The sequence below is a fragment of the Symphalangus syndactylus genome, chromosome X (genome assembly GCF_028878055.3).
Source record: "Symphalangus syndactylus isolate Jambi chromosome X, NHGRI_mSymSyn1-v2.1_pri, whole genome shotgun sequence".
Taxonomy (NCBI): Eukaryota; Metazoa; Chordata; class Mammalia; order Primates; family Hylobatidae; genus Symphalangus; species Symphalangus syndactylus.
In genome coordinates this window covers 3,204,169-3,348,347 of record NC_072447.2, presented here as the reverse complement: position 1 = coordinate 3,348,347, position 144,179 = coordinate 3,204,169, and positions in this window count along the sequence as shown.

Genomic DNA, 144,179 nt, shown 5'->3' with positions numbered 1-144,179 from the left:
ACACTCTTTCTGTAGAAAATGCAAGTGGACATTCGGAGCGCTAAGAGGGTAATAGTGGAAAAAGGAATATATACAAATATAAACTACACAGTAGCATTCTGTGAAAATTCTTTCTGTTCTGTGCATTCAACTAACAGAGTTGAACCTTACTTTTGATTGAGCCGTTCTGAAACACTCTTTCTGTAGAAACTGCAATTGGACATGCTAAGCGCTAAGAGGCCTACATTGGGAAAAAGAATATCTTCAAATAAAAACTACACAGATGCATTCTGTGAAACTTATTTCTGATCTGTAAATTCAGTTAACAGAGATAAAACATATTTTTGATTGAGCAGTTATGAAACACTCTTTTTGTAGAAAATGCAAGTGGAGATTCGGAGCGCTAAGTGGGTAATAGTGGAAAAAGGAATGTCTTCATATATAAACTACACAGAATCATTCGGTGAAACTTCCTTCTGATCTGTGCATTCAGCTAACAGAGTTAAACCATACTTTTGATTGAGCAGATCTGAACACACTTTCTGTAGAAAATGCAACTGGACATTTGGAGCGCTAGGAGCGTAGTAGTGGAAAAAGGAATATATTCAAATATAAACTACACAGAAGCATTCTGTGAAACTTCTTTCTGATCTGAGCATTCAGCTAACAGAGTTAAACCATACTTTTGATTGAGCAGTTTTGAAACACTCTGTCTGTAGAAAATGCAACTGGACATTCGTAGCGCTAAGTGGGTAATAGTGGAAAAAAGAATATGTTCAAATATAAACTACACAGAAGCATTGTATGAAACTTCTTTCTGTTCTGTGCATTCAACTAACAGAGTTGAACCTTACTTTTGATTGAGCCGTTCTGAAACACTCTTTCTGTAGAAACTGCAATTGGACATTCTGAGCGCTAAGAGGCCTATATTGGGAAAAAGAATGCCTACAAATAAAAACTATACAGAAGAATTGTGTGAAACTTCTTTCTGTTCTGTTTGTTCAAATAAAAGAGTTGAACCTTAGTTTTGATTGAGCCTTTCTGAAACACTCTTTCTGTAGAAAATGCAAGTGGAGATTCGGAGCGCTAAGAGGGTAATAGTGGAAAAAGGAATGTCTCCAAATATAAACTACACAGAATCATTCTGTGAAACTTCTTTCTGATCTGTGCATTCAGCTAACAGAGTTAAACCATACTTTTGATTGAGCAGATCTGAACACTCTTTCTGTAGAAAATGCAACTGGACATTTGGAGCGCTAAGAGAGTAGTAGTGGAAAAAGGAATATATTCAAATATAAACTACACAGAAGCATTCTGTGAAACTTCTTTCTGATCTGAGCATTCAGCTAACAGAGTTAAACCATACTTATGATTGAGCAGTTTTGAAACACTCTGTCTGTAGAAAATGCAACTGGACATTCGTAGCGCTAAGTGGGTAATAGTGGAAAAAAGAGTATGTTCAAATATAAACTACACAGAAGCATCGTATGAAACTTCTTTCTGTTCTGTGCATTCAACTAACAGAGTTGAACCTTACTTTTGATTGAGCCTTTCTGAAACACTCTTTCTGTAGAAACTGCAATTGGACATTCTGAGCGCTAAGAGGCCTATATTGGGAAAAATAATATCTTCAAATAAAAACTACACAGAAGCATTGTGTGAAACTTATTTCTGATATGTTCATTAAGCTAACAGAGTTAAACCATACTTTTGATTGCGCAGTTCTGAACACTCTTTCTGTAGAAAATGCAAGTGGACATTCGGAGCGCTAAGAGGGTAATAGTGGAAAAAGGAATATATTCATATATAAACTACACAGTAGCATTCTGTGAAAATTCTTTCTGTTCTGTGCATTCAACTAACAGAGTTGAACCTTACTTTTGATTGAGCCGTTCTGAAACACTCTTTCTGTAGAAACTGCAATTGGACATGCTAAGCGCTAAGAGGCCTACATTGGGAAAAAGAATATCTTCAAATAAAAACTACACAGATGCATTCTGTGAAACTTATTTCTGATCTGTAAATTCAGTTAACAGAGATAAAACATATTTTTGATTGAGCAGTTATGAAACACTCTTTTTGTAGAAAATGCAAGTGGAGATTCGGGGCGCTAAGTGGGTAATAGTGGAAAAAGGAATGTCTTCATATATAAACTACACAGAAACATTCGGTGAAACTTCTTTCTGATCTGTGCATTCAGCTAACAGAGTTAAACCATACTTTTGATTGAGCAGATCTGAACACACTTTCTGTAGAAAATGCAACTGGACATTTGGAGCGCTAAGAGCGTAGTAGTGGAAAAAGGAATATATTCAAATATAAACTACACAGAAGCATTCTGTGAAACTTCTTTCTGATCTGAGCATTCAGCTAACAGAGTTAAACCATACTTTTGATTGAGCAGTTTTGAAACACTCTGTCTGTAGAAAATGCAACTGGACATTCGTAGCGCTAAGTGGGTAATAGTGGAAAAAAGAATATGTTCAAATATAAACTACACAGAAGCATTGTATGAAACTTCTTTCTGTTCTGTGCATTCAACTAACAGAGTTGAACCTTACTTTTGATTGAGCCGTTCTGAAACACTCTTTCTGTAGAAACTGCAATTGGACATTCTGAGCGCTAAGAGGCCTATATTGGGAAAAAGAATGTCTACAAATAAAAACTATACAGAAGAATTGTGTGAAACTTCTTTCTGTTCTGTTTGTTCAAATAAAAGAGTTGAACCTTAGTTTTGATTGAGCCTTTCTGAAACACTCTTTCTGTAGAAAATGCAAGTGGAGATTCGGAGCGCTAAGAGGGTAATAGTGGAAAAAGGAATGTCTCCAAATATAAACTACACAGAATCATTCTGTGAAACTTCTTTCTGATCTGTGCATTCAGCTAACAGAGTTAAACCATACTTTTGATTGAGCAGATCTGAACACTCTTTCTGTAGAAAATGCAACTGGACATTTGGAGCGCTAAGAGAGTAGTAGTGGAAAAAGGAATATATTCAAATATAAACTACACAGAAGCATTCTGTGAAACTTCTTTCTGATCTGAGCATTCAGCTAACAGAGTTAAACCATACTTATGATTGAGCAGTTTTGAAACACTCTGTCTGTAGAAAATGCAACTGGACATTCGTAGCGCTAAGTGGGTAATAGTGGAAAAAAGAGTATGTTCAAATATAAACTACACAGAAGCATCGTATGAAACTTCTTTCTGTTCTGTGCATTCAACTAACAGAGTTGAACCTTACTTTTGATTGAGCCTTTCTGAAACACTCTTTCTGTAGAAACTGCAATTGGACATTCTGAGCGCTAAGAGGCCTATATTGGGAAAAATAATATCTTCAAATAAAAACTACACAGAAGCATTGTGTGAAACTTATTTCTGATATGTTCATTAAGCTAACAGAGTTAAACCATACTTTTGATTGCGAAGTTCTGAACACGCTTTCTGTAGAAAATGCAAGTGGACATTCGGAGCGCTAAGAGGGTAATAGTGGAAAAAGGAATATATTCAAATATAAACTACACAGTAGCATTCTGTGAAAATTCTTTCTGTTCTGTGCATTCAACTAACAGAGTTGAACCTTACTTTTGATTGAGCCGTTCTGAAACACTCTTTCTGTAGAAACTGCAATTGGACATGCTAAGCGCTAAGAGGCCTACATTGGGAAAAAGAATATCTTCAAATAAAAACTACACAGATGCATTCTGTGAAACTTATTTCTGATCTGTAAATTCAGTTAACAGAGATAAAACATATTTTTGATTGAGCAGTTATGAAACACTCTTTTTGTAGAAAATGCAAGTGGAGATTCGGGGCGCTAAGTGGGTAATAGTGGAAAAAGGAATGTCTTCATATATAAACTACACAGAAACATTCGGTGAAACTTCTTTCTGATCTGTGCATTCAGCTAACAGAGTTAAACCATACTTTTGATTGAGCAGATCTGAACACACTTTCTGTAGAAAATGCAACTGGACATTTGGAGCGCTAAGAGCGTAGTAGTGGAAAAAGGAATATATTCAAATATAAACTACACAGAAGCATTCTGTGAAACTTCTTTCTGATCTGAGCATTCAGCTAACAGAGTTAAACCATACTTTTGATTGAGCAGTTTTGAAACACTCTGTCTGTAGAAAATGCAACTGGACATTCGTAGCGCTAAGTGGGTAATAGTGGAAAAAAGAATATGTTCAAATATAAACTACACAGAAGCATTGTATGAAACTTCTTTCTGTTCTGTGCATTCAACTAACAGAGTTGAACCTTACTTTTGATTGAGCCGTTCTGAAACACTCTTTCTGTAGAAACTGCAATTGGACATTCTGAGCGCTAAGAGGCCTATATTGGGAAAAAGAATGTCTACAAATAAAAACTATACAGAAGAATTGTGTGAAACTTCTTTCTGTTCTGTTTGTTCAAATAAAAGAGTTGAACCTTAGTTTTGATTGAGCCTTTCTGAAACACTCTTTCTGTAGAAAATGCAAGTGGAGATTCGGAGCGCTAAGAGGGTAATAGTGGAAAAAGGAATGTCTCCAAATATAAACTACACAGAATCATTCTGTGAAACTTCTTTCTGATCTGTGCATTCAGCTAACAGAGTTAAACCATACTTTTGATTGAGCAGATCTGAACACTCTTTCTGTAGAAAATGCAACTGGACATTTGGAGCGCTAAGAGAGTAGTAGTGGAAAAAGGAATATATTCAAATATAAACTACACAGAAGCATTCTGTGAAACTTCTTTCTGATCTGAGCATTCAGCTAACAGAGTTAAACCATACTTATGATTGAGCAGTTTTGAAACACTCTGTCTGTAGAAAATGCAACTGGACATTCGTAGCGCTAAGTGGGTAATAGTGGAAAAAAGAGTATGTTCAAATATAAACTACACAGAAGCATCGTATGAAACTTCTTTCTGTTCTGTGCATTCAACTAACAGAGTTGAACCTTACTTTTGATTGAGCCTTTCTGAAACACTCTTTCTGTAGAAACTGCAATTGGACATTCTGAGCGCTAAGAGGCCTATATTGGGAAAAATAATATCTTCAAATAAAAACTACACAGAAGCATTGTGTGAAACTTATTTCTGATATGTTCATTAAGCTAACAGAGTTAAACCATACTTTTGATTGCGAAGTTCTGAACACGCTTTCTGTAGAAAATGCAAGTGGACATTCGGAGCGCTAAGAGGGTAATAGTGGAAAAAGGAATATATTCAAATATAAACTACACAGTAGCATTCTGTGAAAATTCTTTCTGTTCTGTGCATTCAACTAACAGAGTTGAACCTTACTTTTGATTGAGCCGTTCTGAAACACTCTTTCTGTAGAAACTGCAATTGGACATGCTAAGCGCTAAGAGGCCTACATTGGGAAAAAGAATATCTTCAAATAAAAACTACACAGATGCATTCTGTGAAACTTATTTCTGATCTGTAAATTCAGTTAACAGAGATAAAACATATTTTTGATTGAGCAGTTATGAAACACTCTTTTTGTAGAAAATGCAAGTGGAGATTCGGAGCGCTAAGTGGGTAATAGTGGAAAAAGGAATGTCTTCATATATAAACTACACAGAATCATTCGGTGAAACTTCCTTCTGATCTGTGCATTCAGCTAAAAGAGTTAAACCATACTTTTGATTGAGCAGATCTGAACACACTTTCTGTAGAAAATGCAACTGGACATTTGGAGCGCTAAGAGCGTAGTAGTGGAAAAAGGAATATATTCAAATATAAACTACACAGAAGCATTCTGTGAAACTTCTTTCTGATCTGAGCATTCAGCTAACAGAGTTAAACCATACTTTTGATTGAGCAGTTTTGAAACACTCTGTCTGTAGAAAATGCAACAGGACATTCGTAGCGCTAAGTGGGTAATAGTGGAAAAAAGAATATGTTCAAATATAAACTACACAGAAGCATTGTATGAAACTTCTTTCTGTTCTGTGCATTCAACTAACAGAGTTGAACCTTACTTTTGATTGAGCCGTTCTGAAACACTCTTTCTGTAGAAACTGCAATTGGACATTCTGAGCGCTAAGAGGCCTATATTGGGAAAAAGAATGTCTTCAAATAAAAACTACACAGAAGCATTGTGTGAAACTTATTTCTGATATGTTCATTAAGCTAACAGAGTTAAACCATACTTTTGATTGCGCAGTTCTGAACACTCTTTCTGTAGAAAATGCAAGTGGACATTCGGAGCGCTAAGAGGGTAATAGTGGAAAAAGGAATATATTCATATATAAACTACACAGTAGCATTCTGTGAAAATTCTTTCTGTTCTGTGCATTCAACTAACAGAGTTGAACCTTACTTTTGATTGAGCCGTTCTGAAACACTCTTTCTGTAGAAACTGCAATTGGACATGCTAAGCGCTAAGAGGCCTACATTGGGAAAAAGAATATCTTCAAATAAAAACTACACAGATGCATTCTGTGAAACTTATTTCTGATCTGTAAATTCAGTTAACAGAGATAAAACATATTTTTGATTGAGCAGTTATGAAACACTCTTTTTGTAGAAAATGCAAGTGGAGATTCGGGGCGCTAAGTGGGTAATAGTGGAAAAAGGAATGTCTTCATATATAAACTACACAGAAACATTCGGTGAAACTTCTTTCTGATCTGTGCATTCAGCTAACAGAGTTAAACCATACTTTTGATTGAGCAGATCTGAACACACTTTCTGTAGAAAATGCAACTGGACATTTGGAGCGCTAAGAGCGTAGTAGTGGAAAAAGGAATATATTCAAATATAAACTACACAGAAGCATTCAGTGAAACTTCTTTCTGATCTGAGCATTCAGCTAACAGAGTTAAACCATACTTTTGATTGAGCAGTTTTGAAACACTCTGTCTGTAGAAAATGCAACTGGACATTCGTAGCGCTAAGTGGGTAATAGTGGAAAAAAGAATATGTTCAAATATAAACTACACAGAAGCATTGTATGAAACTTCTTTCTGTTCTGTGCATTCAACTAACAGAGTTGAACCTTACTTTTGATTGAGCCGTTCTGAAACACTCTTTCTGTAGAAACTGCAATTGGACATTCTGAGCACTAAGAGGCCTATATTGGGAAAAAGAATGTCTACAAATAAAAACTATACGGAAGAATTGTGTGAAACTTCTTTCTGTTCTGTTTGTTCAAATAAAAGAGTTGAACCTTAGTTTTGATTGAGCCGTTCTGAAACACTCTTTCTGTAGAAAATGCAAGTGGAGATTCGGAGCGCTAAGAGGGTAATAGTGGAAAAAGGAATGTCTCCAAATATAAACTACACAGAATCATTCTGTGAAACTTCTTTCTGATCTGTGCATTCAGCTAACAGAGTTAAACCATACTTTTGATTGAGCAGATCTGAACACTCTTTCTGTAGAAAATGCAACTGGACATTTGGAGCGCTAAGAGAGTAGTAGTGGAAAAAGGAATATATTCAAATATAAACTACACAGAAGCATTCTGTGAAACTTCTTTCTGATCTGAGCATTCAGCTAACAGAGTTAAACCATACTTATGATTGAGCAGTTTTGAAACACTCTGTCTGTAGAAAATGCAACTGGACATTCGTAGCGCTAAGTGGGTAATAGTGGAAAAAAGAGTATGTTCAAATATAAACTACACAGAAGCATCGTATGAAACTTCTTTCTGTTCTGTGCATTCAACTAACAGAGTTGAACCTTACTTTTGATTGAGCCTTTCTGAAACACTCTTTCTGTAGAAACTGCAATTGGACATTCTGAGCGCTAAGAGGCCTCTATTGGGAAAAATAATATCTTCAAATAAAAACTACACAGAAGCATTGTGTGAAACTTATTTCTGATATGTTCATTAAGCTAACAGAGTTAAACCATACTTTTGATTGCGCAGTTCTGAACACTCTTTCTGTAGAAAATGCAAGTGGACATTCGGAGCGCTAAGAGGGTAATAGTGGAAAAAGGAATATATACAAATATAAACTACACAGTAGCATTCTGTGAAAATTCTTTCTGTTCTGTGCATTCAACTAACAGAGTTGAACCTTACTTTTGATTGAGCCGTTCTGAAACACTCTTTCTGTAGAAACTGCAATTGGACATGCTAAGCGCTAAGAGGCCTACATTGGGAAAAAGAATATCTTCAAATAAAAACTACACAGATGCATTCTGTGAAACTTATTTCTGATCTGTAAATTCAGTTAACAGAGATAAAACATATTTTTGATTGAGCAGTTATGAAACACTCTTTTTGTAGAAAATGCAAGTGGAGATTCGGAGCGCTAAGTGGGTAATAGTGGAAAAAGGAATGTCTTCATATATAAACTACACAGAATCATTCGGTGAAACTTCCTTCTGATCTGTGCATTCAGCTAACAGAGTTAAACCATACTTTTGATTGAGCAGATCTGAACACACTTTCTGTAGAAAATGCAACTGGACATTTGGAGCGCTAAGAGCGTAGTAGTGGAAAAAGGAATATATTCAAATATAAACTACACAGAAGCATTCTGTGAAACTTCTTTCTGATCTGAGCATTCAGCTAACAGAGTTAAACCATACTTTTGATTGAGCAGTTTTGAAACACTCTGTCTGTAGAAAATGCAACTGGACATTCGTAGCGCTAAGTGGGTAATAGTGGAAAAAAGAATATGTTCAAATATAAACTACACAGAAGCATTGTATGAAACTTCTTTCTGTTCTGTGCATTCAACTAACAGAGTTGAACCTTACTTTTGATTGAGCCGTTCTGAAACACTCTTTCTGTAGAAACTGCAATTGGACATTCTGAGCGCTAAGAGGCCTATATTGGGAAAAAGAATGTCTACAAATAAAAACTATACAGAAGAATTGTGTGAAACTTCTTTCTGTTCTGTTTGTTCAAATAAAAGAGTTGAACCTTAGTTTTGATTGAGCCTTTCTGAAACACTCTTTCTGTAGAAAATGCAAGTGGAGATTCGGAGCGCTAAGAGGGTAATAGTGGAAAAAGGAATGTCTCCAAATATAAACTACACAGAATCATTCTGTGAAACTTCTTTCTGATCTGTGCATTCAGCTAACAGAGTTAAACCATACTTTTGATTGAGCAGATCTGAACACTCTTTCTGTAGAAAATGCAACTGGACATTTGGAGCGCTAAGAGAGTAGTAGTGGAAAAAGGAATATATTCAAATATAAACTACACAGAAGCATTCTGTGAAACTTCTTTCTGATCTGAGCATTCAGCTAACAGAGTTAAACCATACTTATGATTGAGCAGTTTTGAAACACTCTGTCTGTAGAAAATGCAACTGGACATTCGTAGCGCTAAGTGGGTAATAGTGGAAAAAAGAGTATGTTCAAATATAAACTACACAGAAGCATCGTATGAAACTTCTTTCTGTTCTGTGCATTCAACTAACAGAGTTGAACCTTACTTTTGATTGAGCCTTTCTGAAACACTCTTTCTGTAGAAACTGCAATTGGACATTCTGAGCGCTAAGAGGCCTATATTGGGAAAAATAATATCTTCAAATAAAAACTACACAGAAGCATTGTGTGAAACTTATTTCTGATATGTTCATTAAGCTAACAGAGTTAAACCATACTTTTGATTGCGCAGTTCTGAACACTCTTTCTGTAGAAAATGCAAGTGGACATTCGGAGCGCTAAGAGGGTAATAGTGGAAAAAGGAATATATTCATATATAAACTACACAGTAGCATTCTGTGAAAATTCTTTCTGTTCTGTGCATTCAACTAACAGAGTTGAACCTTACTTTTGATTGAGCCGTTCTGAAACACTCTTTCTGTAGAAACTGCAATTGGACATGCTAAGCGCTAAGAGGCCTACATTGGGAAAAAGAATATCTTCAAATAAAAACTACACAGATGCATTCTGTGAAACTTATTTCTGATCTGTAAATTCAGTTAACAGAGATAAAACATATTTTTGATTGAGCAGTTATGAAACACTCTTTTTGTAGAAAATGCAAGTGGAGATTCGGGGCGCTAAGTGGGTAATAGTGGAAAAAGGAATGTCTTCATATATAAACTACACAGAAACATTCGGTGAAACTTCTTTCTGATCTGTGCATTCAGCTAACAGAGTTAAACCATACTTTTGATTGAGCAGATCTGAACACACTTTCTGTAGAAAATGCAACTGGACATTTGGAGCGCTAAGAGCGTAGTAGTGGAAAAAGGAATATATTCAAATATAAACTACACAGAAGCATTCTGTGAAACTTCTTTCTGATCTGAGCATTCAGCTAACAGAGTTAAACCATACTTTTGATTGAGCAGTTTTGAAACACTCTGTCTGTAGAAAATGCAACTGGACATTCGTAGCGCTAAGTGGGTAATAGTGGAAAAAAGAATATGTTCAAATATAAACTACACAGAAGCATTGTATGAAACTTCTTTCTGTTCTGTGCATTCAACTAACAGAGTTGAACCTTACTTTTGATTGAGCCGTTCTGAAACACTCTTTCTGTAGAAACTGCAATTGGACATTCTGAGCACTAAGAGGCCTATATTGGGAAAAAGAATGTCTACAAATAAAAACTATACGGAAGAATTGTGTGAAACTTCTTTCTGTTCTGTTTGTTCAAATAAAAGAGTTGAACCTTAGTTTTGATTGAGCCGTTCTGAAACACTCTTTCTGTAGAAAATGCAAGTGGAGATTCGGAGCGCTAAGAGGGTAATAGTGGAAAAAGGAATGTCTCCAAATATAAACTACACAGAATCATTCTGTGAAACTTCTTTCTGATCTGTGCATTCAGCTAACAGAGTTAAACCATACTTTTGATTGAGCAGATCTGAACACTCTTTCTGTAGAAAATGCAACTGGACATTTGGAGCGCTAAGAGAGTAGTAGTGGAAAAAGGAATATATTCAAATATAAACTACACAGAAGCATTCTGTGAAACTTCTTTCTGATCTGAGCATTCAGCTAACAGAGTTAAACCATACTTATGATTGAGCAGTTTTGAAACACTCTGTCTGTAGAAAATGCAACTGGACATTCGTAGCGCTAAGTGGGTAATAGTGGAAAAAAGAGTATGTTCAAATATAAACTACACAGAAGCATCGTATGAAACTTCTTTCTGTTCTGTGCATTCAACTAACAGAGTTGAACCTTACTTTTGATTGAGCCTTTCTGAAACACTCTTTCTGTAGAAACTGCAATTGGACATTCTGAGCGCTAAGAGGCCTCTATTGGGAAAAATAATATCTTCAAATAAAAACTACACAGAAGCATTGTGTGAAACTTATTTCTGATATGTTCATTAAGCTAACAGAGTTAAACCATACTTTTGATTGCGCAGTTCTGAACACTCTTTCTGTAGAAAATGCAAGTGGACATTCGGAGCGCTAAGAGGGTAATAGTGGAAAAAGGAATATATACAAATATAAACTACACAGTAGCATTCTGTGAAAATTCTTTCTGTTCTGTGCATTCAACTAACAGAGTTGAACCTTACTTTTGATTGAGCCGTTCTGAAACACTCTTTCTGTAGAAACTGCAATTGGACATGCTAAGCGCTAAGAGGCCAACATTGGGAAAAAGAATATCTTCAAATAAAAACTACACAGATGCATTCTGTGAAACTTATTTCTGATCTGTAAATTCAGTTAACAGAGATAAAACATATTTTTGATTGAGCAGTTATGAAACACTCTTTTTGTAGAAAATGCAAGTGGAGATTCGGAGCGCTAAGTGGGTAATAGTGGAAAAAGGAATGTCTTCATATATAAACTACACAGAATCATTCGGTGAAACTTCCTTCTGATCTGTGCATTTAGCTAACAGAGTTAAACCATACTTTTGATTGAGCAGATCTGAACACACTTTCTGTAGAAAATGCAACTGGACATTTGGAGCGCTAAGAGCGTAGTAGTGGAAAAAGGAATATATTCAAATATAAACTACACAGAAGCATTCTGTGAAACTTCTTTCTGATCTGAGCATTCAGCTAACAGAGTTAAACCATACTTTTGATTGAGCAGTTTTGAAACACTCTGTCTGTAGAAAATGCAACTGGACATTCGTAGCGCTAAGTGGGTAATAGTGGAAAAAAGAATATGTTCAAATATAAACTACACAGAAGCATTGTATGAAACTTCTTTCTGTTCTGTGCATTCAACTAACAGAGTTGAACCTTACTTTTGATTGAGCCGTTCTGAAACACTCTTTCTGTAGAAACTGCAATTGGACATTCTGAGCGCTAAGAGGCCTATATTGGGAAAAAGAATGTCTACAAATAAAAACTATACAGAAGAATTGTGTGAAACTTCTTTCTGTTCTGTTTGTTCAAATAAAAGAGTTGAACCTTAGTTTTGATTGAGCCTTTCTGAAACACTCTTTCTGTAGAAAATGCAAGTGGAGATTCGGAGCGCTAAGAGGGTAATAGTGGAAAAAGGAATGTCTCCAAATATAAACTACACAGAATCATTCTGTGAAACTTCTTTCTGATCTGTGCATTCAGCTAACAGAGTTAAACCATACTTTTGATTGAGCAGATCTGAACACTCTTTCTGTAGAAAATGCAACTGGACATTTGGAGCGCTAAGAGAGTAGTAGTGGAAAAAGGAATATATTCAAATATAAACTACACAGAAGCATTCTGTGAAACTTCTTTCTGATCTGAGCATTCAGCTAACAGAGTTAAACCATACTTATGATTGAGCAGTTTTGAAACACTCTGTCTGTAGAAAATGCAACTGGACATTCGTAGCGCTAAGTGGGTAATAGTGGAAAAAAGAGTATGTTCAAATATAAACTACACAGAAGCATCGTATGAAACTTCTTTCTGTTCTGTGCATTCCACTAACAGAGTTGAACCTTACTTTTGATTGAGCCTTTCTGAAACACTCTTTCTGTAGAATCTGCAATTGGACATTCTGAGCGCTAAGAGGCCTATATTGGGAAAAATAATATCTTCAAATAAAAACTACACAGAAGCATTGTGTGAAACTTATTTCTGATATGTTCATTAAGCTAACAGAGTTAAACCATACTTTTGATTGCGCAGTTCTGAACACTCTTTCTGTAGAAAATGCAAGTGGACATTCGGAGCGCTAAGAGGGTAATAGTGGAAAAAGGAATATATTCATATATAAACTACACAGTAGCATTCTGTGAAAATTCTTTCTGTTCTGTGCATTCAACTAACAGAGTTGAACCTTACTTTTGATTGAGCCGTTCTGAAACACTCTTTCTGTAGAAACTGCAATTGGACATGCTAAGCGCTAAGAGGCCTACATTGGGAAAAAGAATATCTTCAAATAAAAACTACACAGATGCATTCTGTGAAACTTATTTCTGATCTGTAAATTCAGTTAACAGAGATAAAACATATTTTTGATTGAGCAGTTATGAAACACTCTTTTTGTAGAAAATGCAAGTGGAGATTCGGGGCGCTAAGTGGGTAATAGTGGAAAAAGGAATGTCTTCATATATAAACTACACAGAAACATTCGGTGAAACTTCTTTCTGATCTGTGCATTCAGCTAACAGAGTTAAACCATACTTTTGATTGAGCAGATCTGAACACACTTTCTGTAGAAAATGCAACTGGACATTTGGAGCGCTAAGAGCGTAGTAGTGGAAAAAGGAATATATTCAAATATAAACTACACAGAAGCATTCTGTGAAACTTCTTTCTGATCTGAGCATTCAGCTAACAGAGTTAAACCATACTTTTGATTGAGCAGTTTTGAAACACTCTGTCTGTAGAAAATGCAACTGGACATTCGTAGCGCTAAGTGGGTAATAGTGGAAAAAAGAATATGTTCAAATATAAACTACACAGAAGCATTGTATGAAACTTCTTTCTGTTCTGTGCATTCAACTAACAGAGTTGAACCTTACTTTTGATTGAGCCGTTCTGAAACACTCTTTCTGTAGAAACTGCAATTGGACATTCTGAGCACTAAGAGGCCTATATTGGGAAAAAGAATGTCTACAAATAAAAACTATACGGAAGAATTGTGTGAAACTTCTTTCTGTTCTGTTTGTTCAAATAAAAGAGTTGAACCTTAGTTTTGATTGAGCCGTTCTGAAACACTCTTTCTGTAGAAAATGCAAGTGGAGATTCGGAGCGCTAAGAGGGTAATAGTGGAAAAAGGAATGTCTCCAAATATAAACTACACAGAATCATTCTGTGAAACTTCTTTCTGATCTGTGCATTCAGCTAACAGAGTTAAACCATACTTTTGATTGAGCAGATCTGAACACTCTTTCTGTAGAAAATGCAACTGGACATTTGGAGCGCTAAGAGAGTAGTAGTGGAAAAAGGAATATATTCAAATATAAACTACACAGAAGCATTCTGTGAAACTTCTTTCTGATCTGAGCATTCAGCTAACAGAGTTAAACCATACTTATGATTGAGCAGTTTTGAAACACTCTGTCTGTAGAAAATGCAACTGGACATTCGTAGCGCTAAGTGGGTAATAGTGGAAAAAAGAGTATGTTCAAATATAAACTACACAGAAGCATCGTATGAAACTTCTTTCTGTTCTGTGCATTCAACTAACAGAGTTGAACCTTACTTTTGATTGAGCCTTTCTGAAACACTCTTTCTGTAGAAACTGCAATTGGACATTCTGAGCGCTAAGAGGCCTCTATTGGGAAAAATAATATCTTCAAATAAAAACTACACAGAAGCATTGTGTGAAACTTATTTCTGATATGTTCATTAAGCTAACAGAGTTAAACCATACTTTTGATTGCGCAGTTCTGAACACTCTTTCTGTAGAAAATGCAAGTGGACATTCGGAGCGCTAAGAGGGTAATAGTGGAAAAAGGAATATATACAAATATAAACTACACAGTAGCATTCTGTGAAAATTCTTTCTGTTCTGTGCATTCAACTAACAGAGTTGAACCTTACTTTTGATTGAGCCGTTCTGAAACACTCTTTCTGTAGAAACTGCAATTGGACATGCTAAGCGCTAAGAGGCCTACATTGGGAAAAAGAATATCTTCAAATAAAAACTACACAGATGCATTCTGTGAAACTTATTTCTGATCTGTAAATTCAGTTAACAGAGATAAAACATATTTTTGATTGAGCAGTTATGAAACACTCTTTTTGTAGAAAATGCAAGTGGAGATTCGGAGCGCTAAGTGGGTAATAGTGGAAAAAGGAATGTCTTCATATATAAACTACACAGAATCATTCGGTGAAACTTCCTTCTGATCTGTGCATTCAGCTAACAGAGTTAAACCATACTTTTGATTGAGCAGATCTGAACACACTTTCTGTAGAAAATGCAACTGGACATTTGGAGCGCTAAGAGCGTAGTAGTGGAAAAAGGAATATATTCAAATATAAACTACACAGAAGCATTCTGTGAAACTTCTTTCTGATCTGAGCATTCAGCTAACAGAGTTAAACCATACTTTTGATTGAGCAGTTTTGAAACACTCTGTCTGTAGAAAATGCAACTGGACATTCGTAGCGCTAAGTGGGTAATAGTGGAAAAAAGAATATGTTCAAATATAAACTACACAGAAGCATTGTATGAAACTTCTTTCTGTTCTGTGCATTCAACTAACAGAGTTGAACCTTACTTTTGATTGAGCCGTTCTGAAACACTCTTTCTGTAGAAACTGCAATTGGACATTCTGAGCGCTAAGAGGCCTATATTGGGAAAAAGAATGTCTACAAATAAAAACTATACAGAAGAATTGTGTGAAACTTCTTTCTGTTCTGTTTGTTCAAATAAAAGAGTTGAACCTTAGTTTTGATTGAGCCTTTCTGAAACACTCTTTCTGTAGAAAATGCAAGTGGAGATTCGGAGCGCTAAGAGGGTAATAGTGGAAAAAGGAATGTCTCCAAATATAAACTACACAGAATCATTCTGTGAAACTTCTTTCTGATCTGTGCATTCAGCTAACAGAGTTAAACCATACTTTTGATTGAGCAGATCTGAACACTCTTTCTGTAGAAAATGCAACTGGACATTTGGAGCGCTAAGAGAGTAGTAGTGGAAAAAGGAATATATTCAAATATAAACTACACAGAAGCATTCTGTGAAACTTCTTTCTGATCTGAGCATTCAGCTAACAGAGTTAAACCATACTTATGATTGAGCAGTTTTGAAACACTCTGTCTGTAGAAAATGCAACTGGACATTCGTAGCGCTAAGTGGGTAATAGTGGAAAAAAGAGTATGTTCAAATATAAACTACACAGAAGCATCGTATGAAACTTCTTTCTGTTCTGTGCATTCAACTAACAGAGTTGAACCTTACTTTTGATTGAGCCTTTCTGAAACACTCTTTCTGTAGAAACTGCAATTGGACATTCTGAGCGCTAAGAGGCCTATATTGGGAAAAATAATATCTTCAAATAAAAACTACACAGAAGCATTGTGTGAAACTTATTTCTGATATGTTCATTAAGCTAACAGAGTTAAACCATACTTTTGATTGCGCAGTTCTGAACACTCTTTCTGTAGAAAATGCAAGTGGACATTCGGAGCGCTAAGAGGGTAATAGTGGAAAAAGGAATATATTCATATATAAACTACACAGTAGCATTCTGTGAAAATTCTTTCTGTTCTGTGCATTCAACTAACAGAGTTGAACCTTACTTTTGATTGAGCCGTTCTGAAACACTCTTTCTGTAGAAACTGCAATTGGACATGCTAAGCGCTAAGAGGCCTACATTGGGAAAAAGAATATCTTCAAATAAAAACTACACAGATGCATTCTGTGAAACTTATTTCTGATCTTTAAATTCAGTTAACAGAGATAAAACATATTTTTGATTGAGCAGTTATGAAACACTCTTTTTGTAGAAAATGCAAGTGGAGATTCGGGGCGCTAAGTGGGTAATAGTGGAAAAATTAATGTCTTCATATATAAACTACACAGAAACATTCGGTGAATCTTCTTTCTGATCTGTGCATTCAGCTAACAGAGTTAAACCATACTTTTGATTGAGCAGATCTGAACACACTTTCTGTAGAAAATGCAACTGGACATTTGGAGCGCTAAGAGCGTAGTAGTGGAAAAAGGAATATATTCAAATATAAACTACACAGAAGCATTCTGTGAAACTTCTTTCTGATCTGAGCATTCAGCTAACAGAGTTAAACCATACTTTTGATTGAGCAGTTTTGAAACACTCTGTCTGTAGAAAATGCAACTGGACATTCGTAGCGCTAAGTGGGTAATAGTGGAAAAAAGAATATGTTCAAATATAAACTACACAGAAGCATTGTATGAAACTTCTTTCTGTTCTGTGCATTCAACTAACAGAGTTGAACCTTACTTTTGATTGAGCCGTTCTGAAACACTCTTTCTGTAGAAACTGCAATTGGACATTCTGAGCACTAAGAGGCCTATATTGGGAAAAAGAATGTCTACAAATAAAAACTATACGGAAGAATTGTGTGAAACTTCTTTCTGTTCTGTTTGTTCAAATAAAAGAGTTGAACCTTAGTTTTGATTGAGCCGTTCTGAAACACTCTTTCTGTAGAAAATGCAAGTGGAGATTCGGAGCGCTAAGAGGGTAATAGTGGAAAAAGGAATGTCTCCAAATATAAACTACACAGAATCATTCTGTGAAACTTCTTTCTGATCTGTGCATTCAGCTAACAGAGTTAAACCATACTTTTGATTGAGCAGATCTGAACACTCTTTCTGTAGAAAATGCAACTGGACATTTGGAGCGCTAAGAGAGTAGTAGTGGAAAAAGGAATATATTCAAATATAAACTACACAGAAGCATTCTGTGAAACTTCTTTCTGATCTGAGCATTCAGCTAACAGAGTTAAACCATACTTATGATTGAGCAGTTTTGAAACACTCTGTCTGTAGAAAATGCAACTGGACATTCGTAGCGCTAAGTGGGTAATAGTGGAAAAAAGAGTATGTTCAAATATAAACTACACAGAAGCATCGTATGAAACTTCTTTCTGTTCTGTGCATTCAACTAACAGAGTTGAACCTTACTTTTGATTGAGCCTTTCTGAAACACTCTTTCTGTAGAAACTGCAATTGGACATTCTGAGCGCTAAGAGGCCTCTATTGGGAAAAATAATATCTTCAAATAAAAACTACACAGAAGCATTGTGTGAAACTTATTTCTGATATGTTCATTAAGCTAACAGAGTTAAACCATACTTTTGATTGCGCAGTTCTGAACACTCTTTCTGTAGAAAATGCAAGTGGACATTCGGAGCGCTAAGAGGGTAATAGTGGAAAAAGGAATATATACAAATATAAACTACACAGTAGCATTCTGTGAAAATTCTTTCTGTTCTGTGCATTCAACTAACAGAGTTGAACCTTACTTTTGATTGAGCCGTTCTGAAACACTCTTTCTGTAGAAACTGCAATTGGACATGCTAAGCGCTAAGAGGCCTACATTGGGAAAAAGAATATCTTCAAATAAAAACTACACAGATGCATTCTGTGAAACTTATTTCTGATCTGTAAATTCAGTTAACAGAGATAAAACATATTTTTGATTGAGCAGTTATGAAACACTCTTTTTGTAGAAAATGCAAGTGGAGATTCGGAGCGCTAAGTGGGTAATAGTGGAAAAAGGAATGTCTTCATATATAAACTACACAGAATCATTCGGTGAAACTTCCTTCTGATCTGTGCATTCAGCTAACAGAGTTAAACCATACTTTTGATTGAGCAGATCTGAACACACTTTCTGTAGAAAATGCAACTGGACATTTGGAGCGCTAAGAGCGTAGTAGTGGAAAAAGGAATATATTCAAATATAAACTACACAGAAGCATTCTGTGAAACTTCTTTCTGATCTGAGCATTCAGCTAACAGAGTTAAACCATACTTTTGATTGAGCAGTTTTGAAACACTCTGTCTGTAGAAAATGCAACTGGACATTCGTAGCGCTAAGTGGGTAATAGTGGAAAAAAGAATATGTTCAAATATAAACTACACAGAAGCATTGTATGAAACTTCTTTCTGTTCTGTGCATTCAACTAACAGAGTTGAACCTTACTTTTGATTGAGCCGTTCTGAAACACTCTTTCTGTAGAAACTGCAATTGGACATTCTGAGCGCTAAGAGGCCTATATTGGGAAAAAGAATGTCTACAAATAAAAACTATACAGAAGAATTGTGTGAAACTTCTTTCTGTTCTGTTTGTTCAAATAAAAGAGTTGAACCTTAGTTTTGATTGAGCCGTTCTGAAACACTCTTTCTGTAGAAAATGCAAGTGGAGATTCGGAGCGCTAAGAGGGTAATAGTGGAAAAAGGAATGTCTCCAAATATAAACTACACAGAATCATTCTGTGAAACTTCTTTCTGATCTGTGCATTCAGCTAACAGAGTTAAACCATACTTTTGATTGAGCAGATCTGAACACTCTTTCTGTAGAAAATGCAACTGGACATTTGGAGCGCTAAGAGAGTAGTAGTGGAAAAAGGAATATATTCAAATATAAACTACACAGAAGCATTCTGTGAAACTTCTTTCTGATCTGAGCATTCAGCTAACAGAGTTAAACCATACTTATGATTGAGCAGTTTTGAAACACTCTGTCTGTAGAAAATGCAACTGGACATTCGTAGCGCTAAGTGGGTAATAGTGGAAAAAAGAGTATGTTCAAATATAAACTACACAGAAGCATCGTATGAAACTTCTTTCTGTTCTGTGCATTCAACTAACAGAGTTGAACCTTACTTTTGATTGAGCCTTTCTGAAACACTCTTTCTGTAGAAACTGCAATTGGACATTCTGAGCGCTAAGAGGCCTCTATTGGGAAAAATAATATCTTCAAATAAAAACTACACAGAAGCATTGTGTGAAACTTATTTCTGATATGTTCATTAAGCTAACAGAGTTAAACCATACTTTTGATTGCGCAGTTCTGAACACTCTTTCTGTAGAAAATGCAAGTGGACATTCGGAGCGCTAAGAGGGTAATAGTGGAAAAAGGAATATATACAAATATAAACTACACAGTAGCATTCTGTGAAAATTCTTTCTGTTCTGTGCATTCAACTAACAGAGTTGAACCTTACTTTTGATTGAGCCGTTCTGAAACACTCTTTCTGTAGAAACTGCAATTGGACATGCTAAGCGCTAAGAGGCCTACATTGGGAAAAAGAATATCTTCAAATAAAAACTACACAGATGCATTCTGTGAAACTTATTTCTGATCTGTAAATTCAGTTAACAGAGATAAAACATATTTTTGATTGAGCAGTTATGAAACACTCTTTTTGTAGAAAATGCAAGTGGAGATTCGGAGCGCTAAGTGGGTAATAGTGGAAAAAGGAATGTCTTCATATATAAACTACACAGAATCATTCGGTGAAACTTCCTTCTGATCTGTGCATTCAGCTAACAGAGTTAAACCATACTTTTGATTGAGCAGATCTGAACACACTTTCTGTAGAAAATGCAACTGGACATTTGGAGCGCTAAGAGCGTAGTAGTGGAAAAAGGAATATATTCAAATATAAACTACACAGAAGCATTCTGTGAAACTTCTTTCTGATCTGAGCATTCAGCTAACAGAGTTAAACCATACTTTTGATTGAGCAGTTTTGAAACACTCTGTCTGTAGAAAATGCAACTGGACATTCGTAGCGCTAAGTGGGTAATAGTGGAAAAAAGAATATGTTCAAATATAAACTACACAGAAGCATTGTATGAAACTTCTTTCTGTTCTGTGCATTCAACTAACAGAGTTGAACCTTACTTTTGATTGAGCCGTTCTGAAACACTCTTTCTGTAGAAACTGCAATTGGACATTCTGAGCGCTAAGAGGCCTATATTGGGAAAAAGAATGTCTACAAATAAAAACTATACAGAAGAATTGTGTGAAACTTCTTTCTGTTCTGTTTGTTCAAATAAAAGAGTTGAACCTTAGTTTTGATTGAGCCTTTCTGAAACACTCTTTCTGTAGAAAATGCAAGTGGAGATTCGGAGCGCTAAGAGGGTAATAGTGGAAAAAGGAATGTCTCCAAATATAAACTACACAGAATCATTCTGTGAAACTTCTTTCTGATCTGTGCATTCAGCTAACAGAGTTAAACCATACTTTTGATTGAGCAGATCTGAACACTCTTTCTGTAGAAAATGCAACTGGACATTTGGAGCGCTAAGAGAGTAGTAGTGGAAAAAGGAATATATTCAAATATAAACTACACAGAAGCATTCTGTGAAACTTCTTTCTGATCTGAGCATTCAGCTAACAGAGTTAAACCATACTTATGATTGAGCAGTTTTGAAACACTCTGTCTGTAGAAAATGCAACTGGACATTCGTAGCGCTAAGTGGGTAATAGTGGAAAAAAGAGTATGTTCAAATATAAACTACACAGAAGCATCGTATGAAACTTCTTTCTGTTCTGTGCATTCAACTAACAGAGTTGAACCTTACTTTTGATTGAGCCTTTCTGAAACACTCTTTCTGTAGAAACTGCAATTGGACATTCTGAGCGCTAAGAGGCCTATATTGGGAAAAATAATATCTTCAAATAAAAACTACACAGAAGCATTGTGTGAAACTTATTTCTGATATGTTCATTAAGCTAACAGAGTTAAACCATACTTTTGATTGCGCAGTTCTGAACACTCTTTCTGTAGAAAATGCAAGTGGACATTCGGAGCGCTAAGAGGGTAATAGTGGAAAAAGGAATATATTCATATATAAACTACACAGTAGCATTCTGTGAAAATTCTTTCTGTTCTGTGCATTCAACTAACAGAGTTGAACCTTACTTTTGATTGAGCCGTTCTGAAACACTCTTTCTGTAGAAACTGCAATTGGACATGCTAAGCGCTAAGAGGCCTACATTGGGAAAAAGAATATCTTCAAATAAAAACTACACAGATGCATTCTGTGAAACTTATTTCTGATCTGTAAATTCAGTTAACAGAGATAAAACATATTTTTGATTGAGCAGTTATGAAACACTCTTTTTGTAGAAAATGCAAGTGGAGATTCGGGGCGCTAAGTGGGTAATAGTGGAAAAAGGAATGTCTTCATATATAAACTACACAGAAACATTCGGTGAAACTTCTTTCTGATCTGTGCATTCAGCTAACAGAGTTAAACCATACTTTTGATTGAGCAGATCTGAACACACTTTCTGTAGAAAATGCAACTGGACATTTGGAGCGCTAAGAGCGTAGTAGTGGAAAAAGGAATATATTCAAATATAAACTACACAGAAGCATTCTGTGAAACTTCTTTCTGATCTGAGCATTCAGCTAACAGAGTTAAACCATACTTTTGATTGAGCAGTTTTGAAACACTCTGTCTGTAGAAAATGCAACTGGACATTCGTAGCGCTAAGTGGGTAATAGTGGAAAAAAGAATATGTTCAAATATAAACTACACAGAAGCATTGTATGAAACTTCTTTCTGTTCTGTGCATTCAACTAACAGAGTTGAACCTTACTTTTGATTGAGCCGTTCTGAAACACTCTTTCTGTAGAAACTGCAATTGGACATTCTGAGCGCTAAGAGGCCTATATTGGGAAAAAGAATGTCTACAAATAAAAACTATACAGAAGAATTGTGTGAAACTTCTTTCTGTTCTGTTTGTTCAAATAAAAGAGTTGAACCTTAGTTTTGATTGAGCCTTTCTGAAACACTCTTTCTGTAGAAAATGCAAGTGGAGATTCGGAGCGCTAAGAGGGTAATAGTGGAAAAAGGAATGTCTCCAAATATAAACTACACAGAATCATTCTGTGAAACTTCTTTCTGATCTGTGCATTCAGCTAACAGAGTTAAACCATACTTTTGATTGAGCAGATCTGAACACTCTTTCTGTAGAAAATGCAACTGGACATTTGGAGCGCTTAGAGAGTAGTAGTGGAAAAAGGAATATATTCAAATATAAACTACACAGAAGCATTCTGTGAAACTTCTTTCTGATCTGAGCATTCAGCTAACAGAGTTAAACCATACTTATGATTGAGCAGTTTTGAAACACTCTGTCTGTAGAAAATGCAACTGGACATTCGTAGCGCTAAGTGGGTAATAGTGGAAAAAAGAGTATGTTCAAATATAAACTACACAGAAGCATCGTATGAAACTTCTTTCTGTTCTGTGCATTCAACTAACAGAGTTGAACCTTACTTTTGATTGAGCCTTTCTGAAACACTCTTTCTGTAGAAACTGCAATTGGACATTCTGAGCGCTAAGAGGCCTATATTGGGAAAAATAATATCTTCAAATAAAAACTACACAGAAGCATTGTGTGAAACTTATTTCTGATATGTTCATTAAGCTAACAGAGTTAAACCATACTTTTGATTGCGAAGTTCTGAACACGCTTTCTGTAGAAAATGCAAGTGGACATTCGGAGCGCTAAGAGGGTAATAGTGGAAAAAGGAATATATTCAAATATAAACTACACAGTAGCATTCTGTGAAAATTCTTTCTGTTCTGTGCATTCAACTAACAGAGTTGAACCTTACTTTTGATTGAGCCGTTCTGAAACACTCTTTCTGTAGAAACTGCAATTGGACATGCTAAGCGCTAAGAGGCCTACATTGGGAAAAAGAATATCTTCAAATAAAAACTACACAGATGCATTCTGTGAAACTTATTTCTGATCTGTAAATTCAGTTAACAGAGATAAAACATATTTTTGATTGAGCAGTTATGAAACACTCTTTTTGTAGAAAATGCAAGTGGAGATTCGGAGCGCTAAGTGGGTAATAGTGGAAAAAGGAATGTCTTCATATATAAACTACACAGAATCATTCGGTGAAACTTCTTTCTGATCTGTGCATTCAGCTAAAAGAGTTAAACCATACTTTTGATTGAGCAGATCTGAACACACTTTCTGTAGAAAATGCAACTGGACATTTGGAGCGCTAAGAGCGTAGTAGTGGAAAAAGGAATATATTCAAATATAAACTACACAGAAGCATTCTGTGAAACTTCTTTCTGATCTGAGCATTCAGCTAACAGAGTTAAACCATACTTTTGATTGAGCAGTTTTGAAACACTCTGTCTGTAGAAAATGCAACTGGACATTCGTAGCGCTAAGTGGGTAATAGTGGAAAAAAGAATATGTTCAAATATAAACTACACAGAAGCATTGTATGAAACTTCTTTCTGTTCTGTGCATTCAACTAACAGAGTTGAACCTTACTTTTGATTGAGCCGTTCTGAAACACTCTTTCTGTAGAAACTGCAATTGGACATTCTGAGCGCTAAGAGGCCTATATTGGGAAAAAGAATGTCTACAAACAAAAACTATACAGAAGAATTGTGTGAAACTTCTTTCTGTTCTGTTTGTTCAAATAAAAGAGTTGAACCTTAGTTTTGATTGAGCCGTTCTGAAACACTCTTTCTGTAGAAAATGCAAGTGGAGATTCGGAGCGCTAAGAGGGTAATAGTGGAAAAAGGAATGTCTCCAAATATAAACTACACAGAATCATTCTGTGAAACTTCTTTCTGATCTGTGCATTCAGCTAACAGAGTTAAACCATACTTTTGATTGAGCAGATCTGAACACTCTTTCTGTAGAAAATGCAACTGGACATTTGGAGCGCTAAGAGAGTAGTAGTGGAAAAAGGAATATATTCAAATATAAACTACACAGAAGCATTCTGTGAAACTTCTTTCTGATCTGAGCATTCAGCTAACAGAGTTAAACCATACTTATGATTGAGCAGTTTTGAAACACTCTGTCTGTAGAAAATGCAACTGGACATTCGTAGCGCTAAGTGGGTAATAGTGGAAAAAAGAGTATGTTCAAATATAAACTACACAGAAGCATCGTATGAAACTTCTTTCTGTTCTGTGCATTCAACTAACAGAGTTGAACCTTACTTTTGATTGAGCCTTTCTGAAACACTCTTTCTGTAGAAACTGCAATTGGACATTCTGAGCGCTAAGAGGCCTCTATTGGGAAAAATAATATCTTCAAATAAAAACTACACAGAAGCATTGTGTGAAACTTATTTCTGATATGTTCATTAAGCTAACAGAGTTAAACCATACTTTTGATTGCGCAGTTCTGAACACTCTTTCTGTAGAAAATGCAAGTGGACATTCGGAGCGCTAAGAGGGTAATAGTGGAAAAAGGAATATATACAAATATAAACTACACAGTAGCATTCTGTGAAAATTCTTTCTGTTCTGTGCATTCAACTAACAGAGTTGAACCTTACTTTTGATTGAGCCGTTCTGAAACACTCTTTCTGTAGAAACTGCAATTGGACATGCTAAGCGCTAAGAGGCCTACATTGGGAAAAAGAATATCTTCAAATAAAAACTACACAGATGCATTCTGTGAAACTTATTTCTGATCTGTAAATTCAGTTAACAGAGATAAAACATATTTTTGATTGAGCAGTTATGAAACACTCTTTTTGTAGAAAATGCAAGTGGAGATTCGGAGCGCTAAGTGGGTAATAGTGGAAAAAGGAATGTCTTCATATATAAACTACACAGAATCATTCGGTGAAACTTCCTTCTGATCTGTGCATTCAGCTAACAGAGTTAAACCATACTTTTGATTGAGCAGATCTGAACACACTTTCTGTAGAAAATGCAACTGGACATTTGGAGCGCTAAGAGCGTAGTAGTGGAAAAAGGAATATATTCAAATATAAACTACACAGAAGCATTCTGTGAAACTTCTTTCTGATCTGAGCATTCAGCTAACAGAGTTAAACCATACTTTTGATTGAGCAGTTTTGAAACACTCTGTCTGTAGAAAATGCAACTGGACATTCGTAGCGCTAAGTGGGTAATAGTGGAAAAAAGAATATGTTCAAATATAAACTACACAGAAGCATTGTATGAAACTTCTTTCTGTTCTGTGCATTCAACTAACAGAGTTGAACCTTACTTTTGATTGAGCCGTTCTGAAACACTCTTTCTGTAGAAACTGCAATTGGACATTCTGAGCGCTAAGAGGCCTATATTGGGAAAAAGAATGTCTACAAATAAAAACTATACAGAAGAATTGTGTGAAACTTCTTTCTGTTCTGTTTGTTCAAATAAAAGAGTTGAACCTTAGTTTTGATTGAGCCTTTCTGAAACACTCTTTCTGTAGAAAATGCAAGTGGAGATTCGGAGCGCTAAGAGGGTAATAGTGGAAAAAGGAATGTCTCCAAATATAAACTACACAGAATCATTCTGTGAAACTTCTTTCTGATCTGTGCATTCAGCTAACAGAGTTAAACCATACTTTTGATTGAGCAGATCTGAACACTCTTTCTGTAGAAAATGCAACTGGACATTTGGAGCGCTAAGAGAGTAGTAGTGGAAAAAGGAATATATTCAAATATAAACTACACAGAAGCATTCTGTGAAACTTCTTTCTGATCTGAGCATTCAGCTAACAGAGTTAAACCATACTTATGATTGAGCAGTTTTGAAACACTCTTTCTGTAGAAACTGCAATTGGACATGCTAAGCGCTAAGAGGCCTACATTGGGAAAAAGAATATCTTCAAATAAAAACTACACAGATGCATTCTGTGAAACTTATTTCTGATCTGTAAATTCAGTTAACAGAGATAAAACATATTTTTGATTGAGCAGTTATGAAACACTCTTTTTGTAGAAAATGCAAGTGGAGATTCGGAGCGCTAAGTGGGTAATAGTGGAAAAAGGAATGTCTTCATATATAAACTACACAGAATCATTCGGTGAAACTTCTTTCTGATCTGTGCATTCAGCTAAAAGAGTTAAACCATACTTTTGATTGAGCAGATCTGAACACACTTTCTGTAGAAAATGCAACTGGACATTTGGAGCGCTAAGAGCGTAGTAGTGGAAAAAGGAATATATTCAAATATAAACTACACAGAAGCATTCTGTGAAACTTCTTTCTGATCTGAGCATTCAGCTAACAGAGTTAAACCATACTTTTGATTGAGCAGTTTTGAAACACTCTGTCTGTAGAAAATGCAACTGGACATTCGTAGCGCTAAGTGGGTAATAGTGGAAAAAAGAATATGTTCAAATATAAACTACACAGAAGCATTGTATGAAACTTCTTTCTGTTCTGTGCATTCAACTAACAGAGTTGAACCTTACTTTTGATTGAGCCGTTCTGAAACACTCTTTCTGTAGAAACTGCAATTGGACATTCTGAGCGCTTAGAGGCCTATATTGGGAAAAAGAATGTCTACAAACAAAAACTATACAGAAGAATTGTGTGAAACTTCTTTCTGTTCTGTTTGTTCAAATAAAAGAGTTGAACCTTAGTTTTGATTGAGCCGTTCTGAAACACTCTTTCTGTAGAAAATGCAAGTGGAGATTCGGAGCGCTAAGAGGGTAATAGTGGAAAAAGGAATGTCTCCAAATATAAACTACACAGAATCATTCTGTGAAACTTCTTTCTGATCTGTGCATTCAGCTAACAGAGTTAAACCATACTTTTGATTGAGCAGATCTGAACACTCTTTCTGTAGAAAATGCAACTGGACATTTGGAGCGCTAAGAGAGTAGTAGTGGAAAAAGGAATATATTCAAATATAAACTACACAGAAGCATTCTGTGAAACTTCTTTCTGATCTGAGCATTCAGCTAACAGAGTTAAACCATACTTATGATTGAGCAGTTTTGAAACACTCTGTCTGTAGAAAATGCAACTGGACATTCGTAGCGCTAAGTGGGTAATAGTGGAAAAAAGAGTATGTTCAAATATAAACTACACAGAAGCATCGTATGAAACTTCTTTCTGTTCTGTGCATTCAACTAACAGAGTTGAACCTTACTTTTGATTGAGCCTTTCTGAAACACTCTTTCTGTAGAAACTGCAATTGGACATTCTGAGCGCTAAGAGGCCTCTATTGGGAAAAATAATATCTTCAAATAAAAACTACACAGAAGCATTGTGTGAAACTTATTTCTGATATGTTCATTAAGCTAACAGAGTTAAACCATACTTTTGATTGCGCAGTTCTGAACACTCTTTCTGTAGAAAATGCAAGTGGACATTCGGAGCGCTAAGAGGGTAATAGTGGAAAAAGGAATATATACAAATATAAACTACACAGTAGCATTCTGTGAAAATTCTTTCTGTTCTGTGCATTCAACTAACAGAGTTGAACCTTACTTTTGATTGAGCCGTTCTGAAACACTCTTTCTGTAGAAACTGCAATTGGACATGCTAAGCGCTAAGAGGCCTACATTGGGAAAAAGAATATCTTCAAATAAAAACTACACAGATGCATTCTGTGAAACTTATTTCTGATCTGTAAATTCAGTTAACAGAGATAAAACATATTTTTGATTGAGCAGTTATGAAACACTCTTTTTGTAGAAAATGCAAGTGGAGATTCGGAGCGCTAAGTGGGTAATAGTGGAAAAAGGAATGTCTTCATATATAAACTACACAGAATCATTCGGTGAAACTTCCTTCTGATCTGTGCATTCAGCTAACAGAGTTAAACCATACTTTTGATTGAGCAGATCTGAACACACTTTCTGTAGAAAATGCAACTGGACATTTGGAGCGCTAAGAGCGTAGTAGTGGAAAAAGGAATATATTCAAATATAAACTACACAGAAGCATTCTGTGAAACTTCTTTCTGATCTGAGCATTCAGCTAACAGAGTTAAACCATACTTTTGATTGAGCAGTTTTGAAACACTCTGTCTGTAGAAAATGCAACTGGACATTCGTAGCGCTAAGTGGGTAATAGTGGAAAAAAGAATATGTTCAAATATAAACTACACAGAAGCATTGTATGAAACTTCTTTCTGTTCTGTGCATTCAACTAACAGAGTTGAACCTTACTTTTGATTGAGCCGTTCTGAAACACTCTTTCTGTAGAAACTGCAATTGGACATTCTGAGCGCTAAGAGGCCTATATTGGGAAAAAGAATGTCTACAAATAAAAACTATACAGAAGAATTGTGTGAAACTTCTTTCTGTTCTGTTTGTTCAAATAAAAGAGTTGAACCTTAGTTTTGATTGAGCCTTTCTGAAACACTCTTTCTGTAGAAAATGCAAGTGGAGATTCGGAGCGCTAAGAGGGTAATAGTGGAAAAAGGAATGTCTCCAAATATAAACTACACAGAATCATTCTGTGAAACTTCTTTCTGATCTGTGCATTCAGCTAACAGAGTTAAACCATATTTTTGATTGAGCAGATCTGAACACTCTTTCTGTAGAAAATGCAACTGGACATTTGGAGCGCTAAGAGAGTAGTAGTGGAAAAAGGAATATATTCAAATATAAACTACACAGAAGCATTCTGTGAAACTTCTTTCTGATCTGAGCATTCAGCTAACAGAGTTAAACCATACTTATGATTGAGCAGTTTTGAAACACTCTGTCTGTAGAAAATGCAACTGGACATTCGTAGCGCTAAGTGGGTAATAGTGGAAAAAAGAGTATGTTCAAATATAAACTACACAGAAGCATCGTATGAAACTTCTTTCTGTTCTGTGCATTCAACTAACAGAGTTGAACCTTACTTTTGATTGAGCCTTTCTGAAACACTCTTTCTGTAGAAACTGCAATTGGACATTCTGAGCGCTAAGAGGCCTATATTGGGAAAAATAATATCTTCAAATAAAAACTACACAGAAGCATTGTGTGAAACTTATTTCTGATATGTTCATTAAGCTAACAGAGTTAAACCATACTTTTGATTGCGCAGTTCTGAACACTCTTTCTGTAGAAAATGCAAGTGGACATTCGGAGCGCTAAGAGGGTAATAGTGGAAAAAGGAATATATTCATATATAAACTACACAGTAGCATTCTGTGAAAATTCTTTCTGTTCTGTGCATTCAACTAACAGAGTTGAACCTTACTTTTGATTGAGCCGTTCTGAAACACTCTTTCTGTAGAAACTGCAATTGGACATGCTAAGCGCTAAGAGGCCTACATTGGGAAAAAGAATATCTTCAAATAAAAACTACACAGATGCATTCTGTGAAACTTATTTCTGATCTGTAAATTCAGTTAACAGAGATAAAACATATTTTTGATTGAGCAGTTATGAAACACTCTTTTTGTAGAAAATGCAAGTGGAGATTCGGGGCGCTAAGTGGGTAATAGTGGAAAAAGGAATGTCTTCATATATAAACTACACAGAAACATTCGGTGAAACTTCTTTCTGATCTGTGCATTCAGCTAACAGAGTTAAACCATACTTTTGATTGAGCAGATCTGAACACACTTTCTGTAGAAAATGCAACTGGACATTTGGAGCGCTAAGAGCGTAGTAGTGGAAAAAGGAATATATTCAAATATAAACTACACAGAAGCATTCTGTGAAACTTCTTTCTGATCTGAGCATTCAGCTAACAGAGTTAAACCATACTTTTGATTGAGCAGTTTTGAAACACTCTGTCTGTAGAAAATGCAACTGGACATTCGTAGCGCTAAGTGGGTAATAGTGGAAAAAAGAATATGTTCAAATATAAACTACACAGAAGCATTGTATGAAACTTCTTTCTGTTCTGTGCATTCAACTAACAGAGTTGAACCTTACTTTTGATTGAGCCGTTCTGAAACACTCTTTCTGTAGAAACTGCAATTGGACATTCTGAGCGCTAAGAGGCCTATATTGGGAAAAAGAATGTCTACAAATAAAAACTATACAGAAGAATTGTGTGAAACTTCTTTCTGTTCTGTTTGTTCAAATAAAAGAGTTGAACCTTAGTTTTGATTGAGCCTTTCTGAAACACTCTTTCTGTAGAAAATGCAAGTGGAGATTCGGAGCGCTAAGAGGGTAATAGTGGAAAAAGGAATGTCTCCAAATATAAACTACACAGAATCATTCTGTGAAACTTCTTTCTGATCTGTGCATTCAGCTAACAGAGTTAAACCATACTTTTGATTGAGCAGATCTGAACACTCTTTCTGTAGAAAATGCAACTGGACATTTGGAGCGCTAAGAGAGTAGTAGTGGAAAAAGGAATATATTCAAATATAAACTACACAGAAGCATTCTGTGAAACTTCTTTCTGATCTGAGCATTCAGCTAACAGAGTTAAACCATACTTATGATTGAGCAGTTTTGAAACACTCTGTCTGTAGAAAATGCAACTGGACATTCGTAGCGCTAAGTGGGTAATAGTGGAAAAAAGAGTATGTTCAAATATAAACTACACAGAAGCATCGTATGAAACTTCTTTCTGTTCTGTGCATTCAACTAACAGAGTTGAACCTTACTTTTGATTGAGCCTTTCTGAAACACTCTTTCTGTAGAAACTGCAATTGGACATTCTGAGCGCTAAGAGGCCTATATTGGGAAAAATAATATCTTCAAATAAAAACTACACAGAAGCATTGTGTGAAACTTATTTCTGATATGTTCATTAAGCTAACAGAGTTAAACCATACTTTTGATTGCGAAGTTCTGAACACGCTTTCTGTAGAAAATGCAAGTGGACATTCGGAGCGCTAAGAGGGTAATAGTGGAAAAAGGAATATATTCAAATATAAACTACACAGTAGCATTCTGTGAAAATTCTTTCTGTTCTGTGCATTCAACTAACAGAGTTGAACCTTACTTTTGATTGAGCCGTTCTGAAACACTCTTTCTGTAGAAACTGCAATTGGACATGCTAAGCGCTAAGAGGCCTACATTGGGAAAAAGAATATCTTCAAATAAAAACTACACAGATGCATTCTGTGAAACTTATTTCTGATCTGTAAATTCAGTTAACAGAGATAAAACATATTTTTGATTGAGCAGTTATGAAACACTCTTTTTGTAGAAAATGCAAGTGGAGATTCGGAGCGCTAAGTGGGTAATAGTGGAAAAAGGAATGTCTTCATATATAAACTACACAGAATCATTCGGTGAAACTTCCTTCTGATCTGTGCATTCAGCTAAAAGAGTTAAACCATACTTTTGATTGAGCAGATCTGAACACACTTTCTGTAGAAAATGCAACTGGACATTTGGAGCGCTAAGAGCGTAGTAGTGGAAAAAGGAATATATTCAAATATAAACTACACAGAAGCATTCTGTGAAACTTCTTTCTGATCTGAGCATTCAGCTAACAGAGTTAAACCATACTTTTGATTGAGCAGTTTTGAAACACTCTGTCTGTAGAAAATGCAACTGGACATTCGTAGCGCTAAGTGGGTAATAGTGGAAAAAAGAATATGTTCAAATATAAACTACACAGAAGCATTGTATGAAACTTCTTTCTGTTCTGTGCATTCAACTAACAGAGTTGAACCTTACTTTTGATTGAGCCGTTCTGAAACACTCTTTCTGTAGAAACTGCAATTGGACATTCTGAGCGCTAAGAGGCCTATATTGGGAAAAAGAATGTCTACAAACAAAAACTATACAGAAGAATTGTGTGAAACTTCTTTCTGTTCTGTTTGTTCAAATAAAAGAGTTGAACCTTAGTTTTGATTGAGCCGTTCTGAAACACTCTTTCTGTAGAAAATGCAAGTGGAGATTCGGAGCGCTAAGAGGGTAATAGTGGAAAAAGGAATGTCTCCAAATATAAACTACACAGAATCATTCTGTGAAACTTCTTTCTGATCTGTGCATTCAGCTAACAGAGTTAAACCATACTTTTGATTGAGCAGATCTGAACACTCTTTCTGTAGAAAATGCAACTGGACATTTGGAGCGCTAAGAGAGTAGTAGTGGAAAAAGGAATATATTCAAATATAAACTACACAGAAGCATTCTGTGAAACTTCTTTCTGATCTGAGCATTCAGCTAACAGAGTTAAACCATACTTATGATTGAGCAGTTTTGAAACACTCTGTCTGTAGAAAATGCAACTGGACATTCGTAGCGCTAAGTGGGTAATAGTGGAAAAAAGAGTATGTTCAAATATAAACTACACAGAAGCATCGTATGAAACTTCTTTCTGTTCTGTGCATTCAACTAACAGAGTTGAACCTTACTTTTGATTGAGCCTTTCTGAAACACTCTTTCTGTAGAAACTGCAATTGGACATTCTGAGCGCTAAGAGGCCTCTATAGGGAAAAATAATATCTTCAAATAAAAACTACACAGAAGCATTGTGTGAAACTTATTTCTGATATGTTCATTAAGCTAACAGAGTTAAACCATACTTTTGATTGCGCAGTTCTGAACACTCTTTCTGTAGAAAATGCAAGTGGACATTCGGAGCGCTAAGAGGGTAATAGTGGAAAAAGGAATATATACAAATATAAACTACACAGTAGCATTCTGTGAAAATTCTTTCTGTTCTGTGCATTCAACTAACAGAGTTGAACCTTACTTTTGATTGAGCCGTTCTGAAACACTCTTTCTGTAGAAACTGCAATTGGACATGCTAAGCGCTAAGAGGCCTACATTGGGAAAAAGAATATCTTCAAATAAAAACTACACAGATGCATTCTGTGAAACTTATTTCTGATCTGTAAATTCAGTTAACAGAGATAAAACATATTTTTGATTGAGCAGTTATGAAACACTCTTTTTGTAGAAAATGCAAGTGGAGATTCGGAGCGCTAAGTGGGTAATAGTGGAAAAAGGAATGTCTTCATATATAAACTACACAGAATCATTCGGTGAAACTTCCTTCTGATCTGTGCATTCAGCTAACAGAGTTAAACCATACTTTTGATTGAGCAGATCTGAACACACTTTCTGTAGAAAATGCAACTGGACATTTGGAGCGCTAAGAGCGTAGTAGTGGAAAAAGGAATATATTCAAATATAAACTACACAGAAGCATTCTGTGAAACTTCTTTCTGATCTGAGCATTCAGCTAACAGAGTTAAACCATACTTTTGATTGAGCAGTTTTGAAACACTCTGTCTGTAGAAAATGCAACTGGACATTCGTAGCGCTAAGTGGGTAATAGTGGAAAAAAGAATATGTTCAAATATAAACTACACAGAAGCATTGTATGAAACTTCTTTCTGTTCTGTGCATTCAACTAACAGAGTTGAACCTTACTTTTGATTGAGCCGTTCTGAAACACTCTTTCTGTAGAAACTGCAATTGGACATTCTGAGCGCTAAGAGGCCTATATTGGGAAATAGAATGTCTACAAATAAAAACTATACAGAAGAATTGTGTGAAACTTCTTTCTGTTCTGTTTGTTCAAATAAAAGAGTTGAACCTTAGTTTTGATTGAGCCTTTCTGAAACACTCTTTCTGTAGAAAATGCAAGTGGAGATTCGGAGCGCTAAGAGGGTAGTAGTGGAAAAAGGAATGTCTCCAAATATAAACTACACAGAATCATTCTGTGAAACTTCTTTCTGATCTGTGCATTCAGCTAACAGAGTTAAACCATACTTTTGATTGAGCAGATCTGAACACTCTTTCTGTAGAAAATGCAACTGGACATTTGGAGCGCTAAGAGAGTAGTAGTGGAAAAAGGAATATATTCAAATATAAACTACACAGAAGCATTCTGTGAAACTTCTTTCTGATCTGAGCATTCAGCTAACAGAGTTAAACCATACTTATGATTGAGCAGTTTGAAACACTCTGTCTGTAGAAAATGCAACTGGACATTCGTAGCGCTAAGTGGGTAATAGTGGAAAAAAGAGTATGTTCAAATATAAACTACACAGAAGCATCGTATGAAACTTCTTTCTGTTCTGTGCATTCAACTAACAGAGTTGAACCTTACTTTTGATTGAGCCTTTCTGAAACACTCTTTCTGTAGAAACTGCAATTGGACATTCTGAGCGCTAAGAGGCCTATATTGGGAAAAATAATATCTTCAAATAAAAACTACACAGAAGCATTGTGTGAAACTTATTTCTGATATGTTCATTAAGCTAACAGAGTTAAACCATACTTTTGATTGCGCAGTTCTGAACACTCTTTCTGTAGAAAATGCAAGTGGACATTCGGAGCGCTAAGAGGGTAATAGTGGAAAAAGGAATATATTCATATATAAACTACACAGTAGCATTCTGTGAAAATTCTTTCTGTTCTGTGCATTCAACTAACAGAGTTGAACCTTACTTTTGATTGAGCCGTTCTGAAACACTCTTTCTGTAGAAACTGCAATTGGACATGCTAAGCGCTAAGAGGCCTACATTGGGAAAAAGAATATCTTCAAATAAAAACTACACAGATGCATTCTGTGAAACTTATTTCTGATCTGTAAATTCAGTTAACAGAGATAAAACATATTTTTGATTGAGCAGTTATGAAACACTCTTTTTGTAGAAAATGCAAGTGGAGATTCGGGGCGCTAAGTGGGTAATAGTGGAAAAAGGAATGTCTTCATATATAAACTACACAGAAACATTCGGTGAAACTTCTTTCTGATCTGTGCATTCAGCTAACAGAGTTAAACCATACTTTTGATTGAGCAGATCTGAACACACTTTCTGTAGAAAATGCAACTGGACATTTGGAGCGCTAAGAGCGTAGTAGTGGAAAAAGGAATATATTCAAATATAAACTACACAGAAGCATTCTGTGAAACTTCTTTCTGATCTGAGCATTCAGCTAACAGAGTTAAACCATACTTTTGATTGAGCAGTTTTGAAACACTCTGTCTGTAGAAAATGCAACTGGACATTCGTAGCGCTAAGTGGGTAATAGTGGAAAAAAGAATATGTTCAAATATAAACTACACAGAAGCATTGTATGAAACTTCTTTCTGTTCTGTGCATTCAACTAACAGAGTTGAACCTTACTTTTGATTGAGCCGTTCTGAAACACTCTTTCTGTAGAAACTGCAATTGGACATTCTGAGCACTAAGAGGCCTATATTGGGAAAAAGAATGTCTACAAATAAAAACTATACGGAAGAATTGTGTGAAACTTCTTTCTGTTCTGTTTGTTCAAATAAAAGAGTTGAACCTTAGTTTTGATTGAGCCGTTCTGAAACACTCTTTCTGTAGAAAATGCAAGTGGAGATTCGGAGCGCTAAGAGGGTAATAGTGGAAAAAGGAATGTCTCCAAATATAAACTACACAGAATCATTCTGTGAAACTTCTTTCTGATCTGTGCATTCAGCTAACAGAGTTAAACCATACTTTTGATTGAGCAGATCTGAACACTCTTTCTGTAGAAAATGCAACTGGACATTTGGAGCGCTAAGAGAGTAGTAGTGGAAAAAGGAATATATTCAAATATAAACTACACAGAAGCATTCTGTGAAACTTCTTTCTGATCTGAGCATTCAGCTAACAGAGTTAAACCATACTTATGATTGAGCAGTTTTGAAACACTCTGTCTGTAGAAAATGCAACTGGACATTCGTAGCGCTAAGTGGGTAATAGTGGAAAAAAGAGTATGTTCAAATATAAACTACACAGAAGCATCGTATGAAACTTCTTTCTGTTCTGTGCATTCAACTAACAGAGTTGAACCTTACTTTTGATTGAGCCTTTCTGAAACACTCTTTCTGTAGAAACTGCAATTGGACATTCTGAGCGCTAAGAGGCCTCTATAGGGAAAAATAATATCTTCAAATAAAAACTACACAGAAGCATTGTGTGAAACTTATTTCTGATATGTTCATTAAGCTAACAGAGTTAAACCATACTTTTGATTGCGCAGTTCTGAACACTCTTTCTGTAGAAAATGCAAGTGGACATTCGGAGCGCTAAGAGGGTAATAGTGGAAAAAGGAATATATACAAATATAAACTACACAGTAGCATTCTGTGAAAATTCTTTCTGTTCTGTGCATTCAACTAACAGAGTTGAACCTTACTTTTGATTGAGCCGTTCTGAAACACTCTTTCTGTAGAAACTGCAATTGGACATGCTAAGCGCTAAGAGGCCTACATTGGGAAAAAGAATATCTTCAAATAAAAACTACACAGATGCATTCTGTGAAACTTATTTCTGATCTGTAAATTCAGTTAACAGAGATAAAACATATTTTTGATTGAGCAGTTATGAAACACTCTTTTTGTAGAAAATGCAAGTGGAGATTCGGAGCGCTAAGTGGGTAATAGTGGAAAAAGGAATGTCTTCATATATAAACTACACAGAATCATTCGGTGAAACTTCCTTCTGATCTGTGCATTCAGCTAACAGAGTTAAACCATACTTTTGATTGAGCAGATCTGAACACACTTTCTGTAGAAAATGCAACTGGACATTTGGAGCGCTAAGAGCGTAGTAGTGGAAAAAGGAATATATTCAAATATAAACTACACAGAAGCATTCTGTGAAACTTCTTTCTGATCTGAGCATTCAGCTAACAGAGTTAAACCATACTTTTGATTGAGCAGTTTTGAAACACTCTGTCTGTAGAAAATGCAACTGGACATTCGTAGCGCTAAGTGGGTAATAGTGGAAAAAAGAATATGTTCAAATATAAACTACACAGAAGCATTGTATGAAACTTCTTTCTGTTCTGTGCATTCAACTAACAGAGTTGAACCTTACTTTTGATTGAGCCGTTCTGAAACACTCTTTCTGTAGAAACTGCAATTGGACATTCTGAGCGCTAAGAGGCCTATATTGGGAAAAAGAATGTCTACAAATAAAAACTATACAGAAGAATTGTGTGAAACTTCTTTCTGTTCTGTTTGTTCAAATAAAAGAGTTGAACCTTAGTTTTGATTGAGCCTTTCTGAAACACTCTTTCTGTAGAAAATGCAAGTGGAGATTCGGAGCGCTAAGAGGGTAATAGTGGAAAAAGGAATGTCTCCAAATATAAACTACACAGAATCATTCTGTGAAACATCTTTCTGATCTGTGCATTCAGCTAACAGAGTTAAACCATACTTTTGATTGAGCAGATCTGAACACTCTTTCTGTAGAAAATGCAAATGGACATTTGGAGCGCTAAGAGAGTAGTAGTGGAAAAAGGAATATATTCAAATATAAACTACACAGAAGCATTCTGTGAAACTTCTTTCTGATCTGAGCATTCAGCTAACAGAGTTAAACCATACTTATGATTGAGCAGTTTTGAAACACTCTGTCTGTAGAAAATGCAACTGGACATTCGTAGCGCTAAGTGGGTAATAGTGGAAAAAAGAGTATGTTCAAATATAAACTACACAGAAGCATCGTATGAAACTTCTTTCTGTTCTGTGCATTCAACTAACAGAGTTGAACCTTACTTTTGATTGAGCCTTTCTGAAACACCCTTTCTGTAGAAACTGCAATTGGACATTCTGAGCGCTAAGAGGCCTATATTGGGAAAAATAATATCTTCAAATAAAAACTACACAGAAGCATTGTGTGAAACTTATTTCTGATATGTTCATTAAGCTAACAGAGTTAAACCATACTTTTGATTGCGCAGTTCTGAACACTCTTTCTGTAGAAAATGCAAGTGGACATTCGGAGCGCTAAGAGGGTAATAGTGGAAAAAGGAATATATTCATATATAAACTACACAGTAGCATTCTGTGAAAATTCTTTCTGTTCTGTGCATTCAACTAACAGAGTTGAACCTTACTTTTGATTGAGCCGTTCTGAAACACTCTTTCTGTAGAAACTGCAATTGGACATGCTAAGCGCTAAGAGGCCTACATTGGGAAAAAGAATATCTTCAAATAAAAACTACACAGATGCATTCTGTGAAACTTATTTCTGATCTGTAAATTCAGTTAACAGAGATAAAACATATTTTTGATTGAGCAGTTATGAAACACTCTTTTTGTAGAAAATGCAAGTGGAGATTCGGGGCGCTAAGTGGGTAATAGTGGAAAAAGGAATGTCTTCATATATAAACTACACAGAAACATTCGGTGAAACTTCTTTCTGATCTGTGCATTCAGCTAACAGAGTTAAACCATACTTTTGATTGAGCAGATCTGAACACACTTTCTGTAGAAAATGCAACTGGACATTTGGAGCGCTAAGAGCGTAGTAGTGGAAAAAGGAATATATTCAAATATAAACTACACAGAAGCATTCTGTGAAACTTCTTTCTGATCTGAGCATTCAGCTAACAGAGTTAAACCATACTTTTGATTGAGCAGTTTTGAAACACTCTGTCTGTAGAAAATGCAACTGGACATTCGTAGCGCTAAGTGGGTAATAGTGGAAAAAAGAATATGTTCAAATATAAACTACACAGAAGCATTGTATGAAACTTCTTTCTGTTCTGTGCATTCAACTAACAGAGTTGAACCTTACTTTTGATTGAGCCGTTCTGAAACACTCTTTCTGTAGAAACTGCAATTGGACATTCTGAGCACTAAGAGGCCTATATTGGGAAAAAGAATGTCTACAAATAAAAACTATACGGAAGAATTGTGTGAAACTTCTTTCTGTTCTGTTTGTTCAAATAAAAGAGTTGAACCTTAGTTTTGATTGAGCCGTTCTGAAACACTCTTTCTGTAGAAAATGCAAGTGGAGATTCGGAGCGCTAAGAGGGTAATAGTGGAAAAAGGAATGTCTCCAAATATAAACTACACAGAATCATTCTGTGAAACTTCTTTCTGATCTGTGCATTCAGCTAACAGAGTTAAACCATACTTTTGATTGAGCAGATCTGAACACTCTTTCTGTAGAAAATGCAACTGGACATTTGGAGCGCTAAGAGAGTAGTAGTGGAAAAAGGAATATATTCAAATATAAACTACACAGAAGCATTCTGTGAAACTTCTTTCTGATCTGAGCATTCAGCTAACAGAGTTAAACCATACTTATGATTGAGCAGTTTTGAAACACTCTGTCTGTAGAAAATGCAACTGGACATTCGTAGCGCTAAGTGGGTAATAGTGGAAAAAAGAGTATGTTCAAATATAAACTACACAGAAGCATCGTATGAAACTTCTTTCTGTTCTGTGCATTCAACTAACAGAGTTGAACCTTACTTTTGATTGAGCCTTTCTGAAACACTCTTTCTGTAGAAACTGCAATTGGACATTCTGAGCGCTAAGAGGCCTCTATTGGGAAAAATAATATCTTCAAATAAAAACTACACAGAAGCATTGTGTGAAACTTATTTCTGATATGTTCATTAAGCTAACAGAGTTAAACCATACTTTTGATTGCGCAGTTCTGAACACTCTTTCTGTAGAAAATGCAAGTGGACATTCGGAGCGCTAAGAGGGTAATAGTGGAAAAAGGAATATATACAAATATAAACTACACAGTAGCATTCTGTGAAAATTCTTTCTGTTCTGTGCATTCAACTAACAGAGTTGAACCTTACTTTTGATTGAGCCGTTCTGAAACACTCTTTCTGTAGAAACTGCAATTGGACATGCTAAGCGCTAAGAGGCCTACATTGGGAAAAAGAATATCTTCAAATAAAAACTACACAGATGCATTCTGTGAAACTTATTTCTGATCTGTAAATTCAGTTAACAGAGATAAAACATATTTTTGATTGAGCAGTTATGAAACACTCTTTTTGTAGAAAATGCAAGTGGAGATTCGGAGCGCTAAGTGGGTAATAGTGGAAAAAGGAATGTCTTCATATATAAACTACACAGAATCATTCGGTGAAACTTCCTTCTGATCTGTGCATTCAGCTAACAGAGTTAAACCATACTTTTGATTGAGCGGATCTGAACACACTTTCTGTAGAAAATGCAACTGGACATTTGGAGCGCTAAGAGCGTAGTAGTGGAAAAAGGAATATATTCAAATATAAACTACACAGAAGCATTCTGTGAAACTTCTTTCTGATCTGAGCATTCAGCTAACAGAGTTAAACCATACTTTTGATTGAGCAGTTTTGAAACACTCTGTCTGTAGAAAATGCAACTGGACATTCGTAGCGCTAAGTGGGTAATAGTGGAAAAAAGAATATGTTCAAATATAAACTACACAGAAGCATTGTATGAAACTTCTTTCTGTTCTGTGCATTCAACTAACAGAGTTGAACCTTACTTTTGATTGAGCCGTTCTGAAACACTCTTTCTGTAGAAACTGCAATTGGACATTCTGAGCGCTAAGAGGCCTATATTGGGAAAAAGAATGTCTACAAATAAAAACTATACAGAAGAATTGTGTGAAACTTCTTTCTGTTCTGTTTGTTCAAATAAAAGAGTTGAACCTTAGTTTTGATTGAGCCTTTCTGAAACACTCTTTCTGTAGAAAATGCAAGTGGAGATTCGGAGCGCTAAGAGGGTAATAGTGGAAAAAGGAATGTCTCCAAATATAAACTACACAGAATCATTCTGTGAAACTTCTTTCTGATCTGTGCATTCAGCTAACAGAGTTAAACCATACTTTTGATTGAGCAGATCTGAACACTCTTTCTGTAGAAAATGCAACTGGACATTTGGAGCGCTAAGAGAGTAGTAGTGGAAAAAGTAATATATTCAAATATAAACTACACAGAAGCATTCTGTGAAACTTCTTTCTGATCTGAGCATTCAGCTAACAGAGTTAAACCATACTTATGATTGAGCAGTTTTGAAACACTCTGTCTGTAGAAAATGCAACTGGACATTCGTAGCGCTAAGTGGGTAATAGTGGAAAAAAGAGTATGTTCAAATATAAACTACACAGAAGCATCGTATGAAACTTCTTTCTGTTCTGTGCATTCAACTAACAGAGTTGAACCTTACTTTTGATTGAGCCTTTCTGAAACACTCTTTCTGTAGAAACTGCAATTGGACATTCTGAGCGCTAAGAGGCCTATATTGGGAAAAATAATATCTTCAAATAAAAACTACACAGAAGCATTGTGTGAAACTTATTTCTGATATGTTCATTAAGCTAACAGAGTTAAACCATACTTTTGATTGCGCAGTTCTGAACACTCTTTCTGTAGAAAATGCAAGTGGACATTCGGAGCGCTAAGAGGGTAATAGTGGAAAAAGGAATATATTCATATATAAACTACACAGTAGCATTCTGTGAAAATTCTTTCTGTTCTGTGCATTCAACTAACAGAGTTGAACCTTACTTTTGATTGAGCCGTTCTGAAACACTCTTTCTGTAGAAACTGCAATTGGACATGCTAAGCGCTAAGAGGCCTACATTGGGAAAAAGAATATCTTCAAATAAAAACTACACAGATGCATTCTGTGAAACTTATTTCTGATCTGTAAATTCAGTTAACAGAGATAAAACATATTTTTGATTGAGCAGTTATGAAACACTCTTTTTGTAGAAAATGCAAGTGGAGATTCGGGGCGCTAAGTGGGTAATAGTGGAAAAAGGAATGTCTTCATATATAAACTACACAGAAACATTCGGTGAAACTTCTTTCTGATCTGTGCATTCAGCTAACAGAGTTAAACCATACTTTTGATTGAGCAGATCTGAACACACTTTCTGTAGAAAATGCAACTGGACATTTGGAGCGCTAAGAGCGTAGTAGTGGAAAAAGGAATATATTCAAATATAAACTACACAGAAGCATTCTGTGAAACTTCTTTCTGATCTGAGCATTCAGCTAACAGAGTTAAACCATACTTTTGATTGAGCAGTTTTGAAACACTCTGTCTGTAGAAAATGCAACTGGACATTCGTAGCGCTAAGTGGGTAATAGTGGAAAAAAGAATATGTTCAAATATAAACTACACAGAAGCATTGTATGAAACTTCTTTCTGTTCTGTGCATTCAACTAACAGAGTTGAACCTTACTTTTGATTGAGCCGTTCTGAAACACTCTTTCTGTAGAAACTGCAATTGGACATTCTGAGCACTAAGAGGCCTATATTGGGAAAAAGAATGTCTACAAATAAAAACTATACGGAAGAATTGTGTGAAACTTCTTTCTGTTCTGTTTGTTCAAATAAAAGAGTTGAACCTTAGTTTTGATTGAGCCGTTCTGAAACACTCTTTCTGTAGAAAATGCAAGTGGAGATTCGGAGCGCTAAGAGGGTAATAGTGGAAAAAGGAATGTCTCCAAATATAAACTACACAGAATCATTCTGTGAAACTTCTTTCTGATCTGTGCATTCAGCTAACAGAGTTAAACCATACTTTTGATTGAGCAGATCTGAACACTCTTTCTGTAGAAAATGCAACTGGACATTTGGAGCGCTAAGAGAGTAGTAGTGGAAAAAGGAATATATTCAAATATAAACTACACAGAAGCATTCTGTGAAACTTCTTTCTGATCTGAGCATTCAGCTAACAGAGTTAAACCATACTTATGATTGAGCAGTTTTGAAACACTCTGTCTGTAGAAAATGCAACTGGACATTCGTAGCGCTAAGTGGGTAATAGTGGAAAAAAGAGTATGTTCAAATATAAACTACACAGAAGCATCGTATGAAACTTCTTTCTGTTCTGTGCATTCAACTAACAGAGTTGAACCTTACTTTTGATTGAGCCTTTCTGAAACACTCTTTCTGTAGAAACTGCAATTGGACATTCTGAGCGCTAAGAGGCCTCTATTGGGAAAAATAATATCTTCAAATAAAAACTACACAGAAGCATTGTGTGAAACTTATTTCTGATATGTTCATTAAGCTAACAGAGTTAAACCATACTTTTGATTGCGCAGTTCTGAACACTCTTTCTGTAGAAAATGCAAGTGGACATTCGGAGCGCTAAGAGGGTAATAGTGGAAAAAGGAATATATACAAATATAAACTACACAGTAGCATTCTGTGAAAATTCTTTCTGTTCTGTGCATTCAACTAACAGAGTTGAACCTTACTTTTGATTGAGCCGTTCTGAAACACTCTTTCTGTAGAAACTGCAATTGGACATGCTAAGCGCTAAGAGGCCTACATTGGGAAAAAGAATATCTTCAAATAAAAACTACACAGATGCATTCTGTGAAACTTATTTCTGATCTGTAAATTCAGTTAACAGAGATAAAACATATTTTTGATTGAGCAGTTATGAAACACTCTTTTTGTAGAAAATGCAAGTGGAGATTCGGAGCGCTAAGTGGGTAATAGTGGAAAAAGGAATGTCTTCATATATAAACTACACAGAATCATTCGGTGAAACTTCCTTCTGATCTGTGCATTCAGCTAACAGAGTTAAACCATACTTTTGATTGAGCAGATCTGAACACACTTTCTGTAGAAAATGCAACTGGACATTTGGAGCGCTAAGAGCGTAGTAGTGGAAAAAGGAATATATTCAAATATAAACTACACAGAAGCATTCTGTGAAACTTCTTTCTGATCTGAGCATTCAGCTAACAGAGTTAAACCATACTTTTGATTGAGCAGTTTTGAAACACTCTGTCTGTAGAAAATGCAACTGGACATTCGTAGCGCTAAGTGGGTAATAGTGGAAAAAAGAATATGTTCAAATATAAACTACACAGAAGCATTGTATGAAACTTCTTTCTGTTCTGTGCATTCAACTAACAGAGTTGAACCTTACTTTTGATTGAGCCGTTCTGAAACACTCTTTCTGTAGAAACTGCAATTGGACATTCTGAGCGCTAAGAGGCCTATATTGGGAAAAAGAATGTCTACAATTAAAAACTATACAGAAGAATTGTGTGAAACTTCTTACTGTTCTGTTTGTTCAAATAAAAGAGTTGAACCTTAGTTTTGATTGAGCCTTTCTGAAACACTCTTTCTGTAGAAAATGCAAGTGGAGATTCGGAGCGCTAAGAGGGTAATAGTGGAAAAAGGAATGTCTCCAAATATAAACTACACAGAATCATTCTGTGAAACTTCTTTCTGATCTGTGCATTCAGCTAACAGAGTTAAACCATACTTTTGATTGAGCAGATCTGAACACTCTTTCTGTAGAAAATGCAACTGGACATTTGGAGCGCTAAGAGAGTAGTAGTGGAAAAAGGAATATATTCAAATATAAACTACACAGAAGCATTCTGTGAAACTTCTTTCTGATCTGAGCATTCAGCTAACAGAGTTAAACCATACTTATGATTGAGCAGTTTTGAAACACTCTGTCTGTAGAAAATGCAACTGGACATTCGTAGCGCTAAGTGGGTAATAGTGGAAAAAAGAGTATGTTCAAATATAAACTACACAGAAGCATCGTATGAAACTTCTTTCTGTTCTGTGCATTCAACTAACAGAGTTGAACCTTACTTTTGATTGAGCCTTTCTGAAACACTCTTTCTGTAGAAACTGCAATTGGACATTCTGAGCGCTAAGAGGCCTATATTGGGAAAAATAATATCTTCAAATAAAAACTACACAGAAGCATTGTGTGAAACTTATTTCTGATATGTTCATTAAGCTAACAGAGTTAAACCATACTTTTGATTGCGCAGTTCTGAACACTCTTTCTGTAGAAAATGCAAGTGGACATTCGGAGCGCTAAGAGGGTAATAGTGGAAAAAGGAATATATTCATATATAAACTACACAGTAGCATTCTGTGAAAATTCTTTCTGTTCTGTGCATTCAACTAACAGAGTTGAACCTTACTTTTGATTGAGCCGTTCTGAAACACTCTTTCTGTAGAAACTGCAATTGGACATGCTAAGCGCTAAGAGGCCTACATTGGGAAAAAGAATATCTTCAAATAAAAACTACACAGATGCATTCTGTGAAACTTATTTCTGATCTGTAAATTCAGTTAACAGAGATAAAACATATTTTTGATTGAGCAGTTATGAAACACTCTTTTTGTAGAAAATGCAAGTGGAGATTCGGGGCGCTAAGTGGGTAATAGTGGAAAAAGGAATGTCTTCATATATAAACTACACAGAAACATTCGGTGAAACTTCTTTCTGATCTGTGCATTCAGCTAACAGAGTTAAACCATACTTTTGATTGAGCAGATCTGAACACACTTTCTGTAGAAAATGCAACTGGACATTTGGAGCGCTAAGAGCGTAGTAGTGGAAAAAGGAATATATTCAAATATAAACTACACAGAAGCATTCTGTGAAACTTCTTTCTGATCTGAGCATTCAGCTAACAGAGTTAAACCATACTTTTGATTGAGCAGTTTTGAAACACTCTGTCTGTAGAAAATGCAACTGGACATTCGTAGCGCTAAGTGGGTAATAGTGGAAAAAAGAATATGTTCAAATATAAACTACACAGAAGCATTGTATGAAACTTCTTTCTGTTCTGTGCATTCAACTAACAGAGTTGAACCTTACTTTTGATTGAGCCGTTCTGAAACACTCTTTCTGTAGAAACTGCAATTGGACATTCTGAGCACTAAGAGGCCTATATTGGGAAAAAGAATGTCTACAAATAAAAACTATACGGAAGAACTGTGTGAAACTTCTTTCTGTTCTGTTTGTTCAAATAAAAGAGTTGAACCTTAGTTTTGATTGAGCCGTTCTGAAACACTCTTTCTGTAGAAAATGCAAGTGGAGATTCGGAGCGCTAAGAGGGTAATAGTGGAAAAAGGAATGTCTCCAAATATAAACTACACAGAATCATTCTGTGAAACTTCTTTCTGATCTGTGCATTCAGCTAACAGAGTTAAACCATACTTTTGATTGAGCAGATCTGAACACTCTTTCTGTAGAAAATGCAACTGGACATTTGGAGCGCTAAGAGAGTAGTAGTGGAAAAAGGAATATATTCAAATATAAACTACACAGAAGCATTCTGTGAAACTTCTTTCTGATCTGAGCATTCAGCTAACAGAGTTAAACCATACTTATGATTGAGCAGTTTTGAAACACTCTGTCTGTAGAAAATGCAACTGGACATTCGTAGCGCTAAGTGGGTAATAGTGGAAAAAAGAGTATGTTCAAATATAAACTACACAGAAGCATCGTATGAAACTTCTTTCTGTTCTGTGCATTCAACTAACAGAGTTGAACCTTACTTTTGATTGAGCCTTTCTGAAACACTCTTTCTGTAGAAACTGCAATTGGACATTCTGAGCGCTAAGAGGCCTCTATTGGGAAAAATAATATCTTCAAATAAAAACTACACAGAAGCATTGTGTGAAACTTATTTCTGATATGTTCATTAAGCTAACAGAGTTAAACCATACTTTTGATTGCGCAGTTCTGAACACTCTTTCTGTAGAAAATGCAAGTGGACATTCGGAGCGCTAAGAGGGTAATAGTGGAAAAAGGAATATATACAAATATAAACTACACAGTAGCATTCTGTGAAAATTCTTTCTGTTCTGTGCATTCAACTAACAGAGTTGAACCTTACTTTTGATTGAGCCGTTCTGAAACACTCTTTCTGTAGAAACTGCAATTGGACATGCTAAGCGCTAAGAGGCCTACATTGGGAAAAAGAATATCTTCAAATAAAAACTACACAGATGCATTCTGTGAAACTTATTTCTGATCTGTAAATTCAGTTAACAGAGATAAAACATATTTTTGATTGAGCAGTTATGAAACACTCTTTTTGTAGAAAATGCAAGTGGAGATTCTGAGCGCTAAGTGGGTAATAGTGGAAAAAGGAATGTCTTCATATATAAACTACACAGAATCATTCGGTGAAACTTCCTTCTGATCTGTGCATTCAGCTAACAGAGTTAAACCATACTTTTGATTGAGCAGATCTGAACACACTTTCTGTAGAAAATGCAACTGGACATTTGGAGCGCTAAGAGCGTAGTAGTGGAAAAAGGAATATATTCAAATATAAACTACACAGAAGCATTCTGTGAAACTTCTTTCTGATCTGAGCATTCAGCTAACAGAGTTAAACCATACTTTTGATTGAGCAGTTTTGAAACACTCTGTCTGTAGAAAATGCAACTGGACATTCGTAGCGCTAAGTGGGTAATAGTGGAAAAAAGAATATGTTCAAATATAAACTACACAGAAGCATTGTATGAAACTTCTTTCTGTTCTGTGCATTCAACTAACAGAGTTGAACCTTACTTTTGATTGAGCCGTTCTGAAACACTCTTTCTGTAGAAACTGCAATTGGACATTCTGAGCGCTAAGAGGCCTATATTGGGAAAAAGAATGTCTACAAATAAAAACTATACAGAAGAATTGTGTGAAACTTCTTTCTGTTCTGTTTGTTCAAATAAAAGAGTTGAACCTTAGTTTTGATTGAGCCTTTCTGAAACACTCTTTCTGTAGAAAATGCAAGTGGAGATTCGGAGCGCTAAGAGGGTAATAGTGGAAAAAGGAATGTCTCCAAATATAAACTACACAGAATCATTCTGTGAAACTTGTTTCTGATCTGTGCATTCAGCTAACAGAGTTAAACCATACTTTTGATTGAGCAGATCTGAACACTCTTTCTGTAGAAAATGCAACTGGACATTTGGAGCGCTAAGAGAGTAGTAGTGGAAAAAGGAATATATTCAAATATAAACTACACAGAAGCATTCTGTGAAACTTCTTTCTGATCTGAGCATTCAGCTAACAGAGTTAAACCATACTTATGATTGAGCAGTTTTGAAACACTCTGTCTGTAGAAAATGCAACTGGACATTCGTAGCGCTAAGTGGGTAATAGTGGAAAAAAGAGTATGTTCAAATATAAACTACACAGAAGCATCGTATGAAACTTCTTTCTGTTCTGTGCATTCAACTAACAGAGTTGAACCTTACTTTTGATTGAGCCTTTCTGAAACACTCTTTCTGTAGAAACTGCAATTGGACATTCTGAGCGCTAAGAGGCCTATATTGGGAAAAATAATATCTTCAAATAAAAACTACACAGAAGCATTGTGTGAAACTTATTTCTGATATGTTCATTAAGCTAACAGAGTTAAACCATACTTTTGATTGCGCAGTTCTGAACACTCTTTCTGTAGAAAATGCAAGTGGACATTCGGAGCGCTAAGAGGGTAATAGTGGAAAAAGGAATATATTCATATATAAACTACACAGTAGCATTCTGTGAAAATTCTTTCTGTTCTGTGCATTCAACTAACAGAGTTGAACCTTACTTTTGATTGAGCCGTTCTGAAACACTCTTTCTGTAGAAACTGCAATTGGACATGCTAAGCGCTAAGAGGCCTACATTGGGAAAAAGAATATCTTCAAATAAAAACTACACAGATGCATTCTGTGAAACTTATTTCTGATCTGTAAATTCAGTTAACAGAGATAAAACATATTTTTGATTGAGCAGTTATGAAACACTCTTTTTGTAGAAAATGCAAGTGGAGATTCGGGGCGCTAAGTGGGTAATAGTGGAAAAAGGAATGTCTTCATATATAAACTACACAGAAACATTCGGTGAAACTTCTTTCTGATCTGTGCATTCAGCTAACAGAGTTAAACCATACTTTTGATTGAGCAGATCTGAACACACTTTCTGTAGAAAATGCAACTGGACATTTGGAGCGCTAAGAGCGTAGTAGTGGAAAAAGGAATATATTCAAATATAAACTACACAGAAGCATTCTGTGAAACTTCTTTCTGATCTGAGCATTCAGCTAACAGAGTTAAACCATACTTTTGATTGAGCAGTTTTGAAACACTCTGTCTGTAGAAAATGCAACTGGACATTCGTAGCGCTAAGTGGGTAATAGTGGAAAAAAGAATATGTTCAAATATAAACTACACAGAAGCATTGTATGAAACTTCTTTCTGTTCTGTGCATTCAACTAACAGAGTTGAACCTTACTTTTGATTGAGCCGTTCTGAAACACTCTTTCTGTAGAAACTGCAATTGGACATTCTGAGCGCTAAGAGGCCTATATTGGGAAAAAGAATGTCTACAAATAAAAACTATACAGAAGAATTGTGTGAAACTTCTTTCTGTTCTGTTTGTTCAAATAAAAGAGTTGAACCTTAGTTTTGATTGAGCCTTTCTGAAACACTCTTTCTGTAGAAAATGCAAGTGGAGATTCGGAGCGCTAAGAGGGTAATAGTGGAAAAAGGAATGTCTCCAAATATAAACTACACAGAATCATTCTGTGAAACTTCTTTCTGATCTGTGCATTCAGCTAACAGAGTTAAACCATACTTTTGATTGAGCAGATCTGAACACTCTTTCTGTAGAAAATGCAACTGGACATTTGGAGCGCTAAGAGAGTAGTAGTGGAAAAAGGAATATATTCAAATATAAACTACACAGAAGCATTCTGTGAAACTTCTTTCTGATCTGAGCATTCAGCTAACAGAGTTAAACCATACTTATGATTGAGCAGTTTTGAAACACTCTGTCTGTAGAAAATGCAACTGGACATTCGTAGCGCTAAGTGGGTAATAGTGGAAAAAAGAGTATGTTCAAATATAAACTACACAGAAGCATCGTATGAAACTTCTTTCTGTTCTGTGCATTCAACTAACAGAGTTGAACCTTACTTTTGATTGAGCCTTTCTGAAACACTCTTTCTGTAGAAACTGCAATTGGACATTCTGAGCGCTAAGAGGCCTATATTGGGAAAAATAATATCTTCAAATAAAAACTACACAGAAGCATTGTGTGAAACTTATTTCTGATATGTTCATTAAGCTAACAGAGTTAAACCATACTTTTGATTGCGAAGTTCTGAACACGCTTTCTGTAGAAAATGCAAGTGGACATTCGGAGCGCTAAGAGGGTAATAGTGGAAAAAGGAATATATTCAAATATAAACTACACAGTAGCATTCTGTGAAAATTCTTTCTGTTCTGTGCATTCAACTAACAGAGTTGAACCTTACTTTTGATTGAGCCGTTCTGAAACACTCTTTCTGTAGAAACTGCAATTGGACATGCTAAGCGCTAAGAGGCCTACATTGGGAAAAAGAATATCTTCAAATAAAAACTACACAGATGCATTCTGTGAAACTTATTTCTGATCTGTAAATTCAGTTAACAGAGATAAAACATATTTTTGATTGAGCAGTTATGAAACACTCTTTTTGTAGAAAATGCAAGTGGAGATTCGGAGCGCTAAGTGGGTAATAGTGGAAAAAGGAATGTCTTCATATATAAACTACACAGAATCATTCGGTGAAACATCCTTCTGATCTGTGCATTCAGCTAAAAGAGTTAAACCATACTTTTGATTGAGCAGATCTGAACACACTTTCTGTAGAAAATGCAACTGGACATTTGGAGCGCTAAGAGCGTAGTAGTGGAAAAAGGAATATATTCAAATATAAACTACACAGAAGCATTCTGTGAAACTTCTTTCTGATCTGAGCATTCAGCTAACAGAGTTAAACCATACTTTTGATTGAGCAGTTTTGAAACACTCTGTCTGTAGAAAATGCAACTGGACATTCGTAGCGCTAAGTGGGTAATAGTGGAAAAAAGAATATGTTCAAATATAAACTACACAGAAGCATTGTATGAAACTTCTTTCTGTTCTGTGCATTCAACTAACAGAGTTGAACCTTACTTTTGATTGAGCCGTTCTGAAACACTCTTTCTGTAGAAACTGCAATTGGACATTCTGAGCGCTAAGAGGCCTATATTGGGAAAAAGAATGTCTACAAACAAAAACTATACAGAAGAATTGTGTGAAACTTCTTTCTGTTCTGTTTGTTCAAATAAAAGAGTTGAACCTTAGTTTTGATTGAGCCGTTCTGAAACACTCTTTCTGTAGAAAATGCAAGTGGAGATTCGGAGCGCTAAGAGGGTAATAGTGGAAAAAGGAATGTCTCCAAATATAAACTACACAGAATCATTCTGTGAAACTTCTTTCTGATCTGTGCATTCAGCTAACAGAGTTAAACCATACTTTTGATTGAGCAGATCTGAACACTCTTTCTGTAGAAAATGCAACTGGACATTTGGAGCGCTAAGAGAGTAGTAGTGGAAAAAGGAATATATTCAAATATAAACTACACAGAAGCATTCTGTGAAACTTCTTTCTGATCTGAGCATTCAGCTAACAGAGTTAAACCATACTTATGATTGAGCAGTTTTGAAACACTCTGTCTGTAGAAAATGCAACTGGACATTCGTAGCGCTAAGTGGGTAATAGTGGAAAAAAGAGTATGTTCAAATATAAACTACACAGAAGCATCGTATGAAACTTCTTTCTGTTCTGTGCATTCAACTAACAGAGTTGAACCTTACTTTTGATTGAGCCTTTCTGAAACACTCTTTCTGTAGAAACTGCAATTGGACATTCTGAGCGCTAAGAGGCCTCTATTGGGAAAAATAATATCTTCAAATAAAAACTACACAGAAGCATTGTGTGAAACTTATTTCTGATATGTTCATTAAGCTAACAGAGTTAAACCATACTTTTGATTGCGCAGTTCTGAACACTCTTTCTGTAGAAAATGCAAGTGGACATTCGGAGCGCTAAGAGGGTAATAGTGGAAAAAGGAATATATTCATATATAAACTACACAGTATCATTCTGTGAAAATTCTTTCTGTTCTGTGCATTCAACTAACAGAGTTGAACCTTACTTTTGATTGAGCCGTTCTGAAACACTCTTTCTGTAGAAACTGCAATTGGACATGCTAAGCGCTAAGAGGCCTACATTGGGAAAAAGAATATCTTCAAATAAAAACTACACAGATGCATTCTGTGAAACTTATTTCTGATCTGTAAATTCAGTTAACAGAGATAAAACATATTTTTGATTGAGCAGTTATGAAACACTCTTTTTGTAGAAAATGCAAGTGGAGATTCGGGGCGCTAAGTGGGTAATAGTGGAAAAAGGAATGTCTTCATATATAAACTACACAGAAACATTCGGTGAAACTTCTTTCTGATCTGTGCATTCAGCTAACAGAGTTAAACCATACTTTTGATTGAGCAGATCTGAACACACTTTCTGTAGAAAATGCAACTGGACATTTGGAGCGCTAAGAGCGTAGTAGTGGAAAAAGGAATATATTCAAATATAAACTACACAGAAGCATTCTGTGAAACTTCTTTCTGATCTGAGCATTCAGCTAACAGAGTTAAACCATACTTTTGATTGAGCAGTTTTGAAACACTCTGTCTGTAGAAAATGCAACTGGACATTCGTAGCGCTAAGTGGGTAATAGTGGAAAAAAGAATATGTTCAAATATAAACTACACAGAAGCATTGTATGAAACTTCTTTCTGTTCTGTGCATTCAACTAACAGAGTTGAACCTTACTTTTGATTGAGCCGTTCTGAAACACTCTTTCTGTAGAAACTGCAATTGGACATTCTGAGCACTAAGAGGCCTATATTGGGAAAAAGAATGTCTACAAATAAAAACTATACGGAAGAATTGTGTGAAACTTCTTTCTGTTCTGTTTGTTCAAATAAAAGAGTTGAACCTTAGTTTTGATTGAGCCGTTCTGAAACACTCTTTCTGTAGAAAATGCAAGTGGAGATTCGGAGCGCTAAGAGGGTAATAGTGGAAAAAGGAATGTCTCCAAATATAAACTACACAGAATCATTCTGTGAAACTTCTTTCTGATCTGTGCATTCAGCTAACAGAGTTAAACCATACTTTTGATTGAGCAGATCTGAACACTCTTTCTGTAGAAAATGCAACTGGACATTTGGAGCGCTAAGAGAGTAGTAGTGGAAAAAGGAATATATTCAAATATAAACTACACAGAAGCATTCTGTGAAACTTCTTTCTGATCTGAGCATTCAGCTAACAGAGTTAAACCATACTTATGATTGAGCAGTTTTGAAACACTCTGTCTGTAGAAAATGCAACTGGACATTCGTAGCGCTAAGTGGGTAATAGTGGAAAAAAGAGTATGTTCAAATATAAACTACACAGAAGCATCGTATGAAACTTCTTTCTGTTCTGTGCATTCAACTAACAGAGTTGAACCTTACTTTTGATTGAGCCTTTCTGAAACACTCTTTCTGTAGAAACTGCAATTGGACATTCTGAGCGCTAAGAGGCCTCTATTGGGAAAAATAATATCTTCAAATAAAAACTACACAGAAGCATTGTGTGAAACTTATTTCTGATATGTTCATTAAGCTAACAGAGTTAAACCATACTTTTGATTGCGCAGTTCTGAACACTCTTTCTGTAGAAAATGCAAGTGGACATTCGGAGCGCTAAGAGGGTAATAGTGGAAAAAGGAATATATTCATATATAAACTACAGAGTATCATTCTGTGAAAATTCTTTCTGTTCTGTGCATTCAACTAACAGAGTTGAACCTTACTTTTGATTGAGCCGTTCTGAAACACTCTTTCTGTAGAAACTGCAATTGGACATGCTAAGCGCTAAGAGGCCTACATTGGGAAAAAGAATATCTTCAAATAAAAACTACACAGATGCATTCTGTGAAACTTATTTCTGATCTGTAAATTCAGTTAACAGAGATAAAACATATTTTTGATTGAGCAGTTATGAAACACTCTTTTTGTAGAAAATGCAAGTGGAGATTCGGGGCGCTAAGTGGGTAATAGTGGAAAAAGGAATGTCTTCATATATAAACTACACAGAAACATTCGGTGAAACTTCTTTCTGATCTGTGCATTCAGCTAACAGAGTTAAACCATACTTTTGATTGAGCAGATCTGAACACACTTTCTGTAGAAAATGCAACTGGACATTTGGAGCGCTAAGAGCGTAGTAGTGGAAAAAGGAATATATTCAAATATAAACTACACAGAAGCATTCTGTGAAACTTCTTTCTGATCTGAGCATTCAGCTAACAGAGTTAAACCATACTTTTGATTGAGCAGTTTTGAAACACTCTGTCTGTAGAAAATGCAACTGGACATTCGTAGCGCTAAGTGGGTAATAGTGGAAAAAAGAATATGTTCAAATATAAACTACACAGAAGCATTGTATGAAACTTCTTTCTGTTCTGTGCATTCAACTAACAGAGTTGAACCTTACTTTTGATTGAGCCGTTCTGAAACACTCTTTCTGTAGAAACTGCAATTGGACATTCTGAGCACTAAGAGGCCTATATTGGGAAAAAGAATGTCTACAAATAAAAACTATACGGAAGAATTGTGTGAAACTTCTTTCTGTTCTGTTTGTTCAAATAAAAGAGTTGAACCTTAGTTTTGATTGAGCCGTTCTGAAACACTCTTTCTGTAGAAAATGCAAGTGGAGATTCGGAGCGCTAAGAGGGTAATAGTGGAAAAAGGAATGTCTCCAAATATAAACTACACAGAATCATTCTGTGAAACTTCTTTCTGATCTGTGCATTCAGCTAACAGAGTTAAACCATACTTTTGATTGAGCAGATCTGAACACTCTTTCTGTAGAAAATGCAACTGGACATTTGGAGCGCTAAGAGAGTAGTAGTGGAAAAAGGAATATATTCAAATATAAACTACACAGAAGCATTCTGTGAAACTTCTTTCTGATCTGAGCATTCAGCTAACAGAGTTAAACCATACTTATGATTGAGCAGTTTTGAAACACTCTGTCTGTAGAAAATGCAACTGGACATTCGTAGCGCTAAGTGGGTAATAGTGGAAAAAAGAGTATGTTCAAATATAAACTACACAGAAGCATCGTATGAAACTTCTTTCTGTTCTGTGCATTCAACTAACAGAGTTGAACCTTACTTTTGATTGAGCCTTTCTGAAACACTCTTTCTGTAGAAACTGCAATTGGACATTCTGAGCGCTAAGAGGCCTCTATTGGGAAAAATAATATCTTCAAATAAAAACTACACAGAAGCATTGTGTGAAACTTATTTCTGATATGTTCATTAAGCTAACAGAGTTAAACCATACTTTTGATTGCGCAGTTCTGAACACTCTTTCTGTAGAAAATGCAAGTGGACATTCGGAGCGCTAAGAGGGTAATAGTGGAAAAAGGAATATATACAAATATAAACTACACAGTAGCATTCTGTGAAAATTCTTTCTGTTCTGTGCATTCAACTAACAGAGTTGAACCTTACTTTTGATTGAGCCGTTCTGAAACACTCTTTCTGTAGAAACTGCAATTGGACATGCTAAGCGCTAAGAGGCCTACATTGGGAAAAAGAATATCTTCAAATAAAAACTACACAGATGCATTCTGTGAAACTTATTTCTGATCTGTAAATTCAGTTAACAGAGATAAAACATATTTTTGATTGAGCAGTTATGAAACACTCTTTTTGTAGAAAATGCAAGTGGAGATTCGGAGCGCTAAGTGGGTAATAGTGGAAAAAGGAATGTCTTCATATATAAACTACACAGAATCATTCGGTGAAACTTCCTTCTGATCTGTGCATTCAGCTAACAGAGTTAAACCATACTTTTGATTGAGCAGATCTGAACACACTTTCTGTAGAAAATGCAACTGGACATTTGGAGCGCTAAGAGCGTAGTAGTGGAAAAAGGAATATATTCAAATATAAACTACACAGAAGCATTCTGTGAAACTTCTTTCTGATCTGAGCATTCAGCTAACAGAGTTAAACCATACTTTTGATTGAGCAGTTTTGAAACACTCTGTCTGTAGAAAATGCAACTGGACATTCGTAGCGCTAAGTGGGTAATAGTGGAAAAAAGAATATGTTCAAATATAAACTACACAGAAGCATTGTATGAAACTTCTTTCTGTTCTGTGCATTCAACTAACAGAGTTGAACCTTACTTTTGATTGAGCCGTTCTGAAACACTCTTTCTGTAGAAACTGCAATTGGACATTCTGAGCGCTAAGAGGCCTATATTGGGAAAAAGAATGTCTACAAATAAAAACTATACAGAAGAATTGTGTGAAACTTCTTTCTGTTCTGTTTGTTCAAATAAAAGAGTTGAACCTTAGTTTTGATTGAGCCTTTCTGAAACACTCTTTCTGTAGAAAATGCAAGTGGAGATTCGGAGCGCTAAGAGGGTAATAGTGGAAAAAGGAATGTCTCCAAATATAAACTACACAGAATCATTCTGTGAAACTTCTTTCTGATCTGTGCATTCAGCTAACAGAGTTAAACCATACTTTTGATTGAGCAGATCTGAACACTCTTTCTGTAGAAAATGCAACTGGACATTTGGAGCGCTAAGAGAGTAGTAGTGGAAAAAGGAATATATTCAAATATAAACTACACAGAAGCATTCTGTGAAACTTCTTTCTGATCTGAGCATTCAGCTAACAGAGTTAAACCATACTTATGATTGAGCAGTTTTGAAACACTCTGTCTGTAGAAAATGCAACTGGACATTCGTAGCGCTAAGTGGGTAATAGTGGAAAAAAGAGTATGTTCAAATATAAACTACACAGAAGCATCGTATGAAACTTCTTTCTGTTCTGTGCATTCAACTAACAGAGTTGAACCTTACTTTTGATTGAGCCTTTCTGAAACACCCTTTCTGTAGAAACTGCAATTGGACATTCTGAGCGCTAAGAGGCCTATATTGGGAAAAATAATATCTTCAAATAAAAACTACACAGAAGCATTGTGTGAAACTTATTTCTGATATGTTCATTAAGCTAACAGAGTTAAACCATACTTTTGATTGCGCAGTTCTGAACACTCTTTCTGTAGAAAATGCAAGTGGACATTCGGAGCGCTAAGAGGGTAATAGTGGAAAAAGGAATATATTCATATATAAACTACACAGTAGCATTCTGTGAAAATTCTTTCTGTTCTGTGCATTCAACTAACAGAGTTGAACCTTACTTTTGATTGAGCCGTTCTGAAACACTCTTTCTGTAGAAACTGCAATTGGACATGCTAAGCGCTAAGAGGCCTACATTGGGAAAAAGAATATCTTCAAATAAAAACTACACAGATGCATTCTGTGAAACTTATTTCTGATCTGTAAATTCAGTTAACAGAGATAAAACATATTTTTGATTGAGCAGTTATGAAACACTCTTTTTGTAGAAAATGCAAGTGGAGATTCGGGGCGCTAAGTGGGTAATAGTGGAAAAAGGAATGTCTTCATATATAAACTACACAGAAACATTCGGTGAAACTTCTTTCTGATCTGTGCATTCAGCTAACAGAGTTAAACCATACTTTTGATTGAGCAGATCTGAACACACTTTCTGTAGAAAATGCAACTGGACATTTGGAGCGCTAAGAGCGTAGTAGTGGAAAAAGGAATATATTCAAATATAAACTACACAGAAGCATTCTGTGAAACTTCTTTCTGATCTGAGCATTCAGCTAACAGAGTTAAACCATACTTTTGATTGAGCAGTTTTGAAACACTCTGTCTGTAGAAAATGCAACTGGACATTCGTAGCGCTAAGTGGGTAATAGTGGAAAAAAGAATATGTTCTAATATAAACTACACAGAAGCATTGTATGAAACTTCTTTCTGTTCTGTGCATTCAACTAACAGAGTTGAACCTTACTTTTGATTGAGCCGTTCTGAAACACTCTTTCTGTAGAAACTGCAATTGGACATTCTGAGCACTAAGAGGCCTATATTGGGAAAAAGAATGTCTACAAATAAAAACTATACGGAAGAATTGTGTGAAACTTCTTTCTGTTCTGTTTGTTCAAATAAAAGAGTTGAACCTTAGTTTTGATTGAGCCGTTCTGAAACACTCTTTCTGTAGAAAATGCAAGTGGAGATTCGGAGCGCTAAGAGGGTAATAGTGGAAAAAGGAATGTCTCCAAATATAAACTACACAGAATCATTCTGTGAAACTTCTTTCTGATCTGTGCATTCAGCTAACAGAGTTAAACCATACTTTTGATTGAGCAGATCTGAACACTCTTTCTGTAGAAAATGCAACTGGACATTTGGAGCGCTAAGAGAGTAGTAGTGGAAAAAGGAATATATTCAAATATAAACTACACAGAAGCATTCTGTGAAACTTCTTTCTGATCTGAGCATTCAGCTAACAGAGTTAAACCATACTTATGATTGAGCAGTTTTGAAACACTCTGTCTGTAGAAAATGCAACTGGACATTCGTAGCGCTAAGTGGGTAATAGTGGAAAAAAGAGTATGTTCAAATATAAACTACACAGAAGCATCGTATGAAACTTCTTTCTGTTCTGTGCATTCAACTAACAGAGTTGAACCTTACTTTTGATTGAGCCTTTCTGAAACACTCTTTCTGTAGAAACTGCAATTGGACATTCTGAGCGCTAAGAGGCCTCTATTGGGAAAAATAATATCTTCAAATAAAAACTACACAGAAGCATTGTGTGAAACTTATTTCTGATATGTTCATTAAGCTAACAGAGTTAAACCATACTTTTGATTGCGCAGTTCTGAACACTCTTTCTGTAGAAAATGCAAGTGGACATTCGGAGCGCTAAGAGGGTAATAGTGGAAAAAGGAATATATACAAATATAAACTACACAGTAGCATTCTGTGAAAATTCTTTCTGTTCTGTGCATTCAACTAACAGAGTTGAACCTTACTTTTGATTGAGCCGTTCTGAAACACTCTTTCTGTAGAAACTGCAATTGGACATGCTAAGCGCTAAGAGGCCTACATTGGGAAAAAGAATATCTTCAAATAAAAACTACACAGATGCATTCTGTGAAACTTATTTCTGATCTGTAAATTCAGTTAACAGAGATAAAACATATTTTTGATTGAGCAGTTATGAAACACTCTTTTTGTAGAAAATGCAAGTGGAGATTCGGAGCGCTAAGTGGGTAATAGTGGAAAAAGGAATGTCTTCATATATAAACTACACAGAATCATTCGGTGAAACTTCCTTCTGATCTGTGCATTCAGCTAACAGAGTTAAACCATACTTTTGATTGAGCAGATCTGAACACACTTTCTGTAGAAAATGCAACTGGACATTTGGAGCGCTAAGAGCGTAGTAGTGGAAAAAGGAATATATTCAAATATAAACTACACAGAAGCATTCTGTGAAACTTCTTTCTGATCTGAGCATTCAGCTAACAGAGTTAAACCATACTTTTGATTGAGCAGTTTTGAAACACTCTGTCTGTAGAAAATGCAACTGGACATTCGTAGCGCTAAGTGGGTAATAGTGGAAAAAAGAATATGTTCAAATATAAACTACACAGAAGCATTGTATGAAACTTCTTTCTGTTCTGTGCATTCAACTAACAGAGTTGAACCTTACTTTTGATTGAGCCGTTCTGAAACACTCTTTCTGTAGAAACTGCAATTGGACATTCTGAGCGCTAAGAGGCCTATATTGGGAAAAAGAATGTCTACAAATAAAAACTATACAGAAGAATTGTGTGAAACTTCTTTCTGTTCTGTTTGTTCAAATAAAAGAGTTGAACCTTAGTTTTGATTGAGCCTTTCTGAAACACTCTTTCTGTAGAAAATGCAAGTGGAGATTCGGAGCGCTAAGAGGGTAATAGTGGAAAAAGGAATGTCTCCAAATATAAACTACACAGAATCATTCTGTGAAACTTCTTTCTGATCTGTGCATTCAGCTAACAGAGTTAAACCATACTTTTGATTGAGCAGATCTGAACACTCTTTCTGTAGAAAATGCAACTGGACATTTGGAGCGCTAAGAGAGTAGTAGTGGAAAAAGGAATATATTCAAATATAAACTACACAGAAGCATTCTGTGAAACTTCTTTCTGATCTGAGCATTCAGCTAACAGAGTTAAACCATACTTATGATTGAGCAGTTTTGAAACACTCTGTCTGTAGAAAATGCAACTGGACATTCGTAGCGCTAAGTGGGTAATAGTGGAAAAAAGAGTATGTTCAAATATAAACTACACAGAAGCATCGTATGAAACTTCTTTCTGTTCTGTGCATTCAACTAACAGAGTTGAACCTTACTTTTGATTGAGCCTTTCTGAAACACTCTTTCTGTAGAAACTGCAATTGGACATTCTGAGCGCTAAGAGGCCTATATTGGGAAAAATAATATCTTCAAATAAAAACTACACAGAAGCATTGTGTGAAACTTATTTCTGATATGTTCATTAAGCTAACAGAGTTAAACCATACTTTTGATTGCGCAGTTCTGAACACTCTTTCTGTAGAAAATGCAAGTGGACATTCGGAGCGCTAAGAGGGTAATAGTGGAAAAAGGAATATATTCATATATAAACTACACAGTAGCATTCTGTGAAAATTCTTTCTGTTCTGTGCATTCAACTAACAGAGTTGAACCTTACTTTTGATTGAGCCGTTCTGAAACACTCTTTCTGTAGAAACTGCAATTGGACATGCTAAGCGCTAAGAGGCCTACATTGGGAAAAAGAATATCTTCAAATAAAAACTACACAGATGCATTCTGTGAAACTTATTTCTGATCTGTAAATTCAGTTAACAGAGATAAAACATATTTTTGATTGAGCAGTTATGAAACACTCTTTTTGTAGAAAATGCAAGTGGAGATTCGGGGCGCTAAGTGGGTAATAGTGGAAAAAGGAATGTCTTCATATATAAACTACACAGAAACATTCGGTGAAACTTCTTTCTGATCTGTGCATTCAGCTAACAGAGTTAAACCATACTTTTGATTGAGCAGATCTGAACACACTTTCTGTAGAAAATGCAACTGGACATTTGGAGCGCTAAGAGCGTAGTAGTGGAAAAAGGAATATATTCAAATATAAACTACACAGAAGCATTCTGTGAAACTTCTTTCTGATCTGAGCATTCAGCTAACAGAGTTAAACCATACTTTTGATTGAGCAGTTTTGAAACACTCTGTCTGTAGAAAATGCAACTGGACATTCGTAGCGCTAAGTGGGTAATAGTGGAAAAAAGAATATGTTCAAATATAAACTACACAGAAGCATTGTATGAAACTTCTTTCTGTTCTGTGCATTCAACTAACAGAGTTGAACCTTACTTTTGATTGAGCCGTTCTGAAACACTCTTTCTGTAGAAACTGCAATTGGACATTCTGAGCACTAAGAGGCCTATATTGGGAAAAAGAATGTCTACAAATAAAAACTATACGGAAGAATTGTGTGAAACTTCTTTCTGTTCTGTTTGTTCAAATAAAAGAGTTGAACCTTAGTTTTGATTGAGCCGTTCTGAAACACTCTTTCTGTAGAAAATGCAAGTGGAGATTCGGAGCGCTAAGAGGGTAATAGTGGAAAAAGGAATGTCTCCAAATATAAACTACACAGAATCATTCTGTGAAACTTCTTTCTGATCTGTGCATTCAGCTAACAGAGTTAAACCATACTTTTGATTGAGCAGATCTGAACACTCTTTCTGTAGAAAATGCAACTGGACATTTGGAGCGCTAAGAGAGTAGTAGTGGAAAAAGGAATATATTCAAATATAAACTACACAGAAGCATTCTGTGAAACTTCTTTCTGATCTGAGCATTCAGCTAACAGAGTTAAACCATACTTATGATTGAGCAGTTTTGAAACACTCTGTCTGTAGAAAATGCAACTGGACATTCGTAGCGCTAAGTGGGTAATAGTGGAAAAAAGAGTATGTTCAAATATAAACTACACAGAAGCATCGTATGAAACTTCTTTCTGTTCTGTGCATTCAACTAACAGAGTTGAACCTTACTTTTGATTGAGCCTTTCTGAAACACTCTTTCTGTAGAAACTGCAATTGGACATTCTGAGCGCTAAGAGGCCTCTATTGGGAAAAATAATATCTTCAAATAAAAACTACACAGAAGCATTGTGTGAAACTTATTTCTGATATGTTCATTAAGCTAACAGAGTTAAACCATACTTTTGATTGCGCAGTTCTGAACACTCTTTCTGTAGAAAATGCAAGTGGACATTCGGAGCGCTAAGAGGGTAATAGTGGAAAAAGGAATATATACAAATATAAACTACACAGTAGCATTCTGTGAAAATTCTTTCTGTTCTGTGCATTCAACTAACAGAGTTGAACCTTACTTTTGATTGAGCCGTTCTGAAACACTCTTTCTGTAGAAACTGCAATTGGACATGCTAAGCGCTAAGAGGCCTACATTGGGAAAAAGAATATCTTCAAATAAAAACTACACAGATGCATTCTGTGAAACTTATTTCTGATCTGTAAATTCAGTTAACAGAGATAAAACATATTTTTGATTGAGCAGTTATGAAACACTCTTTTTGTAGAAAATGCAAGTGGAGATTCGGAGCGCTAAGTGGGTAATAGTGGAAAAAGGAATGTCTTCATATATAAACTACACAGAATCATTCGGTGAAACTTCCTTCTGATCTGTGCATTCAGCTAACAGAGTTAAACCATACTTTTGATTGAGCAGATCTGAACACACTTTCTGAAGAAAATGCAACTGGATATTTGGAGCGCTAAGAGCGTAGTAGTGGAAAAAGGAATATATTCAAATATAAACTACACAGAAGCATTCTGTGAAACTTCTTTCTGATCTGAGCATTCAGCTAACAGAGTTAAACCATACTTTTGATTGAGCAGTTTTGAAACACTCTGTCTGTAGAAAATGCAACTGGACATTCGTAGCGCTAAGTGGGTAATAGTGGAAAAAAGAATATGTTCAAATATAAACTACACAGAAGCATTGTATGAAACTTCTTTCTGTTCTGTGCATTCAACTAACAGAGTTGAACCTTACTTTTGATTGAGCCGTTCTGAAACACTCTTTCTGTAGAAACTGCAATTGGACATTCTGAGCGCTAAGAGGCCTATATTGGGAAAAAGAATGTCTACAAATAAAAACTATACAGAAGAATTGTGTGAAACTTCTTTCTGTTCTGTTTGTTCAAATAAAAGAGTTGAACCTTAGTTTTGATTGAGCCTTTCTGAAACACTCTTTCTGTAGAAAATGCAAGTGGAGATTCGGAGCGCTAAGAGGGTAATAGTGGAAAAAGGAATGTCTCCAAATATAAACTACACAGAATCATTCTGTGAAACTTCTTTCTGATCTGTGCATTCAGCTAACAGAGTTAAACCATACTTTTGATTGAGCAGATCTGAACACTCTTTCTGTAGAAAATGCAAATGGACATTTGGAGCGCTAAGAGAGTAGTAGTGGAAAAAGGAATATATTCAAATATAAACTACACAGAAGCATTCTGTGAAACTTCTTTCTGATCTGAGCATTCAGCTAACAGAGTTAAACCATACTTATGATTGAGCAGTTTTGAAACACTCTGTCTGTAGAAAATGCAACTGGACATTCGTAGCGCTAAGTGGGTAATAGTGGAAAAAAGAGTATGTTCAAATATAAACTACACAGAAGCATCGTATGAAACTTCTTTCTGTTCTGTGCATTCAACTAACAGAGTTGAACCTTACTTTTGATTGAGCCTTTCTGAAACACCCTTTCTGTAGAAACTGCAATTGGACATTCTGAGCGCTAAGAGGCCTATATTGGGAAAAATAATATCTTCAAATAAAAACTACACAGAAGCATTGTGTGAAACTTATTTCTGATATGTTCATTAAGCTAACAGAGTTAAACCATACTTTTGATTGCGCAGTTCTGAACACTCTTTCTGTAGAAAATGCAAGTGGACATTCGGAGCGCTAAGAGGGTAATAGTGGAAAAAGGAATATATTCATATATAAACTACACAGTAGCATTCTGTGAAAATTCTTTCTGTTCTGTGCATTCAACTAACAGAGTTGAACCTTACTTTTGATTGAGCCGTTCTGAAACACTCTTTCTGTAGAAACTGCAATTGGACATGCTAAGCGCTAAGAGGCCTACATTGGGAAAAAGAATATCTTCAAATAAAAACTACACAGATGCATTCTGTGAAACTTATTTCTGATCTGTAAATTCAGTTAACAGAGATAAAACATATTTTTGATTGAGCAGTTATGAAACACTCTTTTTGTAGAAAATGCAAGTGGAGATTCGGGGCGCTAAGTGGGTAATAGTGGAAAAAGGAATGTCTTCATATATAAACTACACAGAAACATTCGGTGAAACTTCTTTCTGATCTGTGCATTCAGCTAACAGAGTTAAACCATACTTTTGATTGAGCAGATCTGAACACACTTTCTGTAGAAAATGCAACTGGACATTTGGAGCGCTAAGAGCGTAGTAGTGGAAAAAGGAATATATTCAAATATAAACTACACAGAAGCATTCTGTGAAACTTCTTTCTGATCTGAGCATTCAGCTAACAGAGTTAAACCATACTTTTGATTGAGCAGTTTTGAAACACTCTGTCTGTAGAAAATGCAACTGGACATTCGTAGCGCTAAGTGGGTAATAGTGGAAAAAAGAATATGTTCAAATATAAACTACACAGAAGCATTGTATGAAACTTCTTTCTGTTCTGTGCATTCAACTAACAGAGTTGAACCTTACTTTTGATTGAGCCGTTCTGAAACACTCTTTCTGTAGAAACTGCAATTGGACATTCTGAGCACTAAGAGGCCTATATTGGGAAAAAGAATGTCTACAAATAAAAACTATACGGAAGAATTGTGTGAAACTTCTTTCTGTTCTGTTTGTTCAAATAAAAGAGTTGAACCTTAGTTTTGATTGAGCCGTTCTGAAACACTCTTTCTGTAGAAAATGCAAGTGGAGATTCGGAGCGCTAAGAGGGTAATAGTGGAAAAAGGAATGTCTCCAAATATAAACTACACAGAATCATTCTGTGAAACTTCTTTCTGATCTGTGCATTCAGCTAACAGAGTTAAACCATACTTTTGATTGAGCAGATCTGAACACTCTTTCTGTAGAAAATGCAACTGGACATTTGGAGCGCTAAGAGAGTAGTAGTGGAAAAAGGAATATATTCAAATATAAACTACACAGAAGCATTCTGTGAAACTTCTTTCTGATCTGAGCATTCAGCTAACAGAGTTAAACCATACTTATGATTGAGCAGTTTTGAAACACTCTGTCTGTAGAAAATGCAACTGGACATTCGTAGCGCTAAGTGGGTAATAGTGGAAAAAAGAGTATGTTCAAATATAAACTACACAGAAGCATCGTATGAAACTTCTTTCTGTTCTGTGCATTCAACTAACAGAGTTGAACCTTACTTTTGATTGAGCCTTTCTGAAACACTCTTTCTGTAGAAACTGCAATTGGACATTCTGAGCGCTAAGAGGCCTCTATTGGGAAAAATAATATCTTCAAATAAAAACTACACAGAAGCATTGTGTGAAACTTATTTCTGATATGTTCATTAAGCTAACAGAGTTAAACCATACTTTTGATTGCGCAGTTCTGAACACTCTTTCTGTAGAAAATGCAAGTGGACATTCGGAGCGCTAAGAGGGTAATAGTGGAAAAAGGAATATATACAAATATAAACTACACAGTAGCATTCTGTGAAAATTCTTTCTGTTCTGTGCATTCAACTAACAGAGTTGAACCTTACTTTTGATTGAGCCGTTCTGAAACACTCTTTCTGTAGAAACTGCAATTGGACATGCTAAGCGCTAAGAGGCCTACATTGGGAAAAAGAATATCTTCAAATAAAAACTACACAGATGCATTCTGTGAAACTTATTTCTGATCTGTAAATTCAGTTAACAGAGATAAAACATATTTTTGATTGAGCAGTTATGAAACACTCTTTTTGTAGAAAATGCAAGTGGAGATTCGGAGCGCTAAGTGGGTAATAGTGGAAAAAGGAATGTCTTCATATATAAACTACACAGAATCATTCGGTGAAACTTCCTTCTGATCTGTGCATTCAGCTAACAGAGTTAAACCATACTTTTGATTGAGCGGATCTGAACACACTTTCTGTAGAAAATGCAACTGGACATTTGGAGCGCTAAGAGCGTAGTAGTGGAAAAAGGAATATATTCAAATATAAACTACACAGAAGCATTCTGTGAAACTTCTTTCTGATCTGAGCATTCAGCTAACAGAGTTAAACCATACTTTTGATTGAGCAGTTTTGAAACACTCTGTCTGTAGAAAATGCAACTGGACATTCGTAGCGCTAAGTGGGTAATAGTGGAAAAAAGAATATGTTCAAATATAAACTACACAGAAGCATTGTATGAAACTTCTTTCTGTTCTGTGCATTCAACTAACAGAGTTGAACCTTACTTTTGATTGAGCCGTTCTGAAACACTCTTTCTGTAGAAACTGCAATTGGACATTCTGAGCGCTAAGAGGCCTATATTGGGAAAAAGAATGTCTACAAATAAAAACTATACAGAAGAATTGTGTGAAACTTCTTTCTGTTCTGTTTGTTCAAATAAAAGAGTTGAACCTTAGTTTTGATTGAGCCTTTCTGAAACACTCTTTCTGTAGAAAATGCAAGTGGAGATTCGGAGCGCTAAGAGGGTAATAGTGGAAAAAGGAATGTCTCCAAATATAAACTACACAGAATCATTCTGTGAAACTTCTTTCTGATCTGTGCATTCAGCTAACAGAGTTAAACCATACTTTTGATTGAGCAGATCTGAACACTCTTTCTGTAGAAAATGCAAATGGACATTTGGAGCGCTAAGAGAGTAGTAGTGGAAAAAGGAATATATTCAAATATAAACTACACAGAAGCATTCTGTGAAACTTCTTTCTGATCTGAGCATTCAGCTAACAGAGTTAAACCATACTTATGATTGAGCAGTTTTGAAACACTCTGTCTGTAGAAAATGCAACTGGACATTCGTAGCGCTAAGTGGGTAATAGTGGAAAAAAGAGTATGTTCAAATATAAACTACACAGAAGCATCGTATGAAACTTCTTTCTGTTCTGTGCATTCAACTAACAGAGTTGAACCTTACTTTTGATTGAGCCTTTCTGAAACACCCTTTCTGTAGAAACTGCAATTGGACATTCTGAGCGCTAAGAGGCCTATATTGGGAAAAATAATATCTTCAAATAAAAACTACACAGAAGCATTGTGTGAAACTTATTTCTGATATGTTCATTAAGCTAACAGAGTTAAACCATACTTTTGATTGCGCAGTTCTGAACACTCTTTCTGTAGAAAATGCAAGTGGACATTCGGAGCGCTAAGAGGGTAATAGTGGAAAAAGGAATATATTCATATATAAACTACACAGTAGCATTCTGTGAAAATTCTTTCTGTTCTGTGCATTCAACTAACAGAGTTGAACCTTACTTTTGATTGAGCCGTTCTGAAACACTCTTTCTGTAGAAACTGCAATTGGACATGCTAAGCGCTAAGAGGCCTACATTGGGAAAAAGAATATCTTCAAATAAAAACTACACAGATGCATTCTGTGAAACTTATTTCTGATCTGTAAATTCAGTTAACAGAGATAAAACATATTTTTGATTGAGCAGTTATGAAACACTCTTTTTGTAGAAAATGCAAGTGGAGATTCGGGGCGCTAAGTGGGTAATAGTGGAAAAAGGAATGTCTTCATATATAAACTACACAGAAACATTCGGTGAAACTTCTTTCTGATCTGTGCATTCAGCTAACAGAGTTAAACCATACTTTTGATTGAGCAGATCTGAACACACTTTCTGTAGAAAATGCAACTGGACATTTGGAGCGCTAAGAGCGTAGTAGTGGAAAAAGGAATATATTCAAATATAAACTACACAGAAGCATTCTGTGAAACTTCTTTCTGATCTGAGCATTCAGCTAACAGAGTTAAACCATACTTTTGATTGAGCAGTTTTGAAACACTCTGTCTGTAGAAAATGCAACTGGACATTCGTAGCGCTAAGTGGGTAATAGTGGAAAAAAGAATATGTTCAAATATAAACTACACAGAAGCATTGTATGAAACTTCTTTCTGTTCTGTGCATTCAACTAACAGAGTTGAACCTTACTTTTGATTGAGCCGTTCTGAAACACTCTTTCTGTAGAAACTGCAATTGGACATTCTGAGCACTAAGAGGCCTATATTGGGAAAAAGAATGTCTACAAATAAAAACTATACGGAAGAATTGTGTGAAACTTCTTTCTGTTCTGTTTGTTCAAATAAAAGAGTTGAACCTTAGTTTTGATTGAGCCGTTCTGAAACACTCTTTCTGTAGAAAATGCAAGTGGAGATTCGGAGCGCTAAGAGGGTAATAGTGGAAAAAGGAATGTCTCCAAATATAAACTACACAGAATCATTCTGTGAAACTTCTTTCTGATCTGTGCATTCAGCTAACAGAGTTAAACCATACTTTTGATTGAGCAGATCTGAACACTCTTTCTGTAGAAAATGCAACTGGACATTTGGAGCGCTAAGAGAGTAGTAGTGGAAAAAGGAATATATTCAAATATAAACTACACAGAAGCATTCTGTGAAACTTCTTTCTGATCTGAGCATTCAGCTAACAGAGTTAAACCATACTTATGATTGAGCAGTTTTGAAACACTCTGTCTGTAGAAAATGCAACTGGACATTCGTAGCGCTAAGTGGGTAATAGTGGAAAAAAGAGTATGTTCAAATATAAACTACACAGAAGCATCGTATGAAACTTCTTTCTGTTCTGTGCATTCAACTAACAGAGTTGAACCTTACTTTTGATTGAGCCTTTCTGAAACACTCTTTCTGTAGAAACTGCAATTGGACATTCTGAGCGCTAAGAGGCCTCTATTGGGAAAAATAATATCTTCAAATAAAAACTACACAGAAGCATTGTGTGAAACTTATTTCTGATATGTTCATTAAGCTAACAGAGTTAAACCATACTTTTGATTGCGCAGTTCTGAACACTCTTTCTGTAGAAAATGCAAGTGGACATTCGGAGCGCTAAGAGGGTAATAGTGGAAAAAGGAATATATACAAATATAAACTACACAGTAGCATTCTGTGAAAATTCTTTCTGTTCTGTGCATTCAACTAACAGAGTTGAACCTTACTTTTGATTGAGCCGTTCTGAAACACTCTTTCTGTAGAAACTGCAATTGGACATGCTAAGCGCTAAGAGGCCTACATTGGGAAAAAGAATATCTTCAAATAAAAACTACACAGATGCATTCTGTGAAACTTATTTCTGATCTGTAAATTCAGTTAACAGAGATAAAACATATTTTTGATTGAGCAGTTATGAAACACTCTTTTTGTAGAAAATGCAAGTGGAGATTCGGAGCGCTAAGTGGGTAATAGTGGAAAAAGGAATGTCTTCATATATAAACTACACAGAATCATTCGGTGAAACTTCCTTCTGATCTGTGCATTCAGCTAACAGAGTTAAACCATACTTTTGATTGAGCGGATCTGAACACACTTTCTGTAGAAAATGCAACTGGACATTTGGAGCGCTAAGAGCGTAGTAGTGGAAAAAGGAATATATTCAAATATAAACTACACAGAAGCATTCTGTGAAACTTCTTTCTGATCTGAGCATTCAGCTAACAGAGTTAAACCATACTTTTGATTGAGCAGTTTTGAAACACTCTGTCTGTAGAAAATGCAACTGGACATTCGTAGCGCTAAGTGGGTAATAGTGGAAAAAAGAATATGTTCAAATATAAACTACACAGAAGCATTGTATGAAACTTCTTTCTGTTCTGTGCATTCAACTAACAGAGTTGAACCTTACTTTTGATTGAGCCGTTCTGAAACACTCTTTCTGTAGAAACTGCAATTGGACATTCTGAGCGCTAAGAGGCCTATATTGGGAAAAAGAATGTCTACAAATAAAAACTATACAGAAGAATTGTGTGAAACTTCTTTCTGTTCTGTTTGTTCAAATAAAAGAGTTGAACCTTAGTTTTGATTGAGCCTTTCTGAAACACTCTTTCTGTAGAAAATGCAAGTGGAGATTCGGAGCGCTAAGAGGGTAATAGTGGAAAAAGGAATGTCTCCAAATATAAACTACACAGAATCATTCTGTGAAACTTCTTTCTGATCTGTGCATTCAGCTAACAGAGTTAAACCATACTTTTGATTGAGCAGATCTGAACACTCTTTCTGTAGAAAATGCAAATGGACATTTGGAGCGCTAAGAGAGTAGTAGTGGAAAAAGGAATATATTCAAATATAAACTACACAGAAGCATTCTGTGAAACTTCTTTCTGATCTGAGCATTCAGCTAACAGAGTTAAACCATACTTATGATTGAGCAGTTTTGAAACACTCTGTCTGTAGAAAATGCAACTGGACATTCGTAGCGCTAAGTGGGTAATAGTGGAAAAAAGAGTATGTTCAAATATAAACTACACAGAAGCATCGTATGAAACTTCTTTCTGTTCTGTGCATTCAACTAACAGAGTTGAACCTTACTTTTGATTGAGCCTTTCTGAAACACCCTTTCTGTAGAAACTGCAATTGGACATTCTGAGCGCTAAGAGGCCTATATTGGGAAAAATAATATCTTCAAATAAAAACTACACAGAAGCATTGTGTGAAACTTATTTCTGATATGTTCATTAAGCTAACAGAGTTAAACCATACTTTTGATTGCGCAGTTCTGAACACTCTTTCTGTAGAAAATGCAAGTGGACATTCGGAGCGCTAAGAGGGTAATAGTGGAAAAAGGAATATATTCATATATAAACTACACAGTAGCATTCTGTGAAAATTCTTTCTGTTCTGTGCATTCAACTAACAGAGTTGAACCTTACTTTTGATTGAGCCGTTCTGAAACACTCTTTCTGTAGAAACTGCAATTGGACATGCTAAGCGCTAAGAGGCCTACATTGGGAAAAAGAATATCTTCAAATAAAAACTACACAGATGCATTCTGTGAAACTTATTTCTGATCTGTAAATTCAGTTAACAGAGATAAAACATATTTTTGATTGAGCAGTTATGAAACACTCTTTTTGTAGAAAATGCAAGTGGAGATTCGGGGCGCTAAGTGGGTAATAGTGGAAAAAGGAATGTCTTCATATATAAACTACACAGAAACATTCGGTGAAACTTCTTTCTGATCTGTGCATTCAGCTAACAGAGTTAAACCATACTTTTGATTGAGCAGATCTGAACACACTTTCTGTAGAAAATGCAACTGGACATTTGGAGCGCTAAGAGCGTAGTAGTGGAAAAAGGAATATATTCAAATATAAACTACACAGAAGCATTCTGTGAAACTTCTTTCTGATCTGAGCATTCAGCTAACAGAGTTAAACCATACTTTTGATTGAGCAGTTTTGAAACACTCTGTCTGTAGAAAATGCAACTGGACATTCGTAGCGCTAAGTGGGTAATAGTGGAAAAAAGAATATGTTCAAATATAAACTACACAGAAGCATTGTATGAAACTTCTTTCTGTTCTGTGCATTCAACTAACAGAGTTGAACCTTACTTTTGATTGAGCCGTTCTGAAACACTCTTTCTGTAGAAACTGCAATTGGACATTCTGAGCACTAAGAGGCCTATATTGGGAAAAAGAATGTCTACAAATAAAAACTATACGGAAGAATTGTGTGAAACTTCTTTCTGTTCTGTTTGTTCAAATAAAAGAGTTGAACCTTAGTTTTGATTGAGCCGTTCTGAAACACTCTTTCTGTAGAAAATGCAAGTGGAGATTCGGAGCGCTAAGAGGGTAATAGTGGAAAAAGGAATGTCTCCAAATATAAACTACACAGAATCATTCTGTGAAACTTCTTTCTGATCTGTGCATTCAGCTAACAGAGTTAAACCATACTTTTGATTGAGCAGATCTGAACACTCTTTCTGTAGAAAATGCAACTGGACATTTGGAGCGCTAAGAGAGTAGTAGTGGAAAAAGGAATATATTCAAATATAAACTACACAGAAGCATTCTGTGAAACTTCTTTCTGATCTGAGCATTCAGCTAACAGAGTTAAACCATACTTATGATTGAGCAGTTTTGAAACACTCTGTCTGTAGAAAATGCAACTGGACATTCGTAGCGCTAAGTGGGTAATAGTGGAAAAAAGAGTATGTTCAAATATAAACTACACAGAAGCATCGTATGAAACTTCTTTCTGTTCTGTGCATTCAACTAACAGAGTTGAACCTTACTTTTGATTGAGCCTTTCTGAAACACTCTTTCTGTAGAAACTGCAATTGGACATTCTGAGCGCTAAGAGGCCTCTATTGGGAAAAATAATATCTTCAAATAAAAACTACACAGAAGCATTGTGTGAAACTTATTTCTGATATGTTCATTAAGCTAACAGAGTTAAACCATACTTTTGATTGCGCAGTTCTGAACACTCTTTCTGTAGAAAATGCAAGTGGACATTCGGAGCGCTAAGAGGGTAATAGTGGAAAAAGGAATATATACAAATATAAACTACACAGTAGCATTCTGTGAAAATTCTTTCTGTTCTGTGCATTCAACTAACAGAGTTGAACCTTACTTTTGATTGAGCCGTTCTGAAACACTCTTTCTGTAGAAACTGCAATTGGACATGCTAAGCGCTAAGAGGCCTACATTGGGAAAAAGAATATCTTCAAATAAAAACTACACAGATGCATTCTGTGAAACTTATTTCTGATCTGTAAATTCAGTTAACAGAGATAAAACATATTTTTGATTGAGCAGTTATGAAACACTCTTTTTGTAGAAAATGCAAGTGGAGATTCGGAGCGCTAAGTGGGTAATAGTGGAAAAAGGAATGTCTTCATATATAAACTACACAGAATCATTCGGTGAAACTTCCTTCTGATCTGTGCATTCAGCTAACAGAGTTAAACCATACTTTTGATTGAGCAGATCTGAACACACTTTCTGTAGAAAATGCAACTGGACATTTGGAGCGCTAAGAGCGTAGTAGTGGAAAAAGGAATATATTCAAATATAAACTACACAGAAGCATTCTGTGAAACTTCTTTCTGATCTGAGCATTCAGCTAACAGAGTTAAACCATACTTTTGATTGAGCAGTTTTGAAACACTCTGTCTGTAGAAAATGCAACTGGACATTCGTAGCGCTAAGTGGGTAATAGTGGAAAAAAGAATATGTTCAAATATAAACTACACAGAAGCATTGTATGAAACTTCTTTCTGTTCTGTGCATTCAACTAACAGAGTTGAACCTTACTTTTGATTGAGCCGTTCTGAAACACTCTTTCTGTAGAAACTGCAATTGGACATTCTGAGCGCTAAGAGGCCTATATTGGGAAAAAGAATGTCTACAATTAAAAACTATACAGAAGAATTGTGTGAAACTTCTTACTGTTCTGTTTGTTCAAATAAAAGAGTTGAACCTTAGTTTTGATTGAGCCTTTCTGAAACACTCTTTCTGTAGAAAATGCAAGTGGAGATTCGGAGCGCTAAGAGGGTAATAGTGGAAAAAGGAATGTCTCCAAATATAAACTACACAGAATCATTCTGTGAAACTTCTTTCTGATCTGTGCATTCAGCTAACAGAGTTAAACCATACTTTTGATTGAGCAGATCTGAACACTCTTTCTGTAGAAAATGCAACTGGACATTTGGAGCGCTAAGAGAGTAGTAGTGGAAAAAGGAATATATTCAAATATAAACTACACAGAAGCATTCTGTGAAACTTCTTTCTGATCTGAGCATTCAGCTAACAGAGTTAAACCATACTTATGATTGAGCAGTTTTGAAACACTCTGTCTGTAGAAAATGCAACTGGACATTCGTAGCGCTAAGTGGGTAATAGTGGAAAAAAGAGTATGTTCAAATATAAACTACACAGAAGCATCGTATGAAACTTCTTTCTGTTCTGTGCATTCAACTAACAGAGTTGAACCTTACTTTTGATTGAGCCTTTCTGAAACACTCTTTCTGTAGAAACTGCAATTGGACATTCTGAGCGCTAAGAGGCCTATATTGGGAAAAATAATATCTTCAAATAAAAACTACACAGAAGCATTGTGTGAAACTTATTTCTGATATGTTCATTAAGCTAACAGAGTTAAACCATACTTTTGATTGCGCAGTTCTGAACACTCTTTCTGTAGAAAATGCAAGTGGACATTCGGAGCGCTAAGAGGGTAATAGTGGAAAAAGGAATATATTCATATATAAACTACACAGTAGCATTCTGTGAAAATTCTTTCTGTTCTGTGCATTCAACTAACAGAGTTGAACCTTACTTTTGATTGAGCCGTTCTGAAACACTCTTTCTGTAGAAACTGCAATTGGACATGCTAAGCGCTAAGAGGCCTACATTGGGAAAAAGAATATCTTCAAATAAAAACTACACAGATGCATTCTGTGAAACTTATTTCTGATCTGTAAATTCAGTTAACAGAGATAAAACATATTTTTGATTGAGCAGTTATGAAACACTCTTTTTGTAGAAAATGCAAGTGGAGATTCGGGGCGCTAAGTGGGTAATAGTGGAAAAAGGAATGTCTTCATATATAAACTACACAGAAACATTCGGTGAAACTTCTTTCTGATCTGTGCATTCAGCTAACAGAGTTAAACCATACTTTTGATTGAGCAGATCTGAACACACTTTCTGTAGAAAATGCAACTGGACATTTGGAGCGCTAAGAGCGTAGTAGTGGAAAAAGGAATATATTCAAATATAAACTACACAGAAGCATTCTGTGAAACTTCTTTCTGATCTGAGCATTCAGCTAACAGAGTTAAACCATACTTTTGATTGAGCAGTTTTGAAACACTCTGTCTGTAGAAAATGCAACTGGACATTCGTAGCGCTAAGTGGGTAATAGTGGAAAAAAGAATATGTTCAAATATAAACTACACAGAAGCATTGTATGAAACTTCTTTCTGTTCTGTGCATTCAACTAACAGAGTTGAACCTTACTTTTGATTGAGCCGTTCTGAAACACTCTTTCTGTAGAAACTGCAATTGGACATTCTGAGCACTAAGAGGCCTATATTGGGAAAAAGAATGTCTACAAATAAAAACTATACGGAAGAATTGTGTGAAACTTCTTTCTGTTCTGTTTGTTCAAATAAAAGAGTTGAACCTTAGTTTTGATTGAGCCGTTCTGAAACACTCTTTCTGTAGAAAATGCAAGTGGAGATTCGGAGCGCTAAGAGGGTAATAGTGGAAAAAGGAATGTCTCCAAATATAAACTACACAGAATCATTCTGTGAAACTTCTTTCTGATCTGTGCATTCAGCTAACAGAGTTAAACCATACTTTTGATTGAGCAGATCTGAACACTCTTTCTGTAGAAAATGCAACTGGACATTTGGAGCGCTAAGAGAGTAGTAGTGGAAAAAGGAATATATTCAAATATAAACTACACAGAAGCATTCTGTGAAACTTCTTTCTGATCTGAGCATTCAGCTAACAGAGTTAAACCATACTTATGATTGAGCAGTTTTGAAACACTCTGTCTGTAGAAAATGCAACTGGACATTCGTAGCGCTAAGTGGGTAATAGTGGAAAAAAGAGTATGTTCAAATATAAACTACACAGAAGCATCGTATGAAACTTCTTTCTGTTCTGTGCATTCAACTAACAGAGTTGAACCTTACTTTTGATTGAGCCTTTCTGAAACACTCTTTCTGTAGAAACTGCAATTGGACATTCTGAGCGCTAAGAGGCCTATATTGGGAAAAATAATATCTTCAAATAAAAACTACACAGAAGCATTGTGTGAAACTTATTTCTGATATGTTCATTAAGCTAACAGAGTTAAACCATACTTTTGATTGCGAAGTTCTGAACACGCTTTCTGTAGAAAATGCAAGTGGACATTCGGAGCGCTAAGAGGGTAATAGTGGAAAAAGGAATATATTCAAATATAAACTACACAGTAGCATTCTGTGAAAATTCTTTCTGTTCTGTGCATTCAACTAACAGAGTTGAACCTTACTTTTGATTGAGCCGTTCTGAAACACTCTTTCTGTAGAAACTGCAATTGGACATGCTAAGCGCTAAGAGGCCTACATTGGGAAAAAGAATATCTTCAAATAAAAACTACACAGATGCATTCTGTGAAACTTATTTCTGATCTGTAAATTCAGTTAACAGAGATAAAACATATTTTTGATTGAGCAGTTATGAAACACTCTTTTTGTAGAAAATGCAAGTGGAGATTCGGAGCGCTAAGTGGGTAATAGTGGAAAAAGGAATGTCTTCATATATAAACTACACAGAATCATTCGGTGAAACTTCCTTCTGATCTGTGCATTCAGCTAAAAGAGTTAAACCATACTTTTGATTGAGCAGATCTGAACACACTTTCTGTAGAAAATGCAACTGGACATTTGGAGCGCTAAGAGCGTAGTAGTGGAAAAAGGAATATATTCAAATATAAACTACACAGAAGCATTCTGTGAAACTTCTTTCTGATCTGAGCATTCAGCTAACAGAGTTAAACCATACTTTTGATTGAGCAGTTTTGAAACACTCTGTCTGTAGAAAATGCAACTGGACATTCGTAGCGCTAAGTGGGTAATAGTGGAAAAAAGAATATGTTCAAATATAAACTACACAGAAGCATTGTATGAAACTTCTTTCTGTTCTGTGCATTCAACTAACAGAGTTGAACCTTACTTTTGATTGAGCCGTTCTGAAACACTCTTTCTGTAGAAACTGCAATTGGACATTCTGAGCGCTAAGAGGCCTATATTGGGAAAAAGAATGTCTACAAACAAAAACTATACAGAAGAATTGTGTGAAACTTCTTTCTGTTCTGTTTGTTCAAATAAAAGAGTTGAACCTTAGTTTTGATTGAGCCGTTCTGAAACACTCTTTCTGTAGAAAATGCAAGTGGAGATTCGGAGCGCTAAGAGGGTAATAGTGGAAAAAGGAATGTCTCCAAATATAAACTACACAGAATCATTCTGTGAAACTTCTTTCTGATCTGTGCATTCAGCTAACAGAGTTAAACCATACTTTTGATTGAGCAGATCTGAACACTCTTTCTGTAGAAAATGCAACTGGACATTTGGAGCGCTAAGAGAGTAGTAGTGGAAAAAGGAATATATTCAAATATAAACTACACAGAAGCATTCTGTGAAACTTCTTTCTGATCTGAGCATTCAGCTAACAGAGTTAAACCATACTTATGATTGAGCAGTTTTGAAACACTCTGTCTGTAGAAAATGCAACTGGACATTCGTAGCGCTAAGTGGGTAATAGTGGAAAAAAGAGTATGTTCAAATATAAACTACACAGAAGCATCGTATGAAACTTCTTTCTGTTCTGTGCATTCAACTAACAGAGTTGAACCTTACTTTTGATTGAGCCTTTCTGAAACACTCTTTCTGTAGAAACTGCAATTGGACATTCTGAGCGCTAAGAGGCCTCTATTGGGAAAAATAATATCTTCAAATAAAAACTACACAGAAGCATTGTGTGAAACTTATTTCTGATATGTTCATTAAGCTAACAGAGTTAAACCATACTTTTGATTGCGCAGTTCTGAACACTCTTTCTGTAGAAAATGCAAGTGGACATTCGGAGCGCTAAGAGGGTAATAGTGGAAAAAGGAATATATACAAATATAAACTACACAGTAGCATTCTGTGAAAATTCTTTCTGTTCTGTGCATTCAACTAACAGAGTTGAACCTTACTTTTGATTGAGCCGTTCTGAAACACTCTTTCTGTAGAAACTGCAATTGGACATGCTAAGCGCTAAGAGGCCTACATTGGGAAAAAGAATATCTTCAAATAAAAACTACACAGATGCATTCTGTGAAACTTATTTCTGATCTGTAAATTCAGTTAACAGAGATAAAACATATTTTTGATTGAGCAGTTATGAAACACTCTTTTTGTAGAAAATGCAAGTGGAGATTCGGAGCGCTAAGTGGGTAATAGTGGAAAAAGGAATGTCTTCATATATAAACTACACAGAATCATTCGGTGAAACTTCCTTCTGATCTGTGCATTCAGCTAACAGAGTTAAACCATACTTTTGATTGAGCAGATCTGAACACACTTTCTGTAGAAAATGCAACTGGACATTTGGAGCGCTAAGAGCGTAGTAGTGGAAAAAGGAATATATTCAAATATAAACTACACAGAAGCATTCTGTGAAACTTCTTTCTGATCTGAGCATTCAGCTAACAGAGTTAAACCATACTTTTGATTGAGCAGTTTTGAAACACTCTGTCTGTAGAAAATGCAACTGGACATTCGTAGCGCTAAGTGGGTAATAGTGGAAAAAAGAATATGTTCAAATATAAACTACACAGAAGCATTGTATGAAACTTCTTTCTGTTCTGTGCATTCAACTAACAGAGTTGAACCTTACTTTTGATTGAGCCGTTCTGAAACACTCTTTCTGTAGAAACTGCAATTGGACATTCTGAGCGCTAAGAGGCCTATATTGGGAAAAAGAATGTCTACAAATAAAAACTATACAGAAGAATTGTGTGAAACTTCTTTCTGTTCTGTTTGTTCAAATAAAAGAGTTGAACCTTAGTTTTGATTGAGCCTTTCTGAAACACTCTTTCTGTAGAAAATGCAAGTGGAGATTCGGAGCGCTAAGAGGGTAATAGTGGAAAAAGGAATGTCTCCAAATATAAACTACACAGAATCATTCTGTGAAACTTCTTTCTGATCTGTGCATTCAGCTAACAGAGTTAAACCATACTTTTGATTGAGCAGATCTGAACACTCTTTCTGTAGAAAATGCAACTGGACATTTGGAGCGCTAAGAGAGTAGTAGTGGAAAAAGGAATATATTCAAATATAAACTACACAGAAGCATTCTGTGAAACTTCTTTCTGATCTGAGCATTCAGCTACCAGACTTAAACCATACTTTTGATTGAGCAGTTTTGAAACACTCTGTCTGTAGGAAATGCAACTGGACATTCGTAGCGCTAAGTGGGTAATATTGGAAAAAAGAATATGTTCAAATATAAACTACACAGAAGCATTGTATGAAACTTCTTTCTGTTCTGTGCATTCAACTAACAGAGTTGAACCTTACTTTTGATTGAGCCGTTCTGAAACACTCTTTCTGTAGAAACTGCAATTGGACATTCTGAGCGCTAAGAGGCCTATATTGGGAAAAAGAATGTCTACAAATAAAAACTATACAGAAGAATTGTGTGAAACTTCTTTCTGTTCTGTTTGTTCAAATAAAAGAGTTGAACCTTAGTTTTGATTGAGCCTTTCTGAAACACTCTTTCTGTAGAAAATGCAAGTGGAGATTCGGAGCGCTAAGAGGGTAATAGTGGAAAAAGGAATGTCTCCAAATATAAACTACACAGAATCATTCTGTGAAACTTCTTTCTGATCTGTGCATTCAGCTAACAGAGTTAAACCATACTTTTGATTGAGCAGATCTGAACACTCTTTCTGTAGAAAATGCAACTGGACATTTGGAGCGCTAAGAGAGTAGTAGTGGAAAAAGGAATATATTCAAATATAAACTACACAGAAGCATTCTGTGAAACTTCTTTCTGATCTGAGCATTCAGCTAACAGAGTTAAACCATACTTATGATTGAGCAGTTTTGAAACACTCTGTCTGTAGAAAATGCAACTGGACATTCGTAGCGCTAAGTGGGTAATAGTGGAAAAAAGAGTATGTTCAAATATAAACTACACAGAAGCATCGTATGAAACTTCTTTCTGTTCTGTGCATTCAACTAACAGAGTTGAACCTTACTTTTGATTGAGCCTTTCTGAAACACTCTTTCTGTAGAAACTGCAATTGGACATTCTGAGCGCTAAGAGGCCTATATTGGGAAAAATAATATCTTCAAATAAAAACTACACAGAAGCATTGTGTGAAACTTATTTCTGATATGTTCATTAAGCTAACAGAGTTAAACCATACTTTTGATTGCGCAGTTCTGAACACTCTTTCTGTAGAAAATGCAAGTGGACATTCGGAGCGCTAAGAGGGTAATAGTGGAAAAAGGAATATATTCATATATAAACTACACAGTAGCATTCTGTGAAAATTCTTTCTGTTCTGTGCATTCAACTAACAGAGTTGAACCTTACTTTTGATTGAGCCGTTCTGAAACACTCTTTCTGTAGAAACTGCAATTGGACATGCTAAGCGCTAAGAGGCCTACATTGGGAAAAAGAATATCTTCAAATAAAAACTACACAGATGCATTCTGTGAAACTTATTTCTGATCTGTAAATTCAGTTAACAGAGATAAAACATATTTTTGATTGAGCAGTTATGAAACACTCTTTTTGTAGAAAATGCAAGTGGAGATTCGGGGCGCTAAGTGGGTAATAGTGGAAAAAGGAATGTCTTCATATATAAACTACACAGAAACATTCGGTGAAACTTCTTTCTGATCTGTGCATTCAGCTAACAGAGTTAAACCATACTTTTGATTGAGCAGATCTGAACACACTTTCTGTAGAAAATGCAACTGGACATTTGGAGCGCTAAGAGCGTAGTAGTGGAAAAAGGAATATATTCAAATATAAACTACACAGAAGCATTCTGTGAAACTTCTTTCTGATCTGAGCATTCAGCTAACAGAGTTAAACCATACTTTTGATTGAGCAGTTTTGAAACACTCTGTCTGTAGAAAATGCAACTGGACATTCGTAGCGCTAAGTGGGTAATAGTGGAAAAAAGAATATGTTCAAATATAAACTACACAGAAGCATTGTATGAAACTTCTTTCTGTTCTGTGCATTCAACTAACAGAGTTGAACCTTACTTTTGATTGAGCCGTTCTGAAACACTCTTTCTGTAGAAACTGCAATTGGACATTCTGAGCACTAAGAGGCCTATATTGGGAAAAAGAATGTCTACAAATAAAAACTATACGGAAGAATTGTGTGAAACTTCTTTCTGTTCTGTTTGTTCAAATAAAAGAGTTGAACCTTAGTTTTGATTGAGCCGTTCTGAAACACTCTTTCTGTAGAAAATGCAAGTGGAGATTCGGAGCGCTAAGAGGGTAATAGTGGAAAAAGGAATGTCTCCAAATATAAACTACACAGAATCATTCTGTGAAACTTCTTTCTGATCTGTGCATTCAGCTAACAGAGTTAAACCATACTTTTGATTGAGCAGATCTGAACACTCTTTCTGTAGAAAATGCAACTGGACATTTGGAGCGCTAAGAGAGTAGTAGTGGAAAAAGGAATATATTCAAATATAAACTACACAGAAGCATTCTGTGAAACTTCTTTCTGATCTGAGCATTCAGCTAACAGAGTTAAACCATACTTATGATTGAGCAGTTTTGAAACACTCTGTCTGTAGAAAATGCAACTGGACATTCGTAGCGCTAAGTGGGTAATAGTGGAAAAAAGAGTATGTTCAAATATAAACTACACAGAAGCATCGTATGAAACTTCTTTCTGTTCTGTGCATTCAACTAACAGAGTTGAACCTTACTTTTGATTGAGCCTTTCTGAAACACTCTTTCTGTAGAAACTGCAATTGGACATTCTGAGCGCTAAGAGGCCTCTATTGGGAAAAATAATATCTTCAAATAAAAACTACACAGAAGCATTGTGTGAAACTTATTTCTGATATGTTCATTAAGCTAACAGAGTTAAACCATACTTTTGATTGCGCAGTTCTGAACACTCTTTCTGTAGAAAATGCAAGTGGACATTCGGAGCGCTAAGAGGGTAATAGTGGAAAAAGGAATATATACAAATATAAACTACACAGTAGCATTCTGTGAAAATTCTTTCTGTTCTGTGCATTCAACTAACAGAGTTGAACCTTACTTTTGATTGAGCCGTTCTAAAACACTCTTTCTGTAGAAACTGCAATTGGACATGCTAAGCGCTAAGAGGCCTACATTGGGAAAAAGAATATCTTCAAATAAAAACTACACAGATGCATTCTGTGAAACTTATTTCTGATCTGTAAATTCAGTTAACAGAGATAAAACATATTTTTGATTGAGCAGTTATGAAACACTCTTTTTGTAGAAAATGCAAGTGGAGATTCGGAGCGCTAAGTGGGTAATAGTGGAAAAAGGAATGTCTTCATATATAAACTACACAGAATCATTCGGTGAAACTTCCTTCTGATCTGTGCATTCAGCTAACAGAGTTAAACCATACTTTTGATTGAGCAGATCTGAACACACTTTCTGTAGAAAATGCAACTGGACATTTGGAGCGCTAAGAGCGTAGTAGTGGAAAAAGGAATATATTCAAATATAAACTACACAGAAGCATTCTGTGAAACTTCTTTCTGATCTGAGCATTCAGCTAACAGAGTTAAACCATACTTTTGATTGAGCAGTTTTGAAACACTCTGTCTGTAGAAAATGCAACTGGACATTCGTAGCGCTAAGTGGGTAATAGTGGAAAAAAGAATATGTTCAAATATAAACTACACAGAAGCATTGTATGAAACTTCTTTCTGTTCTGTGCATTCAACTAACAGAGTTGAACCTTACTTTTGATTGAGCCGTTCTGAAACACTCTTTCTGTAGAAACTGCAATTGGACATTCTGAGCGCTAAGAGGCCTATATTGGGAAAAAGAATGTCTACAAATAAAAACTATACAGAAGAATTGTGTGAAACTTCTTTCTGTTCTGTTTGTTCAAATAAAAGAGTTGAACCTTAGTTTTGATTGAGCCTTTCTGAAACACTCTTTCTGTAGAAAATGCAAGTGGAGATTCGGAGCGCTAAGAGGGTAATAGTGGAAAAAGGAATGTCTCCAAATATAAACTACACAGAATCATTCTGTGAAACTTCTTTCTGATCTGTGCATTCAGCTAACAGAGTTAAACCATACTTTTGATTGAGCAGATCTGAACACTCTTTCTGTAGAAAATGCAACTGGACATTTGGAGCGCTAAGAGAGTAGTAGTGGAAAAAGGAATATATTCAAATATAAACTACACAGAAGCATTCTGTGAAACTTCTTTCTGATCTGAGCATTCAGCTAACAGAGTTAAACCATACTTATGATTGAGCAGTTTTGAAACACTCTGTCTGTAGAAAATGCAACTGGACATTCGTAGCGCTAAGTGGGTAATAGTGGAAAAAAGAGTATGTTCAAATATAAACTACACAGAAGCATCGTATGAAACTTCTTTCTGTTCTGTGCATTCAACTAACAGAGTTGAACCTTACTTTTGATTGAGCCTTTCTGAAACACCCTTTCTGTAGAAACTGCAATTGGACATTCTGAGCGCTAAGAGGCCTATATTGGGAAAAATAATATCTTCAAATAAAAACTACACAGAAGCATTGTGTGAAACTTATTTCTGATATGTTCATTAAGCTAACAGAGTTAAACCATACTTTTGATTGCGCAGTTCTGAACACTCTTTCTGTAGAAAATGCAAGTGGACATTCGGAGCGCTAAGAGGGTAATAGTGGAAAAAGGAATATATTCATATATAAACTACACAGTAGCATTCTGTGAAAATTCTTTCTGTTCTGTGCATTCAACTAACAGAGTTGAACCTTACTTTTGATTGAGCCGTTCTGAAACACTCTTTCTGTAGAAACTGCAATTGGACATGCTAAGCGCTAAGAGGCCTACATTGGGAAAAAGAATATCTTCAAATAAAAACTACACAGATGCATTCTGTGAAACTTATTTCTGATCTGTAAATTCAGTTAACAGAGATAAAACATATTTTTGATTGAGCAGTTATGAAACACTCTTTTTGTAGAAAATGCAAGTGGAGATTCGGGGCGCTAAGTGGGTAATAGTGGAAAAAGGAATGTCTTCATATATAAACTACACAGAAACATTCGGTGAAACTTCTTTCTGATCTGTGCATTCAGCTAACAGAGTTAAACCATACTTTTGATTGAGCAGATCTGAACACACTTTCTGTAGAAAATGCAACTGGACATTTGGAGCGCTAAGAGCGTAGTAGTGGAAAAAGGAATATATTCAAATATAAACTACACAGAAGCATTCTGTGAAACTTCTTTCTGATCTGAGCATTCAGCTAACAGAGTTAAACCATACTTTTGATTGAGCAGTTTTGAAACACTCTGTCTGTAGAAAATGCAACTGGACATTCGTAGCGCTAAGTGGGTAATAGTGGAAAAAAGAATATGTTCTAATATAAACTACACAGAAGCATTGTATGAAACTTCTTTCTGTTCTGTGCATTCAACTAACAGAGTTGAACCTTACTTTTGATTGAGCCGTTCTGAAACACTCTTTCTGTAGAAACTGCAATTGGACATTCTGAGCACTAAGAGGCCTATATTGGGAAAAAGAATGTCTACAAATAAAAACTATACGGAAGAATTGTGTGAAACTTCTTTCTGTTCTGTTTGTTCAAATAAAAGAGTTGAACCTTAGTTTTGATTGAGCCGTTCTGAAACACTCTTTCTGTAGAAAATGCAAGTGGAGATTCGGAGCGCTAAGAGGGTAATAGTGGAAAAAGGAATGTCTCCAAATATAAACTACACAGAATCATTCTGTGAAACTTCTTTCTGATCTGTGCATTCAGCTAACAGAGTTAAACCATACTTTTGATTGAGCAGATCTGAACACTCTTTCTGTAGAAAATGCAACTGGACATTTGGAGCGCTAAGAGAGTAGTAGTGGAAAAAGGAATATATTCAAATATAAACTACACAGAAGCATTCTGTGAAACTTCTTTCTGATCTGAGCATTCAGCTAACAGAGTTAAACCATACTTATGATTGAGCAGTTTTGAAACACTCTGTCTGTAGAAAATGCAACTGGACATTCGTAGCGCTAAGTGGGTAATAGTGGAAAAAAGAGTATGTTCAAATATAAACTACACAGAAGCATCGTATGAAACTTCTTTCTGTTCTGTGCATTCAACTAACAGAGTTGAACCTTACTTTTGATTGAGCCTTTCTGAAACACTCTTTCTGTAGAAACTGCAATTGGACATTCTGAGCGCTAAGAGGCCTCTATTGGGAAAAATAATATCTTCAAATAAAAACTACACAGAAGCATTGTGTGAAACTTATTTCTGATATGTTCATTAAGCTAACAGAGTTAAACCATACTTTTGATTGCGCAGTTCTGAACACTCTTTCTGTAGAAAATGCAAGTGGACATTCGGAGCGCTAAGAGGGTAATAGTGGAAAAAGGAATATATACAAATATAAACTACACAGTAGCATTCTGTGAAAATTCTTTCTGTTCTGTGCATTCAACTAACAGAGTTGAACCTTACTTTTGATTGAGCCGTTCTGAAACACTCTTTCTGTAGAAACTGCAATTGGACATGCTAAGCGCTAAGAGGCCTACATTGGGAAAAAGAATATCTTCAAATAAAAACTACACAGATGCATTCTGTGAAACTTATTTCTGATCTGTAAATTCAGTTAACAGAGATAAAACATATTTTTGATTGAGCAGTTATGAAACACTCTTTTTGTAGAAAATGCAAGTGGAGATTCGGAGCGCTAAGTGGGTAATAGTGGAAAAAGGAATGTCTTCATATATAAACTACACAGAATCATTCGGTGAAACTTCCTTCTGATCTGTGCATTCAGCTAACAGAGTTAAACCATACTTTTGATTGAGCAGATCTGAACACACTTTCTGTAGAAAATGCAACTGGACATTTGGAGCGCTAAGAGCGTAGTAGTGGAAAAAGGAATATATTCAAATATAAACTACACAGAAGCATTCTGTGAAACTTCTTTCTGATCTGAGCATTCAGCTAACAGAGTTAAACCATACTTTTGATTGAGCAGTTTTGAAACACTCTGTCTGTAGAAAATGCAACTGGACATTCGTAGCGCTAAGTGGGTAATAGTGGAAAAAAGAATATGTTCAAATATAAACTACACAGAAGCATTGTATGAAACTTCTTTCTGTTCTGTGCATTCAACTAACAGAGTTGAACCTTACTTTTGATTGAGCCGTTCTGAAACACTCTTTCTGTAGAAACTGCAATTGGACATTCTGAGCGCTAAGAGGCCTATATTGGGAAAAAGAATGTCTACAAATAAAAACTATACAGAAGAATTGTGTGAAACTTCTTTCTGTTCTGTTTGTTCAAATAAAAGAGTTGAACCTTAGTTTTGATTGAGCCTTTCTGAAACACTCTTTCTGTAGAAAATGCAAGTGGAGATTCGGAGCGCTAAGAGGGTAATAGTGGAAAAAGGAATGTCTCCAAATATAAACTACACAGAATCATTCTGTGAAACTTCTTTCTGATCTGTGCATTCAGCTAACAGAGTTAAACCATACTTTTGATTGAGCAGATCTGAACACTCTTTCTGTAGAAAATGCAACTGGACATTTGGAGCGCTAAGAGAGTAGTAGTGGAAAAAGGAATATATTCAAATATAAACTACACAGAAGCATTCTGTGAAACTTCTTTCTGATCTGAGCATTCAGCTAACAGAGTTAAACCATACTTATGATTGAGCAGTTTTGAAACACTCTGTCTGTAGAAAATGCAACTGGACATTCGTAGCGCTAAGTGGGTAATAGTGGAAAAAAGAGTATGTTCAAATATAAACTACACAGAAGCATCGTATGAAACTTCTTTCTGTTCTGTGCATTCAACTAACAGAGTTGAACCTTACTTTTGATTGAGCCTTTCTGAAACACTCTTTCTGTAGAAACTGCAATTGGACATTCTGAGCGCTAAGAGGCCTATATTGGGAAAAATAATATCTTCAAATAAAAACTACACAGAAGCATTGTGTGAAACTTATTTCTGATATGTTCATTAAGCTAACAGAGTTAAACCATACTTTTGATTGCGCAGTTCTGAACACTCTTTCTGTAGAAAATGCAAGTGGACATTCGGAGCGCTAAGAGGGTAATAGTGGAAAAAGGAATATATTCATATATAAACTACACAGTAGCATTCTGTGAAAATTCTTTCTGTTCTGTGCATTCAACTAACAGAGTTGAACCTTACTTTTGATTGAGCCGTTCTGAAACACTCTTTCTGTAGAAACTGCAATTGGACATGCTAAGCGCTAAGAGGCCTACATTGGGAAAAAGAATATCTTCAAATAAAAACTACACAGATGCATTCTGTGAAACTTATTTCTGATCTGTAAATTCAGTTAACAGAGATAAAACATATTTTTGATTGAGCAGTTATGAAACACTCTTTTTGTAGAAAATGCAAGTGGAGATTCGGGGCGCTAAGTGGGTAATAGTGGAAAAAGGAATGTCTTCATATATAAACTACACAGAAACATTCGGTGAAACTTCTTTCTGATCTGTGCATTCAGCTAACAGAGTTAAACCATACTTTTGATTGAGCAGATCTGAACACACTTTCTGTAGAAAATGCAACTGGACATTTGGAGCGCTAAGAGCGTAGTAGTGGAAAAAGGAATATATTCAAATATAAACTACACAGAAGCATTCTGTGAAACTTCTTTCTGATCTGAGCATTCAGCTAACAGAGTTAAACCATACTTTTGATTGAGCAGTTTTGAAACACTCTGTCTGTAGAAAATGCAACTGGACATTCGTAGCGCTAAGTGGGTAATAGTGGAAAAAAGAATATGTTCAAATATAAACTACACAGAAGCATTGTATGAAACTTCTTTCTGTTCTGTGCATTCAACTAACAGAGTTGAACCTTACTTTTGATTGAGCCGTTCTGAAACACTCTTTCTGTAGAAACTGCAATTGGACATTCTGAGCGCTAAGAGGCCTATATTGGGAAAAAGAATGTCTACAAATAAAAACTATACAGAAGAATTGTGTGAAACTTCTTTCTGTTCTGTTTGTTCAAATAAAAGAGTTGAACCTTAGTTTTGATTGAGCCTTTCTGAAACACTCTTTCTGTAGAAAATGCAAGTGGAGATTCGGAGCGCTAAGAGGGTAATAGTGGAAAAAGGAATGTCTCCAAATATAAACTACACAGAATCATTCTGTGAAACTTCTTTCTGATCTGTGCATTCAGCTAACAGAGTTAAACCATACTTTTGATTGAGCAGATCTGAACACTCTTTCTGTAGAAAATGCAACTGGACATTTGGAGCGCTAAGAGAGTAGTAGTGGAAAAAGGAATATATTCAAATATAAACTACACAGAAGCATTCTGTGAAACTTCTTTCTGATCTGAGCATTCAGCTAACAGAGTTAAACCATACTTATGATTGAGCAGTTTTGAAACACTCTGTCTGTAGAAAATGCAACTGGACATTCGTAGCGCTAAGTGGGTAATAGTGGAAAAAAGAGTATGTTCAAATATAAACTACACAGAAGCATCGTATGAAACTTCTTTCTGTTCTGTGCATTCAACTAACAGAGTTGAACCTTACTTTTGATTGAGCCTTTCTGAAACACTCTTTCTGTAGAAACTGCAATTGGACATTCTGAGCGCTAAGAGGCCTATATTGGGAAAAATAATATCTTCAAATAAAAACTACACAGAAGCATTGTGTGAAACTTATTTCTGATATGTTCATTAAGCTAACAGAGTTAAACCATACTTTTGATTGCGAAGTTCTGAACACGCTTTCTGTAGAAAATGCAAGTGGACATTCGGAGCGCTAAGAGGGTAATAGTGGAAAAAGGAATATATTCAAATATAAACTACACAGTAGCATTCTGTGAAAATTCTTTCTGTTCTGTGCATTCAACTAACAGAGTTGAACCTTACTTTTGATTGAGCCGTTCTGAAACACTCTTTCTGTAGAAACTGCAATTGGACATGCTAAGCGCTAAGAGGCCTACATTGGGAAAAAGAATATCTTCAAATAAAAACTACACAGATGCATTCTGTGAAACTTATTTCTGATCTGTAAATTCAGTTAACAGAGATAAAACATATTTTTGATTGAGCAGTTATGAAACACTCTTTTTGTAGAAAATGCAAGTGGAGATTCGGAGCGCTAAGTGGGTAATAGTGGAAAAAATAATGTCTTCATATATAAACTACACAGAATCATTCGGTGAAACTTCCTTCTGATCTGTGCATTCAGCTAAAAGAGTTAAACCATACTTTTGATTGAGCAGATCTGAACACACTTTCTGTAGAAAATGCAACTGGACATTTGGAGCGCTAAGAGCGTAGTAGTGGAAAAAGGAATATATTCAAATATAAACTACACAGAAGCATTCTGTGAAACTTCTTTCTGATCTGAGCATTCAGCTAACAGAGTTAAACCATACTTTTGATTGAGCAGTTTTGAAACACTCTGTCTGTAGAAAATGCAACTGGACATTCGTAGCGCTAAGTGGGTAATAGTGGAAAAAAGAATATGTTCAAATATAAACTACACAGAAGCATTGTATGAAACTTCTTTCTGTTCTGTGCATTCAACTAACAGAGTTGAACCTTACTTTTGATTGAGCCGTTCTGAAACACTCTTTCTGTAGAAACTGCAATTGGACATTCTGAGCGCTAAGAGGCCTATATTGGGAAAAAGAATGTCTACAAACAAAAACTATACAGAAGAATTGTGTGAAACTTCTTTCTGTTCTGTTTGTTCAAATAAAAGAGTTGAACCTTATTTTTGATTGAGCCGTTCTGAAACACTCTTTCTGTAGAAAATGCAAGTGGAGATTCGGAGCGCTAAGAGGGTAATAGTGGAAAAAGGAATGTCTCCATATATAAACTACACAGAATCATTCTGTGAAACTTCTTTCTGATCTGTGCATTCAGCTAACAGAGTTAAACCATACTTTTGATTGAGCAGATCTGAACACTCTTTCTGTAGAAAATGCAACTGGACATTTGGAGCGCTAAGAGAGTAGTAGTGGAAAAAGGAATATATTCAAATATAAACTACACAGAAGCATTCTGTGAAACTTCTTTCTGATCTGAGCATTCAGCTAACAGAGTTAAACCATACTTTTGATTGAGCAGTTTTGAAACACTCTGTCTGTAGAAAATGCAACTGGACATTCGTAGCGCTAAGTGGGTAATAGTGGAAAAAAGAATATGTTCAAATATAAACTACACAGAAGCATTGTATGAAACTTCTTTCTGTTCTGTGCATTCAACTAACAGAGTTGAACCTTACTTTTGATTGAGCCGTTCTGAAACACTCTTTCTGTAGAAACTGCAATTGGACATTCTGAGCGCTAAGAGGCCTATATTGGGAAAAAGAATGTCTACAAATAAAAACTATACAGAAGAATTGTGTGAAACTTCTTTCTGTTCTGTTTGTTCAAATAAAAGAGTTGAACCTTAGTTTTGATTGAGCCTTTCTGAAACACTCTTTCTGTAGAAAATGCAAGTGGAGATTCGGAGCGCTAAGAGGGTAATAGTGGAAAAAGGAATGTCTCCAAATATAAACTACACAGAATCATTCTGTGAAACTTCTTTCTGATCTGTGCATTCAGCTAACAGAGTTAAACCATACTTTTGATTGAGCAGATCTGAACACTCTTTCTGTAGAAAATGCAACTGGACATTTGGAGCGCTAAGAGAGTAGTAGTGGAAAAAGGAATATATTCAAATATAAACTACACAGAAGCATTCTGTGAAACTTCTTTCTGATCTGAGCATTCAGCTAACAGAGTTAAACCATACTTATGATTGAGCAGTTTTGAAACACTCTGTCTGTAGAAAATGCAACTGGACATTCGTAGCGCTAAGTGGGTAATAGTGGAAAAAAGAGTATGTTCAAATATAAACTACACAGAAGCATCGTATGAAACTTCTTTCTGTTCTGTGCATTCAACTAACAGAGTTGAACCTTACTTTTGATTGAGCCTTTCTGAAACACTCTTTCTGTAGAAACTGCAATTGGACATTCTGAGCGCTAAGAGGCCTATATTGGGAAAAATAATATCTTCAAATAAAAACTACACAGAAGCATTGTGTGAAACTTATTTCTGATATGTTCATTAAGCTAACAGAGTTAAACCATACTTTTGATTGCGCAGTTCTGAACACTCTTTCTGTAGAAAATGCAAGTGGACATTCGGAGCGCTAAGAGGGTAATAGTGGAAAAAGGAATATATTCATATATAAACTACACAGTAGCATTCTGTGAAAATTCTTTCTGTTCTGTGCATTCAACTAACAGAGTTGAACCTTACTTTTGATTGAGCCGTTCTGAAACACTCTTTCTGTAGAAACTGCAATTGGACATGCTAAGCGCTAAGAGGCCTACATTGGGAAAAAGAATATCTTCAAATAAAAACTACACAGATGCATTCTGTGAAACTTATTTCTGATCTGTAAATTCAGTTAACAGAGATAAAACATATTTTTGATTGAGCAGTTATGAAACACTCTTTTTGTAGAAAATGCAAGTGGAGATTCGGGGCGCTAAGTGGGTAATAGTGGAAAAAGGAATGTCTTCATATATAAACTACACAGAAACATTCGGTGAAACTTCTTTCTGATCTGTGCATTCAGCTAACAGAGTTAAACCATACTTTTGATTGAGCAGATCTGAACACACTTTCTGTAGAAAATGCAACTGGACATTTGGAGCGCTAAGAGCGTAGTAGTGGAAAAAGGAATATATTCAAATATAAACTACACAGAAGCATTCTGTGAAACTTCTTTCTGATCTGAGCATTCAGCTAACAGAGTTAAACCATACTTTTGATTGAGCAGTTTTGAAACACTCTGTCTGTAGAAAATGCAACTGGACATTCGTAGCGCTAAGTGGGTAATAGTGGAAAAAAGAATATGTTCAAATATAAACTACACAGAAGCATTGTATGAAACTTCTTTCTGTTCTGTGCATTCAACTAACAGAGTTGAACCTTACTTTTGATTGAGCCGTTCTGAAACACTCTTTCTGTAGAAACTGCAATTGGACATTCTGAGCGCTAAGAGGCCTATATTGGGAAAAAGAATGTCTACAAATAAAAACTATACAGAAGAATTGTGTGAAACTTCTTTCTGTTCTGTTTGTTCAAATAAAAGAGTTGAACCTTAGTTTTGATTGAGCCTTTCTGAAACACTCTTTCTGTAGAAAATGCAAGTGGAGATTCGGAGCGCTAAGAGGGTAATAGTGGAAAAAGGAATGTCTCCAAATATAAACTACACAGAATCATTCTGTGAAACTTCTTTCTGATCTGTGCATTCAGCTAACAGAGTTAAACCATACTTTTGATTGAGCAGATCTGAACACTCTTTCTGTAGAAAATGCAACTGGACATTTGGAGCGCTAAGAGAGTAGTAGTGGAAAAAGGAATATATTCAAATATAAACTACACAGAAGCATTCTGTGAAACTTCTTTCTGATCTGAGCATTCAGCTAACAGAGTTAAACCATACTTATGATTGAGCAGTTTTGAAACACTCTGTCTGTAGAAAATGCAACTGGACATTCGTAGCGCTAAGTGGGTAATAGTGGAAAAAAGAGTATGTTCAAATATAAACTACACAGAAGCATCGTATGAAACTTCTTTCTGTTCTGTGCATTCAACTAACAGAGTTGAACCTTACTTTTGATTGAGCCTTTCTGAAACACTCTTTCTGTAGAAACTGCAATTGGACATTCTGAGCGCTAAGAGGCCTATATTGGGAAAAATAATATCTTCAAATAAAAACTACACAGAAGCATTGTGTGAAACTTATTTCTGATATGTTCATTAAGCTAACAGAGTTAAACCATACTTTTGATTGCGCAGTTCTGAACACTCTTTCTGTAGAAAATGCAAGTGGACATTCGGAGCGCTAAGAGGGTAATAGTGGAAAAAGGAATATATTCATATATAAACTACACAGTAGCATTCTGTGAAAATTCTTTCTGTTCTGTGCATTCAACTAACAGAGTTGAACCTTACTTTTGATTGAGCCGTTCTGAAACACTCTTTCTGTAGAAACTGCAATTGGACATGCTAAGCGCTAAGAGGCCTACATTGGGAAAAAGAATATCTTCAAATAAAAACTACACAGATGCATTCTGTGAAACTTATTTCTGATCTGTAAATTCAGTTAACAGAGATAAAACATATTTTTGATTGAGCAGTTATGAAACACTCTTTTTGTAGAAAATGCAAGTGGAGATTCGGGGCGCTAAGTGGGTAATAGTGGAAAAAGGAATGTCTTCATATATAAACTACACAGAAACATTCGGTGAAACTTCTTTCTGATCTGTGCATTCAGCTAACAGAGTTAAACCATACTTTTGATTGAGCAGATCTGAACACACTTTCTGTAGAAAATGCAACTGGACATTTGGAGCGCTAAGAGCGTAGTAGTGGAAAAAGGAATATATTCAAATATAAACTACACAGAAGCATTCTGTGAAACTTCTTTCTGATCTGAGCATTCAGCTAACAGAGTTAAACCATACTTTTGATTGAGCAGTTTTGAAACACTCTGTCTGTAGAAAATGCAACTGGACATTCGTAGCGCTAAGTGGGTAATAGTGGAAAAAAGAATATGTTCAAATATAAACTACACAGAAGCATTGTATGAAACTTCTTTCTGTTCTGTGCATTCAACTAACAGAGTTGAACCTTAATTTTGATTGAGCCGTTCTGAAACACTCTTTCTGTAGAAACTGCAATTGGACATTCTGAGCACTAAGAGGCCTATATTGGGAAAAAGAATGTCTACAAATAAAAACTATACGGAAGAATTGTGTGAAACTTCTTTCTGTTCTGTTTGTTCAAATAAAAGAGTTGAACCTTAGTTTTGATTGAGCCGTTCTGAAACACTCTTTCTGTAGAAAATGCAAGTGGAGATTCGGAGCGCTAAGAGGGTAATAGTGGAAAAAGGAATGTCTCCAAATATAAACTACACAGAATCATTCTGTGAAACTTCTTTCTGATCTGTGCATTCAGCTAACAGAGTTAAACCATACTTTTGATTGAGCAGATCTGAACACTCTTTCTGTAGAAAATGCAACTGGACATTTGGAGCGCTAAGAGAGTAGTAGTGGAAAAAGGAATATATTCAAATATAAACTACACAGAAGCATTCTGTGAAACTTCTTTCTGATCTGAGCATTCAGCTAACAGAGTTAAACCATACTTATGATTGAGCAGTTTTGAAACACTCTGTCTGTAGAAAATGCAACTGGACATTCGTAGCGCTAAGTGGGTAATAGTGGAAAAAAGAGTATGTTCAAATATAAACTACACAGAAGCATCGTATGAAACTTCTTTCTGTTCTGTGCATTCAACTAACAGAGTTGAACCTTACTTTTGATTGAGCCTTTCTGAAACACTCTTTCTGTAGAAACTGCAATTGGACATTCTGAGCGCTAAGAGGCCTCTATTGGGAAAAATAATATCTTCAAATAAAAACTACACAGAAGCATTGTGTGAAACTTATTTCTGATATGTTCATTAAGCTAACAGAGTTAAACCATACTTTTGATTGCGCAGTTCTGAACACTCTTTCTGTAGAAAATGCAAGTGGACATTCGGAGCGCTAAGAGGGTAATAGTGGAAAAAGGAATATATACAAATATAAACTACACAGTAGCATTCTGTGAAAATTCTTTCTGTTCTGTGCATTCAACTAACAGAGTTGAACCTTACTTTTGATTGAGCCGTTCTGAAACACTCTTTCTGTAGAAACTGCAATTGGACATGCTAAGCGCTAAGAGGCCTACATTGGGAAAAAGAATATCTTCAAATAAAAACTACACAGATGCATTCTGTGAAACTTATTTCTGATCTGTAAATTCAGTTAACAGAGATAAAACATATTTTTGATTGAGCAGTTATGAAACACTCTTTTTGTAGAAAATGCAAGTGGAGATTCGGAGCGCTAAGTGGGTAATAGTGGAAAAAGGAATGTCTTCATATATAAACTACACAGAATCATTCGGTGAAACTTCCTTCTGATCTGTGCATTCAGCTAACAGAGTTAAACCATACTTTTGATTGAGCAGATCTGAACACACTTTCTGTAGAAAATGCAACTGGACATTTGGAGCGCTAAGAGCGTAGTAGTGGAAAAAGGAATATATTCAAATATAAACTACACAGAAGCATTCTGTGAAACTTCTTTCTGATCTGAGCATTCAGCTAACAGAGTTAAACCATACTTTTGATTGAGCAGTTTTGAAACACTCTGTCTGTAGAAAATGCAACTGGACATTCGTAGCGCTAAGTGGGTAATAGTGGAAAAAAGAATATGTTCAAATATAAACTACACAGAAGCATTGTATGAAACTTCTTTCTGTTCTGTGCATTCAACTAACAGAGTTGAACCTTACTTTTGATTGAGCCGTTCTGAAACACTCTTTCTGTAGAAACTGCAATTGGACATTCTGAGCGCTAAGAGGCCTATATTGGGAAAAAGAATGTCTACAAATAAAAACTATACAGAAGAATTGTGTGAAACTTCTTTCTGTTCTGTTTGTTCAAATAAAAGAGTTGAACCTTAGTTTTGATTGAGCCTTTCTGAAACACTCTTTCTGTAGAAAATGCAAGTGGAGATTCGGAGCGCTAAGAGGGTAATAGTGGAAAAAGGAATGTCTCCAAATATAAACTACACAGAATCATTCTGTGAAACTTCTTTCTGATCTGTGCATTCAGCTAACAGAGTTAAACCATACTTTTGATTGAGCAGATCTGAACACTCTTTCTGTAGAAAATGCAACTGGACATTTGGAGCGCTAAGAGAGTAGTAGTGGAAAAAGGAATATATTCAAATATAAACTACACAGAAGCATTCTGTGAAACTTCTTTCTGATCTGAGCATTCAGCTAACAGAGTTAAACCATACTTATGATTGAGCAGTTTTGAAACACTCTGTCTGTAGAAAATGCAACTGGACATTCGTAGCGCTAAGTGGGTAATAGTGGAAAAAAGAGTATGTTCAAATATAAACTACACAGAAGCATCGTATGAAACTTCTTTCTGTTCTGTGCATTCAACTAACAGAGTTGAACCTTACTTTTGATTGAGCCTTTCTGAAACACCCTTTCTGTAGAAACTGCAATTGGACATTCTGAGCGCTAAGAGGCCTATATTGGGAAAAATAATATCTTCAAATAAAAACTACACAGAAGCATTGTGTGAAACTTATTTCTGATATGTTCATTAAGCTAACAGAGTTAAACCATACTTTTGATTGCGCAGTTCTGAACACTCTTTCTGTAGAAAATGCAAGTGGACATTCGGAGCGCTAAGAGGGTAATAGTGGAAAAAGGAATATATTCATATATAAACTACACAGTAGCATTCTGTGAAAATTCTTTCTGTTCTGTGCATTCAACTAACAGAGTTGAACCTTACTTTTGATTGAGCCGTTCTGAAACACTCTTTCTGTAGAAACTGCAATTGGACATGCTAAGCGCTAAGAGGCCTACATTGGGAAAAAGAATATCTTCAAATAAAAACTACACAGATGCATTCTGTGAAACTTATTTCTGATCTGTAAATTCAGTTAACAGAGATAAAACATATTTTTGATTGAGCAGTTATGAAACACTCTTTTTGTAGAAAATGCAAGTGGAGATTCGGGGCGCTAAGTGGGTAATAGTGGAAAAAGGAATGTCTTCATATATAAACTACACAGAAACATTCGGTGAAACTTCTTTCTGATCTGTGCATTCAGCTAACAGAGTTAAACCATACTTTTGATTGAGCAGATCTGAACACACTTTCTGTAGAAAATGCAACTGGACATTTGGAGCGCTAAGAGCGTAGTAGTGGAAAAAGGAATATATTCAAATATAAACTACACAGAAGCATTCTGTGAAACTTCTTTCTGATCTGAGCATTCAGCTAACAGAGTTAAACCATACTTTTGATTGAGCAGTTTTGAAACACTCTGTCTGTAGAAAATGCAACTGGACATTCGTAGCGCTAAGTGGGTAATAGTGGAAAAAAGAATATGTTCAAATATAAACTACACAGAAGCATTGTATGAAACTTCTTTCTGTTCTGTGCATTCAACTAACAGAGTTGAACCTTACTTTTGATTGAGCCGTTCTGAAACACTCTTTCTGTAGAAACTGCAATTGGACATTCTGAGCACTAAGAGGCCTATATTGGGAAAAAGAATGTCTACAAATAAAAACTATACGGAAGAATTGTGTGAAACTTCTTTCTGTTCTGTTTGTTCAAATAAAAGAGTTGAACCTTAGTTTTGATTGAGCCGTTCTGAAACACTCTTTCTGTAGAAAATGCAAGTGGAGATTCGGAGCGCTAAGAGGGTAATAGTGGAAAAAGGAATGTCTCCAAATATAAACTACACAGAATCATTCTGTGAAACTTCTTTCTGATCTGTGCATTCAGCTAACAGAGTTAAACCATACTTTTGATTGAGCAGATCTGAACACTCTTTCTGTAGAAAATGCAACTGGACATTTGGAGCGCTAAGAGAGTAGTAGTGGAAAAAGGAATATATTCAAATATAAACTACACAGAAGCATTCTGTGAAACTTCTTTCTGATCTGAGCATTCAGCTAACAGAGTTAAACCATACTTATGATTGAGCAGTTTTGAAACACTCTGTCTGTAGAAAATGCAACTGGACATTCGTAGCGCTAAGTGGGTAATAGTGGAAAAAAGAGTATGTTCAAATATAAACTACACAGAAGCATCGTATGAAACTTCTTTCTGTTCTGTGCATTCAACTAACAGAGTTGAACCTTACTTTTGATTGAGCCTTTCTGAAACACTCTTTCTGTAGAAACTGCAATTGGACATTCTGAGCGCTAAGAGGCCTCTATTGGGAAAAATAATATCTTCAAATAAAAACTACACAGAAGCATTGTGTGAAACTTATTTCTGATATGTTCATTAAGCTAACAGAGTTAAACCATACTTTTGATTGCGCAGTTCTGAACACTCTTTCTGTAGAAAATGCAAGTGGACATTCGGAGCGCTAAGAGGGTAATAGTGGAAAAAGGAATATATACAAATATAAACTACACAGTAGCATTCTGTGAAAATTCTTTCTGTTCTGTGCATTCAACTAACAGAGTTGAACCTTACTTTTGATTGAGCCGTTCTGAAACACTCTTTCTGTAGAAACTGCAATTGGACATGCTAAGCGCTAAGAGGCCTACATTGGGAAAAAGAATATCTTCAAATAAAAACTACACAGATGCATTCTGTGAAACTTATTTCTGATCTGTAAATTCAGTTAACAGAGATAAAACATATTTTTGATTGAGCAGTTATGAAACACTCTTTTTGTAGAAAATGCAAGTGGAGATTCGGAGCGCTAAGTGGGTAATAGTGGAAAAAGGAATGTCTTCATATATAAACTACACAGAATCATTCGGTGAAACTTCCTTCTGATCTGTGCATTCAGCTAACAGAGTTAAACCATACTTTTGATTGAGCAGATCTGAACACACTTTCTGTAGAAAATGCAACTGGACATTTGGAGCGCTAAGAACGTAGTAGTGGAAAAAGGAATATATTCAAATATAAACTACACAGAAGCATTCTGTGAAACTTCTTTCTGATCTGAGCATTCAGCTAACAGAGTTAAACCATACTTTTGATTGAGCAGTTTTGAAACACTCTGTCTGTAGAAAATGCAACTGGACATTCGTAGCGCTAAGTGGGTAATAGTGGAAAAAAGAATATGTTCAAATATAAACTACACAGAAGCATTGTATGAAACTTCTTTCTGTTCTGTGCATTCAACTAACAGAGTTGAACCTTACTTTTGATTGAGCCGTTCTGAAACACTCTTTCTGTAGAAACTGCAATTGGACATTCTGAGCGCTAAGAGGCCTATATTGGGAAAAAGAATGTCTACAAATAAAAACTATACAGAAGAATTGTGTGAAACTTCTTTCTGTTCTGTTTGTTCAAATAAAAGAGTTGAACCTTAGTTTTGATTGAGCCTTTCTGAAACACTCTTTCTGTAGAAAATGCAAGTGGAGATTCGGAGCGCTAAGAGGGTAATAGTGGAAAAAGGAATGTCTCCAAATATAAACTACACAGAATCATTCTGTGAAACTTCTTTCTGATCTGTGCATTCAGCTAACAGAGTTAAACCATACTTTTGATTGAGCAGATCTGAACACTCTTTCTGTAGAAAATGCAACTGGACATTTGGAGCGCTAAGAGAGTAGTAGTGGAAAAAGGAATATATTCAAATATAAACTACACAGAAGCATTCTGTGAAACTTCTTTCTGATCTGAGCATTCAGCTAACAGAGTTAAACCATACTTATGATTGAGCAGTTTTGAAACACTCTGTCTGTAGAAAATGCAACTGGACATTCGTAGCGCTAAGTGGGTAATAGTGGAAAAAAGAGTATGTTCAAATATAAACTACACAGAAGCATCGTATGAAACTTCTTTCTGTTCTGTGCATTCAACTAACAGAGTTGAACCTTACTTTTGATTGAGCCTTTCTGAAACACTCTTTCTGTAGAAACTGCAATTGGACATTCTGAGCGCTAAGAGGCCTATATTGGGAAAAATAATATCTTCAAATAAAAACTACACAGAAGCATTGTGTGAAACTTATTTCTGATATGTTCATTAAGCTAACAGAGTTAAACCATACTTTTGATTGCGCAGTTCTGAACACTCTTTCTGTAGAAAATGCAAGTGGACATTCGGAGCGCTAAGAGGGTAATAGTGGAAAAAGGAATATATTCATATATAAACTACACAGTAGCATTCTGTGAAAATTCTTTCTGTTCTGTGCATTCAACTAACAGAGTTGAACCTTACTTTTGATTGAGCCGTTCTGAAACACTCTTTCTGTAGAAACTGCAATTGGACATGCTAAGCGCTAAGAGGCCTACATTGGGAAAAAGAATATCTTCAAATAAAAACTACACAGATGCATTCTGTGAAACTTATTTCTGATCTGTAAATTCAGTTAACAGAGATAAAACATATTTTTGATTGAGCAGTTATGAAACACTCTTTTTGTAGAAAATGCAAGTGGAGATTCGGGGCGCTAAGTGGGTAATAGTGGAAAAAGGAATGTCTTCATATATAAACTACACAGAAACATTCGGTGAAACTTCTTTCTGATCTGTGCATTCAGCTAACAGAGTTAAACCATACTTTTGATTGAGCAGATCTGAACACACTTTCTGTAGAAAATGCAACTGGACATTTGGAGCGCTAAGAGCGTAGTAGTGGAAAAAGGAATATATTCAAATATAAACTACACAGAAGCATTCTGTGAAACTTCTTTCTGATCTGAGCATTCAGCTAACAGAGTTAAACCATACTTTTGATTGAGCAGTTTTGAAACACTCTGTCTGTAGAAAATGCAACTGGACATTCGTAGCGCTAAGTGGGTAATAGTGGAAAAAAGAATATGTTCAAATATAAACTACACAGAAGCATTGTATGAAACTTCTTTCTGTTCTGTGCATTCAACTAACAGAGTTGAACCTTACTTTTGATTGAGCCGTTCTGAAACACTCTTTCTGTAGAAACTGCAATTGGACATTCTGAGCACTAAGAGGCCTATATTGGGAAAAAGAATGTCTACAAATAAAAACTATACGGAAGAATTGTGTGAAACTTCTTTCTGTTCTGTTTGTTCAAATAAAAGAGTTGAACCTTAGTTTTGATTGAGCCGTTCTGAAACACTCTTTCTGTAGAAAATGCAAGTGGAGATTCGGAGCGCTAAGAGGGTAATAGTGGAAAAAGGAATGTCTCCAAATATAAACTACACAGAATCATTCTGTGAAACTTCTTTCTGATCTGTGCATTCAGCTAACAGAGTTAAACCATACTTTTGATTGAGCAGATCTGAACACTCTTTCTGTAGAAAATGCAACTGGACATTTGGAGCGCTAAGAGAGTAGTAGTGGAAAAAGGAATATATTCAAATATAAACTACACAGAAGCATTCTGTGAAACTTCTTTCTGATCTGAGCATTCAGCTAACAGAGTTAAACCATACTTATGATTGAGCAGTTTTGAAACACTCTGTCTGTAGAAAATGCAACTGGACATTCGTAGCGCTAAGTGGGTAATAGTGGAAAAAAGAGTATGTTCAAATATAAACTACACAGAAGCATCGTATGAAACTTCTTTCTGTTCTGTGCATTCAACTAACAGAGTTGAACCTTACTTTTGATTGAGCCTTTCTGAAACACTCTTTCTGTAGAAACTGCAATTGGACATTCTGAGCGCTAAGAGGCCTCTATTGGGAAAAATAATATCTTCAAATAAAAACTACACAGAAGCATTGTGTGAAACTTATTTCTGATATGTTCATTAAGCTAACAGAGTTAAACCATACTTTTGATTGCGCAGTTCTGAACACTCTTTCTGTAGAAAATGCAAGTGGACATTCGGAGCGCTAAGAGGGTAATAGTGGAAAAAGGAATATATACAAATATAAACTACACAGTAGCATTCTGTGAAAATTCTTTCTGTTCTGTGCATTCAACTAACAGAGTTGAACCTTACTTTTGATTGAGCCGTTCTGAAACACTCTTTCTGTAGAAACTGCAATTGGACATGCTAAGCGCTAAGAGGCCTACATTGGGAAAAAGAATATCTTCAAATAAAAACTACACAGATGCATTCTGTGAAACTTATTTCTGATCTGTAAATTCAGTTAACAGAGATAAAACATATTTTTGATTGAGCAGTTATGAAACACTCTTTTTGTAGAAAATGCAAGTGGAGATTCGGAGCGCTAAGTGGGTAATAGTGGAAAAAGGAATGTCTTCATATATAAACTACACAGAATCATTCGGTGAAACTTCCTTCTGATCTGTGCATTCAGCTAACAGAGTTAAACCATACTTTTGATTGAGCAGATCTGAACACACTTTCTGTAGAAAATGCAACTGGACATTTGGAGCGCTAAGAGCGTAGTAGTGGAAAAAGGAATATATTCAAATATAAACTACACAGAAGCATTCTGTGAAACTTCTTTCTGATCTGAGCATTCAGCTAACAGAGTTAAACCATACTTTTGATTGAGCAGTTTTGAAACACTCTGTCTGTAGAAAATGCAACTGGACATTCGTAGCGCTAAGTGGGTAATAGTGGAAAAAAGAATATGTTCAAATATAAACTACACAGAAGCATTGTATGAAACTTCTTTCTGTTCTGTGCATTCAACTAACAGAGTTGAACCTTACTTTTGATTGAGCCGTTCTGAAACACTCTTTCTGTAGAAACTGCAATTGGACATTCTGAGCGCTAAGAGGCCTATATTGGGAAAAAGAATGTCTACAAATAAAAACTATACAGAAGAATTGTGTGAAACTTCTTTCTGTTCTGTTTGTTCAAATAAAAGAGTTGAACCTTAGTTTTGATTGAGCCTTTCTGAAACACTCTTTCTGTAGAAAATGCAAGTGGAGATTCGGAGCGCTAAGAGGGTAATAGTGGAAAAAGGAATGTCTCCAAATATAAACTACACAGAATCATTCTGTGAAACTTCTTTCTGATCTGTGCATTCAGCTAACAGAGTTAAACCATACTTTTGATTGAGCAGATCTGAACACTCTTTCTGTAGAAAATGCAACTGGACATTTGGAGCGCTAAGAGAGTAGTAGTGGAAAAAGGAATATATTCAAATATAAACTACACAGAAGCATTCTGTGAAACTTCTTTCTGATCTGAGCATTCAGCTAACAGAGTTAAACCATACTTATGATTGAGCAGTTTTGAAACACTCTGTCTGTAGAAAATGCAACTGGACATTCGTAGCGCTAAGTGGGTAATAGTGGAAAAAAGAGTATGTTCAAATATAAACTACACAGAAGCATCGTATGAAACTTCTTTCTGTTCTGTGCATTCAACTAACAGAGTTGAACCTTACTTTTGATTGAGCCTTTCTGAAACACTCTTTCTGTAGAAACTGCAATTGGACATTCTGAGCGCTAAGAGGCCTATATTGGGAAAAATAATATCTTCAAATAAAAACTACACAGAAGCATTGTGTGAAACTTATTTCTGATATGTTCATTAAGCTAACAGAGTTAAACCATACTTTTGATTGCGCAGTTCTGAACACTCTTTCTGTAGAAAATGCAAGTGGACATTCGGAGCGCTAAGAGGGTAATAGTGGAAAAAGGAATATATTCATATATAAACTACACAGTAGCATTCTGTGAAAATTCTTTCTGTTCTGTGCATTCAACTAACAGAGTTGAACCTTACTTTTGATTGAGCCGTTCTGAAACACTCTTTCTGTAGAAACTGCAATTGGACATGCTAAGCGCTAAGAGGCCTACATTGGGAAAAAGAATATCTTCAAATAAAAACTACACAGATGCATTCTGTGAAACTTATTTCTGATCTGTAAATTCAGTTAACAGAGATAAAACATATTTTTGATTGAGCAGTTATGAAACACTCTTTTTGTAGAAAATGCAAGTGGAGATTCGGGGCGCTAAGTGGGTAATAGTGGAAAAAGGAATGTCTTCATATATAAACTACACAGAAACATTCGGTGAAACTTCTTTCTGATCTGTGCATTCAGCTAACAGAGTTAAACCATACTTTTGATTGAGCAGATCTGAACACACTTTCTGTAGAAAATGCAACTGGACATTTGGAGCGCTAAGAGCGTAGTAGTGGAAAAAGGAATATATTCAAATATAAACTACACAGAAGCATTCTGTGAAACTTCTTTCTGATCTGAGCATTCAGCTAACAGAGTTAAACCATACTTTTGATTGAGCAGTTTTGAAACACTCTGTCTGTAGAAAATGCAACTGGACATTCGTAGCGCTAAGTGGGTAATAGTGGAAAAAAGAATATGTTCAAATATAAACTACACAGAAGCATTGTATGAAACTTCTTTCTGTTCTGTGCATTCAACTAACAGAGTTGAACCTTACTTTTGATTGAGCCGTTCTGAAACACTCTTTCTGTAGAAACTGCAATTGGACATTCTGAGCACTAAGAGGCCTATATTGGGAAAAAGAATGTCTACAAATAAAAACTATACGGAAGAATTGTGTGAAACTTCTTTCTGTTCTGTTTGTTCAAATAAAAGAGTTGAACCTTAGTTTTGATTGAGCCGTTCTGAAACACTCTTTCTGTAGAAAATGCAAGTGGAGATTCGGAGCGCTAAGAGGGTAATAGTGGAAAAAGGAATGTCTCCAAATATAAACTACACAGAATCATTCTGTGAAACTTCTTTCTGATCTGTGCATTCAGCTAACAGAGTTAAACCATACTTTTGATTGAGCAGATCTGAACACTCTTTCTGTAGAAAATGCAACTGGACATTTGGAGCGCTAAGAGAGTAGTAGTGGAAAAAGGAATATATTCAAATATAAACTACACAGAAGCATTCTGTGAAACTTCTTTCTGATCTGAGCATTCAGCTAACAGAGTTAAACCATACTTATGATTGAGCAGTTTTGAAACACTCTGTCTGTAGAAAATGCAACTGGACATTCGTAGCGCTAAGTGGGTAATAGTGGAAAAAAGAGTATGTTCAAATATAAACTACACAGAAGCATCGTATGAAACTTCTTTCTGTTCTGTGCATTCAACTAACAGAGTTGAACCTTACTTTTGATTGAGCCTTTCTGAAACACTCTTTCTGTAGAAACTGCAATTGGACATTCTGAGCGCTAAGAGGCCTCTATTGGGAAAAATAATATCTTCAAATAAAAACTACACAGAAGCATTGTGTGAAACTTATTTCTGATATGTTCATTAAGCTAACAGAGTTAAACCATACTTTTGATTGCGCAGTTCTGAACACTCTTTCTGTAGAAAATGCAAGTGGACATTCGGAGCGCTAAGAGGGTAATAGTGGAAAAAGGAATATATACAAATATAAACTACACAGTAGCATTCTGTGAAAATTCTTTCTGTTCTGTGCATTCAACTAACAGAGTTGAACCTTACTTTTGATTGAGCCGTTCTGAAACACTCTTTCTGTAGAAACTGCAATTGGACATGCTAAGCGCTAAGAGGCCTACATTGGGAAAAAGAATATCTTCAAATAAAAACTACACAGATGCATTCTGTGAAACTTATTTCTGATCTGTAAATTCAGTTAACAGAGATAAAACATATTTTTGATTGAGCAGTTATGAAACACTCTTTTTGTAGAAAATGCAAGTGGAGATTCGGAGCGCTAAGTGGGTAATAGTGGAAAAAGGAATGTCTTCATATATAAACTACACAGAATCATTCGGTGAAACTTCCTTCTGATCTGTGCATTCAGCTAACAGAGTTAAACCATACTTTTGATTGAGCAGATCTGAACACACTTTCTGTAGAAAATGCAACTGGACATTTGGAGCGCTAAGAGCGTAGTAGTGGAAAAAGGAATATATTCAAATATAAACTACACAGAAGCATTCTGTGAAACTTCTTTCTGATCTGAGCATTCAGCTAACAGAGTTAAACCATACTTTTGATTGAGCAGTTTTGAAACACTCTGTCTGTAGAAAATGCAACTGGACATTCGTAGCGCTAAGTGGGTAATAGTGGAAAAAAGAATATGTTCAAATATAAACTACACAGAAGCATTGTATGAAACTTCTTTCTGTTCTGTGCATTCAACTAACAGAGTTGAACCTTACTTTTGATTGAGCCGTTCTGAAACACTCTTTCTGTAGAAACTGCAATTGGACATTCTGAGCGCTAAGAGGCCTATATTGGGAAAAAGAATGTCTACAAATAAAAACTATACAGAAGAATTGTGTGAAACTTCTTTCTGTTCTGTTTGTTCAAATAAAAGAGTTGAACCTTAGTTTTGATTGAGCCGTTCTGAAACACTCTTTCTGTAGAAAATGCAAGTGGAGATTCGGAGCGCTAAGAGGGTAATAGTGGAAAAAGGAATGTCTCCAAATATAAACTACACAGAATCATTCTGTGAAACTTCTTTCTGATCTGTGCATTCAGCTAACAGAGTTAAACCATACTTTTGATTGAGCAGATCTGAACACTCTTTCTGTAGAAAATGCAACTGGACATTTGGAGCGCTAAGAGAGTAGTAGTGGAAAAAGGAATATATTCAAATATAAACTACACAGAAGCATTCTGTGAAACTTCTTTCTGATCTGAGCATTCAGCTAACAGAGTTAAACCATACTTATGATTGAGCAGTTTTGAAACACTGTCTGTAGAAAATGCAACTGGACATTCGTAGCGCTAAGTGGGTAATAGTGGAAAAAAGAGTATGTTCAAATATAAACTACACAGAAGCATCGTATGAAACTTCTTTCTGTTCTGTGCATTCAACTAACAGAGTTGAACCTTACTTTTGATTGAGCCTTTCTGAAACACCCTTTCTGTAGAAACTGCAATTGGACATTCTGAGCGCTAAGAGGCCTATATTGGGAAAAATAATATCTTCAAATAAAAACTACACAGAAGCATTGTGTGAAACTTATTTCTGATATGTTCATTAAGCTAACAGAGTTAAACCATACTTTTGATTGCGCAGTTCTGAACACTCTTTCTGTAGAAAATGCAAGTGGACATTCGGAGCGCTAAGAGGGTAATAGTGGAAAAAGGAATATATTCATATATAAACTACACAGTAGCATTCTGTGAAAATTCTTTCTGTTCTGTGCATTCAACTAACAGAGTTGAACCTTACTTTTGATTGAGCCGTTCTGAAACACTCTTTCTGTAGAAACTGCAATTGGACATGCTAAGCGCTAAGAGGCCTACATTGGGAAAAAGAATATCTTCAAATAAAAACTACACAGATGCATTCTGTGAAACTTATTTCTGATCTGTAAATTCAGTTAACAGAGATAAAACATATTTTTGATTGAGCAGTTATGAAACACTCTTTTTGTAGAAAATGCAAGTGGAGATTCGGGGCGCTAAGTGGGTAATAGTGGAAAAAGGAATGTCTTCATATATAAACTACACAGAAACATTCGGTGAAACTTCTTTCTGATCTGTGCATTCAGCTAACAGAGTTAAACCATACTTTTGATTGAGCAGATCTGAACACACTTTCTGTAGAAAATGCAACTGGACATTTGGAGCGCTAAGAGCGTAGTAGTGGAAAAAGGAATATATTCAAATATAAACTACACAGAAGCATTCTGTGAAACTTCTTTCTGATCTGAGCATTCAGCTAACAGAGTTAAACCATACTTTTGATTGAGCAGTTTTGAAACACTCTGTCTGTAGAAAATGCAACTGGACATTCGTAGCGCTAAGTGGGTAATAGTGGAAAAAAGAATATGTTCAAATATAAACTACACAGAAGCATTGTATGAAACTTCTTTCTGTTCTGTGCATTCAACTAACAGAGTTGAACCTTACTTTTGATTGAGCCGTTCTGAAACACTCTTTCTGTAGAAACTGCAATTGGACATTCTGAGCGCTAAGAGGCCTATATTGGGAAAAAGAATGTCTACAAATAAAAACTATACAGAAGAATTGTGTGAAACTTCTTTCTGTTCTGTTTGTTCAAATAAAAGAGTTGAACCTTAGTTTTGATTGAGCCTTTCTGAAACACTCTTTCTGTAGAAAATGCAAGTGGAGATTCGGAGCGCTAAGAGGGTAATAGTGGAAAAAGGAATGTCTCCAAATATAAACTACACAGAATCATTCTGTGAAACTTCTTTCTGATCTGTGCATTCAGCTAACAGAGTTAAACCATACTTTTGATTGAGCAGATCTGAACACTCTTTCTGTAGAAAATGCAACTGGACATTTGGAGCGCTAAGAGAGTAGTAGTGGAAAAAGGAATATATTCAAATATAAACTACACAGAAGCATTCTGTGAAACTTCTTTCTGATCTGAGCATTCAGCTAACAGAGTTAAACCATACTTATGATTGAGCAGTTTTGAAACACTCTGTCTGTAGAAAATGCAACTGGACATTCGTAGCGCTAAGTGGGTAATAGTGGAAAAAAGAGTATGTTCAAATATAAACTACACAGAAGCATCGTATGAAACTTCTTTCTGTTCTGTGCATTCAACTAACAGAGTTGAACCTTACTTTTGATTGAGCCTTTCTGAAACACTCTTTCTGTAGAAACTGCAATTGGACATTCTGAGCGCTAAGAGGCCTCTATTGGGAAAAATAATATCTTCAAATAAAAACTACACAGAAGCATTGTGTGAAACTTATTTCTGATATGTTCATTAAGCTAACAGAGTTAAACCATACTTTTGATTGCGAAGTTCTGAACACGCTTTCTGTAGAAAATGCAAGTGGACATTCCGAGCGCTAAGAGGGTAATAGTGGAAAAAGGAATATATTCAAATATAAACTACACAGTAGCATTCTGTGAAAATTCTTTCTGTTCTGTGCATTCAACTAACAGAGTTGAACCTTACTTTTGATTGAGCCGTTCTGAAACACTCTTTCTGTAGAAACTGCAATTGGACATGCTAAGCGCTAAGAGGCCTACATTGGGAAAAAGAATATCTTCAAATAAAAACTACACAGATGCATTCTGTGAAACTTATTTCTGATCTGTAAATTCAGTTAACAGAGATAAAACATATTTTTGATTGAGCAGTTATGAAACACTCTTTTTGTAGAAAATGCAAGTGGAGATTCGGAGCGCTAAGTGGGTAATAGTGGAAAAAGGAATGTCTTCATATATAAACTACACAGAATCATTCGGTGAAACTTCCTTCTGATCTGTGCATTCAGCTAAAAGAGTTAAACCATACTTTTGATTGAGCAGATCTGAACACACTTTCTGTAGAAAATGCAACTGGACATTTGGAGCGCTAAGAGCGTAGTAGTGGAAAAAGGAATATATTCAAATATAAACTACACAGAAGCATTCTGTGAAACTTCTTTCTGATCTGAGCATTCAGCTAACAGAGTTAAACCATACTTTTGATTGAGCAGTTTTGAAACACTCTGTCTGTAGAAAATGCAACTGGACATTCGTAGCGCTAAGTGGGTAATAGTGGAAAAAAGAATATGTTCAAATATAAACTACACAGAAGCATTGTATGAAACTTCTTTCTGTTCTGTGCATTCAACTAACAGAGTTGAACCTTACTTTTGATTGAGCCGTTCTGAAACACTCTTTCTGTAGAAACTGCAATTGGACATTCTGAGCGCTAAGAGGCCTATATTGGGAAAAAGAATGTCTACAAACAAAAACTATACAGAAGAATTGTGTGAAACTTCTTTCTGTTCTGTTTGTTCAAATAAAAGAGTTGAACCTTAGTTTTGATTGAGCCGTTCTGAAACACTCTTTCTGTAGAAAATGCAAGTGGAGATTCGGAGCGCTAAGAGGGTAATAGTGGAAAAAGGAATGTCTCCAAATATAAACTACACAGAATCATTCTGTGAAACTTCTTTCTGATCTGTGCATTCAGCTAACAGAGTTAAACCATACTTTTGATTGAGCAGATCTGAACACTCTTTCTGTAGAAAATGCAACTGGACATTTGGAGCGCTAAGAGAGTAGTAGTGGAAAAAGGAATATATTCAAATATAAACTACACAGAAGCATTCTGTGAAACTTCTTTCTGATCTGAGCATTCAGCTAACAGAGTTAAACCATACTTATGATTGAGCAGTTTTGAAACACTCTGTCTGTAGAAAATGCAACTGGACATTCGTAGCGCTAAGTGGGTAATAGTGGAAAAAAGAGTATGTTCAAATATAAACTACACAGAAGCATCGTATGAAACTTCTTTCTGTTCTGTGCATTCAACTAACAGAGTTGAACCTTACTTTTGATTGAGCCTTTCTGAAACACTCTTTCTGTAGAAACTGCAATTGGACATTCTGAGCGCTAAGAGGCCTCTATTGGGAAAAATAATATCTTCAAATAAAAACTACACAGAAGCATTGTGTGAAACTTATTTCTGATATGTTCATTAAGCTAACAGAGTTAAACCATACTTTTGATTGCGCAGTTCTGAACACTCTTTCTGTAGAAAATGCAAGTGGACATTCGGAGCGCTAAGAGGGTAATAGTGGAAAAAGGAATATATACAAATATAAACTACACAGTAGCATTCTGTGAAAATTCTTTCTGTTCTGTGCATTCAACTAACAGAGTTGAACCTTACTTTTGATTGAGCCGTTCTGAAACACTCTTTCTGTAGAAACTGCAATTGGACATGCTAAGCGCTAAGAGGCCTACATTGGGAAAAAGAATATCTTCAAATAAAAACTACACAGATGCATTCTGTGAAACTTATTTCTGATCTGTAAATTCAGTTAACAGAGATAAAACATATTTTTGATTGAGCAGTTATGAAACACTCTTTTTGTAGAAAATGCAAGTGGAGATTCGGAGCGCTAAGTGGGTAATAGTGGAAAAAGGAATGTCTTCATATATAAACTACACAGAATCATTCGGTGAAACTTCCTTCTGATCTGTGCATTCAGCTAACAGAGTTAAACCATACTTTTGATTGAGCAGATCTGAACACACTTTCTGTAGAAAATGCAACTGGACATTTGGAGCGCTAAGAGCGTAGTAGTGGAAAAAGGAATATATTCAAATATAAACTACACAGAAGCATTCTGTGAAACTTCTTTCTGATCTGAGCATTCAGCTAACAGAGTTAAACCATACTTTTGATTGAGCAGTTTTGAAACACTCTGTCTGTAGAAAATGCAACTGGACATTCGTAGCGCTAAGTGGGTAATAGTGGAAAAAAGAATATGTTCAAATATAAACTACACAGAAGCATTGTATGAAACTTCTTTCTGTTCTGTGCATTCAACTAACAGAGTTGAACCTTACTTTTGATTGAGCCGTTCTGAAACACTCTTTCTGTAGAAACTGCAATTGGACATTCTGAGCGCTAAGAGGCCTATATTGGGAAAAAGAATGTCTACAAATAAAAACTATACAGAAGAATTGTGTGAAACTTCTTTCTGTTCTGTTTGTTCAAATAAAAGAGTTGAACCTTAGTTTTGATTGAGCCTTTCTGAAACACTCTTTCTGTAGAAAATGCAAGTGGAGATTCGGAGCGCTAAGAGGGTAATAGTGGAAAAAGGAATGTCTCCAAATATAAACTACACAGAATCATTCTGTGAAACTTCTTTCTGATCTGTGCATTCAGCTAACAGAGTTAAACCATACTTTTGATTGAGCAGATCTGAACACTCTTTCTGTAGAAAATGCAACTGGACATATTGAGCGCTAAGAGCGTAGTAGTGGAAAAAGGAATATATTCAAATATAAACTACACAGAAGCATTCTGTGAAACTTCTTTCTGATCTGAGCATACAGCTAACAGAGTTAAACCATACTTTTGATTGAGCAGTTTTGAAACACTCTGTCTGTAGAAAATGCAACTGGACATTCGTAGCGCTAAGTGGGTAATAGTGGAAAAGAGAATATGTTCAAATATAAACTACACAGAAGCATTGTATGAAACTTCTTTCTGTTCTGTGCATTCAACTAACAGAGTTGAACCTAACTTTTGATTGAGCCGTTCTGAAACACTCTTTCTGTAGAGACTGCAATTGGACATTCTGAGCGCTAAGAGGCCTATATTGGGAAAAAGAATGTCTACAAATAAAAACTACACAGAAGAATTGTGTGAAACTTCTTTCTGTTCTGTTTGTTCAACTAAAAGAGTTGAACCTTAGTTTTGATTGAGCCGTTCTGAAACACTCTTTCTGTAGAAAATGCAAGTGGAGATTCGGAGCGCTAAGAGGGTAATAGTGGAAAAAGGAATGTCTCCAAATATAAACTACACAGAATCATTCTGTGAAACTTCTTTCTGATCTGTGCATTCAGCTAAAAGAGTTAAACCATACTTTTGATTGAGCAGATCTGAACACTCTTTCTGTAGAAAATCAACTGGACATTTGGAGCGCTAAGAGAGTAGTAGTGGAAAAAGGAATATATTCAAATATAAACTACACAGAAGCACTCTGTGAAACTTCTTTCTGATCTGAGCATTCAGCTAACAGAGTTAAACCATACTTATGATTGAGCAGTTTTGAAACACTCTGTCTGTAGAAAATGCAACTGGACATTCGTAGCGCTAAGTGTGTAATAGTGGAAAAAAGAATATGTTCAAATATAAACTACACAGAAGCATTGTATGAAACTTCTTTCTGTTCTGTGCATTCAACTAACAGAGTTGAACCTTACTTTTGATTGAGCCTTTCTGAAACACTCTTTCTGTAGAAACTGCAATTGGACATTCTGAGCGCTAAGAGGCCTATATTGGGAAATATAATATCTTCAAATAAAAACTACACAGAAGCATTGTGTGAAACTTATTTCTGATATGTTCATTAAGCTAACAGAGTTAAACCATACTTTTGATTGCGCAGTTCTGAACACTCTTTCTGTAGAAAATGCAAGTGGACATTCGGAGCGCTAAGAGGGTAATAGTGGAAAAAGGAATATATTCAAATATAAACTACACAGTAGCATTCTGTGAAAATTCTTTCTGTTCTGTGCATTCAACTAACAGAGTTGAACCTTACTTTTGATTGAGCCGTTCTGAAACACTCTTTCTGTAGAAACTGCAATTGGACATGCTAAGCGCTAAGAGGCCTACATTGGGAAAAAGAATATCTTCAAATAAAAACTACACAGATGCATTCTGTGAAACTTATTTCTGATCTGTAAATTCAGTTAACAGAGATAAAACATATTTTTGATTGAGCAGTTATGAAACACTCTTTTTGTAGAAAATGCAAGTGGAGATTCGGAGCGCTAATTGGGTAATAGTGGAAAAAGGAATGTCTTCATATATAAACTACACAGAATCATTCGGTGAAACTTCTTTCTGATCTGTGCATTCAGCTAACAGAGTTAAACCATACTTTTGATTGAGCAGATCTGAACACACTTTCTGTAGAAAATGCAACTGGACATTTGGAGCGCTAAGAGCGTAGTATTGGAAAAAGGAATATATTCAAATATAAACTACACAGAAGCATTCTGTGAAACTTCTTTCTGATCTGAGCATTCAGCTAACAGAGTTAAACCATACTTTTGATTGAGCAGTTTTGAAACACTCTGTCTGTAGAAAATGCAACTGGACATTCGTAGCGCTAAGTGGGTAATAGTGGAAAAAAGAATATGTTCAAATATAAACTACACAGAAGCATTGTATGAAACTTATTTCTGTTCTGTGCATTCAACTAACAGAGTTGAACCTTACTTTTGATTGAGCCTTTCTGAAACACTCTTTCTGTAGAAACTGCAATTGGACATTCTGAGCGCTAAGAGGCCTATATTGGGAAATATAATATCTTCAAATAAAAACTACACAGAAGCATTGTGTGAAACTTATTTCTGATATGTTCATTAAGCTAACAGAGTTAAACCATACTTTTGATTGCGCAGTTCTGAACACTCTTTCTGTAGAAAATGCAAGTGGACATTCGGAGCGCTAAGAGGGTAATAGTGGAAAAAGGAATATATTCAAATATAAACTACACAGTAGCATTCTGTGAAAATTCTTTCTGTTCTGTGCATTCAACTAACAGAGTTGAACCTTACTTTTGATTGAGCCGTTCTGAAACACTCTTTCTGTAGAAACTGCAATTGGACATGCTAAGCGCTAAGAGGCCTACATTGGGAAAAAGAATATCTTCAAATAAAAACTACACAGATGCATTCTGTGAAACTTATTTCTGATCTGTAAATTCAGTTAACAGAGATAAAACATATTTTTGATTGAGCAGTTATGAAACACTCTTTTTGTAGAAAATGCAAGTGGAGATTCGGAGCGCTAATTGGGTAATAGTGGAAAAAGGAATGTCTTCATATATAAACTACACAGAATCATTCGGTGAAACTTCTTTCTGATCTGTGCATTCAGCTAACAGAGTTAAACCATACTTTTGATTGAGCAGATCTGAACACACTTTCTGTAGAAAATGCAACTGGACATTTGGAGCGCTAAGAGCGTAGTAGTGGAAAAAGGAATATATTCAAATATAAACTACACAGAAGCATTCTGTGAAACTTCTTTCTGATCTGAGCATTCAGCTAACAGAGTTAAACCATACTTTTGATTGAGCAGTTTTGAAACACTCTGTCTGTAGAAAATGCAACTGGACATTCGTAGCGCTAAGTGGGTAATAGTGGAAAAAAGAATATGTTCAAATATAAACTACACAGAAGCATTGTATGAAACTACTTTCTGTTCTGTGCATTCAACTAACAGAGTTGAACCTTACTTTTGATTGAGCCTTTCTGAAACACTCTTTCTGTAGAAACTGCAATTGGACATTCTGAGCGCTAAGAGGCCTCTATTGGGAAAAATAATATCTTCAAATAAAAACTACACAGAAGCATTGTGTGAAACTTATTTCTGATATGTTCATTAAGCTAACAGAGTTAAACCATACTTTTGATTGCGCAGTTCTGAACACTCTTTCTGTAGAAAATGCAAGTGGACATTCGGAGCGCTAAGAGGGTAATAGTGGAAAAAGGAATATATTCAAATATAAACTACACAGTAGCATTCTGTGAAAATACTTCCTGTTCTGTGCATTCAACTAACAGAGTTGAACCTTACTTTTGATTGAGCCGTTCTGAAACACTCTTTCTGTAGAAACTGCAATTGGACATGCTAAGCGCTAAGAGGCCTACATTGGGAAAAAGAATATCTTCAAATAAAAACTACACAGATGCATTCTGTGAAACTTATTTCTGATCTGTAAATTCAGTTAACAGAGATAAAACATATTTTTGATTGAGCAGTTATGAAACACTCTTTTTGTAGAAAATGCAAGTGGAGATTCGGAGCGCTAAGAGGGTAATAGTGGAAAAAGGAATGTCTTCAAATATAAACTACACAGAATCATTCGGTGAAACTTCTTTCTGATCTGTGCATTCAGCTAACAGAGTTAAACCATACTTTTGATTGAGCAGATCTGAACACTCTTTCTGTTGAAAATGCAACTGGACATTTGGAGCGCTAAGAGCGTAGTAGTGGAAAAAGGAATATATTCAAATATAAACTACACAGAAGCATTCTGTGAAACTTCTTTCTGATCTGAGCATACAGCTAACAGAGTTAAACCATAGTTTTGATTGAGCAGTTTTGAAACACTCTGTCTGTAGAAAATGCAACTGGACATTCGTAGCGCTAAGTGGGTAATAGTGGAAAAGAGAATATGTTCAAATATAAACTACACAGAAGCGTTGTATGAAACTTCTTTCTTTTCTGTGCATTCAACTAACAGAGTTGAACCTTACTTTTGATTGAGCCGTTCTGAAACACTCTTTCTGTAGAGACTGCAATTGGACATTCTGAGCGCTAAGAGGCCTATATTGGGAAAAAGAATGTCTACAAATAAAAACTACACAGAAGAATTGTGTGAAACTTCTTTCTGTTCTGTTTGTTCAACTAAAAGAGTTGAACCTTAGTTTTGATTGAGCCGTTCTGAAACACTCTTTCTGTAGAAAATGCAAGTGGAGATTCGGAGCGCTAAGAGGGTAATAGTGGAAAAAGGAATGTCTCCAAATATAAACTACACAGAATCATTCTGTGAAACTTCTTTCTGATCTGTGCATTCAGCTAAAAGAGTTAAACCATACTTTTGATTGAGCAGATCTGAACACTCTTTCTGTAGAAAATGCAACTGGACATTTGGAGCGCTAAGAGAGTAGTAGTGGAAAAAGGAATATATTCAAATATAAACTACACAGAAGCACTCTGTGAAACTTCTTTCTGATCTGAGCATTCAGCTAACAGAGTTAAACCATACTTTTGATTGAGCAGTTTTGAAACACTCTGTCTGTAGAAAATGCAACTGGACATTCGTAGCGCTAAGTGGGTAATAGTGGAAAAAAGAATATGTTCAAATATAAACTACACAGAAGCATTGTATGAAACTACTTTCTGTTCTGTGCATTCAACTAACAGAGTTGAACCTTACTTTTGATTGAGCCTTTCTGAAACACTCTTTCTGTAGAAACTGCAATTGGACATTCTGAGCGCTAAGAGGCCTCTATTGGGAAAAATAATATCTTCAAATAAAAACTACACAGAAGCATTGTGTGAAACTTATTTCTGATATGTTCATTAAGCTAACAGAGTTAAACCATACTTTTGATTGCACAGTTCTGAACACTCTTTCTGTAGAAAATGCAAGTGGACATTCGGAGCGCTAAGAGGGTAATAGTGGAAAAAGGAATATATTCCAATATAAACTACACAGTAGCATTCTGTGAAAATTCTTTCTGTTCTGTGCATTCAACTAACAGAGTTGAACCTTACTTTTGATTGAGCCGTTCTGAAACACTCTTTCTGTAGAAACTGCAATTGGACATGCTAAGCGCTAAGAGGCCTACATTGGGAAAAAGAATATCTTCAAATAAAAACTACACAGATGCATTCTGTGAAACTTATTTCTGATCTGTAAATTCAGTTAACAGAGATAAAACATATTTTTGATTGAGCAGTTATGAAACACTCTTTTTGTAGAAAATGCAAGTGGAGATTCGGAGCGCTAAGTGGGTAATAGTGGAAAAAGGAATGTCTTCAAATATAAACTACACAGAATCATTCGGTGAAACTTCTTTCTGATCTGTGCATTCAGCTAACAGAGTTAAACCATACTTTTGATTGAGCAGATCTGAACAATCTTTCTGTAGAAAACGCAACTGGACATTTGGAGCGCTAAGAGCGTAGTAGTGGAAAAAGGAATATATTCAAATATAAACTACCCAGAAGCATTCTGTGAAACTTCTTTCTGATCTGAGCATTCAGCTAACAGAGTTAAACCATACTTTTGATTGAGCAGTTTTGAAACACTCTGTCTGTAGAAAATGCAACTGGACATTCGTAGCGCTAATTGGGTAATAGTGGAAAAGAGAATATGTTCATATATAAACTACACAGAAGCATTGTATGAAACTTCTTTCTGTTCTGTGCATTCAACTAACAGAGTTGAACCTTACTTTTGATTGAGCCGTTCTGAAACACTCTTTCTGTAGAAACTGCAATTGGACATTCTGAGCGCTAAGAGGCCTATATTGGGAAAAAGAATGTCTACAAATAAAAACTAAACAGAAGAATTTTGTGAAACTTCTTTCTGTTCTGTTTGTTCAACTAAAAGAGTTGAACCTTAGTTTTGATTGAGCCGTTCTGAAACACACTTTCTGTAGAAAATGCAAGTGGAGATTCGGAGCGCTAAGAGGGTAATAGTGGAAAAAGGAATGTCTCCAAATATAAACTACACAGAATCATTCTGTGAAACTTCTTTCTGATCTGTGCATTCAGCTAACAGAGTTAAACCATACTTTTGATTGAGCAGATCTGAACACTCTTTCTGTAGAAAATGCAACTGGACATTTGGAGCGCTAAGAGAGTAGTAGTGGAAAAAGGAATATATTCAAATATAAACTACACAGAAGCATTCTATGAAACTTCTTTCTGATCTGAGCATTCAGCTAACAGAATTAAACCATACTTATGATTGAGCAGTTTTGAAACACTCTGTCTGTAGAAAATGCAACTGGACATTCGTAGCGCTAAGTGGGTAATGGTGGAAAAAAGAATATGTTCAAATATAAACTGCACAGAAGCATTGTATGAAACTTCTTTCTGTTCTGTGCATTCAACTAACAGAGTTGAACCTTACTTTTGATTGAGCCTTTCTGAAACACTCTTTCTGTAGAAACTGCAATTGGACATTCTGAGCGCCAGGAGGCCTATATTCGGAAAAATAATATCTTCAAATAAAAACTACACAGAAGCATTGTGTGAAACTTATTTCTGATATGTTCATTAAGCTAACAGAGTTAAACCATACTTTTGATTGCGCAGTTCTGAACACTCTTTCTGTAGAAAATGCAAGTGGACATTCGGAGCGCTAAGAGGGTAATAGTGGAAAAAGGAATATATGCAAATATAAACTACACAGTAGCATTCTGTGAAAATTCTTTCTGTTCTGTGCATTCAACTAACAGAGTTGAACCTTACTTTTGATTGAGCCGTTCTGAAACACTCTTTCTGTAGAAACTGCAATTGGACATGCTAAGCGCTAAGAGGCCTACATTGGGAAAAAGAATATCTTCAAATAAAAATTACACAGATGCATTCTGTGAAACTTATTTCTGATCTGTAAATTCAGTTAACAGAGATAAAACATATTTTTGATTGAGCAGTTATGAAACACTCTTTTTGTAGAAAATGCAAGTGGAGATTCGGAGCGCTAAGAGGGTAATAGTGGAAAAAGGAATGTCTTCAAATATAAACTACACAGAATCATTCGGTGAAACTTCTTTCTGATCTGTGCATTTAGCTAACAGAGTTAAACCATACTTTTGATTGAGCAGATCTGAACACTCTTTCTGTTGAAAATGCAACTGGACATTTGGAGCGCTAAGAGCGTAGTAGTGGAAAAAGGAATATATTCAAATATAAATTACACAGAAGCATTCTGTGAAACTTCTTTCTGATCTGAGCATTCAGCTAACAGAGTTAAACCACACTTTTGATTGAGCAGTTTTGAAACACTCTGTCTGTAGAAAATGCAACTGGACATTCGTAGCGCTAAGTGGGTAATAGTGGAAAAAAGAATATGTTCAAATATAAACTACACAGAAGCATTGTATGAAACTTCTTTCTGTTCTGTGCATTCAACAAACAGAGTTGAACCTTACTTTTGATTGAGCCGTTCTGAAACACTCTTTCTGTAGAAACTGCAATTGGACATTCTGAGTGCTAAGAGGCCTCTATTGGGAAAAATAATATCTTCAAATAAAAACTACACAGAAGCATTGTGTGAAACTTATTTCTGATATATTCATTAAGCTACAGAGTTAAACCATACTTTTGATTGCGCAGTTCTGAACACTCTTTTTGTAGAAAATGCAAGTGGACATTCGGAGCGCTAAGAGGGTAATAGTGGAAAAAGGAATATATTCAAATATAAACTACACAGTAGCATTCTGTGAAAATTCTTTCTGTTCTGTGCATTCAACTAACAGAGTTGAACCTTACTTTTGATTGAGCCGTTCTGAAACACTCTTTCTGTAGAAAATGCAATTGGACATGCTAAGCGCTAAGAGGCCTACATTGGGGAAAAGAATATCTTCAAATAAAAACTACACAGATGCATTCTGTGAAACTTATTTCTGATCTGTAAATTCAGTTAACAGAGATAAAACATATTTTTGATTGAGCAGTTATGAAACACTCTTTTTGTAGAAAATGCAAGTGGAGATTCGGAGTGCTAAGAGGGTAATAGTGGAAAAAGGAATGTCTTCAAATATAAACTACACAGAATCATTCGGTGAAACTTCTTTCTGATCTGTGCATTCAGCTAACAGAATTAAACCATACTTTTGATTGAGCAGATCTGAACACTCTTTCTGTAGAAAATGCAACTGGACATTTGGAGCGCTAAGAGCGTAGTAGTGGAAAAAGGAATATATTCAAATATAAACTACACAGAAGCATTCTGTGAAACTTCTTTCTGACCTGAGCATTCAGCTACCAGACTTAAACCATACTTTTGATTGAGCAGTTTTGAAACACTCTGTCTGTAGAAAATGCAACTGGACATTCGTAGCGCTAAGTGGGTAATATTGGAAAAAAGAATATGTTCAAATATAAACTACACAGAAGCATTGTATGAAACTTCTTTCTGTTCTGTGCATTCAACTAACAGAGTTGAACCTTACTTTTGATTGAGCCGTTCTGAAACACTCTTTCTGTAGAAACTGCAATTGGACATTCTGAGCGCTAAGAGGCCTATATTGGGAAAAAGAATGTCTACAAATAAAAACTACACAGAAGAATTGTGTGAAACTTCTTTCTGTTCTGTTTGTTCAACTAAAAGAGTTGAACCTTAGTTTTGATTGAGCCGTTCTGAAACACTCTTTCTGTAGAAAATGCAAGTGGAGATTCGGAGCGCTAAGAGGGTAATAGTGGAAAAAGGAATGTCTCCAAATATAAACTACACAGAATCATTCTGTGAAACTTCTTTCTGATCTGTGCATTCAGCTAACAGAATTAAAACATACTTTTGATTGAGCAGATCTGAACACTCTTTCTGTAGAAAATGCAACTGGACATTTGGAGCGCTAAGAGAGTAGTAGTGGAAAAAGGAATATATTCAAATATAAACTACACAGAAGCATTCTGTGAAACTTCTTTCTGATCTGAGCATTCAGCTAACAGATTTAAACCATACTTTTGATTGAGCAGTTTTGAAACACTCTGTCTGTAGAAAATGCAACTGGACATTCGTAGCGCTAAGTGGGTAATAGTGGAAAAAAGAATATGTTCAAATATAAACTACACAGAAGCATTGTATGAAACTTCTTTCTGTTCTGTGCATTCAACTAACAGAGTTGAACCTTACTTTTGATTGAGCCGTTCTGAAACACTCTTTCTGTAGAAAATGCAATTGGACATTCTGAGCGCTAAGAGGCCTATATTGGGAAAAAGAATGTCTACAAATAAAAACTACACAGAAGAATTGTGTGAAACTTCTTTCTGTTCTGTTTGTTCAACTAAAAGAGTTGAACCTTAGTTTTGATTGAGCCGTTCTGAAACACTCTTTCTGTAGAAAATGCAAGTGGAGATTCGGAGCGCTAAGGGGGTAATAGTGGAAAAAGGAATGTCTCCAAATATGAACTACACAGAATCATTCTGTGAAACTTATTTCTGATCTGTGCATTCAGCTAACAGTGTTAAACCATACTTTTGATTGAGCAGATCTGAACACTCTTTCTGTAGAAAATGCAACTGGACATTTGGAGCGCTAAGAGAGTAGTAGTGGAAAAAGGAATATATTCAAATATAAACTACACAGAAGCATTCTGTGAAACTTCTTTCTGATCTGAGCATTCAGCTAACAGAGTTAAACCATACTTTTGATTGAGCAGTTTTGAAACACTCTGTCTGTAGAAAATGCAACTGGACATTCATAGCGCTAAGTGGGTAATAGTGGAAAAAAGAATATGTTCAAATATAAACTACACAGAAGCATCGTATGAAACTTCTTTCTGTTCTGTGCATTCAACTAACAGAGTTGAACCTTACTTTTGATTGAGCCTTTCTGAAACACTCTTTCTGTAGAAACTGCAATTGGACATTCTGAGCGCTAAGAGGACTCTATTGGGAAAAATAATATCTTCAAATAAAAACTACACAGAAGCATTGTGTGAAACTTATTTCTGATATGTTCATTAAGCTAACAGAGTTAAATCATACTTTTGATTGCGCAGTTCTGAACACTCTTTCTGTAGAAAATGCAAGTGGACATTCGGAGCGCTAAGAGGGTAATAGTGGAAAAAGGAATATATTCAAATATAAACTACACAGTAGCATTCTGTGAAAATTCTTTCTGTTCTGTGCATTCAACTAACAGAGTTGAACCTTACTTTTGATTGAGCCGTTCTGAAACACTCTTTCTGTAGAAACTGCAATTGGACATGCTAAGCGCTAAGAGGCCTACATTGGGAAAAAGAATATCTTCAAATAAAAATTACACAGATGCATTCTGTGAAACTTATTTCTGATCTGTAAATTCAGTTAACAGAGATAAAACATATTTTTGATTGAGCAGTTATGAAACACTCTTTTTGTAGAAAATGCAAGTGGAGATTCGGAGCGCTAAGAGGGTAATAGTGGAAAAAGGAATGTCTTCAAATATAAACTACACAGAATCATTCGGTGAAACTTCTTTCTGATCTGTGCATTTAGCTAACAGAGTTAAACCATACTTTTGATTGAGCAGATCTGAACACTCTTTCTGTTGAAAATGCAACTGGACATTTGGAGCGCTAAGAGCGTAGTAGTGGAAAAAGGAATATATTCAAATATAAATTACACAGAAGCATTCTGTGAAACTTCTTTCTGATCTGAGCATTCAGCTAACAGAGTTAAACCACACTTTTGATTGAGCAGTTTTGAAACACTCTGTCTGTAGAAAATGCAACTGGACATTCGTAGCGCTAAGTGGGTAATAGTGGAAAAAAGAATATGTTCAAATATAAACTACACAGAAGCATTGTATGAAACTTCTTTCTGTTCTGTGCATTCAACAAACAGAGTTGAACCTTACTTTTGATTGAGCCGTTCTGAAACACTCTTTCTGTAGAAACTGCAATTGGACATTCTGAGTGCTAAGAGGCCTCTATTGGGAAAAATAATATCTTCAAATAAAAACTACACAGAAGCATTGTGTGAAACTTATTTCTGATATATTCATTAAGCTACAGAGTTAAACCATACTTTTGATTGCGCAGTTCTGAACACTCTTTTTGTAGAAAATGCAAGTGGACATTCGGAGCGCTAAGAGGGTAATAGTGGAAAAAGGAATATATTCAAATATAAACTACACAGTAGCATTCTGTGAAAATTCTTTCTGTTCTGTGCATTCAACTAACAGAGTTGAACCTTACTTTTGATTGAGCCGTTCTGAAACACTCTTTCTGTAGAAAATGCAATTGGACATGCTAAGCGCTAAGAGGCCTACATTGGGGAAAAGAATATCTTCAAATAAAAACTACACAGATGCATTCTGTGAAACTTATTTCTGATCTGTAAATTCAGTTAACAGAGATAAAACATATTTTTGATTGAGCAGTTATGAAACACTCTTTTTGTAGAAAATGCAAGTGGAGATTCGGAGCGCTAAGAGGGTAATAGTGGAAAAAGGAATGTCTTCAAATATAAACTACACAGAATCATTCGGTGAAACTTCTTTCTGATCTGTGCATTCAGCTAACAGAATTAAACCATACTTTTGATTGAGCAGATCTGAACACTCTTTCTGTAGAAAATGCAACTGGACATTTGGAGCGCTAAGAGCGTAGTAGTGGAAAAAGGAATATATTCAAATATAAACTACACAGAAGCATTCTGTGAAACTTCTTTCTGACCTGAGCATTCAGCTACCAGACTTAAACCATACTTTTGATTGAGCAGTTTTGAAACACTCTGTCTGTAGAAAATGCAACTGGACATTCGTAGCGCTAAGTGGGTAATATTGGAAAAAAGAATATGTTCAAATATAAACTACACAGAAGCATTGTATGAAACTTCTTTCTGTTCTGTGCATTCAACTAACAGAGTTGAACCTTACTTTTGATTGAGCCGTTCTGAAACACTCTTTCTGTAGAAACTGCAATTGGACATTCTGAGCGCTAAGAGGCCTATATTGGGAAAAAGAATGTCTACAAATAAAAACTACACAGAAGAATTGTGTGAAACTTCTTTCTGTTCTGTTTGTTCAACTAAAAGAGTTGAACCTTAGTTTTGATTGAGCCGTTCTGAAACACTCTTTCTGTAGAAAATGCAAGTGGAGATTCGGAGCGCTAAGAGGGTAATAGTGGAAAAAGGAATGTCTCCAAATATAAACTACACAGAATCATTCTGTGAAACTTCTTTCTGATCTGTGCATTCAGCTAACAGAATTAAAACATACTTTTGATTGAGCAGATCTGAACACTCTTTCTGTAGAAAATGCAACTGGACATTTGGAGCGCTAAGAGAGTAGTAGTGGAAAAAGGAATATATTCAAATATAAACTACACAGAAGCATTCTGTGAAACTTCTTTCTGATCTGAGCATTCAGCTAACAGATTTAAACCATACTTTTGATTGAGCAGTTTTGAAACACTCTGTCTGTAGAAAATGCAACTGGACATTCGTAGCGCTAAGTGGGTAATAGTGGAAAAAAGAATATGTTCAAATATAAACTACACAGAAGCATTGTATGAAACTTCTTTCTGTTCTGTGCATTCAACTAACAGAGTTGAACCTTACTTTTGATTGAGCCGTTCTGAAACACTCTTTCTGTAGAAAATGCAATTGGACATTCTGAGCGCTAAGAGGCCTATATTGGGAAAAAGAATGTCTACAAATAAAAACTACACAGAAGAATTGTGTGAAACTTCTTTCTGTTCTGTTTGTTCAACTAAAAGAGTTGAACCTTAGTTTTGATTGAGCCGTTCTGAAACACTCTTTCTGTAGAAAATGCAAGTGGAGATTCGGAGCGCTAAGGGGGTAATAGTGGAAAAAGGAATGTCTCCAAATATGAACTACACAGAATCATTCTGTGAAACTTATTTCTGATCTGTGCATTCAGCTAACAGTGTTAAACCATACTTTTGATTGAGCAGATCTGAACACTCTTTCTGTAGAAAATGCAACTGGACATTTGGAGCGCTAAGAGAGTAGTAGTGGAAAAAGGAATATATTCAAATATAAACTACACAGAAGCATTCTGTGAAACTTCTTTCTGATCTGAGCATTCAGCTAACAGAGTTAAACCATACTTTTGATTGAGCAGTTTTGAAACACTCTGTCTGTAGAAAATGCAACTGGACATTCATAGCGCTAAGTGGGTAATAGTGGAAAAAAGAATATGTTCAAATATAAACTACACAGAAGCATCGTATGAAACTTCTTTCTGTTCTGTGCATTCAACTAACAGAGTTGAACCTTACTTTTGATTGAGCCTTTCTGAAACACTCTTTCTGTAGAAACTGCAATTGGACATTCTGAGCGCTAAGAGGACTCTATTGGGAAAAATAATATCTTCAAATAAAAACTACACAGAAGCATTGTGTGAAACATATTTCTGATATGTTCATTAAGCTAACAGAGTTAAATCATACTTTTGATTGCGCAGTTCTGAACACTCTTTCTGTAGAAAATGCAAGTGGACATTCGGAGCGCTAAGAGGGTAATAGTGGAAAAAGGAATATATTCAAATATAAACTACACAGTAGCATTCTGTGAAAATTCTTTCTGTTCTGTGCATTCAACTAACAGAGTTGAACCTTACTTTTGATTGAGCCGTTCTGAAACACTCTTTCTGTAGAAACTGCAATTGGACATGCTAAGCGCTAAGAGGCCTACATTGGGAAAATGAATATCTTCAAATAAAAACTACACAGATGCATTCTGTGGAACTTATTTCTGATCTGTAAATTCATTTAACAGAGATAAAACATATTTTTGATTGAGCAGTTATGAAACACTCTTTTTGTAGAAAATGCAAGTGGAGATTCGGAGCGCTAAGTGGGTAATAGTGGAAAAAGGAATGTCTTCAAATATAAACTACACAGAATCATTCGGTGAAACTTTTTTCTGATCTGTGCATTCAGCTAACAGAGTTAAACCATAGTTTTGATTGAGCAGATCTGAACACTCTTTCTGTAGAAAATGCAACTGGACATTTGGAGAGCTAAGAGCGTAGTAGTGGAAAAAGGAATATATTCAAATATAAACTACACAGAAGCATTCTGTGAAACTTCTTTCTGATCTGAGCATTCAGCTACCAGACTTAAACCATACTTTTGATTGAGCAGTTTTGAAACACTCTGTCTGTAGGAAATGCAACTGGACATTCGTAGCGCTAAGTGGGTAATATTGGAAAAAAGAATATGTTCAAATATAAACTACACAGAAGCATTGTATGAAACTTCTTTCTGTTCTGTGCATTCAACTAACAGAGTTGAACCTTACTTTTGATTGAGCCGTTCTGAAACACTCTTTCTGTAGAAACTGCAATTGGACATTCTGAGCGCTAAGAGGCCTATATTGGGAAAAAGAATGTCTACAAATAAAAACTACACAGAAGAATTGTGTGAAACTTCTTTCTGTTCTGTTTGTTCAACTAAAAGAGTTGAACCTTAGTTTTGATTGAGCCGTTCTGAAACACTCTTTCTGTAGAAAATGCAAGTGGAGATTCGGAGCGCTAAGAGGGTAATAGTGGAAAAAGGAATGTCTCCAAATATAAACTACACAGAATCATTCTGTGAAACTTCTTTCTGATCTGTGCATTCAGCTAACAGAATTAAAACATACTTTTGATTGAGCAGATCTGAACACTCTTTCTGTAGAAAATGCAACTGGACATTTGGAGCGCTAAGAGAGTAGTAGTGGAAAAAGGAATATATTCAAATATAAACTACACAGAAGCATTCTGTGAAACTTCTTTCTGATCTGAGCATTCAGCTAACAGATTTAAACCATACTTTTGATTGAGCAGTTTTGAAACACTCTGTCTGTAGAAAATGCAACTGGACATTCGTAGCGCTAAGTGGGTAATAGTGGAAAAAAGAATATGTTCAAATATAAACTACACAGAAGCATTGTATGAAACTTCTTTCTGTTCTGTGCATTCAACTAACAGAGTTGAACCTTACTTTTGATTGAGCCGTTCTGAAACACTCTTTCTGTAGAAAATGCAATTGGACATTCTGAGCGCTAAGAGGCCTATATTGGGAAAAAGAATGTCTACAAATAAAAACTACACAGAAGAATTGTGTGAAACTTCTTTCTGTTCTGTTTGTTCAACTAAAAGAGTTGAACCTTAGTTTTGATTGAGCCGTTCTGAAACACTCTTTCTGTAGAAAATGCAAGTGGAGATTCGGAGCGCTAAGGGGGTAATAGTGGAAAAAGGAATGTCTCCAAATATGAACTACACAGAATCATTCTGTGAAACTTATTTCTGATCTGTGCATTCAGCTAACAGTGTTAAACCATACTTTTGATTGAGCAGATCTGAACACTCTTTCTGTAGAAAATGCAACTGGACATTTGGAGCGCTAAGAGAGTAGTAGTGGAAAAAGGAATATATTCAAATATAAACTACACAGAAGCATTCTGTGAAACTTCTTTCTGATCTGAGCATTCAGCTAACAGAGTTAAACCATACTTTTGATTGAGCAGTTTTGAAACACTCTGTCTGTAGAAAATGCAACTGGACATTCATAGCGCTAAGTGGGTAATAGTGGAAAAAAGAATATGTTCAAATATAAACTACACAGAAGCATCGTATGAAACTTCTTTCTGTTCTGTGCATTCAACTAACAGAGTTGAACCTTACTTTTGATTGAGCCTTTCTGAAACACTCTTTCTGTAGAAACTGCAATTGGACATTCTGAGCGCTAAGAGGACTCTATTGGGAAAAATAATATCTTCAAATAAAAACTACACAGAAGCATTGTGTGAAACATATTTCTGATATGTTCATTAAGCTAACAGAGTTAAATCATACTTTTGATTGCGCAGTTCTGAACACTCTTTCTGTAGAAAATGCAAGTGGACATTCGGAGCGCTAAGAGGGTAATAGTGGAAAAAGGAATATATTCAAATATAAACTACACAGTAGCATTCTGTGAAAATTCTTTCTGTTCTGTGCATTCAACTAACAGAGTTGAACCTTACTTTTGATTGAGCCGTTCTGAAACACTCTTTCTGTAGAAACTGCAATTGGACATGCTAAGCGCTAAGAGGCCTACATTGGGAAAATGAATATCTTCAAATAAAAACTACACAGATGCATTCTGTGGAACTTATTTCTGATCTGTAAATTCATTTAACAGAGATAAAACATATTTTTGATTGAGCAGTTATGAAACACTCTTTTTGTAGAAAATGCAAGTGGAGATTCGGAGCGCTAAGTGGGTAATAGTGGAAAAAGGAATGTCTTCAAATATAAACTACACAGAATCATTCGGTGAAACTTTTTTCTGATCTGTGCATTCAGCTAACAGAGTTAAACCATAGTTTTGATTGAGCAGATCTGAACACTCTTTCTGTAGAAAATGCAACTGGACATTTGGAGAGCTAAGAGCGTAGTAGTGGAAAAAGGAATATATTCAAATATAAACTACACAGAAGCATTCTGTGAAACTTCTTTCTGATCTGAGCATTCAGCTACCAGACTTAAACCATACTTTTGATTGAGCAGTTTTGAAACACTCTGTCTGTAGGAAATGCAACTGGACATTCGTAGCGCTAAGTGGGTAATATTGGAAAAAAGAATATGTTCAAATATAAACTACACAGAAGCATTGTATGAAACTTCTTTCTGTTCTGTGCATTCAACTAACAGAGTTGAACCTTACTTTTGATTGAGCCGTTCTGAAACACTCTTTCTGTAGAAACTGCAATTGGACATTCTGAGCGCTAAGAGGCCTATATTGGGAAAAAGAATGTCTACAAATAAAAACTACACAGAAGAATTGTGTGAAACTTCTTTCTGTTCTGTTTGTTCAACTAAAAGAGTTGAACCTTAGTTTTGATTGAGCCGTTCTGAAACACTCTTTCTGTAGAAAATGCAAGTGGAGATTCGGAGCGCTAAGAGGGTAATAGTGGAAAAAGGAATGTCTCCAAATATAAACTACACAGAATCATTCTGTGAAACTTCTTTCTGATCTGTGCATTCAGCTAACAGAATTAAAACATACTTTTGATTGAGCAGATCTGAACACTCTTTCTGTAGAAAATGCAACTGGACATTTGGAGCGCTAAGAGAGTAGTAGTGGAAAAAGGAATATATTCAAATATAAACTACACAGAAGCATTCTGTGAAACTTCTTTCTGATCTGAGCATTCAGCTAACAGATTTAAACCATACTTTTGATTGAGCAGTTTTGAAACACTCTGTCTGTAGAAAATGCAACTGGACATTCGTAGCGCTAAGTGGGTAATAGTGGAAAAAAGAATATGTTCAAATATAAACTACACAGAAGCATTGTATGAAACTTCTTTCTGTTCTGTGCATTCAACTAACAGAGTTGAACCTTACTTTTGATTGAGCCGTTCTGAAACACTCTTTCTGTAGAAAATGCAATTGGACATTCTGAGCGCTAAGAGGCCTATATTGGGAAAAAGAATGTCTACAAATAAAAACTACACAGAAGAATTGTGTGAAACTTCTTTCTGTTCTGTTTGTTCAACTAAAAGAGTTGAACCTTAGTTTTGATTGAGCCGTTCTGAAACACTCTTTCTGTAGAAAATGCAAGTGGAGATTCGGAGCGCTAAGGGGGTAATAGTGGAAAAAGGAATGTCTCCAAATATGAACTACACAGAATCATTCTGTGAAACTTATTTCTGATCTGTGCATTCAGCTAACAGTGTTAAACCATACTTTTGATTGAGCAGATCTGAACACTCTTTCTGTAGAAAATGCAACTGGACATTTGGAGCGCTAAGAGAGTAGTAGTGGAAAAAGGAATATATTCAAATATAAACTACACAGAAGCATTCTGTGAAACTTCTTTCTGATCTGAGCATTCAGCTAACAGAGTTAAACCATACTTTTGATTGAGCAGTTTTGAAACACTCTGTCTGTAGAAAATGCAACTGGACATTCATAGCGCTAAGTGGGTAATAGTGGAAAAAAGAATATGTTCAAATATAAACTACACAGAAGCATCGTATGAAACTTCTTTCTGTTCTGTGCATTCAACTAACAGAGTTGAACCTTACTTTTGATTGAGCCTTTCTGAAACACTCTTTCTGTAGAAACTGCAATTGGACATTCTGAGCGCTAAGAGGACTCTATTGGGAAAAATAATATCTTCAAATAAAAACTACACAGAAGCATTGTGTGAAACTTATTTCTGATATGTTCATTAAGCTAACAGAGTTAAATCATACTTTTGATTGCGCAGTTCTGAACACTCTTTCTGTAGAAAATGCAAGTGGACATTCGGAGCGCTAAGAGGGTAATAGTGGAAAAAGGAATATATTCAAATATAAACTACACAGTAGCATTCTGTGAAAATTCTTTCTGTTCTGTGCATTCAACTAACAGAGTTGAACCTTACTTTTGATTGAGCCGTTCTGAAACACTCTTTCTGTAGAAACTGCAATTGGACATGCTAAGCGCTAAGAGGCCTACATTGGGAAAATGAATATCTTCAAATAAAAACTACACAGATGCATTCTGTGGAACTTATTTCTGATCTGTAAATTCATTTAACAGAGATAAAACATATTTTTGATTGAGCAGTTATGAAACACTCTTTTTGTAGAAAATGCAAGTGGAGATTCGGAGCGCTAAGTGGGTAATAGTGGAAAAAGGAATGTCTTCAAATATAAACTACACAGAATCATTCGGTGAAACTTTTTTCTGATCTGTGCATTCAGCTAACAGAGTTAAACCATAGTTTTGATTGAGCAGATCTGAACACTCTTTCTGTAGAAAATGCAACTGGACATTTGGAGAGCTAAGAGCGTAGTAGTGGAAAAAGAATATATTCAAATATAAACTACACAGAAGCATTCTGTGAAACTTCTTTCTGATCTGAGCATTCAGCTACCAGACTTAAACCATACTTTTGATTGAGCAGTTTTGAAACACTCTGTCTGTAGGAAATGCAACTGGACATTCGTAGCGCTAAGTGGGTAATATTGGAAAAAAGAATATGTTCAAATATAAACTACACAGAAGCATTGTATGAAACTTCTTTCTGTTCTGTGCATTCAACTAACAGAGTTGAACCTTACTTTTGATTGAGCCGTTCTGAAACACTCTTTCTGTAGAAACTGCAATTGGACATTCTGAGCGCTAAGAGGCCTATATTGGGAAAAAGAATGTCTACAAATAAAAACTACACAGAAGAATTGTGTGAAACTTCTTTCTGTTCTGTTTGTTCAACTAAAAGAGTTGAACCTTAGTTTTGATTGAGCCGTTCTGAAACACTCTTTCTGTAGAAAATGCAAGTGGAGATTCGGAGCGCTAAGAGGGTAATAGTGGAAAAAGGAATGTCTCCATATATAAACTACACAGAATCATTCTGTGAAACTTCTTTCTGATCTGTGCATTCAGCTAACAGAGTTAAACCATACTTTTGATTGAGCAGATCTGAACACCCTTTCTGTAGAAAATGCAACTGGACATTTGGAGCGCTAAGAGAGTAGTAGTGGAAAAAGGAATATATTCAAATATAAACTACACAGAAGCATTCTGTGAAACTTCTTTCTGATCTGAGCATTCAGCTAACAGAGTTAAACCATACTTTTGATTGAGCAGTTTTGAAACACTCTGTCTGTAGAAAATGCAACTGGACATTCGTAGCGCTAAGTGGGTAATAGTGGAAAAAAGAATACGTTCAAATATAAACTACACAGAAGCATTGTATGAAACTTCTTTCTGTTCTGTGCATTCAACTAACAGAGTTGAACCTTACTTTTGATTGAGCCGTTCTGAAACACTCTTTCTGTAGAAACTGCAATTGGACATTCTGAGCGCTAAGAGGCCTATATTGGGAAAAAGAATGTCTACAAATAAAAACTACACAGAAGCATTGTGTGAAACTTATTTCTGATATGTTCATTAAGCTAACAGAGTTAAACCATACTTTTGATTGCGCAGTTCTGAAACACTCTTTCTGTAGAAAATGCAAGTGGAGATTCGGAGCGCTAAGAGGGTAATAGTGGAAAAAATAATGTCTCCAAATATGAACTACACAGAATCATTCTGTGAAACTTCTTTCTGATCTGTGCATTCAGCTAACAGAGTTAAACCATACTTTTGATTGAGCAGATCTGAACACTCTTTCTGTAGAAAATGCAACTGGACATTTGGAGCGCTAAGAGCGTAGTAGTGGAAAAAGGAATATATTCAAATATAAACTACACAGAAGCCTTCTGTGAAACTTCTTTCTGATCTGAGCATTCAGCTAACAGAGTTAAACCATACTTTTGATTGAGCAGTTTTGAAACACTCTGTCTGTAGAAAATGCAACTGGACATTCGTAGCGCTAAGTGGGTAATAGTGGAAAAAAGAATATGTTCAAATATAAACTACACAGAAGCATTGTATGAAACTTCATTCTGTTCTGTGCATTCAACTAACAGAGTTGAACCTTACTTTTGATTGAGCCTTTCTGAAACACTCTTTCTGTAGAAACTGCAATTGGACATTCTGAGCGCTAAGAGGCCTCTATTGGGAAAAATAATATCTTCAAATAAAAACTACACAGAAGCATTGTGTGAAACTTATTTCTGATATGTTCATTAAGCTAACAGAGTTAAACCATACTTTTGATTGCGCAGTTCTGAACACTCTTTCTGTAGATAATGCAAGTGGACATTCGGAGCGCTAAGAGGGTAATAGTGGAAAAAGGAATATATTCAAATATAAACTACACAGTAGCATTCTGTGAAAATTCTTTCTGTTCTGTGCATTCAACTAACAGAGTTGAACCTTACTTTTGATTGAGCCGTTCTGAAACACTCTTTCTGTAGAAAATGCAAGTGGAGATTCGGAGCGCTAAGGGGGTAATAGTGGAAAAAGGAATGTCTCCAAATATGAACTACACAGAATCATTCTGTGAAACTTCTTTCTGATCTGTGCATTCAGCTAACAGAGTTAAACCATACTTTTGATTGAGCAGATCTGAACACTCTTTCTGTAGAAAATGCAACTGGACATTTGGAGCGCTAAGAGAGTAGTAGTGGAAAAAGTAATATATTCAAATATAAACTACACAGAAGCATTCTGTGAAACTTCTTTCTGATCTGAGCATTCAGCTAACAGAGTTAAACCATACTTTTGATTGAGCAGTTTTGAAACACTCTGTCTGTAGAAAATGCAACTGGACATTCGTAGCGCTAAGTGGGTAATAGAGGAAAAAAGAATATGTTCAAATATAAACTACACAGAAGCATTGTATGAAACTTCTTTCTGTTCTGTGCATTCAACTAACAGAGTTGAACCTTACTTTTGATTGAACCGTTCTGAAACACTCTTTCTGTAGAAACTGCAATTGGACATTCTGAGCGCTAAGAGGCCTATATTGGGAAAAAGAATGTCTACAAATAAAAACTACACAGAAGAATTGTGTGAAACTTCTTTCTGTTCTGTTTGTTCAACTAAAAGATTTGAACCTTAGTTTTGATTGAGCCGTTCTTAAACACTCTTTCTGTAGAAAATGCAAGTGGAGATTCGGAGCGCTAAGAGGGTATTAGTGGAAAAAGGAATGTCTCCAAATATAAACTACACAGAATCATTCTGTGAAACTTCTTTCTGATCTGTGCATTCAGCTAACAGAGTTAAACCATACTTTTGATTGAGCAGTTTTGAAACACTCTGTCTGTAGAAAATGCAACTGGACATTCGTAGCGCTAAGTGGGTAATAGTGGAAAAAAGAGTATGTTCAAATATAAACTACACAGAAGCATTGTATGAAACTTCTTTCTGTTTTGTGCATTCAACTAACAGAGTTGAACCTTACTTTTGATTGAGCCTTTCTGAAACACTCTTTCTGTAGAAACTGCAATTGGACATTCTGAGCGCTAAGAGGCCTGTAATGGGAAAAATAATATCTTCAAATAAAAACTACACAGAAGCATTGTGTGAAACTTATTTCTGATATGTTCATTAAGCTAACAGAGTTAAACCATACTTTTGATTGCGCAGTTCTGAACACTCTTTCTGTAGAAAATGCAAGTGGACATTCGGAGCGCTAAGAGGGTAATAGTGGAAAAAGGAATATATTCAAATATAAACTACACAGTAGCATTCTGTGAAAATTCTTTCTGTTCTGTGCATTCAACTAACAGATTTGAACCTTACTTTTGATTGAGCCGTTCTGAAACACTCTTTCTGTAGAAACTGCAATTGGACATGCTAAGCGCTAAGAGGCCTACATTGGGAAAAAGAATATCTTCAAATAAAAACTACACAGTTGCATTCTGTGAAACTTATTTCTGATCTGTAAATTCAGTTAACAGTGATAAAACATATTTTTGATTGAGCAGTTATGAAACACTCTTTTTGTAGAAAATGCAAGTGGAGATTCGGAGCGCTAAGAGGGTAATAGTGGAAAAAGGAATATCTTCAAATATAAACTACACAGAATCATTCGGTGAAACTTCTTTCTGATCTGTGCATTCAGCTAACAGAGTTAAACCATACTTTTGATTGAGCAGATCTGAACACTCTTTCTGTAGAAAATGCAACTGGACATTTGGAGCGCTAAGAGCGTAGTAGTGGAAAAAGGAATATATTCAAATATAAACTACACAGAAGCCTTCTGTGAAACTTCTTTCTGATCTGAGCATTCAGCTAACAGAGTTAAACCATACTTTTGATTGAGCAGTTTTGAAACACTCTGTCTGTAGAAAATGCAACTGGACATTCGTAGCGCTAAGTGGGTAATAGTGGAAAAAAGAATATGTTCAAATATAAACTACACAGAAGCATTGTATGAAACTTCTTTCTGTTCTGTGCATTCAACTAACAGAGTTGAACCTTACTTTTGATTGAGCCGTTCTGAAACACTCTTTCTGTAGAAACTGCAATTGGACATTCTGAGCGCTAAGAGGCCTATATTGGGAAAAAGAATGTCTACAAATAAAAACTACACAGAAGAATTGTGTGAAACTTCTTTCTGTTCTGTTTGTTCAGCTAAAAGTGTTGAAACTTAGTTTTGATTGAGCCGTTCTTAAACACTCTTTCTGTAGAAAATGCAAGTGGAGATTCAGAGTGCTAAGGGGGTAATAGTGGAAAAAGGAATGTCTCCAAATATAAACTACACAGAATCATTCTGTGAAACTTCTTTCTGATCTGTGCATTCAGCTAACAGAGTTAAACCATACTTTTGATTGAGCAGATCTGAACACTCTTTCTGTTGAAAATGCAACTGGACATTTGGAGCGCTAAGAGCGTAGTAGTGGAAAAAGGAATATATTCAAATATAAACTACACAGAAGCATTCTGTGAAACTTCTTTCTGATCTGAGCATTCAGCTAACAGAGTTAAACCATACATTTGATTGAGCAGTTTTGAAACACTCTGTCTGTAGAAAATGCAACTGGACATTCGTAGCGCTAAGTGGGTAATAGAGGAAAAAAGAATATGTTCAAATATAAACTACACAGAAGCATTGTATGAAACTTCTTTCTGTTCTGTGCATTCAACTAACAGAGTTGAACCTTACTTTTGATTGAGCCGTTCTGAAACACTCTTTCTGTAGAAACTGCAATTGGACATTCTGAGCGCTAAGAGGCCTATATTGGGAAAAAGAATGTCTACAAATAAAAACTACACAGAAGAATTGTGTGAAACTTCTTTCTGTTCTGTTTGTTCAACTAAAAGATTTGAACCTTAGTTTTGATTGAGCCGTTCTTAAACACTCTTTCTGTAGAAAATGCAAGTGGAGATTCGGAGCGCTAAGAGGGTAATAGTGGAAAAAGGAATGTCTCCAAATATAAACTACACAGAATCATTCTGTGAAACTTCTTTCTGATCTGTGCATTCAGCTAACAGAGTTAAACCATACTTTTGATTGAGCAGTTTTGAAACACTCTGTCTGTAGAAAATGCAACTGGACATTCGTAGCGCTAAGTGGGTAATAGTGGAAAAAAGAGTATGTTCAAATATAAACTACACAGAAGCATTGTATGAAACTTCTTTCTGTTCTGTTCATTCAACTAACAGAGTTGAACCTTACTTTTGATTGAGCCTTTCTGAAACACTCTTTCTGTAGTAACTGCAATTGGACATTCTGAGCACTAAGAGGCCTGTAATGGGAAAAATAATATCTTCAAATAAAAACTACACAGAAGCATTGTGTGAAACTTATTTCTGATATGTTCATTAAGCTAACAGAGTTAAACCATACTTTTGATTGCGCAGTTCTGAACACTCTTTCTGTAGAAAATGCAAGTGGACATTCGGAGCGCTAAGAGGGTAATAGTGGAAAAAGGAATATATTCAAATATAAACTACACAGTAGCATTCTGTGAAAATTCTTTCTGTTCTGTGCATTCAACTAACAGAGTTGAACCTTACTTTTGATTGAGCCGTTCTGAAACACTCTTTCTGTAGAAACTGCAATTGGACATGCTAAGCGCTAAGAGGCCTACATTGGTAAAAAGAATATCTTCAAATAAAAACTACACAGATGCATTCTGTGAAACTTATTTCTGATCTGTAAATTCAGTTAACAGAGATAAAACATATTTTTGATTGAGCAGTTATGAAACACTCTTTTTGTAGAAAATGCAAGTGGAGATTCGGAGCGCTAAGGGGGTAATAGTGGAAAAAGGAATGTCTTCAAATATAAACTACTCAGAATCATTCGGTGAAACTTCTTTCTGATCTGTGCATTCAGCTAACAGAGTTAAACCATACTTTTGATTGAGCAGATCTGAACACTCTTTCTGTAGAAAATGCAACTGGACATTTGGAGCGCTAAGAGCGTAGTAGTGGAAAAAGGAATATATTCAAATATAAACTACACAGAAGCATTCTGTGAAACTTCTTTCTGATCTGAGCATTCAGGTAACAGAGTTAAACCATACTTTTGATTGAGCAGTTTTGAAACCCTCTGTCTGTAGAAAATGCAACTGGACATTCGTAGCGCTAAGTGGGTAATAGTGGAAAAAAGAATATGTTCAAATATAAACTACACAGAAGCATTGTATCAAACTTCTTTCTGTTCTGCGCATTCAACTAACAGAGTTGAACCTTACTTTTGATTGAGCCGTTCTGAAACACTCTTTCTGTAGAAACTGCAATTGGACATTCTGAGCGCTAAGAGGCCTATATTGGGAAAAAGAATGTCTACAAATAAAACTACACAGAAGAATTGTGTGAAACTTGTTTCTGTTCTGTTTGTTCAACTAAAAGAGTTGAACCTTAGTTTTGATTGAGCCGTTCTGAAACACTCTTTCTGTAGAAAATGCAAGTGGAGATTCGGAGCGCTAAGAGGGTAATAGTGGAAAAAGGAATGTCTCCAAATATAAACTACACAGAATCATTCCGTGAAACTTCTTTCTGATCTGTGCATTCAGCTAACAGAGTTAAACCATACTTTTGATTGAGCAGATCTGAACACTCTTTCTGTAGAAAATGCAACTGGACATTTGGAGCGCTAAGAGAGTAGTAGTGGAAAAAGGAATATATTCAAATATAAACTACACAGAAGCATTCTGTGAAACTTCTTTCTGATCTGAGCATTCAGCTAACAGAGTTAAACCATACTTTTGATTGAGCAGTTTTGAAGCACTCTGTCTGTAGAAAATGCAACTGGACATTCGTAGCGCTAAGTGGGTAATAGTGGAAAAAAGAGTATGTTCAAATATAAACTACACAGAATCATTGTATGAAACTTCTTTCTGTTCTGTGCATTCAACTAACAGAGTTGAACCTTACTTTTGATTGAGCCTTTCTGAAACACTCTTTCTGTAGAAACTGCAATTGGACATTCTGAGCGCTAAGAGGCCTGTAATGGGAAAAATAATATCTTCAAATAAAAACTACACAGAAGCATTGTGTGAAACTTATTTCTGATATGTTCATTAAGCTAACAGAGTTAAACCATACTTTTGATTCCGCAGTTCTGAACACTCTTTCTGTAGAAAATGCAAGTGGACTTTCGGAGCGCTAAGAGGGTAATAGTGGAAAAAGGAATATATTCAAATATAAACTACACAGTAGCATTCTGTGAAAATTCTTTCTGTTCTGTGCATTCAACTAACAGAGTTGAACCTTACTTTTGATTGAGCCTTTCTGAAACACTCTTTCTGTAGAAACTGCAATTGGACATGCTAAGCGCTAAGAGGCCTACATTGGGAAAAAGAATATCTTCAAATAAAAACTACACAGATGCATTCTGTGGAACTTATTTCTGATCTGTAAATTCATTTAACAGAGATAAAACATATTTTTGATTGAGCAGTTATGAAACACACTTTTTGTAGAAAATGCAAGTGGAGATTCGGAGCGCTAAGGGGGTAATAGTGGAAAAAGGAATGTCTTCAAATATAAACTACACAGAATCATTCGGTGAAACTTCTTTCTGATCTGTGCATTCAGCTAACAGAGTTAAACCATACTTTTGATTGAGCAGATCTGAACACTCTTTCTGTAGAAAATGCAACTGGACATTTGGAGCGCTAAGAGCGTAGTAGTGGAAAAAGGAATATATTCAAATATAAACTACACAGAAGCATTCTGTGAAACTTCTTTCTGATCTGAGCATTCAGCTAACAGATTTAAACCATACTTTTGATTGAGCAGTTTTGAAACACTCTGTCTGTAGAAAATGCAACTGGACATTCGTAGCGCTAAGTGGGTAATAGTGGAAAAAAGAATATGTTCAAATATAAACTACACGGAAGCATTGTATGAAACTTCTTTCTGTTCTGTGCATTCAACTAACAGAGTTGAACCTTACTTTTGATTGAGCCGTTCTGAAACACTCTTTCTGTAGAAACTGCAATTGGACATTCTGAGCGCTAAGAGGCCTATATTGGGAAAAAGAATGTCTACAAATAAAAACTACACAGAAGAATTGTGTGAAACTTCTTTCTGTTCTGTTTGTTCAACTAAAAGAGTTGAACCTTAGTTTTGATTGAGCCGTTCTGAAACACTCTTTCTGTAGAAAATGCAAGTGGAGATTCGGAGCGCTAAGAGTGTAATAGTGGAAAAAGGAATGTCTCCATATATAAACTACACAGAATCATTCTGTGAAACTTCTTTCTGATCTGTGCATTCAGCTAACAGAGTTAAACCATACTTTTGATTCAGCAGATCTGAACACTGTTTCTGTAGAAAATGCAACTGGACATTTGGAGCGCTAAGAGAGTAGTAGTGGAAAAAGGAATATATTCAAATATAAACTACACAGAAGCATTCTGTGAAACTTCTTTCTGATCTGAGCATTCAGCTAACAGAGTTAAACCATACTTTTGATTGAGCAGTTTTGAAACACTCTGTCTGTAGAAAATGCAACTGGACATTCGTAGCGCTAAGTGGGTAATAGTGGAAAAAAGAATATGTTCAAATATAAACTACACAGAAGCATTGTATGAAACTTCTTTCTGTTCCGTGCATTCAACTAACAGAGTTGAACCTTACTTTTGATTGAGCCTTTCTGAAACACTCTTTCTGTAGAAACTGCAATTGGACATTCTGAGCGCTAAGAGGCCTCTATTGGGAAAAATAATATCTTCAAATAAAAACTACACAGAAGCATTCTGTGAAACTTCTTTCTGATCTGTGCATTCAGCTAACAGAGTTAAACCATACTTTTGATTGAGCAGTTTTGAAACACTCTGTCTGTAGAAAATGCAACTGGACATTCGTAGCGCTAAGTGGGTAATAGTGGAAAAAAGAGTATGTTCAAATATAAACTACACAGAAGCATTGTATGAAACTTCTTTCTGTTCTGTTCATTCAACTAACAGAGTTGAACCTTACTTTTGATTGAGCCTTTCTGAAACACTCTTTCTGTAGTAACTGCAATTGGACATTCTGAGCACTAAGAGGCCTGTAATGGGAAAAATAATATCTTCAAATAAAAACTACACAGAAGCATTGTGTGAAACTTATTTCTGATATGTTCATTAAGCTAACAGAGTTAAACCATACTTTTGATTGCGCAGTTCTGAACACTCTTTCTGTAGAAAATGCAAGTGGACATTCGGAGCGCTAAGAGGGTAATAGTGGAAAAAGGAATATATTCAAATATAAACTACACAGTAGCATTCTGTGAAAATTCTTTCTGTTCTGTGCATTCAACTAACAGAGTTGAACCTTACTTTTGATTGAGCCGTTCTGAAACACTCTTTCTGTAGAAACTGCAATTGGACATGCTAAGCGCTAAGAGGCCTACATTGGTAAAAAGAATATCTTCAAATAAAAACTACACAGATGCATTCTGTGAAACTTATTTCTGATCTGTAAATTCAGTTAACAGAGATAAAACATATTTTTGATTGAGCAGTTATGAAACACTCTTTTTGTAGAAAATGCAAGTGGAGATTCGGAGCGCTAAGGGGGTAATAGTGGAAAAAGGAATGTCTTCAAATATAAACTACTCAGAATCATTCGGTGAAACTTCTTTCTGATCTGTGCATTCAGCTAACAGAGTTAAACCATACTTTTGATTGAGCAGATCTGAACACTCTTTCTGTAGAAAATGCAACTGGACATTTGGAGCGCTAAGAGCGTAGTAGTGGAAAAAGGAATATATTCAAATATAAACTACACAGAAGCATTCTGTGAAACTTCTTTCTGATCTGAGCATTCAGGTAACAGAGTTAAACCATACTTTTGATTGAGCAGTTTTGAAACCCTCTGTCTGTAGAAAATGCAACTGGACATTCGTAGCGCTAAGTGGGTAATAGTGGAAAAAAGAATATGTTCAAATATAAACTACACAGAAGCATTGTATCAAACTTCTTTCTGTTCTGCGCATTCAACTAACAGAGTTGAACCTTACTTTTGATTGAGCCGTTCTGAAACACTCTTTCTGTAGAAACTGCAATTGGACATTCTGAGCGCTAAGAGGCCTATATTGGGAAAAAGAATGTCTACAAATAAAACTACACAGAAGAATTGTGTGAAACTTGTTTCTGTTCTGTTTGTTCAACTAAAAGAGTTGAACCTTAGTTTTGATTGAGCCGTTCTGAAACACTCTTTCTGTAGAAAATGCAAGTGGAGATTCGGAGCGCTAAGAGGGTAATAGTGGAAAAAGGAATGTCTCCAAATATAAACTACACAGAATCATTCCGTGAAACTTCTTTCTGATCTGTGCATTCAGCTAACAGAGTTAAACCATACTTTTGATTGAGCAGATCTGAACACTCTTTCTGTAGAAAATGCAACTGGACATTTGGAGCGCTAAGAGAGTAGTAGTGGAAAAAGGAATATATTCAAATATAAACTACACAGAAGCATTCTGTGAAACTTCTTTCTGATCTGAGCATTCAGCTAACAGAGTTAAACCATACTTTTGATTGAGCAGTTTTGAAGCACTCTGTCTGTAGAAAATGCAACTGGACATTCGTAGCGCTAAGTGGGTAATAGTGGAAAAAAGAGTATGTTCAAATATAAACTACACAGAATCATTGTATGAAACTTCTTTCTGTTCTGTGCATTCAACTAACAGAGTTGAACCTTACTTTTGATTGAGCCTTTCTGAAACACTCTTTCTGTAGAAACTGCAATTGGACATTCTGAGCGCTAAGAGGCCTGTAATGGGAAAAATAATATCTTCAAATAAAAACTACACAGAAGCATTGTGTGAAACTTATTTCTGATATGTTCATTAAGCTAACAGAGTTAAACCATACTTTTGATTCCGCAGTTCTGAACACTCTTTCTGTAGAAAATGCAAGTGGACTTTCGGAGCGCTAAGAGGGTAATAGTGGAAAAAGGAATATATTCAAATATAAACTACACAGTAGCATTCTGTGAAAATTCTTTCTGTTCTGTGCATTCAACTAACAGAGTTGAACCTTACTTTTGATTGAGCCTTTCTGAAACACTCTTTCTGTAGAAACTGCAATTGGACATGCTAAGCGCTAAGAGGCCTACATTGGGAAAAAGAATATCTTCAAATAAAAACTACACAGATGCATTCTGTGGAACTTATTTCTGATCTGTAAATTCATTTAACAGAGATAAAACATATTTTTGATTGAGCAGTTATGAAACACACTTTTTGTAGAAAATGCAAGTGGAGATTCGGAGCGCTAAGGGGGTAATAGTGGAAAAAGGAATGTCTTCAAATATAAACTACACAGAATCATTCGGTGAAACTTCTTTCTGATCTGTGCATTCAGCTAACAGAGTTAAACCATACTTTTGATTGAGCAGATCTGAACACTCTTTCTGTAGAAAATGCAACTGGACATTTGGAGCGCTAAGAGCGTAGTAGTGGAAAAAGGAATATATTCAAATATAAACTACACAGAAGCATTCTGTGAAACTTCTTTCTGATCTGAGCATTCAGCTAACAGATTTAAACCATACTTTTGATTGAGCAGTTTTGAAACACTCTGTCTGTAGAAAATGCAACTGGACATTCGTAGCGCTAAGTGGGTAATAGTGGAAAAAAGAATATGTTCAAATATAAACTACACGGAAGCATTGTATGAAACTTCTTTCTGTTCTGTGCATTCAACTAACAGAGTTGAACCTTACTTTTGATTGAGCCGTTCTGAAACACTCTTTCTGTAGAAACTGCAATTGGACATTCTGAGCGCTAAGAGGCCTATATTGGGAAAAAGAATGTCTACAAATAAAAACTACACAGAAGAATTGTGTGAAACTTCTTTCTGTTCTGTTTGTTCAACTAAAAGAGTTGAACCTTAGTTTTGATTGAGCCGTTCTGAAACACTCTTTCTGTAGAAAATGCAAGTGGAGATTCGGAGCGCTAAGAGTGTAATAGTGGAAAAAGGAATGTCTCCATATATAAACTACACAGAATCATTCTGTGAAACTTCTTTCTGATCTGTGCATTCAGCTAACAGAGTTAAACCATACTTTTGATTCAGCAGATCTGAACACTGTTTCTGTAGAAAATGCAACTGGACATTTGGAGCGCTAAGAGAGTAGTAGTGGAAAAAGGAATATATTCAAATATAAACTACACAGAAGCATTCTGTGAAACTTCTTTCTGATCTGAGCATTCAGCTAACAGAGTTAAACCATACTTTTGATTGAGCAGTTTTGAAACACTCTGTCTGTAGAAAATGCAACTGGACATTCGTAGCGCTAAGTGGGTAATAGTGGAAAAAAGAATATGTTCAAATATAAACTACACAGAAGCATTGTATGAAACTTCTTTCTGTTCCGTGCATTCAACTAACAGAGTTGAACCTTACTTTTGATTGAGCCTTTCTGAAACACTCTTTCTGTAGAAACTGCAATTGGACATTCTGAGCGCTAAGAGGCCTCTATTGGGAAAAATAATATCTTCAAATAAAAACTACACAGAAGCATTGTGTGAAACTTATTTCTGATATGTTCATTAAGCTAACAGAGTTAAACCATACTTTTGATTGCGCAGTTCTGAACACTCATTCTGTAGAAAATGCAAGTGGACATTCGGAGCGCTAAGAGGGTAATAGTGGAAAAAGGAATATATTCAAATATAAACTACACAGTAGCATTCTGTGAAAATTCTTTCTGTTCTGTGCATTCAACTAACAGAGTTGAACCTTACTTTTGATTGAGCCGTTCTGAAACACTCTTTCTGTAGAAACTGCAATTGGACATTCTGAGCGCTAAGAGGCCTATATTGGGAAAAAGAATGTCTACAAATAAAAACTACACAGAAGAATTGTGTGAAACTTCTTTCTGTTCTGTTTGTTCAATTAAAAGAGTTGAACCTTAGTTTTGATTGAGCCGTTCTGAAACACTCTTTCTGTAGAAACTGCAATTGGACATGCTAAGCGCTAAGAGGCCTACATTGGGAAAAAGAATATCTTCAAATAAAAACTACACAGTTGCATTCTGTGAAACTTATTTCTGATCTGTAAATTCAGTTAACAGAGATAAAACATATTTTTGATTGAGCAGTTATGAAACACTCTTTTTGTAGAAAATGCAAGTGGAGATTCGGAGCGCTAAGAGGGTAATAGTGGAAAAAGGACTGTCTTCAAATATAAACTACACAGAATCATTCGGTGAAACTTCTTTCTGATCTGTGCATTCAGCTAACAGAGTTAAACCATACTTTTGATTGAGCAGATCTGAACACTCTTTCTGTAGAAAATGCAACTGGACATTTGGAGCGCTAAGAGCGTAGTAGTGGAAAAAGGAATATATTCAAATATAAACTACACAGAAGCCTTCTGTGAAACTTTTTTCTGATCTGAGCATTCAGCTAACAGAGTTAAACCATACTTTTGATTGAGCAGTTTTGAAACACTCTGTCTGTAGAAAATGCAACTGGACATTCGTAGCGCTAAGTGGGTAATAGTGGAAAAAAGAATATGTTCAAATATAAACTACACAGAAGCATTGTATGAAACTTCCTTCTGTTCTGTGCATTCAACTAACAGAGTTGAACCTTACTTTTGATTGAGCCGTTCTGAAACACTCTTTCTGTAGAAACTGCAATTGGACATTCTGAGCGCTAACAGGCCTATATTGGGAAAAAGAATGTCTACAAATAAAAACTACACAGAAGAATTGTGTGAAACTTCTTTCTGTTCTGTTTGTTCAACTAAAAGTTTTGAAACTTAGTTTTGATTGAGCCGTTCTTAAACACTCTTTCTGTAGAAAATGCAAGTGGAGATTCAGAGTGCTAAGAGGGTAATAGTGGAAAAAGGAATGTCTCCAAATATAAACTACACAGAATCATTCTGTGAAACTTCTTTCTGATCTGTGGATTCAGCTAACAGAGTTAAACCATACTTTTGATTGAGCAGATCTGAACACTCTTTCTGTTGAAAATGCAACTGGACATTTGGAGCGCTAAGAGCGTAGTAGTGGAAAAAGGAATATATTCAAATATAAACTACACAGAAGCATTCTGTGAAACTTCTTTCTGATCTGAGCATTCAGCTAACAGAGTTAAACCATACTTTTGATTGAGCAGTTTTGAAACACTCTGTCTGTAGAAAATGCAACTGGACATTCGTAGCGCTAAGTGGGTAATAGAGGAAAATAAATATGTTCAAATATAAACTACACAGAAGCATTGTATGAAACTTCTTTCTGTTCTGTGCATTCAACTAACAGAGTTGAACCTTACTTTTGATTGAGCCGTTCTGAAACTCTCTTTCTGTAGAAACTGCAATTGGACATTCTGAGCACTAAGAGGCCTATATTGGGAAAAAAATGTCTACAAATAAAAACTACACAGAAGAATTGTGTGAAACTTCTTTCTGTTCTGTTTGTTCAACTAAAAGATTTGAACCTTAGTTTTGATTGAGCCGTTCTTAAACACTCTTTCTGTAGAAAATGCAAGTGGAGATTCGGAGCGCTAAGATTGTAATAGTGGAAAAAGGAATGTCTCCAAATATAAACTACACAGAATCATTCTGTGAAACTTCTTTCTGATCTGTGCATTCAGCTAACAGAGTTAAATCATACTTTTGATTGAGCAGATCTGAACACTCTTTCTGTAGAAAATGCAACTGGACATTTGGAGCGCTAAGAGCGTAGTAGTGGAAAAAGGAATATATTCAAATATAAACTACACAGAAGCCTTCTGTGAAACTTCTTTCTG